This window comes from Cibotium barometz, chromosome 1, assembly GCF_041138505.1.
Source record: "Cibotium barometz isolate CiBa-2024 chromosome 1, ASM4113850v1, whole genome shotgun sequence".
Lineage (NCBI taxonomy): Eukaryota > Viridiplantae > Streptophyta > Polypodiopsida > Cyatheales > Cibotiaceae > Cibotium > Cibotium barometz.
The window spans coordinates 12,273,934-12,395,829 of NC_141046.1; the positions used below are offsets into that span (position 1 = coordinate 12,273,934).

The 121,896-nt window shown below is 48.3% G+C and overlaps 1 protein-coding gene across 1 annotated transcript; it reads right to left on the reverse strand.

Annotated features, from left to right (window-relative positions):
* Positions 1 to 26,678: 26,678 nt before the first annotated feature.
* On the reverse strand, positions 26,679 to 119,489 carry LOC147641608 (NAD-dependent malic enzyme, mitochondrial-like). Its single transcript, XM_086793712.1, has 8 exons — positions 119,207 to 119,489; positions 106,916 to 107,012; positions 50,322 to 50,440; positions 49,928 to 50,095; positions 27,681 to 27,809; positions 27,493 to 27,553; positions 27,195 to 27,298; positions 26,679 to 27,091 (listed from the first exon to the last, which is right to left on the reverse strand). The coding sequence occupies exons 1-8, from the start codon at positions 119,369 to 119,371 to the stop codon at positions 27,002 to 27,004; spliced, it is 933 nt and encodes a 310-aa protein (XP_086649838.1). The 5' UTR covers positions 119,372 to 119,489; the 3' UTR covers positions 26,679 to 27,001.
* Between the last annotated feature and the right edge of the window lie 2,407 nt (positions 119,490 to 121,896).

Here is a 121,896-nt window from a genome sequence, read left to right on the forward strand (position 1 = left end):
GCAGAGAATCACCTTTTATAACCAGTCTCTTGACCTTCCTTTGTCTACATTCCTCAAGACCCAATCTGAGGCTATAATACTCAGCCTCATTGTTGCTTTTAACCTATATTTCTTGGCTACCAGACCATAGTTCTTGACCTTGCTTGCTAACAAAAACAAACCTAGCACCTCCTTTTTACCAATACTCCTTTTAAAAGCCCCATCAAAGAATAAAGTTCTATCTACTATACCCTGCAATTCCTCATGCATACTATGATTAGGAACAACTTGTTTTTCAACATCTTTAATGGGTTTGGGTTTAACCTAAATCTCCTTATCAGTTAGCATGTTTGCCATATGAGCCCTCACAATATCTTCCTTGATGAAACTCATGTCAAACTCCTATAATGTCATAATCCATTTCTGTACCTTTAGGTTGTCACCAGGATATTTCATCACATGAGCCATAAGATTACAAGAAGTGAGAACAAAAGATCTACAGATGAAATAAGGTTTCAACCTTTTTGTGGCATACACAAGTGTCCACACCAACAGCTCAACCTCATGCCAAGCTTTTTCTATCTCACCCATTGCCTTGCTGATATAAAAAAAGAGGTCTCGTATAAGATTGCTTTGTTCCTTCCTGCATCAGCACTGCTCCTACTGCATGCTTTCCAACACTAAGGCTCAGATAGAGAGGCTGGCTCCAATCTGGGGGCATCATTGTTGGAAGAGTAGAAAGCATATCTTTGAGACTCTCAAAAGCACTCTCCTCTACCTGACTCCATTTAAATGGATCTTGCTGACTAGCTTTTTGCAAAGGGTAAACATATTCAACAAGCATACCGACACTAGACAAATACCTGAGCTTTTGGACAAAGCTCATTAGCTCCTTGGTTGACCTAGGGCTCTCCATTTGCAGGAAGCTTTCTATCTTTGAAGGATCTGGGGCTATACCATTCTCACTCACCTCATGTCCCAAGAGCACTACTCGAGCCCTTACTATCTTGCACTTTGTTGGGTTGAATTGGGCTCCATCATTATCAAGATGTTTAAACATAGTGTCAAGCCTCTCCACATGTATCAACCTGCCACTGTAAACACAGAAGTCATCAATAAATATCCTAACAAAGGTTCCAAGGTGAGGAGCAAGGATTTTATCCACCCAGCTTTGAAAACTGGCATAAGCACTGGGCAGTCCAAATGGCATAACTCTATAGCAAAACACTCCCCATGGAGTAATAAAGCTGGTCTTTTTATGATCCTCTAGCGCTATTCTAATCTGATAATATCTACTAAACCCATCACAGACGGAATATCTCTCATGCCCTGCCACCTGATCTAATATCTCATCCTGAAAAGGAAGTGGGTGATGATGCCTCTTTATAGCAGCATTCAAGGGTTTATAATCCACACAAACTCTCCACTTATTACCCTTCTAGGCGCAATAACTATAGGGGAAACCCACTCTGCATCATCAACAGGGTATATGAACCCAACCTGTAATAATTTAGTGATTTCTATGTCCAAAATCTACCTTTGTATTGTTCCTAATCTCCTTAATTTCTAGGCTATTGGCTTTGCTCCCTCCTTTAATTTGATCTCATGAACTACACTGGATGTACCTCTCATTTGGGTATAGTCCTTAGCAAAAAGCTTGGGGTACCTTTCAAGTAACCCTCCATACTACTCTTTTTCTTCATTGGTAAGATCATCTGCAAGCATCTGCATTAGCTCAACCTTTGAAACATTGGGTTTCTCAGCTTGAGCACAAACTAATTTCGTCGTATGGTTAGCTATCTGCATACCACAAATAACTGCTTCAAGCTCCAACAAACTTTGATCCCCATAGCCGAATCTGCTCCTCTCTCTGGCTCCAACTTCTCCCCAATCTCCAAAATCTTGCCTGTTTGTAAATCATATCTTATCCTCCTTTCCTTGGGCCTATCAACAAACAGATCAATACATCCTCTATACCAGTCCTGCCTAGATCTCATTGCAATAAGCCAGGGTCTTACCAAAATGATGGGATATGCCCCAACCCCCTACTCGCATGACATGTATATCAATGACTACCTTTCGTCCAAGTACATTCATCTCCATACCCTCATCCACACTAAGACACTTAACTTTTCAACTATTGGCCATCATGACACTGAAGATAGATTTTCTACATGAACATCAACAGGCAAAGGCTCCACCATCTGTCCACAAGTTCCATGGTCATATCTAGCTGACAAACCTATCTCCCTTTCTTTTTTTTCCCCTGGGAAAAGGATCCTTCAATTAGTTAAAAAAGAAAACAGCCACAAAGGGCTAAGTACAACCATGACGGGCAAGATACAAACTCGCCTCATATAAGGGCGGGAAACAAGTGATCATAAGGAGAAGAGATGCTTCTCCTCCGGCTGGCTGCTCTGTGAGGAGAAGGGTATCTCATACCGAGGGGGGGGGGGGTACAACCACACAGGTGGTCTCTTTAGTGCCAAATGGGGTCACCGCCTCTATCTGTGAGGAAAGGGCCAGGCCTCCAAACTCTCAAGAAGGCTTCCCGCCGCTTCCGTATGCGGTAAGAACCTCCCTATAGCTTCCCCCACTGACCACGGAGGGTGTGAATAATATCAAGCCATATGCTCTTGATGGTCGTAGCTGGCAGAGTGTGGGTACCCTCAATGGCCTCGCTGCATCTAGCTCGCCAAATGTGCTAGGCTGCGATGCTACTGCAAATCTCCCACCTTTGGCATGAGCCTGGCTGCCAATCACCTGTAGGAGGGGCTGTGACTGGTACTGCTACAATACGATGGTGAGAAACCTAAAGGGCTAGCCCTCCCCCATCCTCCTCATAAGCTCTTATCGCTCCTACCTTTGTGGCCCAAGCCACACTATCCCAAGTGATGATCCGGATCGATGCCCTGTCCATAGCGAAGATGCAGAGAATCTGCTGCCACATCTCTGAGCCTTCGGGCAATCCCAAAGGCAGCATCACTGAGACTCCTAATGGTGGCCGCACCACGGGCAAGCCACTAACAGACCTCCAACTGCCAGCCAAGTACCGCCCGCCAAACTCATGTGTGCCATCAACCAAAGAAAGATTGTGAGCTTTCTAGGTCGAAAGCTGTCCCAAAGCCTCTTCCAAAAATCTGAAAGGAAACGTTGTGATAGGCCCTGTGGACTGCCAATGTGATGCTCATGTCAGTGTGCCATCTATCTCAGGCATCTAGATCCTGCGGCCTAGCCGCGCTGTATATGCAAAGAAAGGGGCATCCAGAGTCTCCTCCCGATCCTCGGGATCATGTGAAGTCCATTCTCACGGGTCCCACTGCAACCGTGTGAGAGGTCGGCACTCCCAAATCCATAGCCGCCATAGTCTCTCTGTGGCCACCTTAACTGATGCTGGATCTATGTGCCATTCCCGTGCCCAAAACCCAATCACCCTCACCCTCTGCAAGGTACAACCTCTGAAATCCTCCAAGGGAACCTCTGATCTATCTAGTCAGCCCTAGGATCTAATAGAAAAAGTGAGCAGACCACTGTCCTCATCTGCTCCGTGGACCGCCACGAGGATATCGTGTCTAGTAATCACTCCTAACCACACTGGGGTGGGGGGGGGGCTCTTGATCAGAGCCCCAAACAAGAACCTTCTGATCCTGAGTGGGGGCACCAAAGCATGTGAGGTTGCTGGGTGATGACCTCTATAACACCACCCAAAGCACACAAGAAGAAAATGTAAAGGGATCAGAATTACATGACACGAAGATCCTAGCTCCAAAGGCACCAATCAACTCTGCACCTATCCTCAGCCCTTCACCTGACACAATTGGACACCTCAACACTCCCCAATCTGACCCAGCTAACTCCTTCAGATGTCCTCCCAAGTCAGATCTGACCTCCAACCCCTCTCATCTTCAACCTATAAGCCTCAGCTGACCACCTCTGATAGTCTACTGTCCTGAATCCTTCTCAGCTGACACACAACTGACGGTAAACTCATTCAGAAGGCTAACGCTGACCTCAGTCTGATATGAGTCATCCGAGCTCTGTTATTACCCTCCAGCATCAACTCACCTCAAACCCACAACCCCACGACCTCGCTGAACACTTTATCATCCTCTGTTGACATCCAGCTGACCTAGAAAGTTCCTAGTGGACATTCAACTGATCAGTTGCTGACTGTAACCTGAGTCGAATGCTTGCTGCTAATTCCACTAAGATATATGTCCGTCAAGCTCCCAAATTGTCCTCCAAGCTCCAAAAAAGTCCTCCAGTATCAGCAAACTTCAAACTCCTTGCTTCAGAACTTCACCGATCTTATCAGCTATCCCCTGCTGACTTCCTGCTGAAATAGCTGATTCAGGTGATTCAGATCTGACTCACAACTCACCAACCTCAATGTCCTCTGACACCACTACACTCTCAAAAACCTCAGCGATTACCAAGAACCAACACAACAAACCCAAGACTGATAGCAGTTGATTGCCTGTTGACTCTGGAACACTTTCCCCTTCAATTCTACAAATTTGACTACTGCTGACTGACTGAAAATCTGACAGTCAGACAAAAACCCTATATCATTTCCTTGCAACCCAAAAAGACCAAATCTACCCTTATATACCCTCAACTGACTTCTACTGATACTCAGATTGACCCTAGCTGACGCCTTGTTGACCTGAATCAGCCCTCATCTGACCTAGACCACCATCCAACCCACAATCTATCCAACTGACTTCCGACTATTCTCTGACTCTTGTCAACCCAGACTTCACAAACTTCAAACTAGACAAAATCTACTCTTTTACAACATCAGTTGACTAAACCAAACACACAACTGACCCTGTCAGACCCTATTGACTCAAAATTAAAGCTTTTTGACTCAGAGCTGATTCAACAAACTTCAGATCTTCATTCCAACAGGTACTCTCTCAACAATCACAAACCAGACAACATATATCAATGCAAAAACAACTTATCAATCAAAACCATAGGAAGCCCTTTGCATACAGATGATAATTTAGCCAATCTCAACAACCTTGAGACATGGGTCAAAACATACCAGATGAAAACACGAAACACTTTTCGGATCGTGTACAGATAGACTCCAGCAACAATTCTGCACTAAACCATCTTCTCACTTACGACCTCAAACCTCTCTGAATCCCCATTGCAACAGACAGTATGTGTTTCTCAAACGCATACAAACCAACCTTCATCTGGCAGACAATAGCTAGAGTTAAACAAGAATTAGACTAAGGCAAGTCTCTAACAGAGACGCCACACAGCGATCCTAAGGGAACCACCTTCTAACTGATTCTCTGATCCTTGGCACATTCTCTGCTCTGACTCATCCGATTCCACTCACACTGTGTTGATCCTCTCTTAGCAATCTTTCAAAACTGTTAGACCTCCAGCTTACAAGTAACCTCCTCTCTATAGTCGTTCTCTCACTCTCCTCACTTCTCCTACAAAACTTCTCAAAAATTCCCCCCTATAACCCGTCGCTGCCTTGTTTTCTTCTAGAACGTTGCGTTGCCCACTTCCCTCGATTGCCCATGCTCTTTCCTTTTTCTTTTGCACCTGCACATAACCACTTGGTTGCCACATGTCGCTTTTGCTACCTAGGATCCATTACACACTATCATATATACACTACATCTTCCTATACATTATGTTTGGGCTAGGTTCCGGACTCCTCTCACACCGTGGCAGTTTCGTATGTACCTTTGAGTGCTTATGTGCCTAACACTACATGGGTGTCTTCTTCTGCAGCACAGGTGCAAAAGGACAAAAGGACCAGATGTGCGAGAGATCGGATCAAATCAACACAGCATGAAATGGATGAATGAGTGTATGTATAATAGTGAATGAAATCCAGTACAAGAGGCCCTGTTATGTGAGGTGACTCTGAGTAGTAGACTGTCGAAGAAGAAAAGACGAGGTCGGAGCTGAAGTACGGTCGGTGACGAAGGCTCACGTCGATGTGAGACGAAGGCTCTCCGAAGGTGAAGTGATGAGACAAACGCAAATCTACAGATGAGTGGTCTGCAGGAGAAATGCAGATCTGAGGAGCAGAGAGGGCTGCTGTCCCGGGTAGATGGTGTGTTGCCGTCTCACGAGGTAGGTGGTGAAGAGCCGAGAGGACTGCTGTCCCGATGTCGTCAGGTGCTGATAAGCAGAGAGGGCTGCTGTCCCAAGTCGATGTCGAATGAGCAGAGAATGGGGTGCTGTCCAAAGGCGTGCTACAGATACAGGAATCAGAGCTGCAGGCAATGAACAGGCTGCAGGTACACAGCAGAGAAAGGAGCCGACGACTACTCTGTGCAAAAGCAGGAACCGACGGCTGCTGTGTGCAGAAAAAGATGATGATTATTCAGGGTTGACAATTCAGGCTGCTGCAGAGGAAGCACCGGCAGCAGAAATCGATTGATGTTGATTATTATATTGTACACCTGCTGAATTATGAAGCGACTGCTTATATACGTAGTTGGGCTGCTGGTCGGCCAAGAGAGAGCCGTCAGCCAGCAGCACAAGGCAAAAAAATACCAAGTAAAATCCCCTTTTGGGCTGGGTAAATTCCATTTTGGGTATATTTTCACACACCGCCTCTCAGGCCAAAAGGGGACCATGACAGAGGATGAGGAGGATGGTAAGTGGGTGATGACGAACATGAAGAAGTATTTGGCTTTGGGTAAGGGTGGTTGTTGGGTGGTTGTTGCATCTTTTGTAGAGTCTTTTGAGTTTGGGCTGTACCAGAACAATGGTACAATGCAAGAGGTTTTCACATGTAGGAATGCCCATTTTTGGTCTTTCATTCATACATGAGCCCCAAACACAAAAAACACAATGCTATGCAAAGGGTATGCAAGATGGTAAATGCTATGTAGTGGGTTTTCACATGAGCAGTGCCCTCAAGGGGTTTTCACTGTGACTCATGCACCCGTTACAACAAGGATTAATAGCCAGAATGGAGAGGATGGTCCCCCTCTCAAGATGCTGAGGGTGATGGTGGAGGACCGATGCCGATCCATTCGCGAAGGCGCTCGAGGATGGGTTGGTTGACCAACTTTGTAAGGATGTCAGCATGGTTGTCCGCCGTATGAATGTACTGGAGCCAAATGGTACCAAGCTCAACACGTTCCCTGGTAAAATGAAAATGGACACCAACATGCTTGGTACGATTATAAAAAATAGGATCACCGACGAAGGCAATCGCACTCTGACTGTCAAGGAAGATGGTAGAAGCGGTGTCCATGGGAACGCGCATCTCCTCAAGAAGCTGATGGAGATACATAGCTTAAGTGGTAGCGTCATAGAGGGCCTGGTACTTGGCCTCAACAACGGTATCCTGCTTCTTGCTAGACGAAGTGAAAGGGCCAAATTCAAGTGAGGACAAATAACCACCATGATAATGTCGGGAATCGATGTCACCGGCCCAGTTAGAGTCTGTGTAACCATGCAAGCTGATCCCACGACTGTAGTGAAGTCCAAACATATAGGTACTTGCTAGATAGCGAACAACCCTCATCGTTGAACTCCAATGTGGCTCCTTTAGAGCACTTAAATACTGACTTAAGATGGATGTGCAATAGGAAATGTCAGGTCTAGAGTTTGTGAGCCATATGAGTTTCCCGACCACTTAGCGATAGGCTCGCTCTTCAAGTGGCGGTGAGTTCTCTTCCTTTGAAAGTTTGATGGTTGGATCCTGTGGGGTAGCCACAAGGGTATCACCATTAGGAAAGTAGGAAGTAATGAGTTGAAGATAGTATTTTCGTTGTGACACAAAAATACGATCATGATGTTGGACCAAGGAAATATGAAAAAAGACCGAAATCAGTCATCTCAAATGTTCGTCTCAGCTCTGCCATGATATCAACCACTTTGGCTTAATTTGAACAAGAGATGATTAGATCATCGACATATAGCACTAGGTAGCAAACCATCCCCTGATCAGTGTGGATATATCATATAGATATTGGGATCACAGTGAGATGGTTGAAAACCTTGGCTGCGTGAAAATTTGTCGATGCGATGATACCACGCTTAGGGGGCTTGCTTAGCCCATAAAAAGCTTTATGCAAGCGGAAGACTTTGTCCTCCTACCCGGGGAGTGGGAAGCCCGGAGGTTGGTCAACATAAACTTCCTCCTCGAGAATGCCATTTAGGAAGGCACTCTTGACATCCATCAGGTAGACTGGCCATAGTCGTGTGCGGCCAGATTGAGTAAGAGACGGATTGTCGTCATTGGAGTTGTACGTGCGAAGGCCTCGTCGAAGTCAACGCCTTCTTTCAGGCGAAAGCCTTGCACAACAAGCCAGGCTTTGTACTTGTCCAAGGTACCATCGGCTTTAAATTTGGTGCGAAAAATCCATCTGGTTCCAATGACCTTATGACGAGGGCGATCCACAAGGGACCACATGCCATTACGGTTAATGCTTGCAAGTTCATGTTCCATAGCCTGTTTCCAAGCTGGCTGTTTGATTGCCTCTTTCCATGATGTTGCCTCATCGTGCGCTACATAGTCTGCTGAAAAAACAGACGCACATGAGGCACGAGGATTGAGCCTATTGGACCGACAAGGGCCATCCAAGGGGATTATCGCTTGGAAGGATGCCTGAATCCCGCATGGTATGTTGATACAAGCTGGGTAAAGGGTCCTAGGTGGCTGTCGGGAAGAGGAAGGCTCCTCAAGTAGCGGACGAATAGTCGACTGATTAGGTTTGTGTGGCACAGTCCGAGAATCTTGATTGGGTGGTATGGACCGCAGAAGGCAAAGTAAATCCCGCTCATCAAAGACAATGTCTCGACGATCGAAGACATTGTTCAATCTTGGATCAAAGACTTTGTAAGCCTTTGATTCAAAAGAGTAGCCCACAAAAATGAGCAACTCACTCCTTGGCTCAAGCTTGCCGCTCGTGTCATTTGGAGTGTGTGTAAGCACGACGCCCAAAGACACGGAGATGAGAAACAGTCAATTTTTCACCCTAAAATACCTCAAACGGGATCTTGTGAGGGATAGCGACCGTGGGACAATGGTTCGGAAGGTACACTGTAGTGTTGATTGATTCTGACCAAAGGCGTTCAGGCAGCTATGTTGCAAAGAGCATGGAGCGTGCCATATCCATAACAGTTGGGTTCTTGCGCTCGACCGCTCCATTTTGCGAGGGTGGAGTTGGTGGCGTTGAATGCCATGCTCTTGCAAGAACTCGGTAAATTGATGGGAGATACACTCACAAGTCACCACCATCATCACTGCGAGCAATCCCAATCGAGATGCCCATTTGGTTAGAGACTAACCGAACCCATGTGGTAAAGTATTGGAAGGCATCTAATTTATGCTTAAGAAAATACACCCATATGTACCTCCAATAGTCAACTATAATCAACATGTAGTAGAGAGACCCGTTCAACAAGGGGGTTGAGGATTGCCCACTCAAGTCAAAGTGAATCAACGTGAGAATAACCTGAACACAATGAGTAGCATGATGTGGGAACGGTATACGATGTTGCTTACCCATTTGACATGGCACTTTGTTAGTTGGAGGCAGAGTATGCCTTCAACCAACTAGTCACTAGACAACTCATAGAGCATGTCATACGGAAGGTGACCATAGCGATAGTGCCATAGTCGTTTAGTGTCCGAAGGAGCACTGGTCACATAGGCACGAACCCGATGAAACTCAGAACCCTCGAAGGATGGCTCAGATATAGACATCCGATATAAGCCATCCTTCTGTGCTTGACCTCGAGCAACAACAAGACATGTAGTCTCATCAATCACCTGGACAACTTGCTTGTTGAAGTAAACTCCACGATCGAGTTGGATCAGCTGGGATACAGAAAGTTGAGTCCTTAAGTTAGAAACAAGATAGACATTGTCCAAGGTTGCCTGGTTGGGGCCTGTGTTTGTGTCAAATAAGACGATGCCAACAAATTTGATGGACATTAGTGTGTTGTTGCCACATCGAACTTCACCCTTATGGAAATGTTGGCATTGCGGGCCATATGGTGTGTAGCTCCACTATCAACTATCCAAGTGGCCGAATGGCCCCAGGGAAGAGTTGGGTGGGCTTCAATGATGGGCAAAAGTGGATCATCAGGTAACTGACAAATCTGAACGAGGGTAGAAGCTTCCACACGCTGACTACCTCATCTAGGCCGTTGTTTCTTCTTCCTTTCGGAAGAGTGGCCAAAGTCAACCTCAAATGTGACCTGAGCGACATTGGCCAAGGGACCGAGATGTGGTGTAAGTGATGACCACTCAGACATCTCTTCTGGGGTGGCAAATGAAGCTGACTAGGGGGTGGACCTTGAGCGGCCTGACCAATGGTTCGCCACTGAGTAGATCTAGGCCAATTCGTACCAGTCCCTTCCCTAGTGGGGAACCGTGTTGGATTATTACCCCCTCTCGACCGCCAATTTAGGGCATTGTTGCCACCTTGGTGGTTTTGCAATTCGAGTTGTTGGTGTTGAGATTGTTACCTCTATTTTCCCTGGCTTTAATCCCACACTCATCATCAACATGTCCAAACATTTGGCAATGAGTGTAGAACCTATTCTTTTCTGCCACTAGGGATGGGTGTCGTGGTAACGTTTTTGGGATCAATGTTGTTGCCTTCTTTGGGTGAAACTGGTCATGCAACCAAGCGAAGCGCACGAGTTGGCACTAAAACTCATATAGGTTAGGCATAGGTTCTAAACTAATGGTCTGCGTGACAGAAGTAAAGAAACTGGGTGGCAACTTGTTCAGTAATGTGATGACCTCGTCTTTCGGAGACTTGGCGGAGCTAGTGGCGGTGTACTCTGCGTTAAGGCGCCGGTACTAAACAACCTTGACGTTCACGTCATCCGCCTCTTTGATAGAGAATATTTGGATTTGATGCTCGAGATCAATGTGACGCCTACGATCACGTGCTGCATCTCTCTCTGCAAGGTGTGCCCATCTGTTAGAGACATAGGGGACTATCAGAATATGCAGCGGAGATGATGACAAAATCTGAGAACACGAGCAAGTGCACTGCAGAAAAAATACAACAATGGAGAAGGAGAGAGAAAGAAAGAAAGAAAGAAAGAAAGATTTTATTAACGTCTTCCAAAAGACCGAACTCGGCCTATGAGACAAATCGGAGTACATGTATGGGGTATCCTCTGTCATCCCAACAAAATGAAAAAGTACTGAGTAAAAAAAAGCTGAATCTGGGTGTGCAGGGGATGGAGCTCTATTACTAGGAGAATGCAAAGCTATATGCATGGAGTATACAATCATGATATGCAACCTAGCTAGCTCCATCCTGTACCATACTGGGGGTATAAAATGGTATACATCAGTGAAGGGGGTGTCCACAGCTCCCTGAAGAACATGCCTGGGTGTGCTCTGAAGCGAGCCAGTCGCTCCGCACCCTCTCTGTGAAACTGAGCTCTGATCTCTGTCATCTCTCTCTGGTATAGGCGTGGTGTCCGAAAGCCAGGTGTCCTCTGTCTCCTGCGGGCTCTAAGTGTCTCTGCTCTCTGGAGAGTAATTCCCTGCCGTGTAGAGGCTGGGAGGGGTATGGATCTCTGAAAAAATGTAGTAATCTGTGTAACTTTTCTCTATATACACAAGAAAATCCCGAAAATATGATACCACAAGTAGGGGGCCATGGGGCCATTTTATATGGCCCCACATGTGCAGTCGGCCTACTGTTAAGACAATCGACAACAGCAAAATGTCCCACAACCAGGTTTCCCTCTAGTCGGCCAGCTATATGCAGTCGGCCAGCACACAAGGAAAGTCGGGACAGCCATTGACCAGTTGGTCAGCATCTAGTACAGCCGACAGGTCCAATACTGCCTCCCACACCTAGAAAAAATAGGGAAAAATATGGAGAGTGGGGAAAAATGAGAAAACACCTAAATCGGGCGGGCACACCCACAACAGAGGCCCTGGTGTAAATATACAGACAGGCGATGACTGCTAACACCCCCTCTCAGCTCCTGGATGTGAAACCAACCCCAGGGAGCTGGAGTGCCGCCAGAGCAAAGCCTGAGATAGAGACTTCGTGAAGAGGTCCACCGCAGAGTCCTCCGTCGAACAGAACTCTAGCAAGATGTCATCAGCAACGATCTTTTCACAAACAAAATGCCTCTGGATGACCATGGGTTCCACCAGTGGAAACCCAATCCTGCCAAGTAACCTCTGCAACCTCACCACCTTGCAAGCAGAACCACAAGGAGCCCGGTACTCAACCTCTGTCGACGACAAGGCAAAAGATGGCTGCCTCTTACTCCTCCATAAAACTACTCCTGAGCCAAGGGAAAAACTGTAGCCTGATGTCAAGGTCCTCGTGTCTGGCTCTCCTCCCCAATCTGAGTCACTCCAACCGTGGAGTCTGACTCCATCCATCAATTCCCCTCCTCTGTAAAAGAGTCCAAGATCCTTCACATGCTGCAGAAACCACAAGATACGATATCCTGCCTCCCAAAGAGTCCTCTGCAAACATAAGCTCAACAGCCTCATCAGGAAGCTCTCGTCCAATCTGGTATGCATCAACCAAATCAATGAACCATTCTGCTTCCGAGTCAACGAGGCAGCATACTGCTCACAAGGATCAACAACTGTTACGGTGGGATGCCAAGTCCAGGAAACCTACGAAAGACCACTCAAGGCCTTCGTAAACCTGTAAACCACCCCCTCTCAATCAAGAACCACAAAGCCTGGAGAATGTGCAACATCCACCTCCTTCTGCAAGTAATCAATTGTCACTTGCCTGGCCTTCCGATACGTCCCCGTGGAAAGAACTTCCTCATCTACAGGAGTTTCTTTGTCCCGAATACTACGAGACATCAGAGCATAAGTTACCTGTAAAGTTTCCTCTAACTGACGAACACAAGAACTACCAACATCTGTACTAGAAAGTTCCTACCAACTGCCGCCATCAACTGGCAAGCCATCCATCGACTGGTCCGGGAAAGCCTGCACCTACAGCGTATCCACACTTAAGTGGCCATTACCAGACTGCCACTCATCACAAAACTGAGGACCTGGGAGAGAGAATGCTGAAAGTTTGTAAACTCCATTCTCCACTCCGCCTTCCCAAACTACCTGGCCTGTTGCCTTGTCCCAGAGAGCAACAAAATGCTCATCAAACTCCACCCGTACGCCAGTCTTGCAAACCTGATACATTAACAACAGATGAAAACAAAGCGACGAAACATACAACACCTGGGAGGAATGCTTCCCCCCTTTGCCATCGGAACTATCTCCAAACTGCCCTCACTGTGAACTGGGATAGTGGATGTATCACCAGTAAGAATGTGACCAGAATACCTGCAGAGATCTTGTAAATCTGAACGAGAAGGAGTCGTGTGCCTGGAAGCACCACTGTCTAGAATCCACTCCCGAGTATACGTAGCGGAGAGTCCTCCAACCTCCTTCCTGCCCGAAGAAAATGAAACATTCGTGTCCATCACCTCCAGGTGCACAAAAGTTGGAGTCTTCACGGTTACTGCTGAGGATTCGGCACCCTTCTCGGTGCTCCGCTTGGGACACTGCCTCCAATAGTGGATTTCTCGCCACAATCATTACATGTTCTCTCTACCTTTAGTTTCTCGCGATCTGAGTCGGACATCTTCTCACAAGACTTCTCCGATGAAGCCTTCCCTTTGCCCTTGTTGTTACGGCCTTCCGACCATTGGCCAGTTAAGGCCTCCGAACCTCCGCCCTGTGGAGGGTTCGAGAATCTTTCCTCGTGGTCCAAGACCATCAGCACAAGCTCCTGCCATGTGATGGTGTTGAGCCTGCTACTACTGGTAATCAACGAAGAATAAAATGCCGAGTACTGAGAGGGCAAATGTGACAGCAACACTACGAACCGATTGGGGTGGTAATATTGGAGGTGGGTATGGCATTGGTAGCTGTCTATACATACCACTTGGTAAGGGGTTATGTAGGCCCTAGGTTATGCATTAGCTGTGCGAGCATCTGGTATGGATAGTAGGGCTAGTGGTTGTTTTGGCACAAGCATAGGTTGTGGTGCCGAGATGAGAAGCATTTGGTATGGGTGGTAGGGCTAGTGGTTGGTTTGGTGCCAGGAGCATAGGTTGTGATATATAGGCCTTGAGTTATGTGCCAGTTGAGCAGAATAGGTTGTGGTGTTGAGTTTCCTGGCACCAACAATAAGCTATGTTATGGTGATATCTCTTTCCCAGCCTGAAGAAGTTCCTGCTGAGTGAAGAGCCTGCAGCTTGTTAATGTGCTCCCGCATCGTCAACGACTTTGCAGGATTCATAACCCGCATCTGTACTTCCAAGGAAACCCTCTTCATGGGTGATACCCTGTTGTAAAGAGAAGCCAAATGCTGCCATATACCTCTAGCCAGCATCATATGCTTGATATGATTGATTACCTGCGGTGTGCAGTTAAGGAAAACGAAGGAACGGACCCTGGCATTGACACGATCCCACAACTGTGCCTGTGCCTCGCATTGCTTCTGAATCGAGGGTAACTCCCCTTCCTCTAACTCCGGCCGTGGAACCCCAAAAACAATGAAATCAGCAAGGTCATAAGACTCCAACACAGATTCCATCATTACCTTCCAGATGCCGTAGTAACTAGTTATTCCTGTCCAACTGACGGTCCACTGGAAACATGGGGAGTGTCGGGATCTTCACATGCTTCTCAGCCATCTCAAGTAAATCTGCCATTGCAGGGATGCAACTGAAAAGGATGGGTGGGTGGGAAAAAAGAACTTCTTAAAACCTGCAAGTGGCTGTCCAGCAAATCAGCCCACCTTCTCTTGCTTCTCCTCTTCCCGAACAGTCCAAAACAGTCCATCAATCAGCAACAAAACAGCCCCCGTCTTCCTCACACAATTCCCAAGATCTATCAAGAGCCTAGAGCTCTCATACCATGTTAGAATATGCAGCGGAGATGATGACAAAATCTGAGAACACAAGAGCAAGTGCACTGCAGAAAAAATACAGCAATGGAGAAGGAGAGAGAGAGGCGTGTAACTCTGCTCTATATACACAAGAAAATCCCGAAAATATGATACAAGTGGGGGGCCATGGGGCCATTTTATATGGCCCCACATGTGCGGTCGGCCTGCTGTAGAGACAGCCGACCACAGCAAAAAGTTCCACAACCAGGTTTCCCTCCAGTCGGCCAGCTATATGCAGTCGGCCAGCACACAAGGAAAGTCGGGACAGCCAGTGACCAGTCGGCCAGCATCTGGTACAGCCGACAGGTCCAATACTGTCTCCCACACCTAGAAAAAATAGGGAAAAATATGGAGAGTGGGGAAAAATGAGAAAACACCTAAATCGGGTGGGCAAACCCACAACAGAGGCCCTGGTGTAAATATACAGAGAGGAGATGACTGCTAAAACAGGGACATGGTGGAGTTGTGAATGAAACTCCGGCAGAAGGCCTTGCATGAGCTCACTATGGTAAACTACTTGATACCACGACCCTCCTCGATTCGGGTTCACGTTACTCCAAGGATCGAGAGCAGTTGCTGGTACCATATGCTCAACCCAGGTAGTGTAAGGCACATAAGCACTCAAAGGTACATATGAACCTGACATGGTCTCCGGCTGAGTTGATGATAATGGATCTCTGGATGACCAAGGTGGTACCTGTCCTCCCTGAGAGAGAGAACCAAACCAAAGTCCAGGCTGTCGATTAGACTGCACAACAGGGCTCTCCAGATGAAGCTGGATATTGGGGTTCAATACACATAAACTGGCTGTAGGCATCTATTCCCCTCTAGAAGCGAAGTCTGATTAACTCGGAGACGAAGGACAAGATGCCAAAGGTGTAGAGGGTGAGTAGATGTAGATAGGCTAGTCATCTCCCAATGTAAAACCTCGAACAGGGCTCTCCAAAGATTAAGAAGTCCCATCCTCTGTGTGGTCCAGATCTGAGTAAAAGAATCGACATCTGGGGTGACCAAGGCTGGTCCTCCGGAATCATGGGTAGAAGATCCATGCTGTGTGCTCTCAAGGTCTTCAGTCCCTTTGCTCACAATAGCTATGATACCAAGGGCAAAAGGACGAAAGGACCAGATGTGCGAGAGATCAGAGCAAATCAACATAGCATGAAATGGATGAACGAGTATATGTATAATGGTGAATGAAATCTTCTGCAGGTACAGGAATCAGAGCTGCAGGTGATGAACATGCTGCAGGTGCACAGCAGAGAAAGAAGCTGACGGCTGCTGTGTGCAGAAAACTGATTCAGGGTTGACGATTCAGGCTGCTGCAGAGGAAGCACCGGCAGCAGAAATCGATTGATGTTGATTATTATATTGTACACCTGCTGAATTATGAAGCGATTGCTTATATATGTAGTTGGGCTGCTGGTCGGCCCAGAGAGGGCTGTTGGCCACCAGCACAAGACAAAAAAATACCAAGTAAAATCCCCTTTTTGGGCTGGGTAAATACCATTTTGGGTATATCTACTAGAGGCAGCAACACTCCTAAGAAGAGCACCGACTTTACAACTGCATTACAATCTTATTATTTGGTGAACTCTGTGATACCTAACCTGGCAAAGGTTGTATCTTATGTGTTGTTTTCCCTACCTTTCACATCCCTGCTATATGTGAAGGAAGAGTTTTGGTGTGGTCCAGAACAACATTTTTATTTTGTAATCATTTATATCTAGTGAGCATGTCTTTGTGAGTCCTTGACCGAGCACACCTTGTTGGTATGGATGCTTAAATCAAGACAGAGTGTTGAAAGTATGGGCGATGTCCAGCATCCGTATGTTGTATGCACATTAGTTTAGGTGAAATTAGGCCTTAGAAATCCCCCCCCCCCCCCCCCCCCGACTGGCATTAGGCCCCAAGATCTTCTCGTAGTTATGGTTTTTCACTACCTGTACGCGCTTTTTATCCACCCGTAGGCAATGCTGCCGAGGAAGCACCATGTGGGGTTTTGAGCCCACGACCTCCTCGTCCTAGACAAACACCTTTACCACATGACCTATCACCTCATTGGCTAGGCCTTAGCATTTGATATAGACATGAAGTCTAAGGTTGTTTCCCCTGTGTAAATGGCCAATTACTAAAGGAGACTTAACCTAAGATAGATCTAGATAGGGCTAGGTGGCATGCCCTTGACATCATTGCTTAGGTCATGGTAGAGCTCTTGGTGTGCCTATATAAACATACACTTCTCTTGATTGATAGTGAGAACTTTGTGACTGCTTTGTACATACTTGAGTCAAGCTCATTCCTATGTTTGTCTCATGAGTCTTCTCTTAAGCATGTGTGGAGTGATTCACATCGTGATTGGTGATTAGCATTGTGTTGCTTACTCATAGAGTACGGTTCTTTCTTATGTTAGATTCATGCTACTTGAGAGCTTAGTATTTAGTGCATCTAATTTTTGAAGCTAGATAATATAGTCATCGCTCGCTGAAGCTCCCCGCCTCACCCTGCTCTGCGCACCGTCGCTCCCCCCCCCCCTCCTCGCGCCTGTTTGCCTTCCGCCCCCGCTTGCTTCCCTCTGCTCGCCGCTGCGCCCCCCCTCTCCTTCTTCGCTGCTGCGCCGCCCCCCCTCCTTCCTCGCCGCTGCCCCCCCTCTTCGCCTTTTCGCCACCCTCCCCCCGCTGCCGCCTGTTCGCCTCACCCCCCCGCTGCCGCCTGTTCCCCCCCGCTGCCGCCTGTTGCCTTCCCCCCCCCGCTGTCGCCTGTTGCCATCCCCCCCCCCGCTGCCGCCTGGTCGCCCCCCCGCCTTTTCGCCTGCTCTCGCCGCCTCCTATCAGCAGCGCCCCGCCTCCCTCCTCCTCCTCGCGTTGTCGCCGCCCCCCCCCCTCTGGGCCTTTCCTCTTTTCGCCGCCCCCCCTTCCCTGCTTCTCACCCCTTGGGGGTTTTTGTGTTTTTTTCCCTCTTCGTCTTCCATCCTTCCGCCTCTTGGTGTGCAGCCCGCTTCTTGCAGGTTTTCCGCTTTCGCCTCGCCTTCGCTTGAGCTTCAGACTCTGATGGAGACTCCTCCCGCCTCATCTCAGAGGGACTCTTCCGCAGCCCCCTCGCCCGCCACCGAGGTCCTCCCCATCAGGCTTTCTCTTTCGCCGGAAGAGGAAGCGAGCCTCACCGCAGAGGTGGAACGCCTTCAGGCTCACTCCACCATCTGCCGTATAGTCGGCACTCGCCCCAGCAGAGGGGAGATCAGGGATCTACTTCAGGCTCGCCTTCTTGCAGATGTGGGCAAGATCCTTGATGTACAGCTCTTGGGCCGGGGACATTATCAGATCGAGTTCGAGGCCGCCCAGAGCGTTGCCAAGGTCATTGCCATGAGTCCTCTGGATATCAGGGGTGCTCGGGCTTTCTTCAGGCCTTGGCAGCATGGATTTGACCCAGCTGCGGCGGAGCAGGGAGAGTGCCTCTTCCACATTACAGTTTGTTTCCCTGGTCTCCGCCGGGAGTATCTTCCGCTCCTCTCCAGGCTCGGAGCACTGGTGGGCTCGGTTCTTGAGACGGGCCCCTCAGCAGCTTCAGTGGTGGCCAGAGCAGCTGGGCTACCTTCGGTCAGAGTGTTAGTATCTGACATCTCCTCCCTTCCTAAGGTCATTCAGCTACCTAGGATAGGGGGGGGGTGGATAGATCAGAGAGTGGAGTTCTCGGGGCTCCCGAACCAGTGCTTCATTTGCAGGCAGGTCGGTCATTTGGCCAAGGCCTGCCCTCGCAGGAGACCTCGGCCCTCACCACAGCAGCAGGCCACGGATGGCCCGCCCACAGATTCGGCTCGGCAGGCTGCCTCAGGGACACCTGCTCAGGCCACAGAGACCTCGGAGTGGCAGCCTGGACAGGGGCGCCGTCGAGGGAGACAGCCACCGCAGCACGCCCAGGTACCGCTGCAGCAGCAGCCACAGTCTCAGCCTCACTGGGTTCCCGTGAGGAACAGATTTGCTCCCCTTCAGGAGGAGACCCCTGCAGCGACCGAGGACCAGGAGATGCCAGCTCCCCCTCCTTCACCTCCTCCACACCCATCCCCTCCCACCGCCTCGCTTCCACCATCGCCTCCTCCCGCCCCCGCTCCGGTCTCGGCAGCGGCTCCCTCTCCTCCTCCCTCGCCTCCCCCTCCTCCCCCTCCGCCCGCCTCGCCTTCCCGGGAGGTCCTGGCAGCTCCCTGGCGCTCACCTGCAGTCCGGAGGGCGCTGAGCACTGACCTCGCTCGAGCATCACAGAGGAGACCTATGCCGATTAGGGCCTCACGGATTTCTTCTATTCGTAGTCGGCTGAGTCGCCTCGGCATTCGACAGCGCTCGGCGGCGTTTGATTATACCTTCACACGGCTTTTTGGAGCAGAGGGCCCCCATGAGCCAGCACCCATCCGAGTGCATGTAGTGATACCTCCGGCCCGCGGGGAGGAGGCACTAGACTCAGCAGTGGCCTTCTCGTTCCCTCTATGTGGACCTTGTGACCGGGAGTGGACTCTAGAGCTCGCTCTCAGCACGTTGAAGACTCAGGCAGTTGAGTTTTCACATCACATGAGCGATTTGGAGGTTACAGATGTGCTAGGCCGACTTTGGGAGTTGGCTCATTTTGTCTTGGATCCCGAGGGTGTGGATACATCCGGGATTCGACATTTGGTCGTGCGCATAGTTGCAGATTTGGCGCGCGACCCAGGATATGTGAGCATTCACGAGGTTACTATGTCAGAGCAGGAGGCAGTCGCCATGGGTCACAGCCACTGGCGCCTGATCCGGGATTCTTGCAGTACACCGGGTGGGCAGACTCGCAGCCGTTCGGATGGGGACTACTCTCCATCCAAGCCGCTTGCGAAGGCCCGCCGTACGGCTGAGACAGCATCCACCTCAGTAGGACATCCATGAGGATCATCTCATGGAATGTACAGGGCCTTGGCGGAGCACACTTTATACGCTATCGAGGCTGCTTGAGGCAGGAGCTACAGAGATGTCTGGTTGGTGGCAGCATTGACATTCTGATGATGCAGGAGCACCACTTGGGTGAGAGCAGGATCCGGAGATATGGTTCGGTGATGCCTGGTAGATGGGACACTTTCTGGTCTGCAGGGTTTGGTCCGTTGGGTGGACAGGGAGGAGTATGCATGGTTATTGCAGATGCATGGCGGCAGGCCATTGTGGACCGAGGGATCATTGTGCCTGGTAGAGCACAGTATGTCATTCTGAGGATGCATGATGAGCTATTGGGTGTGCTCAACATCTATGCGCCCAATCATGCTAGTGCCAGAGCAGAGTTCTGGACTCAGGTTACAGATGCATTGCCAGAGGCCGCACATTGGTGTGTTGGGGGAGACTTCAACATGCTTGAGGACCCGGCAGATAGGGTGGGAGGCAGTCATGTTACAGTGCACGGCACGGAGCTTGCAGCTTGGGACCGGTTTTGTATGACACTGAGGATCACTGATGCATGGCAGCATGGGGCTTTCTCCCGGTCTCAGGACAGTCTTAGTTTCTCTCGGTCGGATCGCCGGCAGGGAGGGACTAATCTATCTCGGATTGATCGCTTTTATGTGGGCGATTGGTTGGGGGAGCGAGGGGGCTCCGTCGGCATTCTTGCTGGCACCTCATTTTCAGATCATGCGCCAGTTATACTGACTTTGGAGGAGGGGACACGGGAGCCCAGCTTGCAGTTGAGGATCCCAGAGAGGGTACTTGCAGACCCCAGTCTCGCTGAGGACATTGAGAGGATCTGGCATGATAGTCAGTGCTCTGACCAGGATGCAGCGGGCCAGTGTGCCCAGGGACTCATTGATCTTAGCTCTTTTCTACACGCTGCAGCTTTGACACGACTGGGAGAGATTCGCGAGCGGGAGCAACGGCTGAGACGCAGCCTTGCTTCGCTACAGCGCCTTCAGGAGCAGCAGCCTGCATGTGAGTGGGTGGCGTCCCAGCTGAGCCAGGCACGCCAGGAGGTTAGAGAGGCAGAGGAGCAGAGACATGAGTTTTACTATCGTCGTCAGGCCTCTCAGTGGACGCAGCTTGGTGATAGAGTGACTGGGGAGTTTTTTGAGATCACTGGACCCCGTCATGCGCGAGCAGGGGTTCGCCAGCTTGCTAGACCGGATGGATCGATAGCTACTGAGCTCGGGGAGATCAGAGCCATTGCCACTGCTTTTTATCGTGACTTGCTTTCAGCGGAGCCAGCCACTGAGGATCGAGATGTATGCAGACAGACTGTGTGGGCCCATGTGCAGAGGAGGGTCACAGACCATATGCGCACAGTTCTAGGTGCGCCTCTGTCAGAGATTGAGCTTGCCGAGGCCTTGAGGGTCCTGCCGCGACATAGTTGCCCAGGGGAGGACGGACTGACGCCGGCCTTTTTTATGCGCTATTGGGACCTTTTGGGGCCAGGCCTCCGCAGGGGCTTTCAGCATGTTTTGGACACTGGGGTGATGCCGCAGAGCTTTTCAGAGGGCTTGATCTATCTTATCCCCAAGGGGGAGGGAGTATCGGATGACATTCGGCATTGGAGGCCTATTACGATCCTCAATACTGTATACAAGGTCTTGGCAAAGGCCTTGAGTTTGAGGATCCAGCCCTTCCTGGGGGAGTTGATTCATGCTACTCAGACAGGATTTGTCAAGGAGCGCAGTATCCTTGACAACATCTTTACTTTCTGGGAGGCGACGGCCCGAGCTAGGTTTCTTGGCGAGGACTTGGTCGTGATGCTTCTCGATTTTGAGAAGGCATATGATAGAGTTGATTGGGGATTCTTAGAGGGCACTATGCTACGCCTGGGCTTTGAGCCAGGATGGATCAGAGGGGTGGCAGCTTTGTATTCCACAGCTCGCAGCCAGGTGCTGATTGCAGGAGGTCGGGGGCCGAGTTTTGAGCTGACCAGATCAGTCCGTCAGGGGTGTCCTCTCGCCCCTTTCCTTTTTCTCTTCTTTGCGGAGGCTATGAGTATGTATTTGACGGCAGAGGAGGTTGGTTTGAGAGGACTTCAGCTCCCAGTCCGGGGGGAGGATTTGCTTGATGCTGAGTTTGCAGACGACACGGGCTTATTTTTGCATGGCCAAGAGGCCAATCTTATTCGGGCAGAGCAGTCGCTCCAGGTTTTTAGTTCAGCTTCGGGAGCATTGATCAATTGGCGCAAGACAGTGGCCTTTTGGATCAGTAGTGCTCCCACTCCGGCATGGAGTCCGGACCCCGGTTTTAGATGGATTCCTCCCGGCACAGCAGTGCGGTATTTGGGATGCCAGATTGGCCTCGATTTGTCACCTGAGCAGCACATTGCCCCGCTTCTTCTGAGCATTCGGAAGAAGCTATTGTATTGGAGTACAGCTCGACTATCCTTGGCTGGGAGGGTGGTGGTGGCAAATCAGGTGCTGTTAGCGACCATGTGGTACATTACGTCTTGCTGGATTTTTTCGAGCTCTTGCATCAGCCAGGTACAGAGGCTGATCAGGAACTTTCTGTGGTCTGGGCGGGACGGTCAGCCAGCTCGGGCAAAGGTTGCATGGGCAGTTATTACACTCCCGCTGGCTCAGGGCGGTTTGGGCATTATAGATCCAGTCGATCAGAGTAGAGCCTTATTGGGGAAGCTTATTGTTCGGGGGTTGCTTCCAGGCGCTGAGCCTTGGAAAGAGCTTCTCTTGCAGCGATTGCAGGCCCGGGCGCCTCCTGCAGGGGGTACTTGGGCACCAGAGATTCGCTGGATATTCATAGAGATGAGGAGGACAGGCCTCAGTAGAGGATGGGAGGACACATTTGCTTTGAGTATCCTGAGAGCTTGGGAGTTGCTGAGACCGGGGCTCTCTCAGCGGCCTCCATCTTGTGTTGAGGAGCGGGCCAGGCAGCCGCTCATCTGGAGCCCAGCGGTTCGTACAGAGCAGGGTCATATGCTGGGTTCTCGGCCTCGTCTAGCCTGGGGACCTTTAGCGGCAGGCCCAGCTCGTAGTTTTGGAGACTGGCAGGCTTTCTGCAGTCTACCAGAGGAGACCCAGGTGGAGAGGCTGAGTCACTTCAGAGGGGGGTTGATTATGCGCGATGATATTCAGGAGGCACTTTCAGAGGAGTGGTTCACACCTCTCGAGCCAGTGGCCCCACGGTGGATGGGTGCCTTCACACAGTTGGAGATCCTGATTGCTGTCAGAGCTAGCACTGAGGATGGCAGATGCCTCTATTATGAGATTCAGGATGAGGGCCGACTCCAGAGAGTGGAGGTGGAGTCGCCCTTGGTTGCAGAGTGCACCTTTCAGAGGATTCGGGTAGTAGCTGCCGCTTCTCGGAAGTGGCATATTGACCCCGACCCTGCTGACGTGCTCCCGGATTGGCGTATATGGGCATATGCAGCACGCCCCTTGGCCCGGCTACAGTGGGACCCCGGAGAGTACGAGTGGCATGATCCTTATGCATCCCTTGAGGCCACAGAGATCACTTTTTTCCAGTATACTGTTCGGCTGGGACGGCACATTTTGACGGCGAGGAGGACGGTTTCTCCAGCGGCAGCGGGGCATTGGCGATTGCAGGGACTATCACAGGAGTTCCTGGAGGATTTCTGGGCTCGACTCTGGGCTAGTCGACAGGCCCGCAGGATCTCGGCTTTTCAGTGGCTGGTCGCCCACAGGGGCTCAGCAGTTGGCACTTGGCTAGTTTATAGCGGTCTTCCGGCGGCCTGCGTCCGATGCGGCCACCCTATGGAGACACAGAGACATTGCCTTTGGGACTGCCCTCAGGCACAGCAGATTTGGCTGCGGATGCTGCGTATTCTAGCCCCCCTCTCTCCAGAGGGTATGTTTACGTGGGGTGCCGCTGCTTGGTCGACTTTGTCAGGGCCTGCTATGGGCTATGAGATGGAGCAGGGCAGTCAGGCCATCAGATTTATTAGGGGCCAGCCTCGCCTGGTTCCGGCACCGGATTTCTCGTCCGACAGCTGGACACAGGAGAGGGATTTACGATGGGAGCTCCTCAGCAGCCTCACCATCTGGTTCACCTGGAGGGCCCGGTGCTTCACGGCCTTTGAGGGGAGATTAGAGCCACCAGCAGAGACTGTTCGGGGGATTTGGCAGGAGTTGATCCACACCCTGCGAGGACAGTACGACCGCATCCGGGGAGACTCGGATGAGGCGATTTTACGGCGCCAGGCCTTTCATACCACTTGGCGCTGCGGCCCGTTCTACACCCTACACACGGGATCCCCCCGTTGGCACTACAGGCCACCTGTTTGGCTCTTCCCCCCCCCCATTGTATGATTTAGCCGCTCAGTCCTTTAGACTGATGCTTGTATTTTGCAGCACCTAGGGAGAGTCTCCCGGGCTGCCATGATGTATTCACTGCTCTTCTCTCTGTTAGGAGCAGGAGAGATCTCTTTTGTAGCCCTACGGGCGTTTTTTTCTACATAACTAATGAAAGGATCTTTTCTCGGAAAAAAAAAAAAAAAAAAAAGTGCATCTAATTTTTAAGTTGGTATCAGAGCTCCCTTCCATGGGAGTGCAGCGTGCTTCTTTTGCTTGAGTGTTGAGAGAGAGCATCTTTGTGTTAGTGGGTAACTTGCTTGGTGAGTGCATTGGTGGGACCATGTGTGAGCTTTAGGCTGGACCAACACTCTTCTACAAGGATGAGGGAGTCGTCCTAGCTCTCATGCTCTCACACTGCGCCATCTCAGTGGCGACACTGGCCACAGCCCCATCCGACACTGGCTGCATCTCAATGGCAATACTGGCCACAACCCCATCTAACATTGGACCCCGGAGACCGATGCATGCCAGCATTGGGAGCATCTATAGCCTAACCACGTGGCACATTTGGCGAACACACTGCAATAAGACCTTTGCAGGCGAGTCCACTCTCCCAATGGAGACCACTCGAGCTATATGGGTAGATCTCATCCACACCCTGCAGGGATGCCTAGAGTGCTTGGCTTGGGACTCACATTACAGGCCACCTGTTTGTCTTCCCCGCCCTCCCCCCCCAACCACCCCACCCCCCCCCTCCCTCTCCATTTTTTCAAGTTTCTTACTGTCATGGACAGGGTTGTACTATGCCTCTCGGTGGATTTTCTTTTAACTAATAGAAGGATCGTTTCTTGGAAAAAAAAACATGAGGGTCATTTTTGACGACAAGGCAGTAGAGATTCCCCATAAAGGTTATAACCAGGTGGTGGCAAAGGGAGTGGAAGAAGGCCAGCTGTTCAAAAAAACAGCTTTTGTGGCACAAGTGCATGCCACTGAATGTCAGCTGTGGCACAAACGATTCTGCCGCTTACCTCTCCGAAATTTGGCAAAGATGCAGGAGAAAGGAATGGTGGATGGTTTGCCAACAATCAAAGACATGCAGAGCTATATGCGTTGCTTCCTTGCATGGAAAGAAACACATGTTTCCATTGCACAAGTCCCAGCATCATGCTGGAGCTGGTTCATTCGGAATTATGCGGACCCATGTCTACACAATCACTTGGTAATGCCTTATATTGATGATTTCAGTAGGAAAACAAGGGTATATTTTTTCAAGAAGAAGTCACAGGCCCTTGAGAAATTCAAAGAATGGATAGCCATGGTGGAGAGGGAGACTTCCAAAATGCCTGTGAGTAGAAATGCAGTATCTGAGAAACAGGATGTAGAGGGGGAGCCCAATGTGATTGATGTGCCCATTTCAGTACAGCCAGATAAAGGAAATCCGTGATGCAGGTTGAGCTGGAACCACGGGAGAGGGGGAACCCAATGTGATTGATGTGCCCATTTCAGTACAGCCAGATAAACGAAATCCGTGATGCAGGTTGAGCCGGAACCACAGGAGGATATGTAGGATGCAGAGTGCTCCAGAGTCAAAGAAGAAGGTGCCTTCAAACACTTCAGCAGTCAGGTGTACAGGACATACCAGAGGCTAGTAAGGTCTCAGGAGATCTTGGAGACTATATGCATCAGTAGCTGTTGAAAAGCCCAGAACCGTAATATGGGTGCTTTACGGAAGCAGTTTGGGATTAGTTTATCACCATAAATCTGAGGATTAACGCCTAATCAGAGTCTTGAACCCATGCACATACTTCTCCCTCATACAAGATACAAAATAGATAAAGATATGACCTAACCTACTGATGTATTCGTATGCATGACTTATTTACAATGGAATAAAGATACTCAATGGTAGCACAGCTCCTGAGCTCTCAATGACGCGATGACGAATGAATGAATGAATGAATGATATAACTCTCAGCAATAGCCCTCTATTTATAGTGACTTTTGGGCTAGTTGGCTGGCCAACCCTAATAATAATGTTGTCACACTTGACTGCTCATTGGGCGCCTGGACAAGAGGCCCCTCTCCCCCCCAACCTGCTGTGGCTCCGCTGAAGCCTTGGCCATTATCAGCCTGCACATAGGAAGGCAGCCTTATTGTGTTCGGCCCCTGCCCAGAAATGGGGCTTTATTCAAGAAATGGATGATTTCTCATTACAAAGAGAAGAGAAAATGGGACTCGACAAGCCAACCAGGGGGGGTGGCCCATGAGACCATGAAAGCTCATACATAAGCTCCACCTTGCATTGTACTCTCACATGTATCCACGTAATTCCATGGATTCGTTTTCATACTTTGGTCTCATAGACCCATTGTATCTTTTGAAGACGTTAATATTACTTTCTTTCTTTCTCCATGTCTCTATGGGATTGTGATGATTGGTCTGCACCAGACTATTTTATGGAAACCCTTGAGAGTTACAACATTCTTTTTACAGGAAGGCTCTATAGTCTCAAAAAAGAATTGCCTCATTTAAAGAACTACCCTTGGCATTCAGCCTACATGTATATCAGGAGGAGTTAACAGATCAGGAGGGGCTGTGTTCCATAAATCACATGTTATTAGTGGTACAGAATAATGCATATGCTTAGTTGTATAAATCATATCTCAGAAAGATGACATCATTGGTACAGAGGGATGCACATGCTAACTTGCATAAATCACACCTTAATCTTGTCAGTGATGACATCCATTTTTGTTGAAACTGGCATCAACATGTATCGTGTGCACAAGGCTTTGCCTCAAAATTTATAAATTATCAACTTAAACTGCACATTTACGAAACACATTGTCAAGTAAAAATCAGAGCTGCTAGTGTTTTTTTATCAGACCTGGATATCATCATTGAACATGCGGCAATTATGGCGATAACGGTCCAAAAGCTTGAATGCCCATTTGCTTTGAAAATCTTCAAACTAGCACAAAATTTCAATTCAAATTAGAATAAGATGCTTACATGCATTGGAGAAGTGAACATATACAGTGGGCAAGTGTTGCCAAAGGTAAACAAAACCATACTTGGACAATGACATTAGGCCAACGAGTATACACTGCCTCCATAAACTCATCAATGACACTCAAATACTCCTCGCCCTCTAGCCTCGGTTTCTGGAGCCCCAGATCTAAAACCATAGAGGAAATACACAGTAAGGCATTGTCAAAAAGCACTTAACTCCAAGATTACAGTGCACGTAACCTTTTACAATTGCACTTCCAACTCAAAAAAATCAAAATAATGTCCAGATTGAATCTATAACAAAATCTATCCATTGAACTACTCTTACCAAACAAAAATGCTGCTAATATCGGCACTTACACAAAGGATTTTCTAGGAGCTTTTTGTTATTTGTACCAACATCAATCATAACTGGCAGCACCTGGACATAAAATTCCATGTGCTTTACAGCAGTCACAAATGTGCTTAAATTGCTATGGCAGGATTGGCTTCTGCAACTGTTAAAATGTGAAGAAATAAGTCCGCCATTTTAACTGATGAGCTCTTACCCTTTGAGGATTGATGCCCGCTGCAGCCACATACAAGTCAAGCTTACCTATCGGAATCCCAATCCCCTGTACACCAAGATCCCCTAGCCCCAAGATTCTACTCCCATCCGTTACCACAATCATGTCCACCTGTAATGACATAAAACACTTGTTTCATCTTATAAACATGTCAAAGAAAATATTTTGGAAAGACCTCAGTTATTCCAATTATGGACTAAAACAAAGATTCTGGTTGGCAGTTGTTGGAGGGGCTTCCGTTGATAGCCTCCTCCATTCCTACAAACCAAACTACATATACCGATCCAGATATTAAGGACTAACCAAAACCCCTAGTTTTTCTTTTATTTTAAATTGTCCCTTTATGATTGGGTGAAAGCTACATGCTTTTTTTTCGATGTCACAGGAATTACACACAATTATTGACGTACAGAAACGAACTTATTCAAACCAGCTCTTTATTTGACTTACTATTAGCCACACACACCTATGGAAAGGGGCTGTTTGTTACTCAAGCGTGGAGATTGCAGATGACAGACGAGAAGAGCAGTCAAGAGTCTTTTGGCTTGCCCTCATTCTTTAAGTTCTTGGCAGTAAAGCCGTCTCCATCTGACTATAATAGAATTTCTAGAAGAATGGAGCTTGAGAATACAAGAAACACTTGCAACGTTTTTTTCTTTTTTTCAGATCGATTTCAGATTCAGAAGAGTCAAAAGGTATGATCCATTGCCAGCATTTGCAATACAGACACCCACTGACCGAGACATCAGTTACTCCAACATAGGGCTTTACGGACTTCTCCCCACACAAACCACCTCAACTCAAAGTACTTATTTTACCCAATTGCTTTGGAGTCATTTGGATTGTCATGTTACAGAAGAATTTGCAGGCCCCTCAACCCACTGAACGTTGCATTTGCACCTTGACCAGTCGTGATACCAAACTTCTTTTTTCTTCGCATCCCCTCAACCAGATTGCCGAACCCCTGCCTCCAACACTTCGGTCCCTAACCTCCTGGGCTATAGCACAGTGGTAGCACCCATGCCCCTTATCATTGAGGATCTGGGTTCAAAACTACCCTAGTGACATCTAAATTATGTACCCACACTTGCATTTTTTTTTTTAAAGCATTTCGGTCCCTATCTTTTCAAACCCATTGTAGGAGTGAAATGTGAAACCAGGAGAAGAGAAGAGAAAAGAAGTGAAGTTTGTACAGCGCGTCCCTGTCGCTCCCTCTCCTTCCTGCGCAGCCAACCCCACCCCCCCCCACCCCGGTGCCCGTCGCCTGCCCTGGCCTCCCCCTCTCTGCCTGCACGCACCCCCCCTCTCTCCGCCTGCATGCTCCCCTCCTCCCCTCCCCGCCTTTCCTCTCTCGCTCACCCTTCGCCTCCCCCCTGCCTCCCTTTCCTTTTCAGCTGTGCCCCGCCTCTCCCCTTCCCTCTCGCCCTCTCCTCAGCCCGCTCCCCCCCCCCATTGCCTCTAATCCATCGTCTCAGCCCGAAGCCTCTCCCCTCCTTTTCCTTCGCCCCCTCCATTGTCTTCGGGCAAACTTCTCAGTTTGTCGAGCTTCCTAGTGACAATCTGCTTCCCAAGCCTTAGGAAGGAATACCTTCCTCTTCTCCCGCTTATTGGTGGTGCCATCGAGAGAGTGATGGAATCCCCCCCCCCAACTGCTGCTTCAGCCCTCGCACAGGTAGCCGGTATTCCATCCCTTCGCATTTGTGTCGCCTCACTGGATTCTGTGCCTCATGTCATATCTATTCGATGCCTTCCGGGCAACACCATCATTCAACAAGTGGAATATTCAAGCCTTCTAGCTCTAGGCCAATGCTTCATTTGCAGGCACATGGAATATCTAGTTAGAGCTTGCCCTCAGTGTCAGTCCAAGAAGCCGCCTTTCCCCCCCTCCCCCAATTTCTTGTTCAGATCCTCACCAATGGTAGAGAGAGAGGGAGGTTCTCACGCACCGGAGCACCAGGTCCCGACCGCAGATGATCCAGCTGTCGGAGAGTGGAGGACGGTTGACCCAAGCCCGCGGGCCATCAACCAACCACCAAATCTGAGTGTCGCGGCCGCGCATGCCAGGCTGGCAGAGTACAAGAGGATTCGGTTCTGTCAAAGAACTGTTTTGAGCATTTATCACAACACCCACCTATTGCTGACGGGCCCCCTCCACTCATGGAGTGGGCCCCTTCAGCCCCTCCGGTTTGGCAGCCAATTCCCGTCATGATTCCTCCCCCAGCTCTCAATGTCCAGTGAGGCCGGTAGACCCCACCGAGCCCTCGGCGAGCTTCTCCCAGCAGCCTTCCCTCTCCAATGGATCACTCCAAGTTGCGCCCCTCTCCGGCCTCTCGCCCCCAGCTCTTCCCACAACAGTTCCTTTTGCCATGTTGTCCTCATCAAAGCCCGCCCTCGCCCCTCCCTCCGCCTCTCCAAAGCACTCCCGTCGATCCCAACAGTCCCCAACCCGGAGCAGAGGCAGCCGGTGAGTTCCGTTCGCCGCTTGATTCACCGTTTTTCTGAGCCGGTAGAGATGACCATTGCCGCTTTCCCGATGAGGGCTCTCCCACCAAAGTCCCGAGGTGGGCCCCCCCCAGGATCATGGGGCAGCCAGTGGATTATAATTTCTTCCAATGTCTTCCACCACTCCAGACCCTCTACGCCAGAGGATGGCGCAATGATCTTCTCTTTCCCTTTGAGTGCAGCCCCAGGGACAGAATGGGACTCGGAGTTGGTGGCTGCCGCCATCCAAGGACAGAAGGTTGAGCTCTCCCATCGTCTTCACCACCTTCACATCACTGACGTACTCACCCATCTATGGACATTGGCTAGGATGAAGCTTGGAGGCTCAAGCCACAAAGACCAGGACGAGGAGATGGTGGCCTCCAACCTGAAGGTGCAGCTTTTTGTGTCATGCATATTTTGGTCACAGAACCTCTCTCCCCTTCTTACACGTACCTCCATTGCGATCGATAGAGTTCGGAGTATGCATATTTTTGCGCTCGGACAGAGTGGCGTCACATGGACGACATGATCCGCGCCTACTTGGCGCACCTTCGTCCGAAGATGAATTGTGATTATTCCCCGTCTAAATCCTTGCCCAAGGCTCTTCGAGTGGAGGGAAATTCCGCTAGTTCCGCCTCCCACAGAGATTGATATGCGGACAGTCTCATCGAACATTCAGGGTTTAGGGGGGCCTCAGTTGTTTCAGAGACAAGGGTTAGAGGAGAGCTTCAAAGAGCTACAATTGGGGGACCTATCGACATTCTTTTCCTCTAGGAGCATAATCTTTCTGAGGGGCACCAGTTGATGCGGGAAGATTTTACCAGGCAGGAGTCACACTTTCTGGTCTCCATCCTTCGACCCTTCACGGACTCGGGGAGGAGTTTGTATTTCTGTCAATGAGCAGCTTTTCCCAACAGTGACAGGCTCAGAATTGATAGTTCCTGGGCAAGCACAGTGGGTTACCATTTTGATTGGAGAGGATTGCGTTGGCCTCCTCAATGTCTATGCCCCGAATGCCGCTACAAGTAGAGCCCTATTTTGGAGCAAAATCCAGCAAGCCCTTCCCCGGGCTGACTTTTGATGCATGGGTGGAGACTTTAACATGATAGAGGCAGTAGAGGACAGACTTGGAGGAGGCATGGCCATAGTCTCAAGAGCAGAGGACTTTGCATGGGAGGAGATGATACCGGCACTTAGGGGACAAGACCCTTGGCATCTTCCAGAGTTTGGGCGTAGCCTTGGGAGACTTAGCTTCTCGCAATCGGATAGGAGGAGCACCGGCCCCAACCTCTCTAGACTTGACAGGTTTTATGTTGATGAGTGGGCTTGCGGCCGTGGGGGCATGATCGGTATCTTGGCACGTACTACTTTTTCAAATCACACTCCGGTTATTCTATCCTAAGAGGACCCCTAGAAGCAGGACAGGCACGCGAGCTCTAGGATTCTAGATAGCCTCATTCAGACTCCCAAGATCTGCAGCAGGCTAGAGCAAATATGGGCCGAACTGGACTTTATTTCAAGCTTTGCTACGTGCACATTGGATGTGGGACTAGGGGAGATCAGCAATTTCTTACAAGAGGCAGCCCAGAGCAGATTGGAGGGATTTCGGGAGCATGAGAGGAGTCTAAAGAGGGGTCTGTCTTACTTACAGCGGCAGCACGGCTTCAAGAGAGTTCCCCACATAGACCGTGGATTGAGAATCAACTTGGTGCCACCCGCACGGAGATTAGATCCATAGAGGAGAGGAGGGTGAAGTACAGATACCATGCCAGAGCTTCCTTCTGTGTTGGGTTTTATGCTGTGTATGCACCCAGAGGAGTGCTAGTGATCATCAATAGATTACTGGGGCACTTTTTACTTCAGTTAGTGGAGGTTTTTTCCCCCAGTTTAGCTTAGTTTCACTTATAAGCAGTTTATAGGTGTTTTGGTCCACCCGGCACATTTTATGGCCGGACATGTGAACACATCTCTTTAGGTCACTTATTATGTGGCTATTGTACTTCACATTTTATCAACTGAATACACTGAAGTCGTGTTCTCTCTCTGTTGCTCTCCACGCCTGTTTGCAGCATCTCTAAACCCTAACCCTAACTCTCCATTGGCCTTCATACCTGCAAAGTACCTGTTCGCACTGTTCAGTACAGTGCCCCGTCTGAGTACACCGCCGTACTTCAACTGTACCTGCAATCTGCTCCGTACAGTAAACTGTACCTGCACAGTACAACAGTCAAGTCATTCACATTGCAGTCAACTTGTACCTGTTAACATCACACTGTGGTAAGCAATACAAATTTTGTTTTTTGGGCAATTCTATTTTCTTTGTGAAAATCTACAGGCACTACAGGCAGACTTTCTAGCAAAGAAGTCTACAGGCTTTTTGCAGAGTTTTGGGTGCAGTAATTTTGGGCATTTTTGGGGCATTTTGGCATTGTGTACGCCATTTTTGCTGCTCTACTCAGTCATTGGTGCATTGAGCTGCACATTCAAAGGATTGAGAGTGCTGGCATATTTGGGTGAACTGTATTCAGTGGAGTACAGTTGTTTTCAGGGTTCTTGCTATTGGAATTTTTGATACACAGGTACAACATTGTGCATAGGCATAATGGCAAATCACCAGCAGAGTGATGTATTCACGTATTTGTGTAAGGAAAACAAATTGGACGGCACGAACTACTCCTTGTGGAGTTTTATGCTGAAAAATGTGCTTGTGGCAAAAGGTCTTTGGGATTTTGTTAGTGGTGACGAACCACGTCCAGGTCCATTGGCTCCAGAGACTCCTCCCCAAGGGGGTGCTCGTGGACGAGGACAACAGGTACAGGCTCCAGGTCAGCCAGTGCCTGTTCAAAGAACAAATGCTCAGAAGACATGGGATGCCAAAGATGCACAAGCTTTGTCACTCATTGCATTGTCAGTACAGAGGTCTATTATACCTCATATTCGTTCAGCTGGCTCTTCACAGAATGCATGGGTGACATTGGAGCAGATGTATGCTGCTCGTAATGAGGCTCGGATCTCATTTTTGAAAAGAGAGCTGGAAAATCAGAAAATGAATGAAGGAGATGATATGTCTAGCCACTTAAACAAGCTGCAGGATTTGAGAGAGCAACTCATCAATGTGGATGAGATTATTCCTGAGACACAGCTTGTGTCCACCATCTTGCACTCTTTGCCAAGATCTTACTTGGCTTTTCATACCTCTTTGAACCTCAGCATGAGGAATGCTGTTGAACCCCTCAAGTATCAGGAACTTGTTGCTCTCTTGCTACAAGAACAGCAAATGAGGAAGAATATGAATATGAACACAAGTGCTGAACAAGCATTTACTACATGTCAAAAGGGGGAGGGAAAAACTCAGCCAAAGAGTTCAAATCAGAATTCAGCTGATGGTGGTTCATCTCAGGATACCAAGAAAGGTGATGGACAGCCCAAGAAGAAGGGCAAATGTCATTACTGTAAGAAGCCAGGTCACTACATCACTGAATGTAGGAAGAGGATTGCCAAAGAGAAGGCAAAGGAAGCTGGGATGTCTGTTAATGATGCTTCTAAAGCTCCTCCAGAGACTGCTTCTTTTGTTGAGGACAGGGATTACTGTTTTTATACATGCAGCTATGATGCCTCTTGGTCTTCACAGGCACTCAGTATAACAGAGCATGCATGTACTTGGTATTTTGATAGTGGTGCCTCAAAGCATATCACATCTCGCAGGGATTTGTTTAGTCATGTTGGCCCTGCCCCTGTTGGCAAAACTGTTCAGTGTGCCAACAATGCTTCATATTCAGTTCCTGGCATTGGGGAGATTCAGCTCACAGCCATTGATGGCTCCATTCTCCGCCTTACAGATGCCTAATATGTACCAGGGATAAAGAAGAATTTGTTGTCCATTTCTTCTTTAGCACATTGTGGTATGCAAGTCCACTTTGATGATGATAAATGCATGGTCAGAGACAAAGCTAATGCTTTGAACTTGATGCTTACTGGTACATTATGTCATGGACTTTATCAGTTGGATGCATTTCAGCCAGTGGATCAGTCTGCTTATAATGCATTCACTCTTACTCCAGCTATGGTTGATGCGGAGTTATGGCATGCTCGCATGGGGCATGTAAATTTTGGTAGTCTTATGCTTATGCAGCGACATAACATGTTTACAGATCTACCTCTCATGCAGAAGCCTCCAGATCACATTTGTGAAGGATGTATTTTGGGAAAAATGCATAGGTTTTCCTTCCCACGTGATCAAGCTCTACGAGCAACTGCAAAGTTGCAGCTTATACACAGTGATCTTTGTGGTCCCATGCAGACGAAGTCATTAGGTGGTTGCTTCTATTTTGCAACATTTATTGATGACTTCTCTCGTATATGCTGGGTCTATCCTTTGACACAGAAATCACAGGTATATGATGCATTTTTGGCCTTTGTAGCACTTGCTGAGACAGAGTCAGAATGCAAGGTCAAGACTCTCCGTTCTGACCGAGGGGGGGAATATATGTCACACATGCTGAATTCCTTTCTTGGGAGTAGAGGTATAAAACATCGGTATACTACTCCTTATACTCCACAGCAGAATGGGGTTGCAGAAAGGAAGAATCGGTCACTCATGGAGATGGCCAGATGTATGCTAAAGGCAAAGAGGCTACCACATATCTTTTGGGTGGAAGCTGTCAAGTGTGATTGTCATATTTTGAATCGATGTCCCACAAAGGCATTGGTTTCCATTACTCCTTTTGAGGCTTGGCATGGCCGCAAGCCTTCGGTATCACATTTTCGTATCTTTGGGTGTCTTGCATATGCACACATACCCAAAGAGTTGAGGAGGAAGTTGGATGATAAAGCCACAAAATGCATTTTTGTTGGGTATAGCCGTGAGAGCAAGGGCTACCGGTTATTTGACCCACTCTCCAGGAAGATATTCACTAGTCGGGATGTGATTTTTGATGAAAAATCAGAAATATCCATGGCTGGTTATGATGCAAATCAGGCTGAAAATGATGTGTTTGAAGGTCTACTACCTATGGAGTTTCATTCCACAGTTGGTGATCCAACTCATGAGGGTACAGGACAGCCAGCAAATGATGAAGATGGTGCAGAAATTCAGCAGCAAATTGAGCCAGAAGCTGAACCAAATATGGGGCAGCAGGCACCACAGGTCAGACACATACCTAGCTGGTATTTGAGGACATTACAGGACAGCCATTTAGAGGGTCCTCTTGCTGGTCGTACTCGTAGGGAGACACGGACCAATGAGCATGCACACATCATGGATTTGAATCTGGTTATGGCAGCCAGTTTACAAGATGATGATGAGCCTGATTCATTTGTGGATGCACGAGATAATGTGCATTGGAACAAAGCCATGCAAGATGAGCTTGATTCTATTAAAAGGAATCAAACATGGAATTTGGTTGATCTGCCCAAAGGCAAGAAAGCAATTGGTACTAAATGGGTCTATAAGTTGAAAAGACATGCAGATGGATCCATTGACAGGTACAAAGCCCGTCTAGTTGCAAAGGGCTATGCACAGAAAAAGGGCATTGATTATGAGGAGACATTTGCTCCTACATCCCGTATGTCGACACTTAGGTGTGTCATTGCATTGGCTGCACATCGTAGTTGGGTTGTTCACCAGTTAGACATAAAGACTGCATTCCTACATGGGGACCTCGAGGAGAAAGTTTATGTATATCAGCCCATGGGTTTTGCAGAACATGGTCATGAGGGGAAAGTATGCAGGCTGAAAAAGGCCTTGTATGGTTTGAAACAAGCTCCACGAGCTTGGTATGCAAAGATAGATGCTTTCCTGCTCACTCAAGGCTTTGTGAACAGTCCATCAGAAGCCACTCTGTATGTAAAGAAAGAAGAGACAGATCTGCTGGTCATCAGTCTTTATGTGGATGATCTCTTGCTCATGGGATCAAATGATGACAAAATTGCAGCTTTTAAAGAGATACTGCAACAACAGACCTTTGACATGTCTGACTTGGGGCTTGTACACTACTATTTGGGCATACAGTTTGTGCAGGATAACAGAGGCATTGGGTTGTTGCAATCACGGTATGTTGCTAAACTTCTGGAGAAGTTTAAATTTCAGGATTGCAAGCCTATTAGTACTCCTATGGAGCCTGGGATGAAACTGTCACTACAAGATGACAGTATTTCCTTTGATGCCACTACATATGTTTGGGCTGTTGGGTGCCTTATTTACTTGTGTAATACAAGGCCAGATATTCAGTATGCAGTCTCTCAGTTGAGCAGATTCATGCACAGCCCGCGATTGTCACATTGGCAAGCTGTGAAGCGTGTATTCCGTTATTTGCAAGGTACCTTGTCTCTTGGATTGCTTTATCCTGAGGGGGATGACATGCAGTTATACGCTTACAGTGATTCAGATTGGGCTGGTGATTATGATACCAGACATTCCACTAGTGGAAATTGTTTCTTTCTTGGCTCTTCATGCATTTCTTGGCTAAGCAAGAAACAGACCACAGTGGCCACTTCGTCTTGTGAGGCAGAGTACAGAGCAGCCTGCACTACTACTGTTGAGTGTGTTTGGCTGCGTCGTCTCATGACTGATATGGATATTTCAGTGGAGGAGCCTACACCTATCTATACTGATAGTCAGAGTGCCATTGCTGTGGCCAGGAATCCTGTGTTTCATGCTCGCACGAAACACATTGAGATTCACTATCATTTTGTTCGGGAGAGACTCCAGGCAGGAGATATCAGTCTGATCTACTGTCCTACAGATCAGAATGTGGCAGACATCTTCACCAAGGCATTACCACGTCCGAAATTCGAAGCATTCCGCACTGCTTTGAATTTGTTTCCTTTTGGTGGATGATGTACAGTGATCACATATCACTCCAGGGGAATTTTTGGGGTTTTATGCTGTGTATGCACCCAGAGGAGTGCTAGTGATCATCAGTAGATTACTGGGGCACTTTTTACTTCAGTTAGTGGAGGTTTTTTCCCCCAGTTTAGCTTAGTTTCACTTATAAGCAGTTTATAGGTGTTTTGGTCCACCCGGCACATTTTATGGCCGGACATGTGAACACATCTCTTTAGGTCACTTATTATGTGGCTATTGTACTTCACATTTTATCAACTGAATACACTGAAGTCGTGTTCTCTCTCTGTTGCTTGTCACGTGCATCCCGCACTTGGATGCCACGTAGACATTCTGTACAGAAGGTGCAGGACCTGGGATGGTGAACTAGTCCCATGTGAGCCCAGTCCGGGACGAGTCAGCCAGGGATCCATCTCAGTCGTCCGAGGTCAGGTGTGCATTGTCCTGCACATGAGTCCAAGGTCAGGTGTGCATTGTCCTGCACATGAAGCAGTGCCAGTCCGCGCTGTGAGTCTCCCTCTGGAATGATGTCGGATGTGCTGTGTATCTGGTTTGCAACTGGATGCCAGACATCTGTAGGCATGTAGTTTGCATGTAGAGATGGGGTCAGCCCATAGGGCTACCCCAGGACAAGGGTTTGCATGTGCATACTTAGATGGGCATGGGGGAGGTGTAGAACCACCCCCAAGGGGCCAGGAGGGCCCAAGACATTGCCCACCAGCCAAGGCAAGGGCTGGAGGGGCAGTCGGCCAGCTCCAGAGCCTCTGGACAGGCAGCTGACAGAGACTGAAACCCTAACAGCAGGCGGCCAGGTGTGGGGGGGCAGTCCCACACCTATGCGCAGCATGCCTAGCAGCCAGGGGCTGTCCCAGAGTCATGCGCAGGCTGGACAGGTGTGAAAACACTTTATTAAAGTGTGAACACAATTTATTACAAGACTCAGTCGTGGGCTGTCCTGAAGCCAGCCGACTGCATGAAGGCAGGGGTATAAATACCCCAGCCCATAATCCCATTAATCATCTCATAATTCACCAAGAGCATCAAGCATTCAAGGGCCAGGACAGCCAAGGGTTTGCTAAAGCTAAGGGGTGAAGGACTGAAGGTCAAGGGCAGGTTTTCCAGCCAAGAAAAGGTCAAGTACTTTGTATTTGTTTCAGATTTACATCATTCTAATAAAGCAAATACACCATCCGTGGTGGGGGCCCTACAGAGGGTAATTGGGACCCAATACTGTGTCCTCTCCATCTCCCCCTTCTCTCTCTATTTTTCTGCACATCGTCTTTCAGTTTTGTGCGTTAATTCCGTCGCGAAAGGAGTGCTGATTTCTGAGTTTTGAAGTACCGATCCTTCTCCGAAGCTTCCGCATATTACAGTGGTATCAGAGCCTACTTCAAGGACGAAGATTCAGCAAAGAAAACCAGAAAATTTTTCGCTCGTGTGGTTGGTTTTTAGACGCCGGTGGACTACCCTTTTCGGAGTGACTCCTGTCCCTCGAAGGACGGTTGGTTTTTAGCCTCCGGAAGCCTCCGGAAGTCTCCCACACAGATAGTGGATGGTCAGATTGCGTTCCGGAAAGGAACTGCATTTTCCCGCTATGGCGAACTTCGGCGACGAGAGAGAACCAGAACCATGGGACCAGAGTGCACCAGGTAGCCCAGCTAGGGCACCCGGCTTGAGTGTACAAGACATGTTCCAGCAGATGATGCGAGCAATCGCAGACCAGACAACCAAGTTGGACGAGCAAAAGGCGCGGATTTTGGCTCTAAAGGAGCGTTCTCGCTCTCCAGCGTCGCGTTTTCCATCTCCTCCTCCCTCTCCCTCCGTACCCCAGATACCAGATCCTCGTCACAGGGACCCTCTCGAGGGGTCACAGCCGCAGCCAAGCTCCTTGCTTGAGATGCAGATGCGTGCATTGGAGATTCGACAACGAGAAGACGAAGCCATGCGACGAGTGGAACACGAGCGTTACCTCCGAGCTCTGGACGCTAGATTGACACCGGCGGCGCCCTCGAATCATTTTCCCGAGAAAATGAACTTCAGTAAGTATAATGGTAAACTCGATCCCACTACTCTGTATTCATGGTTACATCAATTTGAAGCTTACTTTGCCGCAGTTAGGAAATCAGATATTGACAAAGTGATCTTAGCCAGTTGGTATTTGGAAGGTGAGGCCATTCCTTGGTGGACTCAGTGGGCTCATGCCCACACCAGATCAGGTATGGCAGCTTATGGGTGGGACGAGTTCGTCCGTGACCTTAAGCAGCGGTTTTTACCGCCCCACTACCTTGAGCGACTCGAAGACGAGTTCAGGGGTGCGCGTCAGAACGCGCAACCAGTCCTTCAGTTTGCCAATAGAATTTCGACCTTGTGTCTACAATTAGGCTTATGTGATTCGGACAAGAAAGGGCAGTTTTTGTATGGCCTGGACACGCAAATCCAATGGGAGGTGCGTATGTTTAGACCAGCCACCTTTGAGGACGCACTCTCGCTTGCGCAGAGTGCAGAAATGAAACACAATGGTGGCAAGCCCAAGACTTCCCAGCCGGCTTCTCCCAAGGCTAACGCCTCGGGGGGCAAAAGCCAGAACCAGACGGGGTCTTCCCCAGGACAGAGCCCGGGAGCCCCTGGCTCCAATAACTCGAACAATGCGTCTAAGCTTACTCCAGACCAGAAAGCGGAGGCAGGCAAGACAGGTGGCAAGTTGAGTGCTGAGGAGCTTGCTCAGTACAGGAAGGAGGGTAGACGTTACTTTTGTCACACAAAAGGACATACTTCTCGGGATTGTCCGAAGAAGCCTCCAAAGGCCGCCGCCGCCTCCACAGCTTCCGTGGTGAGCACAGCTCCCACACAGACCCCAGCGGCTACCCCCAATTCTTCAACCCCCGGTGCTTCAGTCGGAGCAATTATTAGCCGGGAGCTCGAAGATAAGCAGAAGGGCGCCCATGACCAGGAGTATGAGCGCAACGAATTGCTCAAGTCCTTTGGCTACATAGGTGGCCAGAGAGTCGTTGTCTTGTTTGACAGCGGCAGCACGGAGGATGTGATCACGGAAGAGGCCGCTAGGCGTGCCCGTTTCGAGCTGACTCCGGTGGACAAACAAGTTGAGGGTTTTAGCACAGGTATGACAACGAGCGTCAAGTATGAAGCTCGAGGTGCTAAGTTAGTGATTCAGGGCATAGAGTTTGTGCGTGACTTTATGGTTGCCCCTCTTGTAGGAGCAGACATAATTTTGGGTATCCAGTGGTTTCACAAGTTTCTTCCTGATGTCAAGTGGGACAAGCACACGTTCCAGATCGATCGGAATGTGTCAAACACCCCTGTGACCATTAAGTGTGAGCCAGGTATTCCAAACTTTCCGCTCATAAGCCACTTGCAGGCTAAGCGAGCAGTCAGGAAAGGCGCACAGTGTACGATGATTTACGTCCAGACAGCCCAAACGGTGGCCAGTGCTTCCGAGAAGTACTCGGTTCTCCATGAAAAGTTCCAGAAGATTTTTCTTCGGGACAGTCTCCCTCCCCAGCTTCCCCCGTCCAGACCGGAGGATCACAAGATTGACCTCCTCCCAGGCTCGGAACCCCCGAGCAAGTTTCCGTATCGCCTTTCTAAGGCAATGGAATCGGAGTTGGACCGCCAACTCCAAGAATTGTTGCAAGCTGGCTTCATCCGCCCCAGCGTGTCGCCATTTGCAGCACCAATCTTATTTGTCAAGAAGAAAGATGGGTCTTCTCGGTTGTGTGTCGATTATCGTGCACTCAACAAGCTGACTATCAAGAGCAGATTCCCGATGCCTCGAATTGACTATATTCTCGAGAGGCTGAATGGAGCTAAGGTGTTCTCTAAATTGGATTTAAAGAGTGGGTACCACCAGGTTCGGATTGTTGAGGGGGACATCCCCAAGACAGCTTTCCGTACAGAACGGGCCCACTATGAATTTGTGGTCATGCCATTTGGTTTGACGAACGCCCCAGCTACATTTAACCGCATGATGATGCGTATTTTCCGGGAGTTGATTGGAGTGTGTGTGTCCATATTTCTGGACGACATACTCATATTTTCAGCTACAGTTGAGCAGCATGACATTGATGTGGAGAAAGTCCTTAGGTTGCTGGAAAGCAACGAGCTCTATGTCAATGAAAAGAAGTCAGAATTTTATCTGTTCCAGGTACATTACTTGGGATATATAATCAGTGCCGAAGGCATTCGACTTGATCCGGCTAAAGTAGCCGAGATTGTTAACTGGGAAGTACCTCAGACTGCTTATGACTTTAGATCATTTGTGGGTATATGCCAGGCATATTCCACCCACATTGACAAGTTTTCTGATCTCTCGGCAGACCTCACCGATCTGCTAAAGGGAGTGAAAACAAGGAGGCAAAAGATTCGAATGACTCCACGAGCGTTGGAGGCATTCCAGAACCTCAAGGTGGCTTTGTCAGAAGCGCCTTGTTTAGCCCTTGCCTCGTGGGACGAACCATTTCAGGTGATCACCGATGCGAGTAATATCGCAATTGGAGGTGTATTGCAACAGAATGGTCATCCAGTAGCTTACATGTCTCGTAAGTTACTGCCCGCCGAGAAGAACTACTCAGTCTACGATCGTGAACTCCTAGCAGTTATACAGGCCTTGAAACATTGGAAACATTTCCTGTATGGCCGTGACTTCGAGGTTCGCACTGACCATCAGGCATTGCGCTGGATTCAGACGATGCCAAGTGCACAGTGGAGTGATCGACAACACCGCTGGAGTCAGATATTCCAGCAGTTCGGTGGCATGATTGAGTACCTTCCAGGAAAGGCCAATCCAGTGGCCGATGCTTTGAGCAGGAAGGGACAAGTATCTGCGATTCAGACCACTAGACTGGACCTTGTTGGTACAGGACTAGAAGACATGAAGCACACGTACGCGGATTCCGAGGAATTCGATACTCAGTGGGAACAGGCATTGGATGCCACAGGACCATGCCATTTTCTGATACGCGATGGTTGGCTTTACTACAAAGGCCGACTGTGTGTCATGAAATCATTCCGGGCAGCTCTTCTCCATGATGCCCATGACGCCATTACAGGTGGTCATAGGGGCATGAATTCGACTCTGGAGAAATTATAACGGCAAAACTATTGGCCAAAGATGAGGCGTGATGTGTTTACCTATGTACAACGCTGTGACATTTGTCAAAAGGTGAAAGCTCCTCGTGGCAAGAAGATAGGGTTGTTACAGCCTTTGCCAATTCCTGAGGGTCCTTTCCAAGACATTTCTGTGGACTTTGTCACAAATCTGCCTCCCAGTCCGAGTAAGCGTAATACACAGTGTTTGACTATTGTTGACAGGTTCAGCAAATTTGCGATGCTTATTCCTTGCAGGGCCAATGTGACCGCCGAGGATGTTGCCCAGCTATTCATTCGGCATTGGTACCCGATTGGTGGAATTCCTAGGACCATAGTGTCAGACCGAGATGCCAAGTTTACCAGTCATTTTTGGAGGGCATTGTTTGATAATTTTGGTACTAAGTTGAATTTTTACAGTGCATTCCACCCACAGACAGATGGCCAGACAGAGATATACAACCAGTTGGCCTTTGATGTGCTGAAGTGTTATGTCCACGATCAGCAAGGTAAGTGGGAATCGTTTTTGCCTTTAGTTCAAGCTGTTTTGAATGACTCTTTTTCTTCAGCTATTGGCAGGACTCCATATGAGGCAGCGTTTGGAAGGCCTTTCCAATCGTTGTTAACCAGGACGTCGTCTTCAGTACCGGAAGCGAACAGAGTGACGGAGTCTTACCAGGAGATCCTAGAGTCCGTTAAAGACAGATTGGCTAAAGCGCAAGAGGCCTACACTCGCCAGGCCAATAAAGACCGAAGGGACATGAAGTTTTCGGAAGGAGATTGGGTATATCTTCGGATTATGAAGCAAAGATTAAAGCAGGTGGGCAAGCGATGCCCAAAGTTGTCTTTCAGGAGCTTCGGACCATTCCCTATCCGGAAAAAGATTAATGAGGTGTCTATGCAGTTAAAGCTACCTCCGAGTTGGACTATGCACGATGTATTTCATGTCAATTGGTTAAAGCCATATGCAGGTCCACCCCCTTCAGCGGTCAAAGACGAAGCGGAACCAGACATCATTGATGAAGCAGAAGTAATGGTTCCAGAACAGATCCTTCTGCACCGTTTCAAGCATGGCTCAGGCCGAAGACTACGACAGTTCCTCACGAAGTTTCAGGACCGAGGAACTCATGAAGCGGTATGGCTCGACAAAGAATTTTTCGAAGATTATCCGGCTTTATTGACGGATTATTTGGAGGCTATGCAGCTTTCGTCAAGATAAGCAGAAGGGGATGTCACGTGCATCCCGCACTTGGATGCCACGTAGACATTCTGTACAGAAGGTGCAGGACCTGGGATGGTGAACTGGTCCCATGTGAGCCCAGTCCGGGACGAGTCAGCCAGGGATCCATCTCAGTCGTCCGAGGTCAGGTGTGCATTGTCCTGCACATGAGTCCAAGGTCAGGTGTGCATTGTCCTGCACATGAAGCAGTGCCAGTCCGCGCTGTGAGTCTCCCTCTGGAATGATGTCGGATGTGCTGTGTATCTGGTTTGCAACTGGATGCCAGACATCTGTAGGCATGTAGTTTGCATGTAGAGATGGGGTCAGCCCATAGGGCTACCCCAGGACAAGGGTTTGCATGTGCATACTTAGATGGGCATGGGGGAGGTGTAGAACCACCCCCAAGGGGCCAGGAGGGCCCAAGACATTGCCCACCAGCCAAGGCAAGGGCTGGAGGGGCAGTCGGCCAGCTCCAGAGCCTCTGGACAGGCAGCCGACAGAGACTGAAACCCTAACAGCAGGCGGCCAGGTGTGGGGGGGCAGTCCCACACCTATGCGCAGCATGCCCAGCAGCCAGGGGCTGTCCCAGAGTCATGCGCAGGCTAGACAGGTGTGAAAACACTTTATTAAAGTGTGAACACAATTTATTACAAGACTCAGTCGTGGGCTGTCCTGAAGCCAGCCGACTGCATGAAGGGAGGGGTATAAATACCCCAGCCCATAATCCCATTAATCATCTCATAATTCACCAAGAGCATCAAGCATTCAAGGGCCAGGACAGCCAAGGGTTTGCTAAAGCTAAGGGGTGAAGGACTGAAGGTCAAGGGCAGGTTTTCCAGCCAAGAAAAGGTCAAGTACTTTGTATTTGTTTCAGATTTACATCATTCTAATAAAGCAAATACACCATCCGTGGTGGGGGCCCTACAGAGGGTAATTGGGACCCAATACTGTGTCCTCTCCATCTCCCCCTTCTCTCTCTATTTTTCTGCACATCGTCTTTCAGTTTTGTGCGTTAATTCCGTCGCGAAAGGAGTGCTGATTTCTGAGTTTTGAAGTACCGATCCTTCTCCGAAGCTTCCGCATATTACATTGCTCTCCACGCCTGTTTGCAGCATCTCTAAACCCTAACCCCCCATGTGAGAGCCATCGCCACGGAATTTTTCCAATCTACTCATTGGTGCCTCATTGTCCCCACAGGTAATGGACGCGCGCGCGAGGGTCTAGCGGCACATGAGAGAGGTGGTTCCCCCCTCTCAACGGTCATTCTTATTGACTCCATTTACTGCTGAGGAGTTGGCGAAGGCATTGAGGACACTTCCAGGGAAAATGCCCGAGGGCGGACGGGCTTCCGGTCTTTCTTTCTTTCTTCGTGACTCGGACCTCATGGAAGGCGGCCTTCCGACTACCTTCAATGAGATTATGCTCACAAGTGCCATGCCAAAGAGGCTCCCTGAGGGTTTCATACACTTGATTGCTAAGGAGGGTGGTGGCAGATTGGAGATTCGGCAGTGGAGACCCATCACTATTCTAGGAACCGCCTTAAAGATCTTGGCCAAGGCCATTAGCAGGAGACTTCAGCCTTACCTCCCTCACTTGATTCATGCACTCAGACCGGCTTTGTTCAGGATCGAGCATTCTAGACAACATCTTCACCTTATGGGAGGCGACAGCTTCAGCTAAGATGCGGCAACAGGACCTCATAGTGCTACTCCTAGACCTCGGGAAAGCTTATGATAGGGTGGATTGGAGCTTCTGGAGGGCACAATGAACCGGATGGGATTCCCCGTGGAGTGGATTCGTGGGGTTTCAGGACTTTACTCAACCTCGCAAGGCTAAGTTCTCATTCAGGGAGCCCATGGCGACAGATTCCCCCTTTCCCACTCGGTATGGCAAGGTTGTCTGGCACCTTACCTCGGTACGGCAAGGTTGTCTGGCCATGAGTAGTTTTCTCTCATCCCAGGAGACTGGGCTTCAAGGATTGTGTCTCCCCATCCGCACTCAGTAGGAGAAGCTTGACTCAGAGTTTGCAGATGACACAGCAGCTTACCTTTCAGGAGATGTGGGGAATCTCCAGAGATTCACGGAGGCGATCAGGAGCACAAATCAACTGGCACAAGTCATGTAGTTTTTGGGTAGGCTCTGCACCCCCCCCCCCCCCCCCCCGACTTGGCGCCCAATTGAGGCTTTCCATTGGATTCCGAGGGGCACTCTAGTTCTCTATCTTGGATGCCACGTGGGCATTGATATCTCTCCTGAGGAGCAGCTCGCCCCTCTTCTTCTGAGTATTCGGAAGAAGCTTTTATACTGGAGTTCTGCGAGGCTCTCCTTAGCAGGTGAAGTGGTGGTGGCGAACCAAATTCTTCTTGCCACCATGTGGTACATCACTTCATACTAGGCCTTCTCTAGAGCATGAATTGGCCAAGTACAACGGTTGATCCAGATTTTCTTATGGGCCGGCAGTGACGAGAGGCCTGCCAAGGCCAAGGTGGCATGGAGAGAGATCATTAAGCCACGACGTAGAGGGGAGCTAGGCCTTGTTAACCCTACTGTTCAGAGTTGTGCCCTACTAGGCAAGCTGATCGTTAGAGGACTCCTTCCCGGTGGTGAGCCTTGGAAGGACTTCCTCTTGGCCCGGATTTCAGCCCGCACCCCAAGTCTAGGGGGCCCTTGGCTGCAAAGTACCAGATGGATCTTCACAGAGATGCAGGCCCACGATTTTAGTCCAATTTCTAAGGACAAATTTGCAGCCAGTTTACTTTGAGCATGGGATCACCCATAGTAACATAAAAACCTGTTTTGCCCTCTCGAAACGGCACGAAACGTTTCGAAACAAAACAAAACCTGCCCATCAAAACAGTGTTTGGCCCAAATGTAAAGTGAGGTCAAAAAAACGGGCAGGAGGTTTTTTTATTGCAAATGCAATTTTTGCCGTCGTTTCCGTCTTTGTTTGCTGCCCATTTGCCACTTCACGCATCCGACGCTTCTTCTCGGTCGCAACCTGTTGCTCCGCCTCTTCTCCTCGTCCACTCCTTTTCGCTCCTTCACTTCTCCTCCACGCCTCCTCTTCCTCTTCCCTTTTCCTCTTTCTCTCTTCTCCTCCACGGTCCACCCCTCCTCTTCCCTCCTCCTCTTTCTCTCCTTTTCTTGTCTTCCAACTTTCTCTCCTTTTCTTCTCAGCTTCCCTTTCAACTTGTTTCTTTCCTCCTCTCTTTCTCTGCTTTTCTTGCCCAAATTTTGAAAATACCAAAAAACCTACTCCCAAAATCATGAATTTCATACCCACTAGTCCCAAAAAATGCCTCTTCATCTTTATGTTGGCTATGTTATAAATTTGGTATTTGTATATAAGAAGTGTCGTTTTGAAACCTTTGCGTTTCGTCCAAAACAGACAAAATGAAACGAAACAAAATGAAACCTTCGAAACGATGAAACGTTTCATGTTAATATGGGATCACCTCAGGCCAGCCCTTAGGCAGATAGCTCTCGTTGCCTCAAAGGAGCGGCTTCTGCAGTCATTGGTCTGGAACCCCCTAATCCGTTTACCCGGTGGCCACATGTTGGGGGCCAAACCTCATGTATCATGGCGCGCATTGAGCATAGGACTTGCCAGGTCCCTTGGAGATTGGATCGCACACATGCACCTACCTTCGAAGGTGCAGGAGAGAGGCTTGACAAGGATCCAGGGTAGAGACAAGCTCGGCATCGACATCAACACACTTATTCCTCGAGTGGTTGACTCCTATCCCAAACCCGACTCCCCCAGTGTGGCTAGGTGTGTTTACTAGACATGATATTCTTGTGGCAGTCCATGGAGAGGATGAGGGTAGTGGTCTGCTCACTTTCTATTGGATCCCACCATGGCAGGCTAGAGAGATCCAAGCTCACTTTCTATTGGATCCCACCATGGCAGGCTAGAGAGATCCAAGCTCCCCTCAGAGGATTTCAATGGCTACACCTTACAAAGGGTGAGGGTGATTGGATTTCATGCACGGGAGTGGCACATAGACCCACCACCGGCCAAGGTGGCTAGGGAGAGATTCTCGCAGCTATGGATATGGGAGTGCCAACCTCTCACGCGCCTACAATGGGACCCGGGCGAGTGGACTTGGCATGACCCCGTTGATCGGGACGAGACTCTAGATGCTCCCTTTTTTGCATATACAGCGCGGCTAGGCCACAGGATCCAGATGCCAACGATTGATGGCACCCCGTCAACAATAGCACATTGGCAGTCACAGGACCTCTCACAGCGTTTCCTCTCAGATTTTTGGAAGAGGCTTTGGAACAGTTTTCGGCCTAGAAAGATCACCCTCTTTCTTTGGCTGATGGTACACAGGAGCTTGGCGGTTGGCACTTGGCTGGCAGTTGAAGGTCAACCAACAACTTGCTCGAGGTGTGGCCCCCCTCAGGAGTCTCAACGACATTGTCTTTGGGATTGCCCGAAGGCTCAGTAGGTTTGGCAGTGGATTCTCCACATCTTCACTATGGACAGAGCCTCGACCCAGATCATTACATGGATACATAAAGTCCACCAGTTGATTATGGACTTTTCGATGAGGCTCGTATAGAGATACGGTTACATGGGTACACAGATGTTAATTGGGCTGATAGTGTTTGCAAACAGGAGATCTACTAGTGGTTTTATGTTTTCATTTGGAAGTGCTGCTGTGAGTTGGAGCAGTAAAAAGCAGCCAATAGTTGCCTTGTCGAGTACAGAGGCAAAGTAGAGGGGTGCTGCTATGGCAGCTTGTGAGGTAGCTTGGTTTCAGAAGCTACTTGGTGATATGGGTGAGCCCGTGGATAGGGAAGTGGTCATTTATCGTGACAACATGAGTAGCATATAGTTGGCTAATAACCCATTATACCATGCTAGAACGAAGCACATTGAGGTGTACTATCACTTTGTGAGGTTCTAGCAGGTGATGTAGATTTGGTATATAGTTTTTTGGATTTGGATCAAAATCAAGTTGGGCTTGTACCAGTCCAACAACATCACTTTTTAGAGGGAGATGTGGAGTCCTTTCATTTGGCGATGCCCACCTCAGTGGAGTGTGCTTATGTACAACATTGGGCAACTCATGGTACGGAGTTTGAGCACATGGACCCCATCTTTTCTACAGAGTCTTTACATCGTGGAATGCCGACCTTTCCAGAGGATGCTTCTTTTTAACGTTTGGCAACTCTTATACAGAGTTTGAGCAAATGGACTCTAAGGGTTCCAGTGAGAAGCAGCCTACTTCTCCTAGGATTGATTATCTACAGGATCTGATCTTGATTGGTTATGAGGTTTTACAGACCTTCTCCAGGCTGGAAACATGACATTCGACTTCAGGGAAAGTTCTTACACTTGGGAGTGGAACCATTATTTGGAGCAGCACGTCGCAGCCTACATGGTTGTTTTCTTCCACAAGAGCAGTATACCTAGCAGCTTGTTCTTTTGCTTTTGTAGCTGAGTTGCTGAGGAGATTGCTTGTGGAGCTTTCTTGGTACCTGTTGTTGCAGTCTTTCATCTTTGATCGAGGATGGCATCTCTAGCTTCTTGGAGTTCACTCAGCATCCGGTGCTAAGAGGGGGTGTTAGACATCATCATCCCCTTGCTATTGGCTTCCTTTGTGGTGTCCTGTTTTAGCCTTTAGGGCTGACCATGTTAGCTAGAGGGGCTGGTCACCCCTTACATCATATTCCCACTTTTCCCCTATTTTATGGAGTCATTAGGTTTTATTCCTAGTCGTTAGGAGCTAGTCGGCTGCCCCAATTTGGGCATATATATATGCCGGGCCTTCCCTCCGTCACCTTCATTGCTTTGTGTCTTTTGCATGCCTTAGTGCCTCTCCATATTGGCTTGATGCAGTCCCTCACATACGAGGTCATCTTCCCCTCTTGCCCAGGACTTGTACCAACATGTGTTTCTTGTTTGGTGATATTGAGAACAGGTATATACCTGCGTTTCTCTCCATCTCTCTCTCTCTCCTGTGTTTCTACTTTCCCTTCTGTTGTGCATTCCTTCAATTTGCACGGTGGATCTGACCACATGCGGAAGCGGCGGGAAGCTTTCTTGAGGCTCTGGCGGCCTGGCCCTTTTCTCACTGATAGAGGTGGTGACCCCACATGGCATTACAGACCACCTGTGTGGTTGTTCCCCCCCTCCCCCTGTATGAGATATAGCCTTCTCCTCATAGAGCAGCCACCCGAAGGAAAGGCGTCTCTTTCCCCTCTTTTGATTACTTGATCCCCGCCCTGTACATGAGGCGAGTTGGTATCTAGCCCTTCATGGCTGTCTTTTTCAGTAACTAAATTCTAATAGAAGGATCTTTTTCCCGGGAAAAAAAAACCATTGTAGGAGTCCACAATGTCAACTTTTTTCCAATCTATTCCTCTTTGCATCAAAAAATGTTACGCAATACAGCAAGTGGGAGTCAAGGTGCCATCCAAGTTTCCTAGCACTATCTAGAATGCACAGAAACTTTCAGCTAAGAATTAACTTCAAGAGAGCTATTCTAAGGAAAAGGCTTAAATATTTTAAATATAATAACAACCCAAATAAATCAACAAAGACCTAGAAGCATAGGAAGAAATCACCTGGTCAGCAGGCCAGTTGTAAACCATCGGCAGCATCTCTCCTTTATCTGCTGCACTGAAATACATACCACGAGGCCGTCTAAACAATCCACTGTAATTTTGACAGACCAGCCCCACCGTGGGGGTGTACACGATTGGAGCAAATTGTTTTATATTGTCAATCAGAACCTGCATTAAATTGCATACAAAAAGAATCAGGCCACCAAGAATTTAAAAAGGGTATAATTCATATTCAAGACATCAAAGGGGGGTCTTGCTTGAGTGGCCTGAGTGGCTGTCGCAACATACTTCCCACAAGAGGGCGCTAACCCCACCAAAAACAAAGGACATCAAAAAGCAACAAAATCCACCTGCAAAACTTTTGAAAATTAGTCGAAAACCCACCATTACCCACCTTGTAATACAACGTCTCATTCCGGTCGTGTAGTCTGTTTAATATTCTCCATTTGGCTAGTGCTGTTGTGTCTGAAGGGCCATCTCTAGAAGCCCGCTCCAACCTTTCAAAATCCATCACTGTGATACAAGTGGGCACATTTTTACAGCCTTCAAAATTGCAATCTTCTACCAAAAATTCAAGCACTTAGTCAATTGTTCCAAGACAGCACAGGCTGAGGGAACAGCTATTAACTCCCCACTACTTATTTGATGACAATATTCTAGAAAGATAATCCATGTTATGACATAAGCAATTGGTCTGTGTGATTGAAAGTCTAACAGCACATTTACTTAGAAATGATTCTTTGATGCTCTAAAATATCTAAATCTTCTTAGAATCAATGGAAAAAAAGATAACAAGTCAGACACATGCTTCTATGCAATGAGCCTAATCATGCCTATATTCATGAAAACAAGATGAATAATGTTATTTCTTTCATCCTTTAGAAAAGGATGGCATGACCAAGATCTCATCAATGAAACTAATCAATTGAGGTGGATCGCCAAGACACGAGAAAGGGTAATCTATGTAATGATTAGATACCAAGAAAGAAACAAGTCCTCATGCAAGAGTGTACACTTATGGAAAACATGTGCATGTGCCTTCTTCTTGCAAGGGTGTACACTTTTGTCAAACACATACCTTCTTCTAAAGTCTTTTTTTCATACTTTTTCGAGTTCTTTATGAAAAGGTTGTCCAATTACTTATGCAATCTAAGAACACAATTATCCCATCTATTAAGGCACACTTGCTCGTACTTATGCAATCCTATTAACAAAGATAAGCTAAAGATTATAGTGGTATCGAGGCACCCTAAACACGGGCCATTTTTCCTGTTTCAAGGGATCCCAGGGTCAGCAACACATTTCAGCCATTTCCATTTTTTTGAACAGCATGTTTTTGCCACCTCAGCGGTTTCTTCCTTTCCCAAACAACACCTATGCTTTTACCTACAAAACTCCCCATCTAGGCCAAAAATGATCCACACATCATGGAACATCGTCCTTTTCTCATCACAATTTGACGGAGGGCGTTGAGCCCTGTTGGAACTTGATTGAAATGTTTTATATTTACTGTGTTGGGTCATATGTGCAGATCATAGATCCTTGATCAACATTGAAGCTTGACTAATAAAACGACCACATGCATCAGTCCTTGTGACTGCTGAGACCCATGTATCATATTGCGATGCATAGCTAGGGTTCAGATTTAGCAAAGAATCCAGGCAGTGTTGTGAGCCCAATCTTATAACAGCTATGAGACTGCAAGTGGGAATGCACATGGTAAGATAGGAAGCACTAGCCTGTCACTGAAGAAAAGGAGTAAATCAGTCGATAAACGCAAGCAGAGGGAAGAGCAAACAAGCAGAAGCACCAGTCAACAACATTAGACAGTTTGAGCAGCCATCCAGCCAGTTTTGGGCAGCCACGTGTCACAATTAGAAGACCGCTATCTGCAATCCTATGGCAAGCCACCCTGCCAACAACTGGTAAAGAGGGCAAATCTGCCTATAAATAGGCTCCCAGATTCAACTGAGCATTCAGCAGCTCAAACTCCAGCTCACACACACCCAGTGCATATTCAGCCTCGAATCTAACATTCCTAAGGGTCCAGAAACACAGCAATTCGTCATCACTTACCAAGTGCTCCAGCCTTGGGGAAGATACCCCATTGTGAGCCCTCAGTCCAAGGTCAGTCAGGCACGAGCTACGTAGGCTAGTCTCTCAGCCATAGAGGTCAGTCTAGGGTCAGTCCTCTTAACCCACTTGGAGAACTCCATCAAATAACTGCATGTAGCAGTTAGCCGTTTGCATCAAAAGCATCATTAGCATGTAGGCAATACATGGGCATGATACAAAGGTCATAACGTGGTCAGCATGTTATTTGAAGTGCATGTAGCAGTTAGCCGTTTGCATCAAAAGCATCATTAGCATGTAGGCAATACATGGGCATCAATACAAAGAAGAAGAAGAGGAAGAGGAAGAAGAAGAAGAAGAAGAAGAAGAAGAAGAAGAAGAAGAAGGAGGAGGTGTTAGAAGTCATCTCCTGTCTATTTTTATACACCAGGGTCTTCTGTGGGTGTGCCCGCCCTGTATAGGTGTTTTATCATTTTTCCTCACTCCCCGTATTTTTTCCCTATTTTTCCCCATTGTTTGGTGGTGTGGATGGGATGCCAGATGTTGGCAGGAGCTTCTGGTAGCTGGCCGACTGTCCATTCATCAGCAGTCGTGTGGCTGGCCGACTGTCCATTCAGCAGTCGTGTGGCTGGCCGACTGCCTATTCAGCAAGGCTGCCTTGTCAAAGGAGTTTGAGATGACCGACTTAGGCTTACTCCACTTCTTTTTGGGATTGGAGATCTGGCAGACCCAGAGGGGGTTTTTCGTCTCTCAGCAGCGGTATGTTCATGAGTTGCTTGAGGCCTTTGGGATGGAGAACTGCAAGCCTATTACTTCGCCGATGGACCCGAACACAAAGTTAACCGTTACTGATCCTTGTGAGCCAGTTGATGCCTCGCAGTACCGGAAGTTGGTTAGTTCATTGATCTGGTTGCTGAACACCAGATTGGACTTGAGCTTCTCCGTGGGGCTGTTGAGCTCTTTCATGCAGACGCCATTGAAGTCTCATTGGGACGTAGGATTGCGGATCTTGCGGTATCTGCAGAGTACGAAGGATCTAGGACTCTTTTACACAGGAGGGGATGGAGTCAGGCTCCAAGGTTGGAGTGACTCAGATTGGGGAGGAGATCCAGACACGAGGAGATCTACTTCAGGATACAGTTTTACCCTCGGCTTAGGAGCAGTTTCTTGGAGCAGCAAGAGGCAGCCAACTATTGCCCTCTCTTCGACAGAGGCAGAGTACCGGGCTGCTTGTGGTGCTGCTTGTGAGGTTGTGTGGCTGCGGAGGCTGCTAGGCGAGATTGGGTTTCCACAGAAGGAGCCCACAGTCATCCAGTGCGATAACCAAAGTTGTATAGCTATTGCTCGGAACCCGGTCTTCCATGCCCGGACCAAGCACATAGAGATACAATATCACTTTGTACCTGAGAAGATCTTGGCTGGTGACATCTTGCTACTTTATTGTTCGACGGAGGACAATGCGGCGGACCTCTTCACGAAGTCTCTACCTCAGGCTACGCTCAGGCGGCACTCCAGCTCCCTTGGGTTGATTTCACAGCCAGGAGCTGAGAGGGGGTGTTAGAAGTCATCTCCTGTCAATTTTTATACACCGGGGCCTCTGTTATGGGTGTGCCCGCCTTGTATATGTGTTTTATCATTTTTCCTCACTCCCCGTATTTTTTCCCTATTTTTTCCCATTTTTTGGTGGTGTGGATGGATGCCAGATGTTGGCAGGAGCTTCTGGTGGCTGGCCGACTGTCCATTCAGCAGTCGTGTGGCTGGCCGACTGCCTATTCAGCAAGGTGGAGTTTTCTTCTACTAGCCGACTTGCTTTATGCAGTCATGGAGCTTTCTACTGCTGGCCGACTGCTTCATGCAGTCATGGAGAGCCACTAGCGCTGGGCGACTTCAGGCATGGGACATATAAATAGGCCCCATGCCCCCCACCACTTATTCATTCAGTTATTTGCGGGATCTTGTGTATAGAGAAGAGTTTACACACCTATTTCTCTGTGTTTCTGGTGCTGTCTATTTTCTGCACTCTACTTGCTCTTGTCAACCCAAGTTTGGTTATCATTTCTGCTGCATATTCTGACAGGAGGAAGGAGGAAGGAGGAAGGAGGAGGAGGAGGAGGAGGAGGAGAAAAAAGGAAAAAGAAAAAAGAAGAAAGAAAGAAAAGGAAAAAGAAAAAAGAAAAAAGAAAAAAGAAAAAAGAAGAAAGAAAAAAGAAAAAAAGAAGAAAGGAAAAAAAAAAGGAAAAAAGAAGAAAGAAAAAGAAAAAGAAGAAGAAAAACCAGCGAAGGGCGGGCGCAAAAAGAAAGCGAAGGGAGGGGGGCGGCGCAGAAGGAAGAGAGGTAGGTCACGATGCAATGGGGCAGAGCAAGGGCGCAGGCAGAAAAGAGGCGGAAAAGAGGGGGGCTATAGTCGGGCAGGACAAGGGCAGCATAGAACAAGGGCACAGATGGCGAAGGGCTAGAGGGTTGGCGAAAGGGGCTACAGTCGGGCAGGACAAGGGCAGCACAGAACAGAGGGAGAAGAGGGGCACAGATGGCGAAGGGCTAGAGGGTTGGCGAAAAAGGGGGGGGGGGGGGCAGGCGGGGGAGCGTAACTCTTCGAACGACTTTTTTCGGGTATTCAGTGACTTATGGGCACTTATGCAATGGGTTAGTGAGAATATGCTTATTTATTAATAAGTGTGCTTTCTTGCTTTCTTATAGCCCATACCCTATATACGAGAGGTATTGGTTGATAAGTGATTATCCCTCTCCCTACGAATCAAGACCAAGCGAGGCCTTGGCCATGGCTCTAGCCACACTTGAACAACGAGGTCTAGCAATATGAAACGCCGGGGTTCGGGCGACAAGCATGGCCATGGTGTTTGTCTAGCCTCTATACAGTTCTTTCTTCCATTGATTATGTGGAGGAAAGCTGATATAGATCGGTTTATGTCTCTGGCAATGGCAATTGTGTGGAAAACTCAACATCGTAAAAAGGGTCTTCGTCTTTTGTCAATGCCAAAGATGTGTTCTCCAAAGATACATGGTGGCTTGAACATATTGAATATTCATTTTCATGTGCTTGCTCGTAAATCCACTTTGCTGTTGGAATTTGTACAACAGCGCCAGCCACGGGCTATTATGTTGGGTCATATGTGTATGTCTATGTCTTCACCTGCTTTTGGAAAGTGGACTGTTACGTATTGGGATGCAATTTTCAGCCATTTCAATGGAAAGATTGTCGGCTGCCCTCTTTCATCTAAGTTAATTTTTGCCTGGAAACAGATTACGCAATATCTTTTTTGGAATCCCAAGCTTAATGCGCAATCTTCTTCGCTTCGCCTTGAGAGTATTCATTGGTCGAAGGCTTTTGATGTACCCTTGGCTCTACGTGAGCCTAGGAAGGCATATTTCCTTTCAAAGAAAGGAGTTTATCTTATTGATGATGTTTTGGATGCTGGTGGCCATGTGCTTTCTTTTGTGGTTGCCGCCAGGAAATTTGGTCTGGGGATGCATTATAGATCAATCTGGCAGCTTATTCGAGAGCTTCTTGCTCCTTTTGAACCAATTGCAGATTTGGATCGTTCTGATCGTTTGGTTGATTGGAGCCTTAAAAGAGAACAACCTGCACGAGGCCCTTTATCAATGGCTAAACTTTCGGTTCATTCGATATATCATTTCTTGTTGCCTGCCTCTTGGGTTCAAGAACATGCGAATCAGATTTGGCATCTTCATAAAAGTCAGGCTTGGTGGAAACAACGGCTTCATTCTCTTTGGAAATGCAGTCTTCCTTTGAAAAGTAAACTTTTTTTATGGAGATGCTTGATTGGAGTCTTGCCAGTCGGCCTTTTCTTGGCTAGGCGACTTTTGGCACCTTCAACTTGTCATAGTTGTGGTGCTTCTCAAGAGACAGTCTTTCATCTTTTATGGAGTTGTCCTCTCACCAGGACTTTATTGGATCGGATTGCTGCACATTTGAGAGCCCGCTTCCGACAGGCACCCTTTGGGAAATACTTTTGGATCTTCGGTCTTCTCCCTTCACCCCTTACATCCTATAAAGTCTTCTTTGATTGGGTTCGCTATTGGGCTTTATGGACTACCTGGGAGTCTCGCAACAGGATAGTTTTTGCTGGGCCTCATTTGGATGCTTACTCATTCTTCCGTTCCTCTCTTCAGCAATCTTTATATGACTGTCTCTCTCTTCATGAGATTGACTCATCTCTGTATGCTCTTTTTACAGATTGTTTTTAGATGTTTAACTATGTTCACACTGAACATAGTGAACACTCTAGTAGTCTCCCTTGTATATGGTCTTTTTGGTGGGTTTTCCTCGTTTTGAGGTTTCCCACCTGTAATTAATGACATGAAGCTTTACAAAAAAAAAAGTTTGTCTAGCCTCTAGCTTGGGGATGCTCCAAATGGAGCTATGGTTGGATGGCGAGCCGCCAACGCCATATCTATGCACTTTGTGTCGCGTACACCCTCTGCTGGGGTACATAGTGACACATTGGCATCATCATCAATGCAACATTTGCACAGAAATAGTACCTTTTTAGGAACATTTGTCGTACGTCGTGACCCCATTGTGAGCCCTCAGTCCAAGGACAGTTAAGCACAAGCTACATAGGTTAGTTCCCGCAAGCAAGAGTATTTGCTTATATTACTTCTTTGAAAAACTGCTCTACAATGCTTTAGAACAAGATCTAAGACTGCCCAATGCAAGGACGAGGAAAACCGTACGTCGGCTGAGAATCCACCAATCCAAGGGCATTGTAGAAGACTCTACTGGGCCATGCATGCAAGTCGAGAATAACTGTAAGACTGCACGTATGCTGGCTGAATGCTGGAGAACTTCAGGGTTTTGCCTGGAGAGGTAGGAGTCTGAATTCTGAATTGATGACTGAAATCTGCTTGATGACTTGACCCATGATGATTTATGGCTGAAACTCGTGCTTTTAAATGGGGTATAGCTGCTGGTCGGCCAGCTCTTATTGAACAAAAAATGCAAAAATAAGCATTTTATGCTGCGCTTACAGCATTTAATGATGCGCATACTTTTGCTGCCTCAATGCTGCTGTCGGCCAGTCCTTTATGCCCACTAGGGGGTGTCGACTGTGCCTTGGAGCCATGGATAGGCTGTTGTATGGGCTGCCCAAGAGTGCCCATGAGGAATGGACTGCCCATGGCTCAATGCAGGGCTGCAAATAGATCTGCAGTACAGTTTACATACAGTGGAGAGCCTGTGGAGTATGTTACCTCATATGTATACCTTGGGATCACTTTTGCTGGACCTCAGTTCTCGATGCGGAAGGCGGCCGACGCTAGATTGATGAGGGGATATGCAGCCCTTGGCTCGGTAGAGAGACAATGCTCACAGACACAGTTTCAGGAACCAAGGACAAAGCTTTGGCTATTTGATACTCTAGTTACACCTGCACTACTGTATGGTGGCCCCATCTGGGGTCCTAGCTTATACCACAGGAGGAGACAGAGGAGAGAGCCGACCGAGACAGATACAGAGGAGGTATATGATGGGTGGAAGCCGATGGAGAGGCCCCTAGTGGCGATGATCTCATGCATGATTAGGTGTAAACCATCAGTGCCACATGAGATTGTGCGGGCAGAGATGGGCGCTGCACCAATAGTGACAGAGGCTCTATTCCAGACAGTGACATACTGGCATAGGCTATGGGAGCTTCCACTTGATAGATACCCCCGGCTAGCCTTGGAGTCCTCGAGACAGTTGACACTTGAGGGAGATACAGAGTAGGCACTTGGTTTGGCATATGCACGGTATGCAAATGGAGGCACTCCCCCCCTTCCAATACAGCATAGAGGCCCCGTCATTTGCTCTCAGCAGCACAGAGCGGAACAGGGTTTTATCAAGGACATTGTCAAACTAGATACTTAGAGGACATGGAGTTCACCTAGTCGTCCACTGGGGACGAAGATGGCCTTCTACAGAGATCACCTCCTATGCCTGACAGAGGATGGGTTCATCATCCATCCATGCTACATGGACATACACCTATCCTTTGGGGTGAGATGTGCGATCAGCCAGATCCACACCTCGTCCCACCAGCTGAGAGTGGAGCCTGCCAGATATGGGCCTAGGGCGGCCACACTAGAGGACAGGATATGCCAGCTCTATCACACAGCGCCCGAGACAGAGGACCATTACATATGCCGATGCCCTGTATACTATGAGATTCGGGGGAGGTTCCACTGCCTCTTCCGAGCTGGGTTCGGACCACTTTCGAGGATCATGGACTTGCCGGATCAGAGATGCCTGGGACTTTTTCTTCTAGAGCTCCGCAGACACAAGGAGTCCTTAGTGAGAACCAGTTCAGCTGTACTTGCTCGAGGACCAGCACAGAGAATTCTCACCGACTTCTTCCATACCAGCACTCCGAGGGCCGATCCACCCATCATACCCAGACCACAGGCTAGTGTAGGAGCTCGGCCGCGAGGTGTGACACTCGACAAAGCCACTGAGTTATGCAAAGCTCGACGCCCTAGACCCCATGGCCCTCGCCCACGGCCACGCCACCACAAGAAGATCGAGCCATCATCTCCCATCATCGCAGGACCTTCTCGCGCCAACTCAATTTTACCACCTTGAGGGATGTATTAGGTGGATATGAGAGCTCTCTACTCATGTACCTAGATCAGATTTTAAAGTTCTAGATTTTTTGTTATCTTTCTTTATTACTATTTTGTACCCAGGATGATGTACCTCATGGATATGATGTAACCTTTTGGTCTCAGAGGTCATTTTGGCCTTTTGAAGACGTTAATACAACTTTCTTCCTTCTTTCTCTCTCTCTCTCTCTCTAATCACGGAGCTGGAGGCCCAAGTCACCACTCTTAAAGTGGAAAACGAGACCTTGACGGCACGTACTCAATTTGCAGGAGAGATTCAACTATCCCTCAATGATGAGCTGAATACACTTAGAGAGCAAATGAAGACCCTCCAAGAACAAGAGGAGAAGAAGGCAAACGAGGCAACCACATGGGCCGAGGTGATTAAGAAGACACAGAAACAAGTGGAAGAAGCGAGCAGCTGGATTGAGGTTGCCAAGAAGCAACAGAACCCACCATCATCCCCAAACATCATCAATGACACACTCGAAGAGGAGAAAAGAAGGAAGATTAGGGCATTGAATGTGAGAGTGGTGGGATGGAAGGAAGGAGCCTCGCCAAAGGGGACGCCATAGCACTATGCAGAAAGCTGGAAATCATTGATACCCCTTTCGTCAAGGCATGGAGGGTGGGCAAAGACACCACCAAGGAACGCGCACTCATCCTCAAGTTTGCGGGGTTGGAGGCGAGGCAAGCATTCCTTACCAAAAGACGGGCACTAAAAGGAGAAAAGACTTACCTCGAAGACGATCTCACACTAGCATAGGTGGCACACAGGAGGGACGCATCTTGGATGCACGAAAGGCAAGGAAATGGGCAGTGTACAAAGACGGGAGGGTGATCATCACTGAGCGACGTGCCCAATGACGGTGCGAGACCTATGAGACCAAGCTAGAGATTGCAGTTTGGAACTGCAATGGCACCTTGAGGACAGATGCAGGTCTATTCGAGGAGACATTTAGAGGGAGAGACTTGGTCTTATACACAGAGACTCATCAATGTGCCAGGGGAGTCGGCTTTCGGAGGAGAGAGGATACAAATGGGAGTCTGGTCACCACCCACACCCACGCACAGTAGGGGGTACTCGGGGGTCGGGAGGGGTGGCTTTACTATACAGGGAGGAGCTTCAACATGTGATCCAGGTGGTCGGACGGGATAAGGCCGCACGGTTTTTGTGGGTGAGGATCCAGACAGAGAGGGCCCAAGACATCTACCTTGCAGTGTGCTACTTTGCACCCTACAATTCTAAATATGCCACCCATGGAGAGTCCCCGTACCTGCCCCTTTATGGTGACATTATGAAGTTTTCCAGTCTAGGGGACATCCTCCTGGCTGGAGACTTCAATGCCCACACCGCTGGTGCACAGGTACCCTTCTTTGAGGATAGATGATCCCATGTACCAAGAGAGTGACACGGTGGGTACGGATCTGGAGCGGACATCACAGGATACAACAGCCCGCACAGACTATGGAGAGTATCTCTTAGCCCTCAGCAAGGCTCATAGGCTAGCCATTTATAATGGCCTAGCTAGATGGCCTAGATCCAACTCCTTCACCTCCTACCCCTTCGGACATGGAGATAGTACAGTGGACTATCTAATGGGATCCCTCTCTCTGATCCCACTCATTCCGGAGTTTACCATCTCTCCTCGCCCCATCGGTGTTGCAACCGACCATGCATACCTGGCCTTCTCCCTCACATGCCGATACACCGTGCAACCACCGGCTTTTCCCCATCACCGCCCGAGATACCACTTCACCAGAGAGACCTCTTCCATTTATTCCGATCACGTCTACCGCATCCTCTCTGACCTCGATCCCCACATCCCACTTGATGAGCTTACTACACACCTCTCAGCCTGTGGAGTATGTTACCTCATACGTATACCTTGGGATCACTTTGTCTGGAACTCAATTCTCGATGCAGAAGGCGGCCGACGCTAGATTGATGAGGGGATATGCAGCCCTTGGCTCACTAGAGAGACAATGCTCACAGATACATTTTCAGGAACCGAGGACAAAGCTTTGGCTAGTTACACCCGCACTACTGTATGGTGCCCCCATCTGGGGTCCTAGCTTATACCACAGGAGGAGACAAAGAAGAGAGCCGGCCGAGACAGATACAGAGGAGGTATATGATGGGTGGAGGCCGATGGAGAGGCCCCTAGTGGCGATGATCTCACGCATGATTAGGAGTAAACCATCAGTGCCACATGAGATTGTGCGGGGTAGGCACTTGGTTTGGCATGCACGGTATGCAGGTGGAGGCACTCCACCTGCACGGTATGCAGGTGGAGGCACTCCCCCCGTTCCAGTACAGCATAGAGGCCCCGTCATTTGCTCTCAGCCGCAAAGAGCGGAACAAGGTTATCAAGAGGAACATTGTCAGACCGGATACTCAAAGGACATGGAGTTCACCTAGTCGTCCACTGGGGATGAAGATGGCCTTCTACAGAGATCAACGCCTATGCCTGACAGAGGATGGGTTCATCATCCGTCCACGCTACATGGACATACACCTATCCTTTGGGGTCAAATGTGCGATCGGCCAGATCCGCACCTCGTCCCACCAGCTCAGAGTGGAGACTACGAGATATGGGCCTAGGGCGGCCGTACTAGAGGACAGGATATGCCAGCTCTATCACACAGAGCCCGAGATAGAGGACCATTACATATGTCGATGGCATGTATACTATGAGATTCGGGGAGGTTCCACTACCTCTTCCAAGATGGGTTCGGACCACTTTCTAGGATCATGGACTTCCCGGATCAGAGATGCCTGGGACTTCTTCTTCTAGAGCTCCATAGACACAGGGAGTCCTTAGTGAGATCGAGATTAGCTGTACTTGCTCGAGGACCAGCACAGAGAACTCTCACCGACTTCTTCCATACCAGCACTCCGAGGGCCGATCCACCCATCATACCTTGACCACAGGCTAGTGTAGGAGCTCGGCCGAGAGGTGTGACACTTGACAGAGCCACTGAGTTATGCAAAGCTCGACGCCCCAGACCCCATGGCCCTTGCCCACGGCCACGCCACCACAGGAGGATCCACGCCATCATCTCCCATCATCGCAGAACCTTCTCGTGCTAGCTGAGTTTTACCACCTTGAGCACCATGTCACAGCGGCCCATGAGGGATGTATTAGGGTGATATGAGAGCTCTCTGCTCATGTACCTAGATCAGATTTTAAAGTTCTAGATTTTTGTTATCTTTCTTTATTACTATTTTGTACCCAGGATGATGTACCTCATGGATATGATGTAACCTTTTGGTCTCATAGGTCATTTTGGCCTTTTGAAGACGTTAATACAACTCTCTCTCTCGCTAGAGACACAGCGCCACAGAGAGAGACTGCTACGGACTCATAGCACAGGGAGAGGTAGGCGACAACTCCAGCTCACTGATTTCTTCCAGAGATCTATCCCAGTGCCTATTCTTACACAGGAGAGGGTTACACTTCAACGCGCTGCGGACCTCTAAGCCAAACGGAGACTGAGAGCACCAGGCTACCAGACTCCCAGACTACATCAGAGGGAGATCACAGAGATACGGGCTCGACATCAGCACCATATCTAGGAGCGGCTAGCTCACTTACACTCACACCCGGAGATCATGCTACGAGGTATTTTTGCCTCGCCATAGCCTATGTATCACATATTACACACCCATTATGGTACTGGTTGGAGCTAGACAGATTTGCATTGCATTCTTGTATACCCTGCGCATATAGGTTGCATACTGAGCCTCTAGCAGTAGCGCTCCATCCATCACCCCCCCCCCACTAGCTCAATACTTTCATAGTTTATTTCATGTAAAATTTATCCTTTTTTTTCTGGACCACAGTTGCATAGAAACGCGTTTTGTACATGCTCGAAACGTACGAAACATTTCGAAACGTTTCGTCCTGTACGAAACGCGTTTTTTTTCATCATGCATATTTTAAAAACCTACACATCGAATCGTTTCGTACGGCGCACTTTCGTTTGCGTTTCCCAGTGGCGGCCGCCTGTACATTTTCGCCGATTTGTGTGCCAGCCTGCCATCGCTCGTGTCAGCTCGCCTGCTCCTTGGTGTCCTGGGGCCTTGTGAAGGTCTTCCAAAGGGGTAATGTCATGTTTTGCTTTATGTTGGTTTTCTCTGCACAACTCACAAAGCAGCACACTTTTTTCTCTTCCATCAATATTTATGGCATATCTTCCACGGTCCACCCTTGCTCTATTGAGGCCTAACTTCTAAGGCTATCTACCTTCTCTTTCCCTTGCTCTATTGTTGGCCACAATGACAGTTAAAATCATGAATCATATAATGAGATTAGTTTATGTTCTGTGTCGCACTTGCAGGGCCAACAATCTGCATTTATCCCCGCCTTGTAGGATGCCTCGAACAGGTGATTCTCTTTGGAACAATGTCACCTTCGAGTCTAGATATGGTGGCTCGGGCTCCGGAAAGTGAAAATGCAACTTTTGTGCTGATAAGCTGTCACGTGCACACCAGTCAGGTGTACAGTGACATGGCATCATTATGGCTTCATTAGCATCATCAGGATTTCATCAGGCATTTAATCAGTATTTTACAGGCATTATTCAGGTATTTTAATAGGCATTTTTGGGGCAGCCGACTACCTTTTATGGTATTTATGAGCCTACAGTACTGGCCGACTGCATTAGTGCTGGCCGACCAGCCCTCTCACACACATATATATAGGCGCCTCTCCATTCAGCATTCAGCACCTCAGCATAGCAGCATTCAGTCATCAGCAAGTTCATCAGTGAAGCGCATCCTTCATCTGGATCAGCAGCGTTTCAGCATATCATCAGCAGCAGCAGGTACATCTAACGCATCATCATCAGCAGTAGTTACAGTTAACGCATCTCCATCAGCCATCATCATCAGCAAAACGCAGCCAGTTCAGCACAACAGGTCTGCGTTTCATCATCCCTTCAGCATACAGCATCTGTTCCCTAAGCTTCCCTTCAGCGTTTCCTTCCAGGAGACAAGGGAAAGAGTGGACAGCAGTTCAGCCCGCATTTACAGCATATAGGCAGCATATTCAGCAGTACAGATCCATTTGGATCTCATTGTAACATCATTCATTCATCTAATATAGCTGCATTGCATTGACACATATCTGTTTGTCTCTTAAACATCATTAAGTGCAGTTAAGTGTAGACTAAGGTTGTGATTACTACGGTCTTAACCTCCCACATGTCACATTGGTATCAGAGCGTTACAGGGTAACCAGCCTTAGAGCATGTTCATTGCATCAGTCATTCAGTCAGTCATCATTTTTATCGCTTCCGCACAGTTAAACCCAGTTCTCAAAATTTTGCAAGCCACCCTTAGGGATTTTCCCTTAGGTCTGCATCAGTAACCCATCCATCTGCATTCTTGCACAGCATATAGGGTTGCACATGGTTTGCATAGCAGTCATCTTAGCAGTCAGTCCTGCATACATGTTACCCATGAACTCTCAGGGAAGAATGACATCCATCATCAAAGGAGCACATAAGTTTGGACTTCAACTGGCAGCAGCAGGGGGTTTCTCTTCCACAGAAGACGGAAGTTTGCTCCAACATCGCCTCAGGAGGTTCAGAGCTTCAGGTACGACGGAGATGGTAGGTGAAAGGTTTCCAGAGGCAGGTCAGGGGTGACTCAGGTATTTGCCATTCAGTCCCCGCAGTATATAGAGTCTTGGCTCAAAGGATTTCACTCCTGCATACGGCCTCAGTCCCAGCAGAAGACAGAAGGGGGCAGTGGTTCGGAGGAGAAGGATCGCAGAAGAGTCGAAGGTTGCCAGGTATACACCCAGCAACAGTTTAGCAGTGGGGAATGTCACGTGCACACCAGTCAGGTGTACAGTGACATGGCATCATTATGGCTTCATTAGCATCATCAGGATTTCATCAGGCATTTAATCAGTATTTTACAGGCATTATTCAGGTATTTTAATAGGCATTTTTGGGGCAGCCGACTACCTTTTATGGTATTTATGAGCCTACAGTACTGGCCGACTGCATTAGTGCTGGCCGACCAGCCCTCTCACACACATATATATAGGCGCCTCTCCATTCAGCATTCAGCACCTCAGCATAGCAGCATTCAGTCATCAGCAAGTTCATCAGTGAAGCGCATCCTTCATCTGGATCAGCAGCGTTTCAGCATATCATCATCAGCAGCAGGTACATCTAACGCATCATCATCAGCAATAGTTACAGTTAACGCATCTCCATCAGCCATCATCATCAGCAAAACGCAGCCAGTTCAGCACAACAGGTCTGCGTTTCATCATCCCTTCAGCATACAGCATCTGTTCCCTAAGCTTCCCTTCAGCGTTTCCTTCCAGGAGACAAGGGAAAGAGTGGACAGCAGTTCAGCCCGCATTTACAGCATATAGGCAGCATATTCAGCAGTACAGATCCATTTGGATCTCATTGTAACATCATTCATTCATCTAATATAGCTGCATTGCATTGACACATATCTGTTTGTCTCTTAAACATCATTAAGTGCAGTTAAGTGTAGACTAAGGTTGTGATTACTACGGTCTTAACCTCCCACATGTCACATAAGCACCATGCCAATGTCACCAGGCTGAAGGCACATTTGTCACAAACAAAGGGTTTTGGCATCGGGCCATGTAAGCATGTGCCACAAGAAATCTATGATAGCCTAAAGGCTTGGAAGGCCATGCAGCTAGGTATCCCCCTTGAGGATGAGCTAGTTCAGGGCCTTCTGAGAGGAACTGGAGTACATGGGCTCTTTTTCACACGAAAAAGAGAAATAGACTCTCCACAGCACAATTGGAGAGGCTTGTCTTTTGTCATTGCAATCTCCGATTGCTAGAACAAAAGGGTCATCCCATTGAGCCTCGCCAAGTGAATCCAGATAAGATTGATATCATGAAGTGCAAGGAGATTCCCGACATTCCTCAAGAGGAGAGAGACATCTCTTCTATGCTCTATGAGGAGATCATGGCTCCGGCTCGCACTACACGATCTTCTCCAGAGGCTAGTACTAGTGGTGCACCTGCACCTCTAGAGGATGAGGCATTTGAGGACTCGGCTACCGGCAGTGACCTTCAGAGTGAGGCTGCAGAGGCAGAAGATGCAGATGAGGATGAGCATGAGGATGCAGATAGTAGCTAGCAGCTGCCAGCATCATTTTATTTGGACATGTTATTTAGTTTGAACTTTGGACATGTTATTTATTTTGATCTTGGATTTTGAGTCATGACTCATCACCCACGTGGTAATCCTTTTGATTTCTGTTTAGTCATCAGTGATCACCCACGTGATTTGTGATATCATCATATCTTACATGTATTTTGTTTTTATTGAAATGAATTCAATGTGGTCTCTTATAAGTTATGTTAACAGTTTTTTCTTTTGTATATTTCAAGTTAAAAATATACATGCTTTTTCTATTTTGTATGAAACCTTTTTGTACCCGTTTCTTACCTTTTATGAAACGTTTCAAAACGTATGAAACCCGTTTCATACCTGCCGTTTCAGAAACGCCTGGCAACACTGTTCTGGACATCCAGAAGTCATTGACAGTTGTACATTGATTTGTCTCATAGGTCGAGTTCGACCTAGAGTAGACGTTAATACAGCTTTCTTTCTTTCTTTATCTCTCTCTCTCCCTAGGCGTCAGTTCGCCTCTCTGCCCCCGCCAGTTCGCCATTTTCGCCTTTCTGCCCTAGGCGTCAGTTCGCCTCTCTGCCCCGCCAGTTCGCCATTTTCGCCTTGCCGGCGCGCTTTCCCCACCCACCCACCCACCCACCCACCCTTGCTCAGGCCCCCAAGGCAGAAACATAACTCTCTCTCTCTCTCTCCTCCCTGCCTGTGGGAAGGACTGCAGAGTGATTTGGAGGAATGGCCCCGAGTCTCCAAGAGAAACTCGAGGCCCTCGAGATGGCAATGAAGGCATTAATCAAGGAGAACAAGAAGACATCCGATTCCAACCTCAATGAGGTGGAAAACAAACTACACAAGCACATCATAGCTCTCGAAGCACGGGTCACAAACCTCGAACAAGAGAACACGGCACTCAAGGAGGAGGTGAGTGCATTGAAAGTGGAAATGGTAGCCATCAAGAATGCTGAGAAGGAAGAAGGGGAGATCAATGACAACACTCTCACGGCCATCAAAGAAGAGATCTCCAAGGAGATCACAAAGGACATGGAAGGAAAGCTCGAAGCCAAGCAGTCAGGATGGGTCGAGGTGGTGAAGAAGAACATCCGTAAAGAAGTGAGAGAGGAAACTCAAAGGGAAGAAAACCAAATCATTCACACCACCATTGAGGAGGAGAAGATGAGGCATGCCCGCCGCCTCAACATTCGAGTCACAGGTATAGCCGAGACACCCGACTCCACTCCCGAGAAAGATGGACAGCTTCTATGCATGAAGCTCGGCTACAAGGAAGAGCACCCTCTCCCCTTCACCAAAGCATGGAGAGCCGGGAAAGACTCAACACGCAAGCGAGCCCTCATCCTACAGTTTGCAGGAGAGACGGAGAGGGTCACCTTCATGAGGAAGAGGGTTATACTACGGGGTTTAGAGGGAGCTCCTATTTTCTTGGATGATGATCTCACGAGGATGCAGCTTGAGCATAGGAGAACTTGCATGCCACGAGTCTTACACGCGAGGAGAGAAGGCAAGAAGGCCTTCTATCGAGATGGTCGGGTCATCATTGATGGCCGGCCCATGGATTAGCGGTTTGGGGCCTATGGGACACAGACCAGGCCACTGACAGAGATACACATAGCAGTATGGAACTGTAATGGTTCACTATGGGTGCAGCCTGGACGACTGGAGCATGTTATGGTGGGGAGAGACATCATACTTCTGACAGAGACACATCAGAGCCCAGAGAGAGGGCTACCTCGAGTAGAGGGATTCCAGTGGGAGTCAGCATACAGGAGGACCACACGCCAGGGTACCTCGAGAGGGTCGGGGGGAGTAGCAGTCCTATTCAGACGAGAGCTACAGGGGAGACTGAGAGTGGTAGCACAGGATCCAGAGGCCGGATACATGTGGATCAGCTTACAGCTCTCACAGGACAGGGTTATATACATAGCTCTATGTTACTTTTCTCCATCAGGATCCTCCTATGTCATTACAGAGGACATGCCACAGGAGGAGGAGATAGGAGCCTCGCCATACACTTGTCTGTCAGAGGAGATTATGCATTATTCTACACTAGGGGAAGTATTTCTTACGGGCGACTTCAATGCCCACACACAGAGCAGACACTGTGAGGTGTATGACTATGATGACATGGAGATCCTCCACCCTGTGGATCCAGAGGAGATAGGGGCTAGTCGGGCATCAGAGGACACTGGACCAGACAGAGGACATTATGGGGACCACTTACTAGAGTTGGGAGCCAGGCATCGTCTCGTTATTTATAACGGGATGCTACAGTGGCCGGGATCAGGAGGGCTGACATGCTTCCCACATGGGGGTCATACACGGACCAGAGGCACAGTGGTAGACTACATTATGGGGTCTTTGGAGGCATCACAGCTTGTCACCTCATTCTCCATTCCACCTCGTCCTATTGGGGCAGATCATACATACTTGGCATTTTCACTAGCCGGATCACCAGTATCACCAGCCCCCCACATACCGACGCCACACACTACCATCTACTTCACACATGACATGGCAGACATATACACTGGCAGAGTAGAGGATGGGCTCCTACTCATGGATCCCCTGGCATCTATGGATACCATTACAGCCCAGCTCGCATCACTCCTACACACGGCTGCATTACAGAGCTTCCCACATCGTGTACACTCAGGAGAGCCTGCGAGACCTGGGACTATGCCCCAGAACAGATGGTATGATGACGAGTGCAGAGCCCTATACTCACGACTCCGTATACAGAGAGCCTTGGGAGCCATCACAGAGCAGGAGTCGAGGAGAGAGTTGAGGAGACTTACTCGCCGCAAAAGGCGGGCCTTCGCAGAGATACAGGAGCTAGAGATCTTTCATTTCTTCATGAGTAGAGATAGCCCTGTCTCATGGCGGCACTTCAGGGAGCCCCGGACCCCGACACCTATTGCAGACCCACAGACATGGCACACATATGCAGAGGGTCTATACCATGCTCCACAGCAGCCACCTATACCTCAGCCAGAGGAGCCTCGACCTACCACAGCTAGCTTCTTTACCCACTCGATGGTACAGGAAGCTATCCGCCGCCTACAGCATGGACGGGCCGCCGACCATATGGGCCTGCAGGGTGAGCATCTCATATATGTAGTAGATTCTTTAGCTCGTTTTCTTGCACACCTGTTTAACAGGGCACTAGCAGAGGGTTTGCCTGCGGAGTGGACGATGCACACCATTGTGCCGATTCACAAAAGAGGGGATATGCTCGATCCGAGCAACTACAGGACGGTTATGGTTGGCCACGTGCTGGCCAAACTCTATGGTGCAGTGCTGGAGCAGGAGCTTAGCTTATATGCTGAGCGAGCAGGTTTACGCTCATCAGGGCAGGCAGGCTTCAGGAGAGCTTTCTCTACCACTGACCATGTATTCACTTTGAGATGTATGATTGATCAGGCCAGAGTGAGGAAGAGAAAGCTCTATTGCTGCTTTGTGGATTTCCGCAAGGCATTTGACACAGTACCACGAGAGAGGCTCTTTCAGCGCCTGCAGTCTCTTGGCATACCAGCAGATATGACATGGGGCATCTATGCATTATATGAGCAGGTTTTTGGGCGAGTCAGATGTCCAGGAGGTATGTCCGAGACTATTGCTAGCACCATTGGTGTGAAGCAAGGATGCCCACTTTCCCCCACGCTATGTGGGTTATACATTGATGAGGTGGCTGACTTCATTACACGGGGAGGCGGAGATGGAGTTGATTTAGCAGGTACCTCAGTACATATTATGCTCTATGCTGATGATATTGTATTAGTGTCGGAGTCCCCAGGTGGTCTACAGCAGCATCTACATGCACTCCATGATTTCTGCACACAGAGGGGTCTTACTGTGAACCTTGGGAAAACCAAGGTTATGGTCTTTCATACATCGAGACAGGGCAGGAGTCAGCTGACATTCACTCTCGCAGGATGCCAGGTGGAGGTGGTGACATCATACGTGTACCTAGGGGTTACCTTCTCTGCAGCAGCCACACGCTTTACCATGGGTTCAGCAGCCAGAGCTAGATTGACACGGGGATATGCAGCATTGGCTATGCTAGAGAGACAGTGCCACCAGGCGCATTTTCAGGAGCCTCGGACAAAGGGGTGGCTATTTGACACATTAGTCACACCGGCATTGATGTATGGAGCAGCAGTATGGGCGCCAGGCCTTGCTACCCATTGGTGGACACAGATAGAGAGACCACAGGCCCTCATGATGGCACGCATGATACGCAGCAAACCGTCAGTACCTCATGACATTATCCGAGCAGAGTTTGCTGCGCCTCCTATGATGGTAGAGGCCATATTTCAGACTATATGCCTGCTAGACAGATTCAGAGAGATGCCACAGGACAGATTATCATACAGAGCTTTTCAGGCATCTAGACAGTTGGCTGAGGCAGGAGACAGAGGATCATGGTATGCACAGGTCACACATTGGTTCTCACAGCATGGCCTAGACATGGATCATCTACCACCATTCCAGTATGACAGGGATGCACCACATATCCGTCTCTCTCATAGTGAGAGGAACAGAGTATTGAGACAGGATCTATGGCAGCTCTATACACGAGAGACATGGATATCGCCTACACAGCCTCTTGCACCGAAGATGCTATACTACAGAGATCACTTCATCAGTATCACTGATGATGGATTTATAGAGAGGCCTAGATACATGGAGGGCTTTTTACCACACGGCTCCCGAGTGGCTATTGGTCAGCTCAGAGTTTCATCACACCGATTGGAGATTGAGACTGGCAGAGCAGCACGGATCCCCCGAGAGGAGAGGGTATGCAGATTGTGCAGAGAGGAGGTGGAGAGTGAGGAGCATTATGTATGCAGATGCAGAGCATATACAGCCATCAGAGAGAGATGTCCCATTTTATTCAGAGAGCCACATTCCCTACGCCAGATCTTTGAGGCAGCAGACCAACGCATACTCGGGAGATACATTCTAGACATACAGCACCACAGAGAGACATTATTACAGGCTCAGACAGCTCCAGAGGGGGGGCGACAGACACAGATTACTACATTTTTTCAGAGATCCATACCCCTCCCAGCCCCTACACGGCAGGGAATTACTCTCCAGAGAGCAGAGACACTTAGAGCCCGCAAAAGACAGAGGACACCTGGCTTTCGGACACCACGCCTATACCAGAGAGAGATGACAGAGATCAGAGCTCAGTTTCACAGAGAGGGTGCGGAGCGACTGGCTCGCTTCAGAGCACACCCAGGCATGTTCTTCAGGGAGCTGTGGACACCCCCTTCACTGATGTATACCATTTTATACCCCCAGTATGGTACAGGATGGAGCTAGCTAGGTTGCATATCATGATTGTATACTCCATGCATATAGCTTTTGCATTCTCCTAGTAATAGAGCTCCATCCCCTGCACACCCAGATTCAGCTTTTTTATTCAGTACTTTTTCATTTTGTTGGGATGACAGAGGATACCCCATACATGTACTCCGATTTGTCTCATAGGCCGAGTTCGGTCTTTTGGAAGACGTTAATAAAATCTTTCTTTCTTTCTTTCTTTCTCTCTCTCACAGACATTGTATCAGATCCACCAATTGTTGTAACCTTTTTGGTCTCATAAGTCATTTTGGCCTTTTGAGGACCAGAAGAAGACACTGGACAGCACCATCACCGCCATCAAGGACTTATTGACGCGCATGGGGAAGCTGGAGGCCGAAGCCGAAATATGGAAAGAAGTGAAGCTTACCATGCAAGAGGAGTGGGAGAAGGAAAAGCTCGCCATGCAGGAGGAAATCAACCTTTTGAAGGCGAAGTGGCATCCTTACGCGATCGTCCACGGGAGGAAGGAGAGACTCTTGAGGTGGACAAAGAGGCAATCAAAGAAGAGATCACCAAAACCCTCACCCACACAATCGAGGGAAAAATGGAGGCGGCCCGCGAAGGATGGGTAGAAGTGATGAAGAAGAACATCAAAAAGGAGGTGCAAGAAGATGTACAAGTGATGAAAAAGAACATCAAGAAGGAGGTACAAGAAGATGTACACATGATGCAGTCCACTCTTGATGAAGAGAAGATGCGACGGATCCGGCGCCTCAACATCCGAGTCACAGGGATACCAGAGAGCACTACCTCCACGCCCGAGATTGACGGGCGGAACCTATGTACCAAGGTAGGACTAAAGGAGGATGAGCCGCTCCCATTCACTAGAGTTTGGAGGACAACCCCAAAGGACTCCACCAAAGGCAAGGCCTTAGTCCTACAGTTCCCGGACGAGGAGAGTAGGATGAGCTTTATGAGAAGACGGGCTATCTTGAGGAGCTTGCCAGGGGACCCCATCTACTTCGATGATGACCTCACATGGATGCAACTGGAGCACAGAAGATTATGCATGCCGAAGATCAAGGCGGCACGCAAAGAAGGGAAGAAGGCACATTATAGCGATGGTCACATCTACATTGATGGGAAGAGGGTCGAATAGCGCCATCTGGCCTATGAGACACGGAGGAAACAACATGAGGACAAAGAGATACACATAGCAATCTGGAACTGTAATGGAGTCCTATGGACACATCCAGGGAGACTTGAGGAGGTGATGGAGGGCCGGGATATCATCTTGATGACAGAGACACATGAGAGCCTAGAGAGGGGCTTACCACGGGTTGAGGGTTATCAGTGGGAGTCAGCTCACCGACAGGGGATGAGACAGACCACCTCCCGAGGTTCAGGAGGTATTGCAGTGCTTTTCAGGCATGGGTTACATGAGCATGTTCGAGTCGTAGCACGAGACTCGGAGGCGAGATACATGTGGATTAGCTTACGCCTCTCGGAGACTAGATGGATTTATATCGCCCTTTGCTACTTTCCTCTGAAGGGGTCGCGGTTTGCCACCACCGAGGAGCCGGGTGGAGGAGAGGCTAGTGAGTCTCCATACTCTGTCTTATCTGAGGAGATCTTACACTATTCGACACTGGGAGAAGTCTTCTTGATGGGGGACTTCAATGCACGGACTCAGAGCAGACAGTGCGAGATCTATGACTTTGAGGATCCCCTGAGACTAGAGCCGCTAGCTACAGAGGATACAGGGACCACTCGGATCTCCGCTGATGGAGGAGCTGACAGCACTGGATATGGGCAACATCTGCTGGAGCTTGGGGCCCGACACCATCTCGTTATTTATAACGGGATGACTCAATGGCCAGATTCAAGTGGGTTGACTTGCTTTCCAGTGGGAGGCGGTAGTAGTACAGTGGATTATGTGATGGGATCCCGGGAGGCAGCAGATATGGTGTCTCACTTCACCGTACCACCATGCCCCATTGGGGCGGATCATACATACCTATCCCTCACTTTCAGGAGCTTATTGGAGACCCACCCACCCATCATACAACCACCACGCACTATTTTTCACTTCACTCAGGACCTAGCCGAGGTGTACGACTATCATGTTCATGATCACCTATTTGCCTTAGATCCATCGGCACCCATGGCCATGCTCACCTCCCAGCTCTCACATGTACTGCACTCCGCAGCCGCGAGGAGTTTCCCATACCACATACAGACAGGACGGCCACCTACATCTGGGAGCATGCCCCAGAACCGATGGTATGATGATGAGTGCAGAAACCTTTACTGCAGTCTCCGAGTGCAGAGGGCTCGCGGGGAGATCACCCGGAGGCAGGCAGGCAGGAGGATGCATTCTCTCACCCGCCGAAAGCGGCGAGCTTATGAGGAGGCTCAGTACTGGGTCACATATCACATGCTCATGAGCAGAGATGCTGCTGCTACTTGGAGGAGACTCAGAGAGCCCCGTCCTCCCACACCTATTGCCGATCCTCAGACCTGGCAGACATATGCAGAGAGACTTTATGATGTGCCTCCACAGCCCCCTATACCACAGCCCACAGAGCCATGCTCCACAGTCTCCACCTTCTTCACCCCACGTATGGTTAGGAGGGCCATATGCCGACTCCAACATGGACAGGCAACAAATCATACAGGATTACAGGGAGAGCATCTCATCTATGCTATTGATACATTGGCACCATTTCTTGCTCATCTCTTCAACAGAACTTTGTCACAGGGGTTTCCAGCTGAGTGGACGATGCACACTATTGTGCCGATCCATAAAGCGGGAGATGTACTAGACCCCGGGAACTACAGGACCATCATGATTGGCCATATATTGGCCAAACTATACGGGGCAGTTTTGGAGGCAAAGCTGAGCACTCATGCATAGGTTGGGGGATTGAGAGCAGCAGGCCAGGCAGGCTTCCGTCGAGCCTTCTCGACCATCGACCACATTTTTACATTGAGGTGCCTGATTGATCAGGCCAAGGCACGGAGGCAACGGCTCTATTGTTGCTTTGTGGATTTCCGCAAGGCATTTGATACTGTGCCCAGAGAGCGCCTCTTTCGGCGACTACAGACACTAGGCATACCTTCAGACATGATGTGGGGCATATACAGGCTATATGAGCAGGTCTTTGGGAGAGTCCGATGCCCAGGAGGCTTGTCCGACACAGTTGCTAGCACCATTGGTGTGAAGCAGGGGTGCCCGCTCTCCCCCACGCTCTTTGGGCTCTATATTGATGAGGTGGTCGATTACATCACACAGGGAGGAGGCTCTGGGGTTGAGCTATCAGGTATTACTGTCCATGTTATGCTTTATGCTGATGACATCGTCTTGGTATCCGACACGCAGGTTGTGGCTCTTGATGACTTCTGCGCACAGCAGGGGCTCACAGTGAACCTTGGGAAAACCAAGGTTATGATCTTCCACACTTCACCCGCAGTCAGGAGCCACACTACTCTCACATTAGCAGGAGGGCGGGTCGAGGTGGTGAGCTCTTATGTTTACCTTGGCATCACATTTACTAGCTCAGCTGGACGCTTCTCCATGGCTCAGGCAGTCCGAGACAGAGTGACCCGGGGGTATGCAGCTCTTGCTGGCCTTGAGCGTCAGTGTCATCAGGCACATTTTCAGGAACCCCGCATGAAGGTTTGGCTCTTTGATACATTAGTGACACCAGCCTTGATGTATGCAGCAGCGGTTTGGGCACTAGGGCTTGCAGCCTCCACATGGGTACAGCTGGAGAGACCACAGATCTTGATGCTCTCAAGGATGATACGCAGCAAACCATCCATCCCGCACGACATTGTTCGAGCTGAGTTTGCTGCACCACCTATGGCAGTGGAGGCATTGTTCCAGACGATCTCCTTTATGTACAGGATGAGGGAGATGCCCATGGAGAGATTATCCCGCCGAGCTTTTGAGGCATCCAGACAGCTGGCCGAGGCTGGACACACTGGATCTTGGTATGCACAGATGCTACAGTGGTTCTCACATCATGGTATAGACATTGAGCGGTTGCAACCTTTTCAGTATGATCAGTCTGCTCCACGGGATTACCTCTCTCTCAATGAGAGGAACAGAGTGATGAGACAGGACATATGGCAGCACTACATACAGGAGACATGGACAGCACCAGAGAGCCCACTACCACCGAAGATGCTGTATTACAGAGACCACTTTATGAGCATCTCAGGGGATGGGTTTATACATCGACCGCGGTACATGGATGTATACATGCCACACAGTTCTCGCGTTGCTATTGGACAGCTACGAGTCTCATCACATCAGCTAGAGATAGAGGCTGGAAGAGCGGCACGGGTTCCTAGAGCTGAGCGGATATGCAGATTGTGCCGCGAGGAGGTGGAGACCGAGGATCACTTTGTATGTAGATGTAGAGCCCACCAGGGGGTCAGAGATAGATATGTAGGATTGTTTGAGGAGCACTCTTCACTACATAAGTTGATGGAGGCCTCGGACCAGCGACAGCTTGGCAGACTACTACTAGAGCTTCATAGTTCTCGAGAGAGACTCCTCCAGACACCCGCTCCCACTAGGGGTGGGAGACAGTCCCAGCTCACAGATTTCTTCCAGAGAGCTATGCCAGTGCCAGCTAATGTACCACGTGGGGTGACCGCACAGAGAGCAGAGGAATTGAGAGCCAGGAGGAGACCTAGACAGACTGGACATAGAGCACCCCGACTCCGTCACCGAGAGATAGCAGCTATCCGAATCAGACACCAGATGGAGACACAGGAGAGGCTAGCTCGCTTTCATTCAGACTCAGGGTACATGTTCATGCCATTCACAGCCTCAGCATCGGCGATGTATGATATCTTATATCCCTCTTATGGCACTGGATGGAGTTAGACATAGATCTGCACAGCATGCTTGTACTACCCCTTCAGCATATAGAGATGCATCTTGCCTTAGCACTCCATCCACATCGCCACCCCCCTTATATGGTTTGTATATGGGCTCCACCGATCCATGATGATTCACAGTTGTATTCAGACACATGCACACTTTTTCTTTTGTTTCTTTTCTTTCGATGACCGGAACAACACAGTTGTATTATTTTTTGTCTCATAGGCCGACTTTGGCCTCTCGTAGACGTTAATCTCTCTCTCTCTCTCTCTCTCTCTCTCTCTCTCTCTCTCTCTCTCTCTCTCTCTTCCCTTCTTTGCCCGCCCCCTTTTGCCTGCGCCCACCCCTCCCGCTCCCTCCTGCGCATTCGCCCCCCTCTTGCCTGCGCCCCCTTTTCCCAGCCGCTTCGCTCTGCCTCCTGCGCATTCGCCCCCTCTTGCCTGCGCCCCCCCTCCCGCTGCCTGCTCGCATTTGCCCGCCCCCTTTTGCCTGCGCCCACCCCTCCTGCTGCCTCCTGCGCATTCGCCCCCCTCTTGCCTGCGCCCCCTTTTCCCAGCCGCTTCGCTTTTCCCACCCTTTTCCCAGCTGCCTGCTCGCATTTGCCCGCCCCCTTTTGCCTACGCCCACCCCTCCCGCTGCCTCCCACGCATTCGCCCCCCTCTTGCCTGCGCCCCCTTTTCCCAGCCGCTTCGCATGTCCCACCCACCCCTGCTCAGCCCCCAAGGCAGCAACATAATGGGGACTTGAATTTCATCCACTTCTTCTCTCCCGCTGCCTGTTCTTTGCCTGCTCCTTTCAAACATTCCCTCCCTCTACAATGGGAGGGTCTGTAGATGACAAAATCAGCCAGCTTGATCATATCCTTAGGGATCTTATCAAGGACCAGAAGAAGACATTGGACAGCACCATCACCGCCATCAAGAAGGACTTATTGACGCACATGGGGAAGCTGGAGGCCGAAGCAGAAATATGGAAGGAAGAGAAGCTTACCATGCAAGAGGACTGGGAGAAAGGAAAAGCTCGCCATGCAGGAGGAAATCAACCTTTTGAAGGGCGAAGTGGCATCCTTACGCGATCGTCCACGGGAGGAAGGAGAGACTCTTGAGGTGGACAAAGAGGCGATCAAGGAAGAGATCACCAAAACCCTCACTCACACAATCGAGGGGAAAATGGAGGCGGCCCGCGAAGGATGGGTAGAAGTGATGAAGAAGAACATCAAAAAGGAGGTGCAAGAAGATGTACAAGTGATGAAGAAGAACATCAAGAAGGAGGTACAAGAAGATGTACACATGATGCAGTCTACTCTTGATGAAGAGAAGATGCGACGGATCCGGCGCCTCAACATCCGAGTCACAGGGATACCAGAGAGCACAACCTCCACGCCCGAGATTGACGGGCGGAACCTATGTACCAAGCTAGGACTAAAGGAGGATGAGCCGCTCCCATTCACTAGAGTTTGGAGGACAACCCCAAAGGACTCCACCAAAGGCAAGGCCTTAGTCCTACAGTTCCCGGACGAGGAGAGTAGGATGAGCTTTATGAGAAGACGGGCTATCTTGAGGAGCTTGCCAGGGGACCCCATCTACTTCGATGATGACCTCACATGGATGCAACTGGAGCACAGAAGATTATGCATGCCGAAGATCAAGGCGGCACGCAAAAAAGGGAAGAAGGCACATTATAGGGATGGTCACATCTACATTGATGGGAAGAGGGTCGAATAGCGCCATCTGGCCTATGAGACACGGAGGAAACAACATGAGGACAAAGAGATACACATAGCAATCTGGAACTGTAATGGAGTCCTATGGACACATCCAGGGAGACTTGAGGAGGTGATGGAGGGCCGGGATATCATCTTGCTGACAGAGACACATGAGAGCCTAGAGAGGGGCTTACCACGGGTTGAGGGTTATCAGTGGGAGTCAGCTCACCGACAGGGGATGAGACAGGCCACCTCCCGAGGTTCAGGAGGTATTGCAGTGCTTTTCAGGCATGGGTTACATGAGCATGTTCGAGTCGTAGCACGAGACTCGGAGGCGAGATACATGTGGATTAGCTTACGCCTTTCGGCGACCAGATAGATTTATATCGCCCTTTGCTACTTTCCTCCGAAGGGGTCGCGGTTTGCCACCACCGAGGAGCCGGGTGGAGGAGAGGCTAGTGAGTCTCCATACTCTGTCTTATCTGAGGAGATCTTATACTATTCGACACTGGGAGAAGTCTTCTTGATGGGGGACTTCAATGCACGGACTCAGAGCAGACAGTGCGAGATCTATGACTTTGAGGATCCCCTGAGACTAGAGCCGCTAGCTACAGAGGATACAGGGACCACTCGGATCTCCGCTGATGGAGGAGCTGACAGCACTGGATATGGGCAACATCTGCTGGAGCTTGGGGCCCGACACCATCTCGTTATTTATAATGGGATGACTCAGTGGCCAGCTTCAGGTGGGTTGACTTGCTTTCCAGTGGGAGGCGGCAGTAGTACAGTAAATTATGTGATGGGATCCCGGGAGGCAGCAGATATGGTGTCTCACTTCACCGTACCACCATGCCCCATTGGGGCGGATCATACATACCTATCCCTCACTTTCAGGAGCTTATTGGAGACCCACCCACCCATCATACAGCCACCACGCACTATTTTTCACTTCACTCAGGACCTAGCCGAGGTGTACGACTATCATGTTCATGATCAGCTATTTGCCTTAGATCCATCGGCACCCATGGCCATGCTCACCTCCCAGCTCTCACATGTACTTCACTCCGCAGCTGCGAGAAGTTTCCCATACCACATACAAACAGGACGGCCACCTACATCTGGGAGCATGCCCCAGAACCGATGGTATGATGATGAGTGCAGAAAACCTTTACCGCAGTCTCCGAGTGCAGAGGGCTCGCGGGGAGATCACCCAGAGGCAGGCAGGCAGGCAGGAGGATGCATACTCTCACCCGCCGTAAGCGGGAAGCTTATGAGGAGGCTCAGTACTGGGACACATATCACATGCTCATGAGCAGAGATGCTGCTGCTGCTTGGAGGAGACTCAGAGAGCCCCGTCCTCCCACACCTATTGCCGATCCTCAAACCTGGCAGGCATATGCAGAGAGACTTTATGATGTGCCTCCACAGCCCCCTATACCACAGCCCACAGAGCCATGCCCCACAGCCTCCACCTTCTTCACCCCACCTATGGTTAGGAGGGCCATATGCCGACTCCAACATGGACAGGCAACAAATCATACAGGATTACAGGGAGAGCATCTCATCTATGCTATTGATACATTGGCACCATTTCTTGCTCATCTCTTCAACAGAGCTTTGTCAGAGGGGTTTCCGGCTGAGTGGACGATGCACACTATTGTGCCGATCCATAAAGCGGGAGATGTACTAGACCCCGGGAACTACAGGACCATCATGATTGGCCATATATTGGCCAAACTATACGGGGCAGTTTTGGAGGCAAAGCTGAGCACTCATGCAGAGGTTGGGGGATTGAGAGCAGCAGGCCAGGCAGGCTTCCGTCGAGCCTTCTCGACCATCGACCACATTTTTACATTGAGGTGCCTGATTGATCAGGCCAAGGCACGGAGGCAACGGCTCTATTGTTGCTTTGTGGATTTCCGCAAGGCATTTGATACTGTGCCCAGAGAGCGCCTCTTTCGGCGACTACAGACACTAGGCATACCTTCAGACATGATGTGGGGCATATACAGGCTATATGAGCAGGTCTTTGGGAGAGTCCGATGCCCAGGAGGCTTGTCCGACACAGTTGCTAGCACCATTGGTGTGAAGACGGGGTGCCCGCTCTCCCCCACGCTCTTTGGGCTCTATATTGATGAGGTGGTCGACTACATCACACAGGGAGGAGGCTGTGGGGTTGAGCTATCAGGTATTACTGTCCATGTTATGCTTTATGCTGATGACATCATCTTGGTATCCGACACGCAGGTTGGGCTTCAAAGACACCTTGTGGCTCTTGATGACTTCTGCGCACAGCAGGGCCTCACAGTGAACCTTGGGAAAACCAAGGTTATGATCTTCCACACTTCACCCGCAGTCAGGAGCCACACTACTCTCACATTAGCAGGAGGGCAGGTCGAGGTGGTGAGCTCTTATGTTTACCTTGGCATCACATTTACTAGCTCAGCTGGACGCTTCTCCATGGCTCAGGCAGTCCGAGACAGAGTGACCCGGGGGTATGCAGCTCCTTGAGCGTCAGTGTTATCAAGCACATTTTCAGGAACCCCGCACGAAGGGGTGGCTCTTTGATACATTAGTGACACCAGCCTTGATGTATGCAGCAGCGGTTTGGGCACCAGGGCTTGCAGCCTCCACATGGGTACAGCTGGAGAGACCACAGATCTTGATGCTCTCGAGGATGATACGCAGCAAACCATCCGTCCCGCACGACATTGTTCGAGCTGAGTTTGCTGCACCACCTATGGCAGTGGAGGCATTGTTCCAGACGATCTCCTTTATATACAGGATGAGGGAGATGCCCATGGAGAGATTATCCCGCCGAGCTTTTGAGGCATCCAGACAGCTGGCCGAGGCTGGACACACTGGATCTTGGTATGCACAGATGCTACAGTGGTTCTCACATCATGGTATAGACATTGAGCGGTTGCCACCTTTTCAGTATGATCAGTCTGCTCCACGGGGTTACCTCTCTCTTAATGAGAGGAACAGAGTGATGAGACAGGACATATGGCAGCACTACATACAGGAGACATGGACAGCACCAGAGAGCCCACTACCACCGAAGATGCTGTACTACAGAGACCACTTTATGAGCATCTCAGGGGATGGGTTTATACATCGACCGCGGTACATGGTTATACATGCCACACAGCTCTCGCGTTGCTATTGGACAGCTACGAGTCTCATCACATCTCAGCTAGAGATAGAGGCTGGGAGAGCGGCACGGGTTCCTAGAGCTGAGCGGATATGCAGATTGTGCTGCGAGGAGGTGGAGACTGAGGATCACTTTGTATGTAGATGTAGAGCCCACCAGGGGATCAGAGATAGATATGTAGGATTGTTTGAGGAGCACTCTTCACTACATCAGTTGATGGAGGCCTCGGACCAGCGACAGCTTGGCAGACTACTACTAGAGCTTCATAGTTCTCGAGAGAGACTCCTCCAGACACCCGCTCCCACTAGGGTGGGAGACAGTCCCAGCTCACAGATTTCTTCCAGAGAGCTATGCCAGTGCCAGCTAATGTACCACGTGGGGTGACCGCACAGAGAGCAGAGGAATTGAGAGCCAGGAGGAGACCTAGACAGACTGGACATAGAGCACCCCGACTCCGTCACCGAGAGATAGCAGCTATCCGAATCAGACACCAGATGGAGGACACAGGAGAGGCTAGCTCGCTTTCATTCAGACTCAGGGTACATGTTCATGCCATTCACAGCCTCAGCATCGGCGATGTATGATATCTTATATCCCTCTTATGGCACTGGATGGAGTTAGACATAGATCTGCATAGCATGCTTGTACTACCCCTTCAGCATATAGAGATGCATCTTGCCTTAGCACTCCATCCACATCCCACCCCCCTTATATGGTTTGTATACGGGCTCCACCGATCCATGATGATTCACAGTTGTATCCAGACACATGCACACTTTTTCTTTTGTTTCTTTTCTTCCGATGACCGGAAGAACACAGTTGTATTATTTTTTGTCTCATAGGCCGACTTTGGCCCTCTCTCTCTCTCTCTCTCTCTCTCTCTCTCTCTCTCTCTCTCTCTTCTCTCTCTCTCTCTCTCTCTCTCGCATTATTCTTGCGAGGCATGCGGGACACCCAGTCAGGGTGCTGACCACGGAGGATATTGAGGAGATCCGCCAGTGTCCGATGCGGCACATACTATGAGATGGAGGCACCTCCATAGTGTACCCCTCCGTCCCACATGATATTGTATCCCTTCACTATATTCCACTCACCTCCATAGCGTACCCCCCCCCCCCTCGCTATATTCCAGTTCCAGTTTCATTTTCTAGGTACCAGTAGTATCATCTTTATTTTTCATTTTTCTGGGTTTTTTTATCCAGACATTGTATCAGATCCACCATGATGTAACTTTTGGTCTCATAGGTCATTATGGCCTTTTGAAGACGTTAATATAACATTTCATTTCATTTCATTTCATTTCTCTCTCTCTCTCTATACCGGCGGAGACTACATCAGAGGATCAGGACCATACTAGCACGGCATGGGAGACGTCCAGTCAGAGTACTTACCACAGGGGACATTGAGGATATCCGCCATCGACCGATGAGAGACATCTTTGGATAGTGACGTGTATGATGCTTACCTTTGTTGCTAGAGTTTTCCTCCCAGATGTTATCCATAAGAGCTCCTAGTACCGTACTTTTCCTCATAGTTGTTTCAGTTTCAGTTAGTTGTTTTAGTTGTTTTTAGCTTTTCTTACACAGACATTGTATCAGATTCCACCAATTGTTGTAACCTTTTTGGTCTCATAGGTCATTTTGGCCTTCTGAAGACGTTAATATATCATTTCATTTCATTTTCATTTCTCTCTCTCTTTCTTTTGATACTGTACCCCGAGCCCGCCTCTTACACCGTCTACAGGAGATCGGAGTCCCATCCAACATGGTTTGGAGCATCATCGCCCTCTATGAGTCCGTCACCGGACGAGTGAGAGCCCCAGGAGGTTACATCACAGGAGATTTCCAGCACCATTGGGGTGAAACAGGGCTGCCCTCTATCACCCACTCTTTTCGGCCTCTACATTGACGAGATCTCGAGCTTCATTGATGGATTAGGCGGGGCTGGTCCCACACTGGCAGGCATATTGATCCCCATACTACTTTATGCAGATGACATCGTCCTCCTTCAGACTCAGCCGATAAAACCAAGGTCATGGTCTTCAATACCTCCCGCCCCGTCACATCCAAATTGAGCTTCACATATAGAGGGGATCATGTGGAGATTGTCTCATCCTATGTCTTGCCGAGCCAACAATATAATCCATATACCTCCGTGTGGGTAATGATTCTTCCCCAAAAACCACGGGTCTTCATGCAATAGAGCTAGTACAACAGGTTCATCCTGGATCTCATAGTAGAGGCATCTGCCATCCTCAGTGCAAGCTCTGACAGCAATCAGTATCTCCAACTGTGTAAAGGCTCCCATCCACCGTGGGGCCACTGGCTCGAGAGGCGTGAACCACTCCTCTGTGTGAGTGCCTCCTGAATGTCATCCCTCATACTCAGCCCCCCTCTGAAGTGACTCAGCCTCTCCACCTGGATCTCCTCTGGAAGACTGCAGAAGGCTTGCCAGTCTCCAAAACTACGTGCTGGGCCTGCCGCCAATGGTCCCCAGGCTAGACGAGGCCGAGAACCCAGCATATGACCCTGCTCTGTGCGATCCGCTGGTTCCAGATGAGCGGCTGTCTAGCCCGCTCCTCATCACAAGAAGGAGGTCTCTGAGAGAGTCGCAGTCTCAGCAACTCCCAAGCTCTCAGGATGCTCAAGGCAAATCTGTCCTCCCAACCTCTACTGAGGCCTGTCCTCCTCATCTCTATGAAGATCCATCGTATCTCTGGTGCCCAAGTGCCCCCTGCTGGGGGAGCCCGAGCCTGCAACCGCTGCAAAAGGAGCTGTTTCCAAGGCTCAGCGCCTGGAAGCAGCCCCCGAACAATAAGCTTCCCCAGTAAGGCTCTACTCTGATCAACTGGATCTATAATGCCCAAGCCTCCCTGGGCCAACGAAAGTGTAATAACTGCCCAAGAAACCTGAGCCCGGGCTGGCTGACCATCCCGCCCAGACCAAAGAAAGTTCCTGATCAGCCTCTGTACCTAGCTGATGCAAGAGCTCGAGAAGATCCAGCAAGACGTGATGTACCACATGGTCGCTAAAAGCACCTGATTTGCCACCACCACCCCTCCCAGCCAAGGAGAGCCGAGCTGTACTCCAATACAAAAGCTTCTTTCAAATGCTCAGAAGAAGCGGGGCAATCTGCTGCTCAGGTGACAAATCTAGTCCAATCTGGCATCCCAAATACCTCACTGTTGTGCCAGGAGGAATCCATCTAAAACCGGGGTGTGGGCTCCATGCCAGAGTGGGAGCGCTACTGATCCCAAAAGGCCACGGTCTTGCGCCAATTGATCAATGCTCCCGAAGCTGCACTAAAAACCTGGAGCGACTGCTCTGCCCGCTGAAGATTGGCCTCATGGCCATGCAAAAATAAACCCGTGTCATCCAGCAAACTTAGCATCGAGCAAGTCCTCCCCCCGAACTGGGAACTGGAGTCCTCTCAAACCAACCTCCTCTGCTGTCAGATACATGCTCATAGCCTCAGCAAAGAAGAGAAAAAGAAACGGGGGTGAGAGGGCACCCCTGACGGACTGATCTGGTCAACTCAAAACTCGGCCCCCGTCCTCCTGCAATCAGCACCTGGCTACGAGCTGTGGAGTATAGAGCCGCCACCCCTCGAATCCAAACTGGCTCAAAGCCCAAGCGAAGCATAGTGCCCTCTAAGAAACCCCAATCGACTCTATCGTATGCCTTCTCAAAATCGAGAAGCATCACGACCAAGTCCTCACCAAGAAATCTAGCTCGGGCCGTCGCCTCCCAGAATGTGAAAATGTTGTCAAGGATACTACGCTCCTTGACGAATCCTGTCTGGGTAGCATGAATCAACTCCCCCAGGGAAGGGCTGGATCCTCAAACTCAAGGCCTTTGCTAAGACCTTGTAGACAGTGTTGAGGATTATAATAGGTCTCCAATGCCGAATATCATCTGATACTCCCTCCCCCTTGGGGATAAGAAAGATCAAGCCCTCTGAAAAGCTCTGTGGCATCACCCCAGTGTCCAAAACATACTGCAAGCCCCTGCAGAGGCCTGGCTCCAAAAGGTCCCAATAGCGCATAAAAAGGCAGGCGTCAGTCCGTCCTCCCCTGGGCAACTATGGCGCGGAAGGACCCTCAAGGCCTCAACAAGCTCTACCTCTAAGAGAGGCTCACCCAGAACTGTACGCATACGATCTGTGACCCTCCTCTGCACATGGGCCCACACAGTCTGTCTGCAAGCATCCCGAGCCTCATTGGCTGGCTCCTCTGAAAGCAGGTCCCTGTAGAACTCAGTGGCAATGGCTCTGATCTCCCCGGGCTCAGTGGCTACCGATCCGTCCGGCCTCCCAAGCTGACGGACTCCTGCTCAAGCATGGCGGGGTCCAGTAATCTCAAAAAACTCCCCAGTCACTCTATCACCAAGCTGCGTCCACTGAGAGGCCTGGCGACGATAGTAAAACTCATGTCTCTGCTCCTCTGCCTCTCTAACCTCCTGGCGTGCCTAGCTCAGCTGGGACGCCACCCACTCACATGTAGGTTGCTGCTCCTGAAGGCGCTGAAGCGAAGAAAAGGCTGCGTCTCAGCCGCCGCTCCCGCTCGCGAGTCTCTCCCAGCCGTGCCAAGGCTGCAGCGTGCAAAAAAGAGCTGAGCTCGATGAGTCCCTGGGCACACTCGCCTGCTGCATCCTGGTCAGAGCACTGACTATCATGCCATATCCTCTCAATGTCCTCAGCGAGACTAGGATCTGTAAGTACCCTCTCTGGGATCCTCAACTGCAAGCTGGTCTCCCGTGTCCTCTCCTCAAGTGTCAAAATAACTGGCGCGTGGTCTGAAAAAGAGGTGCCAGCGAGAATGCCAACGGAGCCCCCTCGCTCCCCTAACCTGTCGCCCACATAGAAGCGATCGAGCGGGAGAAGGCCTCATGCTGCCATGCATCAGTGATCCTCAGTGACATGCAAAATCGCTCCCAAGCTGCAAGCTCCGTGCCGTGCACTGTAACATGACTGCCTCCCACTCTATCGGCCGGGTCCTCAAGCATGTTGAAGTCTCCCCCGACACACCAAGATGCGGCCTCTGGCAATGCATCCGTAACCTGGGTCCAGAACTCTGCTCTGGCACTAGCATGGTTGGGCGCATAGACATTGAGCACGCCAAAGAGCTCATCATGCGTCCTCAAAATGACATACTGTGCTCTACCAGGCACAATGATCCCTCGATCCACAATGGCCTGCCGCCATACATCCGCAATGACCATGCATACTCCTCCCTGCCCACCCAAGGGGCCAAACCCTGCAGACCAAAAGGTGTCCCATCTACCAGGCATCACCGAACCATATCTCCGGATCCTGCTCTCACCCAAATGGTGCTCCTGCAACATCAAAATATCAATACTGCCCCCAACCAGGCATCTCTGAAGCTCCTGCCTCAAGCAGCCACGATACCGTATATAATGTGCGCCGCCAAGGCCCTGTACATTCCATGAGATGATCCTCATGGATGACCTGCTGAGGTGGATGCTGTCTCAGCCGTGCGGCGGGCCTTCGCAAGCGGCTTGGATGGAGAATAGTCCCCATCCGAGCGGCTACGAGTCTGCCCACCCGGTGTGCTGCAAGAATCTCGGATTAGGCGCCAGTGGCTGTGTCCCATGGCGACTGCCCCTCGCTCAGACATAGCAGCCTCGTGTATGCATACATATCCAAGGTCGCGTGCTAAGTCTGCCACTATACGAATGACCAAATGTCGAATCCCTGAGACATCCACACTCCCTGGATCAAAGAAAAAATGAGCCAACTCCCATAGTCAGCCTATCACATCTGTCACCTCCAGATCGCTCACATGATGAGAAAACTCAACTGCCTGAGTCTTCAAAGTACTAAGAGCGAGATCCATGGTCCACTCCCGGTCGCGAGGGCCACAGAGAGGGAATGAGAAGGCCACCGCTGAGTCAAGTGCCTCCTCCCCGCGGGCCGGAGGTATCACTACATGAACTCTGATGGGTGCTGGCTCATGGGGGCCCTCTACTCCAAAAAGCCGTGTGAAAGAGTAATCAAAAGCCTCTGAGCGCTGTCTAGTGTCGAGACGACTCAGCCGACTGCGTATCGAGGAGAGCCGTGAAGCCCGAATCGGCATGGTGAGTCTCCTCTGCGATGCTCGAGCAAGGTCGGTGCTCAATGTCCTCCGGACTGCAGGTGAACGCCAGGGGACTGCCAGGGACTCCCGGGGAACTGAGGCGAGCGGGGGGGGGGGGGGGGAGGAGGGGGGGCAGAAGGGGGTGGAGAAGGAGCCGCTGCCGAAACCAGAGCGGGGACGGGAGGAGGCGAAGGTGGAAGCGAGGCGGGAGGGTGGGACGGGGGAGGGGGGGGAGGGGGGGGAGGAGGGGGTGCTGGCATCTCCTGGTCCTCAGTCGGCGCTGGGGTCTCCTCCTGGAGGGGAGCAAAGCTGTTCCTCACGGGAACCCAGTGATGCAGAGACTGAGGCTGCTGCTGCATCGGTCTCTAGGCGTACTGTTGTGGCTGTCTCCCTCAACGGCGCCCCTGTCCAGGCTGCCACTCCAAGGTCTCTGTGGGCTGGGCAGGTGTCCCGGAGACTGCCTGCCGAGCCGCATCTGTGGGCGGGCCATCAAGGGCCTGCTGCTGCGGTGAGGGTCTGGGTCTCCTGCGCGGGCAGGCCTTGGCCAGGTGGCCGACCTGCCTGCAAATAAAGCACTGGTTCGGGAGCCCCGAGAACTCCACTCTCTGATCAATCCATCCCCCCCCTATCCTGGGTAGCTGAATGACCTTCGGAAGGGAGGAGATGTAAGGAACCAAAACTCTGACCGAAGGTAGCCCAGCTGCTCTAGCCAGCACTGAAGCGGCTGTGGGGCCAGTCTCAAGCACCGAGCCCACCAATGCTCCAAGCCTCGAAAGGAGCGGAAAGTACTCGCGGCGGAGTCCAGGGAAGCAAACTGTAACATGGAAAAGGCGCTCTCCCTGCTCGGCTGCTGGGTCAAAGCCATGCTGCCAAGGTCTGAAGAATGCCCGAGCACCCCTGATGTCAAGGGGACTCATGGCAAGGACCTGGGCCACGCTCTGGGTAGTCTCGAACTCGATCTGGTAGTGTCCACGGCCCAGTAGCTAAACGTCCAGGATCTTGCCCACATCTGCAAGAAGGCGGGCCTGGAGAAGATCCCGGATCTCCCCTGTTGGGGCGAGTGCCAACTATACGGCAGATGGTGGAATGTGCCTGGAGGCGTTCCACCTCTGCGGCGAGGCTCGCTTCCTCTTCTGGCGAAAGAGAAAGCCTGATGGGGGTATCCTCAGGGGCGGGCGAGGGGGCTGCGAAGAGTCCCTCTGAGGTGGGGCGGGAGGAGCCTCCATCAGAGTCTGAAGCTATGGCGAAGGCGGAGCGAATGCGGAGAGGCCTACAAGAACCGAGCTGCACACAAAGACGGTAAAAAAAAAGGGAAGAAACCGCCCGGGGACGGAAAAAACCAGAAAGAAGAGGAGGGGGGGGGGGGGGGGGTAAAGACGGCGAAGAAAGAACCCTAGGGGGGGGCGGAAGCAGCGCGACAGGGGGGGGGGTGGGGGGGGGGAAAGAGAGGGCTGGCGGAGGGGGGGGTCGGGGCGCTGAAGAGGGGAGGGGGGCGCGAAGGCGAGGAGATGGGGCGGCGGGCGCTTCAACGCAGGAACACCAGGCGGAGGGGGGGCGCACAAGCGAGGGCAGGCGGGGGGGGGGGGGGGGGGGACGCATGGGCGGGAAGGGGGACTGGGCGTGCGGCCGCAGCGCGAGCAGGGGGGGAAGGGCGAGAGCTTCAGTGAGCGAGGATCGCACGTTCCATATCCTCCTAGGTATGATCTCTTTACTGTTTTAAAAAGCCAAGTGTGAGGCCACTTGTCTCACTTTGATCCACTTTCTAACAAATGTCAGGCCACTTGTCTCACTTTGGTCCACCTCCTTGCCACATGTCCCAATCTAAGAGATGGGTCCTTCCATAAACTTTATCTCTAAAAATATCCCAACTGGTAGACATTTTGTCATAGGCACTTTGCCAACTCTTGGTATCTCCTCAATTCCAGATGTAATGACGCGAACAGAATTTCCATCGGAGTCGGCCAAAAATAGCAACTCTCCTAAATTTTAGGAGTGTAGTCCTTTGTATTCTAGGATAATCCCCCATTCCCAAAGCTTGTACTTTCCAAATATTTAAACATCCTGGAGTCCACCAGACCCCTTTCAGACTGGGAAATGTCCAGGCTGGTGACATCCTCCCCAGCTTCTTAAAAGTTGTCCGCAACTTTTAGCTTTAAGCCATATATTCAAGATATAATCATGTCCCATCGATTGGGCGAGACGAGACAATCTCAAAAATCCAATATAACTGAAGAATCCATGTTCCAAAGAAATGGGCGAGACTAAATAAGTCTCCATAATACCAATATCAAAATCATGTCCCAAGATAAATGGGCGAGACAAAAACAGTCCCATAAGTCCAGATATCATTATCATGTCCCAAGATAAATGGGCGAGACAAATCAGTCCCATAAGTCCAGATATTATAATCCATGTCCCAAGTAAATGGGCGAGACAAAACAGTCCCATAAGTCCAGATATCATAATCCATGTCCCAAGTAAATGGACGAGACAAAATAAGTCTCCTGCCAACAAGACATCGGTCCACATGACCCTTGGCATAGACATAAGTCCCGTCATGTCCACTTTACCACTTGCACTCCGTGTTGGTACTCTGACCACACCTTGGATGAGAGGTGGACTCAAGTAACAAGATAAAACAATCACTCGCAGGCATAGATAACCTGGTGTTCCATAAGCATTTCTGCTACACATAGTTTATAGGCATTTCGGCCACCAATAGTTTGTAGGCATTTCGGCCACCAACTCACACTATCCTCTCAAGTGCCCATATTCCCTTCCATCTGCTCTCTATTGTTCCACCCACACATGGTAGAAACAATCTTCAAGAGAGCACGTAGGACAAGAGAACACTACACAGGGTATGTTGTGCTTGTCACTACCCTTTGAAGTGCCCATGTTCCCTTCCATCTGCTCTCTATTGTTCCACCCTCACAAGGTAGAAACAATCTTCAAGAGAGCACGTAGGACAAGAGAACACTACACAGGGTATGTTGTGCTTGTCACTACCCTTTGAAGTGCCCATGTTCCCTTCCATCTGCTCTCTATTGTTCCACCCTCACAAGGTAGAAACAATCTTCAAGAGAGCAAGTAGGACAAGAGAACACTACACAAGATATGTGAATCATGAGTTTCATAAGTCCAATGCATCCCAAATAAAGGGAGCCAAAAAGAATAATCCATCCCAGTAAAAGGGAGCTATAAACATAATCCATAAACCTGAGGATGGATCCAAATTCCTAGAAAAGAAGTCCAAGAATCCATAGACCTGTATACCATAATCCTTGTATACCATAACTCTTACCACATACTCTGTGCTAACCACACACCTTGGAGTAGAGGTGGACTTTATCCATAAAAGCATCATATCCATGAGATATCCAAAGATTTCTTCTCTATAAACTCGGACAGATTCGTCCATAGAAATTGCTTGTGAAGCCCAATATCTATATGAATCTCGTCCAAGAAAGAAATCTCCATGGATATAATCCATCCCAATAAAGGGAGCCATAAACAATGTTTCCCTGAAACCATCTCAAGGCAAACAATAACACCTTTCTCCTTGCATAGCTATACAAGGGTTAGTGAACATCAAAAACACTTCATAGCAAAAGCACTAACTTTGCAAACTCAAAGTATACTTAGCTTTTCTTTGCCAGGTTGGTCATGAAGCCAAAAGAATTATCTCATCACCATATCCTTAAGATATCCTGACATATATCTCCATATAGCTTGCCTGTAAGCTTGATAATATAATCCACAATATCCATATGGAAAGAGTGCTAAACGTGTGCACATAAAGCCAACTCCATACTTCCAAGATAAATTTTGTGAACTCATAAATCCTTAGACCAAGCTATCTATTGCTCATGCTCTTGCTTCATAGGCTCTGAAGTGGCTGGCCATGCTTAATAGCAATGATGGTAAGTGTGGTCCCCACTTGAGATCTTTTCTCTTCCTTATTGATAGAAAGAAGCCTCTGCTTCCAAGAAAGCCTATGCTCTGATACCAATGAAACTCGCGGCGGGTGCCCGGGGAACTAGGGCCTTTGACACACTTGTCGATACCATCAAAGCATATTAAAACATTTAATCATGGCCACAGCCTTAACACATATCCATCATCACTTTGCATAAGACATAAAAGCTGGACAAAATATCCACAAATGCTGAAAATGGAGCTTGCACGTGTGACACCGCATAGAGGCCGGAATGGGCCGACCCCCCCCCTCCCCCCGGGAGTATTTTTGTCACGATTGTGACGTATGTATGTATCAGATCCTCTCTTCATTGCTGATTCCTGTTGCAGATGCAAAGAGTAACCAGCCAAAGGGAACCCCTACCCTCGACTGGTTGCGACTCTTCGCCAAAAAGGATGTACCTCTTCATCGAATAGCCACATCCCTTCGACGAATGGTTGTATCCCTTGATGAATGGTTGTGCCTTTACATCGAATAGACACATCCCTTAGCCTAAAGTTGTACCCTTTCGTCAAAGGTCATGTCCTTTCGTCAAAGGACATGCCTCTTCAAATGTGTCTCTTCATCTCCTATATAAGAGACCTATTGTAATCAGTTTAATAACAACAAGTCAATTCAATCTTGTCTCAAGTGTTCTCCTGAAGGTTCTTGTTCTAAGTTAATTACTTTAGTAATTAGTACACAATATGCAGGATTAACAACATAATCCTCACAATGGTATCAGAGCAAATTTTTCCTACCCGTGGGTTGTGAAGCCCTCACCCTCTCCGCGGTACTCCCTCATCCACCTCTCCTCTCCTCTCGGTGTTGTATGGAAGAAGCAGAGCGATGGTGGACTTGGCGTGAATCCTTGCTCGCAGTAATGTAAACAAGCACACAAGCTCTCACACCCATATACACGTATTGTGTGTATAGCAAAGAGGGACCCCCTGCTGTATTTCCGGAATACCCTCCCTCCCTGCTAACCGGTGGTGTTCGGCATTCGCAACATGGCAGGAACTGCCCCTTTCGCTGCGGAATATGGAGCCCCCCCCCTCTCTTCGCCTTGGTTGCTGCCAACGTGCGCTCTTGTTTGCTGAGAGTGGCTGCCGGTTGTGAGCCTCCTTAATACATGCAGCGACTGCTGGTGGCACACTGTTCGAAGAGGCGCTGTTCGAAGAGGCGCACCCTCCAGTCGGCGACGTGATCCAGTCTTCGAAGCGGCGCATCCTTCCAGTCGGCGAAGCGTCAACCTTCAAAAAAAAAAAAGCAATACACAACATTAATACGGGCATTGCCACGTGGATCTTTTAAAAAAAAAACCCAAACAAACCCAACAGGCGTGCGTAACCCGCTGGGCGTGCGCTGGCCGTCCGTTTGGGATTTGTTGGTGTGAACAGCCACCGTGGGCGACTCAGAAACCACCACCCCCCCCCCCCCCCCCCGCTGTCAGGATGCCGCCTAGTTCTTCCTCGCCTCCTTCTCTCCAGCGAATAGGCGCCCTTCTTCCTGGCTGTTCATGGGTTTTCCTGGCTTTCTTGGCATGCATGTTGACTACCTTTCACACTTCTCCGGCTACCTTGTTTATTTCCAAGGTTTCTTTGGCGCCTATGCTCGTGGTAGCACATGTTCCATTGAATGGTTCTTACTAGCGCAATCAAAATGAAGGCATTTCAACTACTCTTGAAGCCTTCTCTGGCTACCTTTTCGTCACACTTGATCCATGGTGAGCCAAAGCCTCCTCAAGCTCCCGGCAAGCAACTTCTCGGCGTACAACACCCACAACAGGTTTCTTGTCCTCGGCACAGTTCTGTAGAGACCACCAAACATGAAATACCTTCGTTCGAGCCTCTGCATGCTCATCGCAAACATTCTCAGCATTACAACAGTTATGAGAAAGATCCATCTTTGAATCACTATCAACAGAAGCCAAAGCAGCAATATGAAGCTTTCAGAAGATCTCCCCTTGAAGAGTCATCAATCTCTTCGAAGTGGGCTCACATAGTGGCACATATTTCCGACCCTAGTCGAGTACTCGGTCGTGAATGCCGCAATCCTTCCATAAACTTTATCTCTAGAAATATCCCAACTGGTAGACATTCTGTCATAGGCACTTTGCCAACTCTTGGTATCTCCTCAATTCCAGATGTAATGACGCGAACAGAATCTCCATCGGAGTCGGGCCAAACATAGCAACTCTCCTAAATTTTAGGAGTGTGGTCCTTTGTATTCTAGGATAATCCCCCATTCCCAAAGCTTGTACTTTCCAAATATTTAAACATCCTGGAGTCCACCAGACCCCTTTCACACTGGGAAATGTCCAGGCTGGTGACACCGCCCCCTCCCTCGGCAGCCAACCATCACCAGTTTCTTCTGGACCCACGAGGTGGAGGACACCCACATAGTGGATCTTGTGGACCCTCAACGAGCTGCTCTGGGCCTACCTCGCCCGAGAGGAGTTACCTCGGATCGAGCCTCTGCACTCCACCCACCCCTGCATTTTCAGCCTCCCGCCACTCTCGTTGTTCGCCCCTGCTCGACGCCCCCCCCCTCTCGCTTTGTTCACTTCCGCCCGCCTCTCTTCCGCCCTCTGCGTTTTCAGTCCCGCCATCCCTCCCCCACCCCAGCATTTTCAGCCTCCCGCCACTCTCGCTGTTCGCCCCTGCTCGACGCGCCCCCTCTCTCTCTCTCTCTCTCTCTCTCTCTCTCTCTCTCTCTCTCTTCCCACTCACCCTTGCTCGCTCTTCCCACCCACCTTTGCTCAGGCCCCCAAGGCAGCAACATAACTCTCTCTCTGCCGAATCTCCTCTCTCTTTCTCTTTCCCCTACATGGCTTGAACCCCCCCTCCTTGCTGCTGCTGTTTCGCGCTGGTGTCATGGATTAATTTCCAGTCCATTGGCTGTGGGAAGTTCTGCAAAAAGTAATGGCCAAGACCGGAGTTAAAGAGGAGCTCATGAAGGTGGAGGACAAGCTCGGCACAATTATCAAAGAAAACAAGAAGATGGTCGACTCTTCCGTTACCGCAATCATAAACCGCCTCTCCAAACTCGAGAAGGGATTTGACAAAATCCAAGAGCTCGAAGAGAGAACATCCAAGCAAGAGGCTGAGATTTTAGCCTTAAAGGAGGAACTAGTGGAGGCCAAATTGCATGCTAAAAGTCAAGCGGCTGAAATCTCAGCCCTCAAAAAGGAGTTGGAAGCCACTTCAAAAGGCAAGCTTGAGGATGGAAAATTTCAGCCCTCCTTTATTGAAGAGCTGAATACCGTCAAGGAACAAATGAGGATCATTCGAGAGGAGGAGGAGCAACATAAAGAGAAGACATCTTCATGGGTGGAGGTGATCACAAAGACACAAAAGAAGATGGACGAGGCGGAGAAATGGATCGAGGTCGCCAAGAAAGGGAAAGGTAAAGAATCGCCACCCATCCCCACTCCCACCATCATCAACATGACCCTTGAAGAGGAGCAAAGGAGGAAGACCCGGGCCTTACATGTACGAGTGTCCGGTCTAAAAGACCGTGATGATGCGGAAGGGGAAACCAAGGAGCTCTTCTCTATGATGGGCATTGAAGCCACGCACACAAAGGCATGGAGAGTGGGAAAGAAGAGAGAAGGTATTGGCGAATCTTCTAAGGAGAGAGCACTTATCATTCGTTTCCCCTCCATGGAAGCGAAGAAGGACTTCTTGAAGAGACGTCCTACACTCAAGAAGACGGGAATATTTCTTGGAGATGACCTCACACTCTCGCAACTTGCCCACATGAAAGAAGTTATGCCCGAGAGAAAGGGAAAGTGGCCTTCTATAGAGATGGTAGAGTGGTGATTATGGAGAGGCGCTCTTCATGACGGCGCGAGACCTATGGGACTACACTCAAAGTTGCTACTTGGAATTGTAATGGATCTCTACGCCTTGATGTAGGGGCTTTTGAGGATAGTTTCACTGGGAGGGACATCATCTTCTACTGTGAGACGCATCAGGCTCCTGGACAATCCATGCCACATGTTAGTGGATATCGATGGGAGACAGCTTGTAGACAGGAGACTCGTTCAGAGCATAGAGGACGGGGCTCAGGAGGAGTGGCAGTATTGTTTAGAGAGGAGCTACAGCCACTACTACATATAGTCCGCAGAGATGAGCAGGCTAGGTACATGTAGGTTAGACTGAGGGCAGAGACGGGCAGATATCTCTACATTGCTATATGCTATTTTGCTATGTACATTTGGGAGTTCTCCAGGGATGGTGACATCATTCTCCTAGGGGACTTCAATGCCAGTGTTGGGTTTTATGCTGTGTATGCACCCAGATGCTGTGTATGCACCCAGGGGAGTGCTAGTGATCATCAGTAGGTTACTGGGGCATTTTTTACTTCAGTTAGTGGAGGTTTTTTCCCCCAGTTTTAGCTTAGTTTCACTTATAATGGTTTATAAGTGATTTGGTCCACCTGGCACACTTTATGGCCGGACCATGTGAACACACTATTAGGTCACATCTTTTATGTGGCTATTGTACTACATTTTATCACAATCAATACATGAGCAGTCGTGTTCCTCTCTCTGACTCACGCCTCCTGTTGAAGTGCCTTCCAAACCCTAACCTAACAGCTCAAACCCTACATTTGGTATCAAAGCATGTTCGCATAGCTGTCCGTACAGTTCGCCTGCCATCAGTTTGCCTGCTTTTACTTCAGCTGCAGCCACGTACACACAGTCGCCTTCAGCTGCACAGACAGCCTGCCCTGCCCGTACAGTTCCACGCCATCAGCTGCCTTCGCCTGTCCTACCCGTACAGCTGCAACTGCCCGTACTGGTTTGCCTGCACTGCCCGTACAGTCCCTCACCATCAGACTGCCCTGCTCTGCTCCGTACAGGAGACTGCTCTGCTCCGTACACAGTCGCCCAGTACCTGCAGCTCCGTACAGTACCTGCAGGCGACCAGCACCTGCTGCGTACAGCAGACCCGCACCTGTCTGTCCATACAGGCGACAACTGTTTCCGTACAGCAGCTGCCGACTGTTTCTGTACAGCAGTCGATCAGTACCTACAACCTCGTACAGTCGCTTCTCCTCCGGACAGTCTGTTCCGTACAGCCTACAGCCGAGTGTACTTGCAAAATCACATTTTTGGTAAGCTTTACATGTTTTGAAATTTGGGCATGTTCTCTGTGAAAGTTTTCTGGCAGATACAGGGAGGTTTTCTTGCAAAGAAATCTCTACAAGCTTTTGCAAGGCTTTGGGTGCAGAAATTTTGGGCATTTTGGCACTAAGTGAGCCACTTTTGTTGCTCTACTCAGTCACTGGTGCATTGTGTTGCACATTCAGAGGATTGAGAGTGCAAGCATATTTGGGTCAGTTGTACTCAGTGGAGTACAATTGCTTTCAAGGTTGTTGCTTTTGGGTTTTTTGATACACAGGTACAACATTGTGCACTGGCATAATGGCAAATCAACAGTAGAGTGATGTGTTCACATACTTGTCTAAGGAAGACAAGTTGGATGGCATGAATTACTCCTTGTGGAGTTTTATGCTGAGAAATGTGCTCATGGTGGCAAAAGGTCTTAGGGATTTTGTTAGTGGTGATGAACCACGTCCAGGTCCATTGGCTCCAGAGACTCCTCCCCAAGGGGGTGCTCGTGGAAGAGGACAACAGGCACAGGCACCAGGTCAGCCACACTGCCTGTTCAAAGAACAAATGCTCAGAAGACATGGGATGCCAAAGATGCACAAGCCTTATCACTTATTGCATTGTCAGTACAGAGGTCTATTATACCTCATATTCGTTCAGCTGGCTCTTCACGGAATGCATGGGTGACTTTGGAGCAGATGTATGCTGCTCGTAATGAGGCACGGATCTCATTTTTGAAAAGAGACTGGAAAATCAGAAGATGCATGAAGGAGATGATATGTCTAGCCACTTGAACAAGCTGCAGGATTTGAGAGAGCAACTCATCAATGTGGATGAGATTATTCCTGAGACACAGCTTGTATCCACCATCTTAAACTCTTTGCCAAGATCCTACTTGGCTTTTCATACCTCTTTGAACCTCAGCATGAGGAATGCTATTGAGCCTCTAAAGTATCAGGAACTTGTTGCTCTCTTGTCACAGGAAGAGCAAATCAGGAAGAACATGAACATGAACACGAGTGCTGAACAAGCATTTACGACAGGTCAAAAAGGGAAAGGGAAAGTTCAGCCAAAGAGTTCAAATCAGAATTCAGGTGATGGTGGTTCATCTCAGGATACCAAGAAAGGTGATGGACAGCCCAAGAAGAAGGGCAAATGCCATTATTGTAAGAAGCCAGGTCACTACATCACAGAGTGTAGGAAGAGGATTGCCAAAGAGAAGGCGAAGGAATCTGGGATGTCTGTAAACGATGCCTCTAAAGCTCCTCCGGAGACTGCTTCCTTTGTTGAAGACAGGGATTACTGTTTCTACACATGCAGTTATGATGCCTCTTGGTCTTCACAGGCACTCAGTGTGACAGAGCATGCATGTACTTGGTATTTTGATAGTGGTGCTTCAAAGCATATTACATCTCGCAGGGATTTGTTTTGTAATGTATGCCCTGCCCCTGTTGGCAAGACCGTTCAGTGTGCCAATAATGCTTCATATCCAGTTCGTGGTATTGGGGAGATTCAGCTCACAGCCATTGATGGCTCTATTCTTCGCCTTACAGATGCCTTATATGTACCAGGGATAAAGAAGAATCTGTTGTCCATTTCTTCTTTAGCACAGTGTGGTATGCAAGTCAACTTTGATGATGACAAATGCATGGTTGACCTTGATGCTTACTGGTACATTATGTCATGGACTCTATCAGTTGGATGCATTTCAGCCAGTGGATCAGTCTGCTTATAATGCATTCACTCTTACTCCAGCTATGGTTGATGCGGAGTTATGGCATGCTCGCATGGGGCATGTAAATTTTGGTAGTCTTATGCTTATGCAGCGACATAACATGTTGACAGACCTACCTCTTATGGAGAAGCCTCCAGATCACATATGTGAAGGATGTATTTTGGGAAAAATGCATCGGTTTTCCTTTCCACGTGATCAGGCTCTACGAGCAACTGCAAAGTTGCAGCTTATACACAGTGATCTTTGTGGTCCCATGCAGACGAAGTCATTAGGAGGTTGCTTCTATTTTGCTACATTTATTGATGACTTCTCTCATATATGCTGGGTCTATCCGTTGACACAGAAATCACAGGTATATGATGCATTTGTGGCCTTTGTAGCACTTGCTGAAACAGAGTCAGGATGCAAGGTTAAGACTCTCCGTTCTGACCGAGGGGGGGAATATGTGTCACACATGTTGAATTCCTTTCTTGAGAGTAGAGGTATCACGCATCAGTATACTACTCCTTATACTCCACAGCAAAATGGGGTTGCAGAAAGGAAGAATCGGTCACTCATGGAGATGGCCAGATGTATGTTAAAGGCAAAGAAGCTACCACATGTCTTTTGGGTGGAAGCTGTTATGTGTGCTTGTCATATTTTGAATCGATGTCCCACAAAGGCATTAGTTTCCATTACTCATTTTGAGGCTTGGCATGGCCGCAAGCCTTCGGTATCACATTTTCGTACTTTTGGGTGTCTTGCATATGCACACATACCCAAAGAGTTGAGGAGGAAGTTGGATGATAAAGCCACAAAATGTAATTTTGTTGGGTACAGCCGTGAGAGCAAGGGCTACCGGTTATATGACCCACTGTCCAAGAAGATATTCACTAGTAGGGATGTGATTTTTGATGAAAAATCAGAATTATCCATGGCTAGTTATGATGCAAATCAGGCTGAAAATGATGTGTTTGAAGGTCTACTACCTATGGAGTTTCATTCCACAGTTGGTGATCCAACCCATGAGGGTGCAGGACAGCCAGCTAATCATGAAGATGGTGCAGAAATTCAGCAAGAAATTGAGCCAGAAGTTGAGCCAAATATGGGGCAACAGGCTCCACAGGTCAGACATATACCTAGATGGTATTTGAGGACATTACAGGACAGCCATCTAGAGACTCCTCTTGCTGGCCGTACTCGTAGGGAGACACGGACCAATGAGCATGCACACATCATGGATTTAAATATGGTTATGGCAGCCAGTTTACAGGATGATGATGAGCCTGATTCATTTGTGGATGCACGAGACAATGTGCATTGGAACAAAGCCATGCAGGATGAACTTGATTCTATTAAAAAGAATCAAACATGGGATTTGGTTGATCTGCCCAAAGGCAAGAAAGCCATTGGTACTAAGTGGGTCTATAAGTTGAAAAGACATATAGATGGATCCATTGACAGGTGCAAAGCCCGTCTAGTTGCAAAGGGCTATGCACAGAAGAAGGGCATTGATTATGAAGAGACATTTGCTCCTACATCCCGTATGTCGACACTTAGGAGTGTCATTGCATTGGCTGCACATCGTGGTTGGGTTGTTCATCAGTTGGACATCAAGACTGCTTTTCTACATGGGGACCTCGAGGAGGAAGTTTATGTACATCAGCCCATAGGTTTTGCAAAACATGGTCATGAAGGGAAAGTATGCAAGTTGAAAAAGGCCTTGTATGGTTTGAAACAAGCTCCACGAGCTTGGTATGCAAAGATAGATGCTTTCCTGCTCACTCAAGGCTTTGTGAACAGTCCATCAGAAGCCACTTTGTATGTAAAGAAAGAAGAGAAAGATCTGCTGGTCATCAGTCTTTATGTAGATGATCTTTTGCTCATGGGATCAAATGATGACAAAATTGCAGCTTTTAAAGAGATACTGCAACAAACATTTGACATGTCTGATTTGGGGCTCGTACGCTACTATTTGGGCATACAGTTTGTGCAATATAACAGAGGCATTGGGTTGTTGCAATCTCGGTATGTTGCTAAACTTCTGGAGAAGTTCAAATTTCAGGATTGCAAGCCTATTAGCACTCCTATGGAACCTGGGATGAAACTGTCACTACAAGATGACAGTATTTTATTTGATGCCACTACATATGCTCAGGCTGTTGGGTGCCTTATTTACTTGTGTACTACACGGCCAGATATTCAGTATGCCGTATCTCAGTTGAGCAGATTTATGCACAGCCCGCGATTGTCACATTGGCAAGCTGTGAAGCGTGTATTTCGGTATTTGCAAGGTACCTTGTCTCTTGTGAATGGGAGAGATAATTAGGGTTAGAGTTCATGTGGGAGACATACACACAGAGAGAAGAAGGGAGAGAGAGAGAGAGAGAGTTGTGGGGATAAGTCAACTCATAAGAGATGAGTGTGTGACTCCCCTATCACACATGTATATTGCACTAGTACACATAGTGCACTTAGTACATTAAAAGTACTAAGTGTACTATGTACTATTAACTTATGGGCTTGTACACACTATAAGGGTGGGCATAGTGCCTTTACCCCAACAACCTCCCACTTAAAGGCAAAGTGCCCTTAAATGAAGGAAAAGAAAAAATCAGCATGTACATGATAATATACAAGGCCATATCAAGGCTGAAACTCGCCTCATCCAATGCCCATCAAGTGTCTGCAATGAGCAAACCGCTCCGGAGGCAAACTCTTTGTCAACAGATCAGCCGGGTTGTCATCCGTATGAATCTTAACAAGCTGAATTTGCTTGTTCTCTATCACCTCTCTGATGAAGTGATACTTCACATCCACATGCTTCGTCTTTGCATGAAAGACAGGGTTCTTTGCCAACTGGATGGCACTCTGACTGTCACAATGCAACAATGGAATATCCAATGTATAACCCAAATCAACCACTAACCGAGATAGCCATAATGCCTCCTTGCAAGCCTCTGTGGCTGCAATATACTCGGCCTCTGTAGTAGATAAGGCAGTGCACTTCTGCATCCTGGATATCCACGACACAGCACCTCCTGTGAATGTAAACACATAACCGGTAGTAGACTTCCGGTTATCTGGATGACCGGCATAATCCGAATCCGTGTAACCATGCACTAATGCATCCTGTTTGCCAAAGCATATACACATATCCTGTGTGCCCTTCAGGTATCTCATGACACCTTTCACTGCTTCCCAATGCTTCTTGCCAGGGTTGGCCATGTATCTACTAACCACTCCCACTGCAAATGCAATGTCCGGCCTAGTAGCAACCATGGCATACATGAGACTGCCACAAGCTGAAGCATACGGAATCTTGGCCATATCAGCCCTGCCACTATCTGACTGTGGGCTGTCCATAGCATTGAGTTTCACATATGGAGGCAAAGGAGTACTAGTCTTCTTCCCCCCATCCATATTGAACCTCTGCAAAACTTTGCCAATGTATTCCTTCTGAGACAAATACAACACATGCTGATTTCTGTCCCGAAGTATCCACATACCCAAGATGTGATTAACATATCATCAACATACAAGATGAGGATTAATAGACTGCCATCCAAAGCTTTCTTGGTGTATAAGCAGTGATCTATGTCACTTCTCCTGAAATCCTGGGATTTCATGAATGTATCAAATTTATGATACCATTCCCTTGGAACCTGTATAAGCCCATAAAGACTCTTTTTCAGCTTGCATACAAGCTTCTCCTTTCCATTCACTGCATAGCCCTCTGGCTGTTGCATATATATCTCCTCATGGAGATCACCGTGAAGAAAAGCAGTCTTCACATCCATCTGAATCAAGTCCAGATCATCATGAGCAACCAAAGCTAATACAGCTCTAAGTGTGGTCATTTTGACCACTGGAGAGAAGATCTCATCAAAGTCCACACCATATTCCTGCTTGAAGCCCTTAGCCACTAACCTGGCTTTGTATCTTGGCTTTGCATCAGGTGCAACTTTAAGCCTATAAACCCACTTGCATGGCAAAACCTTCTTGCCTGTAGGCAAATGCACCAACTTCCATGTTCCATTTTTGTGCAAAGAATCCATCTCTGACTTCATGGCACGCTCCCAAAGAGCCTTGTCTGCCCTCTGTAAAGCCTCCTTATAACATGAGGGCTCCCCACAGTCAGTAAGCATCAAGTAGTCAACCCCTGGAACAAACCCGTCAGGGGCTCTGGAGGGTCTTGTGGACCTCCGTACCCAATGACCATCATTTGCAGGTTGCTGTCCAGCCGGCATATCACCCATTGGTAGCTCTTGTTCCATGCCATAAGGCTGAAAAATCATGCCCGGTATCTCCTCTAACTGTGGCATATCCAGAGCTAGATTGAGACAAGGCAGGAGTCAGCTGACATTCACTCTCGCAGGACGCCAGGTCATCATACGTGTACCTAGGGGTTACCTTCTCTGCAGCAGCCACGCGCTTCACCATGGGTTCAACAGCCAGAGCTAGACTGACACAGGGATATGCACCATTGGCTATGCTAGAGAGACAGTGCCACCAGGCGCATTTTCAGGAGCCCTGGACGAAGGGGTGGCTATTTGACACATTAGTCACACCGGCACTGATGTATGGAGCAGCGGTATGGGCGCGAGGCCTTGCTACCCATTGGTGGACACAGATAGAGAGACCACAAGCCCTCATGATGGCACGCATGATACGCAGCAAACCGTCAATACCTCATGACATTATCCAAGCAGAGTTTGCTGCGCCTCCTATGATGGTAGAGGCCATATTCCACACTATATGCCTGCTAGACAGATTCAGAGAGATGCCACAGGACAGATTGTCATACAGAGCTTTTGAGGACATCCCTTGACAGATGCAACTAAGAAAACGGAATTTCACTTTCAAAAGCGTTATCCTCAATTTGTCATCAAGGACGATGATTTCTAAAAGGGAAAAAGAATGTTACGACCCTTACACATGGTAACACATGGAGCTTACACGTGGGACATGTACAAACTATTACGTGGGATTTACACGCCAGTAATGCGTGAGACACGGATGTTGCGTGGGAATGGCGGTATACTATTGCACATCATCGCTTATAATAATTAGTGTGAACGGGTAACGTTCATGGGTGACGGTTGTAGGCCAAAAACCCAGTGATGTGTAGCATGGGGATACCAGTAGGAACACAGGGGGAGCGTGAGTCTTGTGCGTGGCCGAGAAGGTACACTCTGGACGCCCGGGGTCACTGGTATATATAATGGTTGGGTGGTTAAACATGGTATGCCAAGCTAGGTTTCTTTTGGCTTTTCTTGAGTTCATCTCTTCTCTCTCACGTTTTTTGCATGAGGCTAGATACAGAGACCTTGATCGCCTTACATGGAGGTCATACAAGTATGTTCTGGTGGTATGGGACGTTAGGATATATCACATATGCGGGTTTACAAGGTTTTGTCCGAGGCAGATGTTTTAGCTTCAGATCGAATATTTATCCAGAACTCAATATTGCTAAGTGCCTAGATCATGGGGTGAGTGCACTAGCCTCTGATATGGCAGATATCTAGTTCATTAGTCACACCTATGATGTGGCAAATATATGGCTTATGGACCACGCCTTTGACGTGGCAGATATCCAGATTATCAGTTTTTATTATGATAGATATCCAAGGCTGTGTAGCAAGCCTGGTATTGACTAGTGGGGTAATTCTAGATCAACTTGGTTCCAGTAGACAATTGATGTTGGCAAATTTTTCTTACATCTTGATTACCTTGACATAGTAGGCTCAGTTGGGACTTGAAGTTTCTTGATACTTGTTCCTACTCATAATAACTGTTCTCAGTTTGTCAAGCAACAGAGAAGATAAATAGGTTCAAGGGGACATTGCACATGTTCAGCACACCAAGAGATCATTTGAGTGGTTAGGACCTACCTATGATAATACTGAACAGGTATGGATGTCAACCCATACCAAACATTTGATTGGTCAAGACCTGCCTATGAGAATACTAAATAGGTTATATTTGGTATGGATGTCGACCCAAGTTTCCCTTGAGAATTAGAACTTGAAAATGTAGTTCTAGGTGCAAATAGCCGACCTGCTTGCTATACAACCAATTCTACAATTGTGCATTTGGCAGCGGATATGTACAAAAGAAGAGTTATATCATGAGTGTTCTAGTTTAAACACAATCTTGATAGGAACACTTTCAGGGTCATTTATGACCAAAGTGTTAAAATATCTTATAGTTTTGTCGTTCTCTAAGAGAAAAGGTTATTTCTTTTCAATCCCCTAGGTACACAATCTTGATAGGAACACTTTCAGGGTCATTTATGACCAAAGTGTTAAAATATCTTATAGTTTAAACACAATCTTGATAGGAACACTTTCAGGGTCATTTATGACCAAAGTGTTAAAATATCTTATAGTTTTGTGGTTCTCTAAGAGAAAAGGTTTTTTTTTTCAATCCCCTAGGTACAAGGAATTACTATAAGATAGGTAATTTGATTGGCCTACAATAATTTTCGCTGTGATGTCAAATTATTCGATTCCTTGGCAGTTGGATTGCAACATTAATGTGTTCCTCACAACTCTGGTTCGAGTTGGTGTGTCTTTAGTTCCATTGAGATAGTTGTAGGAACAGTGGTTGCAAATTTAGTATGTTTCTATAGCAGAGTTATGAGTGGAAAGAGCAAACACGGTGAACCAGATTAGGGGGTCAATTGCCAGATATAGTTTGAGTTTCCCCTATTTATTTCCAAGAGTGGGAATGTCTTAGGTCAGTAGACTGAAAGAGATGCTAGGAGCTGAGGATAGCATTATAACTCCTCATAAGCTTGTTGAGGTTAAGGACTTGTCTTATGTTCCACATGAACCGGAAATGGTGATTGATTTCAAAGAAAGACAAATAAGTTGATTCTTGAGTATAAAATTAAGTGGAAAGATAAGATAAAGGAGGACTCTACTTGGAAGACAGTTGCTAGTTTATAGCATAGGTTTCCCAATTCTCTTTCTTAGACGGACTTTGTTTCCAAGAGTGGAAACGTCTGAGGGGGAGAAGTATATTATGGTTTACAGCATAGGTTTCCCAATTTTCTTTCTTAGACAGATTTTGTTTCCAAGAGTGGAAACATCTAAGGAGGGGAAGTATGTTACGTACATAGTGCTAATCCTCTAGATTAGTGGCCTAATCCAATAGAGTTAGGAGAGCCCTCGGATTAGGAGCAAGCACGCTAATACGGGTGGCTAACGTTATTATCAATAAATCCATGTGTACTGGCTATTTATAAACAGGATGGTTATTTATAGCAACAGTGGGCACTATATAAGTAAAACATGGGTTATTATTGTCATGACCTCACTATTGATTAGAGTTCGACCAAGACTACGACCACGGCCGAGAATCAAGAGAAGATTCTCGAGGACTCTGAATCAGAGACTTCCAAATCAAGGAAGAGTATCAAGACTCAAAAGTAACTGACACAGAGGCAGAAGACGATGAAGAGAATGAAGGGAATGATAGCAATGAAGGAAAAGAATCAGATTGCGATGACGATGATCAGAGGGGAAGCTGAGCAAGATAAGGAAACAGGCAGGGGAAGCAAGAATCAGCAGGATGATGCTGGAGCAGCTAACCACGAGAACCCTGAGAATATTGCAGAAATGGGGGAAAATATTGAAGGCAAGAGTTCTGAGACTCCCAGAACACCACCAGAGATGAGCTGGGAAACACCACCCAAGGAGACTTCTGCAACTATTGAAAAGAAATTGATATACCAAGCACCGGGTTCCACGGGCATGAGCAGTGATACGCCATCATCAACTGATTTACTGCTTACTCCAGGCAGAGAATATGGAAGACTATCCACGGCAAAGTACAATCAACTGTTGCATGACCTACAAAAGAGTATGCCTAAGGAGCTGAAAACTGACGAACAGATCTTGCAGGTTTATCCATGCATATAAGTAACATATCTAGCATATTTTAGACGTGTACCTCCCTTGTAAGAAACGTCTTTGAGACCTCCCAAATTTTTATGAAACATTTCAAACAGGCTTAGGAAACATGTTCTTTAACTATGGAAGCACCAATGTTCGTGGTTGACAAAAAAGAGAAGTCAATAAGACCATTAATTAGTCATTAACGCTCACAAGGCTTCAGACCATCAACTCCAGAATGCATGGCATGATATACTACATGCTATCACATCCCCATTTTCATCATCAGCATCCAAGAATAGTGAAGGTTCGTGTTTTAAAAAATGTCCACCTTAGTAGACAGATCTTCAAGAGTTGAACCACCAAACTAAGTTTCGATCACTTTTCTAGAGGAGGGAAGACTTGGCCACCATTCAATCTGTGATCAAGACTCGTGATCTGCCCGAATCCATTGCATATGACAGGAATCCTAAGTTTTCTAGTCATTTTTTAGCCTTTTTCTAATCCTTCAATAAGGCATTGCTCTTCAGTTCTGCTTATTAACCACAAACCAATGTCAAATTGAACTAGTTGATCAAACTTTCAAAGGATCTTTGCCCTTCTCCAAGTTTGCCTACAACAATATTTCCAACTCGTATGCAAGCTCAACATAGATAACATGTGCTGATAAGTCATCATACAGCACAAGATGGCATTGCCAAATCGATTCAAAGATGTCCTCCAGATATAACTATATATACAAATGGAAAGTTCAGGTTATTTCCTCCAGAGCATGAAAGTGCAAAAGCAGTATCAACTTGTAGCAACTTAGCATTGGGCAAATGGAGTAAACTCATAGGACGAATGGAGCAAAATCATGGTCAAATGCAGAGAATTGGTGATTCTGACAGCAGTTTTTCTACTGTCCATTAATGGCCCACGTCCTTTTTTAGTGGGAGAGAATGCCATAATTAGTAACTTAATATTTCACACTACAAACTGTGTAGTAATGACTAGACATCATGAAGGGACACAAATCCTCTTGTTAAAAAGTGTACCTCTTTGTCAAAAAATATGTTTCTCAGTAAGGGATGCAGCCCTCCACATTATAACTCTTCACCTTCTTTCAATATAAAAGTTGTTTTATCTATAAAATTAAAATTAATCTGAAGATAAGCAAAATCTCTAAAGGAGACACTCATACACAAATGTTGTATTCACTCGCAATACAGAGAAATCTTATTTCGCTAATGTTAGATATAATCAGATGAGAGTCTTAAACATTCAATAATCTATAATACTCACTAAACCGATCAATTTGTTGCTGAAAAGTCATGACTCGAGGTGGTAAAAGGCCACGCAAATCTAGCCTATCCCTCTCTGTCAGCGGAAAAGCCGTACCCTGCGTTGAAAAAATAAAGGACGGGAACCGCGATCAAAAAGTAAAAATTAAAAAAACATCAGCAAAAAAATTTATGAAGGCTTCTTAAATTATTGGGAATCTGTATGTGCTGCTGCACTTTGAGAATGCAAGAGTTGGCTTACAGGATCATAAGAAGCTCTGATGTGATGTAAAATTGATTTGAATGTGGAGTGCCAAGTATTAAAGAGAAAATTTGATAATAGTAGAGAACAAGAGAAATCAATGGGAAGATGTAGATGGATAAAAGAGAGAACATTTTTTACCAGTAGAAAAGATCATTAGGAAGGAAAGAACACTAGCGCATTGTCTCTCTAATTAATAAGAGATAAACACACATTATGAAAAGCTTTGCAACTGCTCTTGTAAGAGCAACTATTCATAGAACCATAAAGAAAAATAAGTTTAAAAGTTTGAACAATCTTAAAGGTTGCAGCTATTGTCACGAGCATGGGCATACCAAAGAACAATGTAGATGAAAGTTACAAAATGTTTTCACTGCAAGAAACCTGAACACAGAAAGTAACAATGCTGCCACCTAAAAAAACATGCAACATAGCCAAATAAGAAAAAACTGAGGATTCAAGATACCTTTTCACTGCACATTGAGCATCTACACTCTCCAACGTTCAAGTTATGTCCAGGCATGAAGCCTTGGCAAGTACAGTTGTTGCCAAGCCACACAAATGTGTCGTAGCTTTCACTTATAAACATTTGATAGTGGAGAAGATTAGATGACATGGAAATTGAACCCATTTCTAACAACATGAAAAATTGAAACTTCTAAAAGCCCACAAGTTTCAGAAGTCTTAGGTTTAGCATTGGCATCAGCATTCACATCAAAAAAAAAGTATCATTGCATGCCTTGGCAGTACTATTCAAGACATCACGACATCGACCTCAAGGTCCACATTGAAAGAGTGCACAAAGCGGAAGCAAGATGAGCACTAGAGTGTGCTGATCTGAGATGTGCAAGAGAGAGATATGAAGCTAATAAGCTGAATATACTGCAATGAAAGCAATCCCGAGCAAGAGTCAAAATAGTCTCATAAGTGAAGGATACAAAAGGTGAGTGTGTCACCACATGAACCACACCTCAAACAAAACACTAAATGAATGAAAAGGGGAGAGGCCAGCCCACCTATATATAGGTCATATGGGGCTGGCCAACTGGACAAAATAATCTAGCCGACTGGAAAAATACCCAAAAAAATGGGAAAAAAACAAGAGAAAATAGGATGGCCAACCCACAACCAAGGCCATAAAAGGGATCAAATATCGGCACAATACAAGGGCAGAATATGGGGATGAATATGCTAGCACCCCCTCTCAACACCAGATGCTCAACAAACTCCAAGAAGCCGAAGAAGTCATCCTCTGTCAAAGACAAAAGAATGCACCAACAAGTACCAGGAAAGCTCCACAAGCAATCTCCTCAGCTACAAAAGCAAAAGAACATGCTGCCAAGTACACCGCTCCTCCGGAAGAAAACAACCATGTAGGATGTGTCATGCTGCTCCAAAAAATGGTGCCAAACCCAAATGTAAACACAGCGCCACAGTCAAAGAAATCCCTAGAAGCTTGCAGCTCCAAGAAGAAAATGAGTCTATCTGCTCCAACACTGTACCGAGAGTAGCCCAATGCTGTACAATAGCACCCTCCTCGAAGGTCGGCATCGCCAGATGTAAGAACTCAACTATCCCCTCTGAAAACTAATGCCGGGACTCCACAAGCCCAACCAAATCCAAATCCAAATCCCAATCCTTCAAACCCTGGAAAAACCACTATGCCCTGGGCACGGTCACGCACCTGACCACAATCCAAAATCCCACCAAGTCTGTAAGCACCACATCCAAACCAATCCAACATCCTGCAACATCGAAGAAGCGGATCTATGGAGCCGAGTTGTCTCATCAATAGCATCACTCAGAGCTGAAGTAGACTCCTCACGTAGAGAAAGGGAAACATATACATTCACTGTAGTGGTAACTGTAGTAGGAGCCTCCTCAGTAGCATCACACAGCATAGAAGCAGGCTCCTCCATAGAAGGCAAAGGGACTAGCAACTCATCCTGGTCACCGGTTGTCCAAGAAAAAATCGAAGGTGAAGCAACAGGAGACAAATCCCCTCAGAAGCTATAGGCAAAGCTAGCCCATTGTCCTCCACTGCAGGAATATCTCCAAAAGAAGTGTCCACAAGATCACTGGCTGCATAGCACACAGAAGCAGAAACCATCTGTTGATCACCGGCATCACCATACAAGTCACAAAGCAACTACCACACATAGAAAGTAGACGCATCATCAGGAGCATAGATGAAGTGTCGAAGAACCGAATCCTAACAATTCAGGAGGAGAAAGCCATAGATCTGTCCGTCAGTCTTCCTCCACGGAGGCAAGTGTAATATGCGGAAGCTTCGGAGAAGGATCAGTACTTCAAAACTCAGAAAACAGCACTCTTTTCGCGACGGAATTAACGCACAAAACTGAAAGACGATGTGCAGAAAATAGAGAGAGAAGGGGGAGATGGAGAAGGACACAGTATTGGGTCCCAATTACCCTCTGTAGGGCCCCCACCACGGATGGTGTATTTGCTTTATTAGAATGATGTAAATCTGAAACAAATACAAAGTACTTGACCTTTTCTTGGCTGGAAAACCTGCCCTTGACCTTCAGTCCTTCACCCCTTAGCTTTAGCAATGTTCTTGGCTGTCCTGGCCCTTGGTTGCTTGGAGCTCTTGGTGAATTATGAGATGAGATGAATGAGATCTTGGCTGGGCTTTTATACCCCTCCCTTCATGCAGTCGGCTGGCTTCAGGACAGCCTCACGACTGTGTCTTGTTAATAAATTGTTTTCACACTTGTTTAATTGCTGTCCAGCCTGCGCATGCTTCTGGGCAGCACCCTGGCTGCTGGGCATGCTGCGCAGAGGTGTGGGACTGCCCCCCACACCTGGCCGCCTGCTGTTTAGGACTTTAATCTCTGTCGGCTGCCTGTCCAGAAGCTCTGGAGCTGGCCGACAGCCCCTCCAGCCCTTGCCTTGGCTGGTGGGCAATATCTTGGGCCCTCCTGGCCCCTTGGGGGTGGTTCTATACCTCCCCCATGCCCATACTAAGTATGCAAATGCAAATCCTTGCCCTGGGGTAGCCCTATGGGCTGGCCCCATCTCTACATGCAAACTACATGCCTACAGAGGCCTGGCATCCAGTTGCAAACCAGATACTCAGCACATCTGACATCATTCCAGAGGGAGACTCACAGCGCGGACTGGCACTGCTTCATGTGCAGGACAATGCACACCTGACCTTGGACTCATGTGCAGGACGATGCACACCTGACCTCGGACGACTGAGATGGATCCCTGGCTGACTCGTCCCGGACTGGGCTCACATGGGACCAGTTCACCATCCCAGGTCCTGCACCTTCTGTACAGAATGTCTACGTGGCATCCAAGTGCGAGATGCACGTGACATCCCCTTCTGCTTAACTTGACGGAAGCTGCATAGCCTCCAAATAATCCGTCAATAAAGCCGGATAGTCTTCGAAAAAATCTTTGTCGAGCCATACCGCTTCATGAGTTCCTCGGTCTTGAAACTTCGTGAGAAACTGTCGTAGTCTTCGGCCTGAGCCATGCTGGAAACGGTGCAGAAGGATCTATTCTGGAACCATTACTTCTGCTTCATCAATGATGTCTGGTTCCGCTTGGTCTTTGACCTCTGAAGGGGGTGGACCTGCATATGGCTTTAACCAACTGACATGAAATACATCGTGCATAGTCCAACTCGGAGGTAGCTTTAACTGCATAGACACCTCATTAATCTTTTTCCGGATGGGGAATGGTCCGAAGCTCCTGAAAGACAACTTTGGGCATCGCTTGCCCACCTGCTTCAATCTTTGCTTCATAATCCGAAGATATACCCAATCTCCTTCCGAAAACTTCATGTCCCTTCGGTCTTTATTGGCCTGTCGAGTGTAGGCCTCTTGCGCTTTAGCCAATCTGTCTTTAACGGACTCTAGGATCTCCTGGTAAGACTCCGTCACTCTGTTCGCCTCCGGTACTGAAGACGAAGTCCTGGTTAACAACGACTGGAAAGGCCTTCCAAACGCTGCCTCATATGGAGTCCTGCCAATAGCTGAAGAAAAAGAGTCATTCAAAACAGCTTGAACTAAAGGCAGAAACGATTCCCACTTACCTTGCTGATCGTGGACATAACACTTCAGCACATCAAAGGCCAACTGGTTGTATATCTCTGTCTGGCCATCTGTCTGTGGGTGGAATGCACTGGAAAAATTCAACTTAGTACCAAAATTATCAAACAATGCCCTCCAAAAATGACTGGTAAACTTGGCATCTCGGTCTGACACTATGGTCCTAGGAATCCCACCAATCGGGTACCAATGCCGAATAAATAGCTGGGCAACATCCTCGGCGGTCACATTGGCCCTGCAAGGAATAAGCATAACAAATTTGCTGAACCTGTCAACAATAGTCAAACACTGTGTATTACGCTTACTCGGACTGGGAGGCAGATTTGTGACAAAGTCCATAGAAATGTCTTGGAAAGGACCCTCAGGAATTGGCAAAGGCTATAACAACCCTATCTTCTTTCCACGAGGAGCTTTCACCTTTTGACAAATGTCACAGCGTTGTACATATGTAAACACATCACGCCTCATCTTTGGCCAATAGTATTGCCGTTCTAATTTCTCCAGAGTCGAATTCATGCCCCTATGACCACCTGTAATGGCGTCATGGGCATCATGGAGAAGAGCTGCCCGGAATGATTTCATGACACATAGTCGGCCTTTGTAGAAAAGCCAACCATCGCGTATCAGAAAATGGCATGGTCCTGTGGCATCCAATGCCTGTTCCCACTGAGTACCGAATTCCTCGGAATCCGCGTACGTGTGCTTCATGTCTTCTAGTCCTGTACCAACAAGGTCCAGTCTAGTGGTCTGAATCGCAGATACTTGTCCCTTCCTGCTCAAAGCATCGGCCACTGGATTGGCCTTTCCTGGAAGGTACTCAATCATGCCACCGAACTGCTGGAATATCTGACTCCAGCGGTGTTGTCGATCACTCCACTGTGCACTTGGCATCGTCTGAATCCAGCGCAATGCCTGATGGTCAGTGCGAACCTCGAAGTCACGGCCATACAGGAAATGTTTCCAATGTTTCAAGGCCTGTATAACTGCTAGGAGTTCACGATCATAGACTGAGTGGTTCTTTTCGGCGGGCAGTAACTTACGAGACATGTAAGCTACTGGATGACCATTCTGTTGCAATACACCTCCAATTGCGATGTTACTCGCATCGGTGATCACCTGAAATGGTTCGTCCCACGAGGCAAGGGCTAAACAAGGCGCTTCTGATAAAGCCACCTTGAGGTTCTGGAATGCCTCCAACGCTCGTGGAGTCATTCGAATCTTTTGCCTCCTTGTTTTCACTCCCTTTAACAGATCGGTGAGGTCTGCCGAGAGATCAGAAAACTTGTCAATGTGGGTGGAATATGCCTGGCATATACCCACAAATGATCTAATGTCATAGGCAGTCTGAGGTACTTCCCAGTTAACAATCTCGGCTACTTTAGCCGGATCAAGTCGAATGCCTTCGGCACTGATTATATATCCCAAGTAATGTACCTGGAACAGATAAAATTCTGACTTCTTTTCATTGATATAGAGCTCGTTGCTTTCCAGCAACTTAAGGACTTTCTCCACATCAATGTCATGCTGCTCAACTGTAGCTGAAAATATGAGTATGTCGTCCAGAAATATGAACACACACACTCCAATCAACTCCCGGAAAATACGCATCATCATGCGGTTAAATGTAGCTGGGGCGTTCGTCAAACCAAATGGCATGACCACAAATTCATAGTGGGCCCGTTCTGTACGGAAAGCTGTCTTGGGGATGTCCCCCTCAACAATCCGAACCTGGTGGTACCCACTCTTTAAATCTAATTTAGAGAACACCTTAGCTCCATTCAGCCTCTCGCGAATATAGTCAATTCGAGGCATCGGGAATCGGCTCTTGATAGTCAGCTTGTTGAGAGCACGATAATCGACACACAACCGAGAAGACCCATCTTTCTTCTTGACAAATAAGATCGGTGCTGCAAATGGCGACACGCTGGGGCGGATGAAGCCAGCTTGCAACAATTCTTGGAGTTGGCAGTCCAACTCCGATTCCATTGCCTTAGAAAGGCGATACGGAAACTTGCTCGGGGGTTCCGAGCCTGGGAGGAGGTCAATCTTGTGATCCTCCGGTCTGGACGGGGGAAGCTGGGGAGGGAGACTGTCCCGAAGAAAAATCTTCTGGAACTTTTCATGGAGAACCGAGTACTTCTCGGAAGCACTGGCCACCGTCTGGGCTGTCTGGATGTAAATCATCGCACACTGTGCGCCTTTCCTGACTGCTCGCTTAGCCTGCAAGTGGCTTATGAGCGGAAAGTTTGGAATACCTGGCTCACATTTAATGGTCACCGGGGTGTTTGACACATTCCGATCGATCTGGAACGTGTGCTTGTCCCACTTGACATCAGGAAGAAACTTGTGAAACCACTGGATACCCAAAATTTTGTCTTCTCCTACAAGAGGGGCAACCATAAAGTCACGCACAAACTCTATGCCCTGAATCACTAACTTAGCACCTCGAGCTTCATACTTGACGCTCGTTGTCATACCTGTGCTAAAACCCTCAACTTGTTTGTCCACCGGAGTCAGCTCGAAACGGGCACGCCTAGCGGCCTCTTCCGTGATCACATCCTCCGTGCTGCCGCTGTCAAACAAGACAACGACTCTCTGGCCACCTATGTAGCCAAAGGACTTGAGCAATTCGTTGCGCTCATACTCCTGGTCATGGGCGCCCTTCTGCTTATCTTCGAGCTCTCGGCTAATAATTGCTCCGACTGAAGCACCGGGGGTTGAAGAATTGGGGGTAGCCGCTGGGGTCTGTGTGGGAGTTGTGCTCACCACGGAAGCTGTGGAGGCGGCGGCGGCCTTTGGAGGCTTCTTCGGACAATCCCGAGAAGTATGTCCTTTTGTGTGACAAAAGTAACATCTACCCTCCTTCCTGTACTGAGCAAGCTCCTCAGCACTCAACTTGCCACCTGTCTTGCCTGCCTCCGCTTTCTGGTCTGGAGTAAGCTTAGACGCATTGTTCGAGTTCTTGGAGCCAGAGGCTCCCGGGCTCTGTCCTGGGGAAGACCCCGTCTGGTTCTGGCTTTTGCCCCCCGAGGCGTTAGCCTTGGGAGAAGCCGGCTGGGAAGTCTTGGGCTTGCCACCATTGTGTTTCATTTCTGCACTCTGCGCAAGCGAGAGTGCGTCCTCAAAGGTGGCTGGTCTAAACATACGCACCTCCCATTGGATGTGCGTGTCCAGGCCATACAAAAACTGCCCTTTCTTGTCCGCATCAGATAAGCCTAATTGTAGACACAAGGTCGAAATTCTATTGGCAAACTGAAGGACTGGTTGCGCATTCTGACGCGCACCCCTGAACTCGTCTTCGAGTCGCTCAAGGTAGTGGGGCGGTAAAAACCGCTGCTTAAGGTCACGGACGAACTCGTCCCACCCATAAGCTGCCATACCTGATCTGGTGTGGGCATGAGCCCACTGAGTCCACCAAGGAATGGCCTCACCTTCCAAATACCAACTGGCTAAGATCACTTTGTCAATATCTGATTTCCTAACTGCGGCAAAGTAAGCTTCAAATTGATGTAACCATGAATACAGAGTAGTGGGATCGAGTTTACCATTATACTTACTGAAATTCATTTTCTCGGGAAAACGATTCGAGGGCGCCGCCGGTGTCAATCTGGCGTCCAGAGCTCGGAGGTAACGCTCGTGTTCCACTCGTCGCATGGCTTCGTCTTCTCGTTGTCGAATCTCCAATGCACGCATCTGCATCTCAAGCAAGGAGCTTGGCTGCGGCTGTGACCCCTCGAGAGGGTCCCTGTGACGGGATCTGGTATCTGGGGTACGGAAGGAGAGGGAGGAGGAGATGGAAAACGCGACGCTGGAGAGCGAGAACGCTCCTCCAGAGCCAAAATCCGCGCTTTCTGCTCATCCAACTTGGTTGTCTGGTCTGCGATTGCTCGCATCATCTGCTGGAACATGTCTTGTACACTCAAGCCGGGTGCCCTAGCTGGGCTGCCTGGTGCACTCTGGTCCCATGGTTCTGGTTCTCTCTCGTCGCCGAAGTTCGCCATATCGGGAATATGCAGTTCCTTTCCGGAATGCAATCTGACCATCCACTATCTGTGTGGGAGACTTCCGGAGGCTTCCGGAGGCTAAAAACCAACCGTCCTTCGAGGGACAGGAGTCACTCCGAAAGGGGTAGTCCACCGGTGTCTAAAAACCAACCACACGAGCGAAAAAAATTTCTGGTTTTCTTTGCTGAATCTTTGTCCTTGAAGTAGGCTCTGATACCACTGTAATATGCGGATGCTTCGGAGAAGGATCGGTACTTCAAAACTCAGAAAACAGCACTCTTTTCGCGACGGAATTAACGCACAAAACTGAAAGACGATGTGCAGAAAATAGAGAGAGAAGGGGGAGATGGAGAAGGACACAGTATTGGGTCCCAATTACCCTCTGTAGGGCCCCCACCACGGATGGTGTATTTGCTTTATTAGAATGATGTAAATCTGAAACAAATACAAAGTACTTGACCTTTTCTTGGCTAGAAAACCTGCCCTTGACCTTCAGTCCTTCACCCCTTAGCTTTAGCAATGTTCTTGGCTGTCCTGGCCCTTGGTTGCTTGGAGCTCTTGGTGAATTATGAGATGAGATGAATGAGATCTTGGCTGGGCTTTTATACCCCTCCCTTCATGCAGTCGGCTGGCTTCAGGACAGCCTCACGACTGTGTCTTGTTAATAAATTGTTTTCACACTTGTTTAATTGCTGTCCAGCCTGCGCATGCTTCTGGGCAGCACCCTGGCTGCTGGGCATGCTGCGCAGAGGTGTGGGACTGCCCCCCACACCTGGCCGCCTGCTGTTTAGGACTTTAATCTCTGTCGGCTGCCTGTCCAGAAGCTCTGGAGCTGGCCGACAGCCCCTCCAGCCCTTGCCTTGGCTGGTGGGCAATATCTTGGGCCCTCCTGGCCCCTTGGGGGTGGTTCTATACCTCCCCCATGCCCATACTAAGTATGAAAATGCAAATCCTTGCCCTGGGGTAGCCCTATGGGCTGGCCCCATCTCTACATGCAAACTACATGCCTACAGAGGCCTGGCATCCAGTTGCAAACCAGATACACAGCACATCTGACATCATTCCAGAGGGAGACTCACAGCGCGGACTCGCACTGCTTCATGTGCAGGACAATGCACTCCTGACCTTGGACTCATGTGCAGGACAATGCACACCTGACCTCGGACGACTGAGATGGATCCCTGGCTGACTCGTCCCGGACTGGGCTCACATGGGACCAGTTCACCATCCCAGGTCCTGCACCTTCTGTACAGAATGTCTACGTGGCATCCAAGTGCGGGATGCACGTGACAGCAAGGTCCGGTAAGCACTGATTCTTGTACGAGAGAACCTCCATCAAACCATACTCCCTAAAGAATAGAAGTAACCTGCAACTTCCATGACTAAAAGTTTACCACCATCCAACTTGTCTAAGTCATCCAAAAAATAACAAGAAGGTGGCATGGGAGAAGGAGAAAAATCTACAACTGCCATTGGTGATCCAGTCATTAGGACCAAACCTCATAAGCTCAAAAAACTACCCAAATCAGAAAACGCTAATGTAGATCCCTTCCTCCCACCAAAACACAGCCCTCTCAGGCTAGACAGCACCTGAAAATCCTCCTGTAGCTTCTATAGCTTCTGTTGACTGTAGCTTTTGTCGACTGTACTTGCAAACTTGAGGCCACCAAAAGAGGGAAGCAAAAAATGCTGATTTGATAGAGAGAAAAAACAGCCACACAAGGCCAGGGAATATGGTGTAAGAAGGTGCAAGAGGGAAAGGCATCAACAAGGACAGCCCTCACTATAACTCGCGCTCTCCTCAAGAAAAACGCACAATCTCAAAAGAAGAAAAGTGTACACCACAAGTACCAAGGTTGCCACCAAAGCCAGAGTCACCACAAGACCCCCTCTGCAATAGATAGTGTCCACCACTGGAGAAAAAAACAAAGCCAAACAGCGGGCTGCAGACCTGAAAATACATGCCAACCAGTTCCACACTTTTCGTAGAAAAAACGCTGATGAGAATATACATGTAGGCTGTAAGCGATGAAGCCTAGAAGAAGGTAGAGCAATCAGGAGTAATCATCCAGAAAACGCAGCAATCCAGAGGGCTGTGATTCTGAAAAATGCAGAGGTGAATGGACTGTAGAAAGGGTAAAATCTGGGGCAGCGGAGAGAACTTTGAACCTAGAGCGATGATACCATGAAAGAGTGCACAGAGCGGAAGTAACATGAGTGCTAGAGTGTGCTGATCTGAGATGTGCAAGAGCGAGAGAGACAGAGAGGAAGCTAATAAGCTGAATATACTGCAATGAAAGCAATCCCGAGCAAGAGACAGAATAGTCTCATAAGTGAAGGATACAAAAGGTGAGAGTGTGTCAACACATGAACCACACCTCAAGCAAAACACTGAATGAACGAAAAGGGGAGAGGCCAGCCCACCTATATATAGGTCATATGGGGCTGGCCGACTGGAGCAACCGACCTGATCAACTGGACAAAATAATCTAGCCGATTAGAAAAATACTTGAAAAATGGGGAAAAAACAGGAGAAAATAAGGGTGGCCAACCCACAACCAAGGGCCATAAAAGGGATCGAATATGGGCACAATACATGGGCAGAATATGGGGATGAATATGCTAACATACATTGCCTTCAACACCAGGATCGGCATTTTCATTTGACAAGAGCATCAATAAATGTATTGGTACTCATCAAAACTAACACCAAAGAGCAAGACATGGACCCATTAAATAAAACTCGGTAAAAAAATATGCATTCCGACTTTTTGTAATTTTGAAGACAAATTTAGTTATGGAGAGAGAACACAGGGAAGAAATTATTCGATATTGATGTGAACTTGGCAACTAAAAATGTAAAGACCTGAGTGGAGGTAGTACCATGGCATCTATTCATGAGTCATGTTATGGTCTTGCATGGAAGCACGATCATATCCATCAAGAAACCCCTTTAAAAGTTGACTCCACAAAATTAGTTGTATGAAGGTGATTGCACCATGGAGACGCTACAAAGGGAAAGTTCACCTTTCCTTTAAAGCAAAGGAATCTAAAGCAAAACACGCTAGTTTTTGAACTTACCACTGTCACCTCATGGCATTACCTGATCTTGAAGTAGTGCGTGTGCCCAAGCAAGCAGGTGACCTCAAGCGACTGCCTTATAGAATGGCAGACCTCGACGCTCCTTATCTAAAAATCCAGACTAAGATGGATATCCCAAAAAACTAGCTCACTGAGGAATGCTTCAAACTCCCTAAAAGAGTCAAACGGGGTCATCTGTACTAAACGAGCTGGTTTTCTTGAGGAATGGCTCATTTTGAGGTGACAAGAGGAGTGGAACTTGGGCCATCTTAAGTTTCTGACTAGTAATGAGCTGTCTTGACTGGCTTGGCAATATGGCAGGACCATGCATAGCGCCTCATGACAGGATTCAAGGATCATTCAAGCACATCATGATCTGCTTAAACTGTGAGATGTGTTTGCTCCTCTTTAACACGTGAGCCACAAAACAATGGTTTGCTGAGGTGGCAAGGTATAACCTTCGTGAGCTAACCCTGTGAACGCATGGTGATCTGGATGAGAGATGCAAGTAAAATATAAAAAAGGGGCAAAGACTGCAAGTTAGCATTGCAGTAGCAGTCAGGATCTGCAACTGTGTACATCAAGATGCATTGAGTTGGGGTGAACTTGATTTGTTTTACAAATTAAGGTGATTTTGTGCAGCTACGTATGGTATTGCCGCAAGCAGTCTTTTAACAGGTTGAGATCTATGAAAAGATGTCTTGAGTACTCTAGGCATGTCGAGTAGGTTTTCGAGTGCAATTCAAGTAAAAACTTGGAGTATGCAAACCCTAAAATTTTCCGAATTCCACAGTGAAACAGGTATTTTGAAATTGGGAAATACAGAAACCCTAAAAATCAAGGCAAGATTTTATCATAAGAAATGCGAGACACACACAGAGTACCTTGTTGAACCAGGGGTCGTGGAGGATGTCTGTGCTGCGCTTGTGCACGATCGAGGGGCGGGCGGCTTCGTTGAAGATGTAGCGATAGCAATGGTTGCCGTAGCCTCTGCAGAGAGGCCTGCAAGCCCGTCTGCGCAGACAGAAGATGAGCTGCTGTTGCGCCATTGCCAAAACACGCACACAGCAAGCAGGGCTTTCTCCACAGGAAATGGCAGTTAGCAAAGCTGCAGAAATGAAGCAAAGTTCATATCCTTTTTTTCAAAGGACTTCACAGTGACAGCACTTGTCACATCTCAATATGTGTTCGTGTGGGTCCCTTTGGGCCTAGCCACCTTCTGTTTGACACGTTAGGAAATTAAACCCGGACTTTTAATTCGCTGCACAGAACCAAGTGAACGACCTCCTTTTTTATTGAAAAAATGCATAGATTAGCCTGTTTTTTTTTCAATATTATGAATCTTTACATTCAAGGCTATGCAAAATTATGAATCTTTACATTATGAATAAATGCATAGATTAACCTGTTTTTTTTTCAATATTATGAATCTTTACAGTCAAGGCTATGCAAAATTACAACCGGTTTTTCTCAATTTAAGTGGTGTCTTACCTGGGATCTCAGGCACAGACACCAAGGCAAGCTTTTTGACTTTACACGTATGAAAAAAGCTATTAAATTCATCTAACGGAGCCATGTGTGCAGGTTATGAGAGAGGCAAAAGAAGGTACCAAGGGCTATCACACCATATCTACAGACCCTAATTGGACCTTCAAGGTTCAAAATATATACCTTCAAATTTTGAATTTAACGGTTTAAAACTTAGTGGTTTTTAATGTTTTAATATCAAAACTTGTAGAATTTGATAAACTTTATTTTGAGCACACTATAATAGAGATGAGAAACTTTATTTTGAGCACACTATAGTAGGGATGAGGTTAACATCATCAAATGGAATGCACTCCTAAGATATTGATGTGGAAAATTTTACTGAGATCCTCTTAAATAAAGGTTGGCGACGATTGTATGGTATAGATTCATACAGATTCACCAACACGACCATGACTTGATAGTTTGTGATAAATTTTGCCTCTTAAAGAAAGGTTGGCAATTATATGGTATTGATGCACCAACGACCATGACCAAGGGGTGTTGACCTAATCAACATTTTCTCAATCCTACCTCCTCTAAGTGAATCAAGGTAACAAATTAGTAAGATATCTATTTAAGGGGTTTCACGTGCCCTATGTTTCGGTTGCGAGAGTTTGCTTCTATAACCACCAAGTCTAGAGAGGGGGTTCAACCACTACACATGTCTCATCGATCTTACCTTTAGGCATGTAAAAACTCAATCGGCTACTATAAATTGGGCAGTTAGATTGTGAGACAAGGAAAGTATGTGATCATCTTCCTAAATTTCTTATCACCGACCTTCCCACAAGATTTGGTAAACTAGGAGTGAAGCAAGTGTATAAAAATGAATTCAATTTGGATAGGCACTCAATTAGTGTACAAAGCTAGTAAGAGACATGCTTCCAACTTATTAAGTTTTTTTTTGTAATCTAGATATTATCTAGCATTGTCAAAATTTGTATGCATCATCGGCACTCACTTAGTGTATAAGGCTAGCAAGAGACATGCTTCCAACTTATTAAGGTTTTTTTATAATCCAAATATTATCTAGATTGTCAAAATTTGTATGCATCATATCATGCTTTACACACTTGGGCTTCCCCATCCTATACTACATCATGTTCACCTTGCTACTAGCACTTAAACGATTGTCTGTAAAGGACCAAAAACTATGCTTGGACATGAAATAAGCATCTCCAAAATGGCCAATAGAATTTGCCTCAATACTATGGCATAATCGTGTACAATGTGGTGTAATAATTGTGAGAGCATAGTGGTACTTGTATTGAGATGTCAATGAGTTTTCATTTGAATGTGTGATAATAGCCAACTAGGGTCATGACCCCACTTGCCTCTTTTGCAATTTTCATGATCTCGTACTTTGTGAAAGCAGCCTAGGCCTTAAAATCCCCCCTATTCATCCCATGGATACTTGTCTATGGATGAATGGATATATGTCTATGGATGGAGCTTGAGTGTGTTAAAAAAAAAGTGCATAGAATGTGGCATTTTTAATGGGCCCATCCCATTAAGGTGGAGAGTGCATCCTAAGGAGGCTACGAAAATGCAAGGGTTTGGAAATATCATGGATGGGACAACACAAGGGCTAGAAATTCATTGATAGGCATTGCTTCTAATCCAAATGCAAGTAGTTGAGTACATGAATGCCTTTGAGGGATACTTAGAATAAACCACCCACTATTCAAATGATTTTCTGAGGATTTAAATGTGAAAAAAGCAAAGGTTAAACAAAAAAAAAGGTGGAGAACCGAAATTGTGCTCACTTTTAATACTCATCATTTCACATTGAATAAGTTTTTTCAATCTTTAATGTAGACTCAACTAAGGCTCTCGCTTTTACTATTTATGCACCTTTTATCAATCTATACATGGATATGCACATTCCAATAATGATTTGAGATTTAATGATTAAAATCCATACTATGTTATTTTTGTGTAATTGGGTGATTCAAAGGATTATTTGGTGGGAGTAACATAGTATTATGCGTTATGTTAGCATGCTTTACTAGGGATCGCAATCCTTTTTTAATCAAGAGTGTGT

Excerpts from the sequence above, each read along its gene's own strand:
- LOC147641608 (XM_086793712.1), bottom strand. The coding sequence starts at position 119,371 with ATGGCGCAACAGCAGCTCATCTTCTGTCTGCGCAGACGGGCTTGCAGG. Across the intron at positions 50,441-106,915 it reads GCAACAAATTGATCGGTTTA|TGATGGATTTTGAAAGGTTG; the intron begins GTGAGTATTATA and ends CTTGTATCACAG. Across the intron at positions 27,299-27,492 it reads GCTCCTAGAAAATCCTTTGT|ATCTGGGGCTCCAGAAACCG; the intron begins GTAAGTGCCGAT and ends CTATGGTTTTAG.